Below are 144,179 nucleotides of genomic sequence, written 5' to 3' on the forward strand. Positions count from 1 at the left end.
CCCCTGTCGGTGAGATAACATGAGGTTAAACACTCTCAAAACAGGAATGCAGCCGAGCCCGGCTCTTTTGCACAGTGGTTAAGAAGCTCTCTTGAGGTGTGCGGGGTCGCCGGTTCACTCGCAGCCAGTAACAATTTCCTTCAAGTTATTCAGCACTTCTTGTAGCTTTCTATTCTGTCTCTGCAGGGCATTCCCTTTCCAATTACATCTCTACTCAAATATGCTGTGGCACAGGTATGTTCTGAAATGGACTAAGGGATGGGGGGGACTAATACTGTACCTACCTACCACCATGGAGGAGCGGGGTGATCAATGTTCAAAAAGTCAGAAAACGTAAAAGAAAACAATGGAACTAAAAGTATATAAACTGGTAGCTGCGCCTTTTAAACAAAGGGAAATTTTGGTTTGGGCAACGATCAAATACTAGGTGCAGTGAAACCCAAAGCGCGCTTATCCACCTTCAGAATGCATGGCTTAATATATGTTGTTATGAGCATCATCCGTTCCAATCAAAACAAAATCTGTATATAACAATGCCTGTACACAGGCAGCACGATAAGCAGGTTTGCTCAATAAGATTCCTTGTAAATCTCATCTCCCGAACACAACAGAGCTCAGATTGGCAGAAGATATCATTGCCGCTCCGCACGGCTTTCTTTCATCAGGCTGTATGACAGCAATAACTCCAGAAAGAAATGGCTACTTTCCGAGCTGGGATTGTTTATTTAGTTTGGGCTTGCTTGACAAAACAAATATTGACAATTACATTTTTCATTTTTATCCACCTTTTCAAAATGTTTGACAGGGTTCATTATCTAGAATGGCACCTTCTGAATGATTGTTTTTAAAAGCATTGGAAGTTCCCCCAAAGTACCTACTTGGTACGAATGTATATACCAAATTAATGATCATATTACCGGTAAGTTAAGAAAATTATATTGACTGGTTGCATTTGTTAATTGGTTCAGTATATGTTGTAGTTGAATGCCTGTTTATTAATGTCATTTTATAAACAGGAACGCTAGTTATACATAATGTATTACACATTCACAAAATACATGCATATTATGACCTTGTTAATGTAATGTAATGTTTCGTTTTCCATTACATGGTACTTGTGGCTAATCTACCTGTATTTGAAAGTATATCCAATGTAAAAACAAAAGAAAACAAAACAAAAAAACAGAAACTGTTCTTAAACACATTTGATATATTTATCATATATTTATTTACAGTGTACCTTTTATTTATTTATTTTAATCAAGATAGTCTTACATTTGCTAGCAGTAACATTACATTTTCAGCTTTATCAAAGAATCATTTTAAGCGTGTCATTGGTAGCAAATGTTCTCATCATCTGTGTTGATTTACATGTTTGCATTTCACCTGAGGTTTTTTTAGGAACCAGCAGAGCTGCAAACACCTGTCTGTGCTAGAACAGCATGCGAGTGACAGCCATTGTGTATCAGATGTACTGATGTTCAGGTCAGTTGAAATAGATGAAGTGACGGGATAATGTATAATCAGTTAAAACACATCCACTTCACCTGTTGCTCAGAGGTTCGTCTTTCTCACAAAGAAGGCGCCATCAACCTAGTCCTTGTTTATCTGACAATAAGGGATACTTTGTAGCTCCAAAGACAGATTTATCATGTTGGTATAATTGCCCTATTCGTTCTGGCATTGGTCCTTGTTTGGGTAAGGCTGACACCAACATTTCCATGACAGGTCTGAGCTCAATTGAAAGCTTTTCATGAACCATTAGAACAACCAAAAAAGAACACAGTGTTCTCTCAGTGAAAACAGAGACACAAACAGACAAGCAAACAAGCACAGCTGGGTTATATTTATTCCTTTGCATTTGTGTGAACGTTTTATTCCAGAATACATATGTACATAAATACTTAATTTGTCCTAATGATTGAGTTACTTTAATGATAATATTGCATCTATAAATGTGTTACTAATGGTTTACAAACAATATGATATGGTTATTCATATATTGCAATACAGTGTTATTTTAAAAAAAAATACCTTATAATCACCTTATTCCATGACTTGAAGGTCTACACAAGTAATTTATCAAAACAATGTGATATTAAACTGTTATTTCTTGTTAATAATCATAAACCTCTTAGATGTTTTATAAATGGATCCTAAAAATGAAATGTGATTGATTTCTATATATATATATATATATATATATATATATATAGAGAGAGAGAGAGAGAGAGAGAGAGAGAGAGAGAGAGAGAGAGAGAGAGAGAGAGAGAGAGAGAGAGATTCAAGTATATTTCTGGATATTCGTGTCATACTGCATTATACAACCTATGGATTCTTACTCCAAATAGCAGCATGTCACACTGTGCTCATGATAATTGTAAAGCTTTTCTGTCATAAAAAAAATGATTTCTTGCTGACACAGCTGTGGCTGTTGAGTCTAGATTGCTACTTGAACCAATCAAGCAGAATCCCAGCCTCTGATGTTTATAAAGAAAAACAACACATTATTCTCAACACACATACCTCAGGGCCAATCAGTTTCTGCTGTTCTAGCATTTTACTATACTGTAAGTCTGTTTTTTAATGGAGAACTAGAGCATAAAAGGATATATAGTGGTGATAAAAAAAATCAACACAGCTTGATTGGGATGTGGAAGAGTTTTAATCAGCCCAGCAGTTAAGTCGCATTTATCTGTACTTACTCTCAGAGTACTTCACTCCTGCGTAACTCAATCAGAACCAGTAACAGAACACATAATTACCAGTAAAGACAACACAATAGATGTGCCACACTTTTTGTATAGTACTGCAGCACTGGTACTGATGATATTATACAGAGGCTGCAATGGCTTCCCAGCGTGCTTTGGTAATAACATTTTGATTCAAAATGAAACTATTCTACCAATGGCTTGTACCATTGTAGCTGTCCTTGTGTTACCACACTACCTTATTGAGCCATGTTGAAAATTCATCTCACTTCTGTTAAAAAGTCTACTTAAAAGGGGCATGCAATATGAAAATAATGACATTTTAAGAGTAAAATTAATAGATCAAATTTGTCTGACTACAGACATTTTTTAAAGAGTTTTTATTTTACTGTTGTAAGATAATTAAACCATACCTTATTATTTCAGCACAGTGAAATATGGGACCAATTGTAACTTTCACAGTGAAAGAAAAATCGTATTTGCTCTAAAATGTGATTCATAGATGCCTGTTTACCACATGCTTCATACAGTTAGGCTTTCTGAGTGCTACACTACTTTATCATAAAGTTTATCTTCTATTTTCAGCAGGTATAAATGATTCAAACCCTGTTTTCTCTCAGGAAACATATTTTTTTTTTTTGTACAGACAAAATTGTTCAGGTTACATCTATAAGGCTACTGTTTTCAACATTGTCACATATAGGTACAGTAATAGCCTTCCTAATTAAACTGTATGCGGAAAACTACATATTTCATTTCTATTTCACTCTGTTTTGTCTCAATAGAACGTCACTCCATGCATTAGTATGGACGCACACTGGAAATTGTTATACATGCCTGGTCCTAGCTACTGCTGCAGCCTTACCTGGGTGTCTATTTTTGGATTCCTGTGACAGACAACTACAAGGTTGAATCCCTCAATGTTTAGCAATTCTGAGTAATCAATCATTGCTGATTCATAATGGAAAGTATCCTAGCATAAATAAAACATCACCACAAGTTCAAAAGTAATTACGATTACCATAATCCCCACGGTCATTCTAAAATGGGTACAAGACTTTATATTAGGAATGTATAAAACTAGACAAGTAAAGTACATTTTTTAAGCTTGTGGGTTAAAAGCATGTTTCAAAAGACCCTTATTGAGACCCTTGACTGATTCGCTTGAATGGATTTTTGGTTGTCTAGCATTGAGGGATATTATTATGTATTAAATACCCAGTCCGAACCAAGTTCCATATCATTAAAGAAAGAGAAAATGGGCTTAACTGATATTCAGAAAATAATAAGAAACAGAGGAGAATGTGTTAACAAGAGTATAGGATTTTTGGTTTACAAACATTAGTGAAGCAATGTTTTTTTTTTTTGTAGTGGACATGTGTGGCTTAATCTTACATTTTTGCTTTCAGTCTGCAACAACTATATATACAAAGTCTGTGAAGAGTTCAGATTGTCCAGTTATAGGATGTTTTGATTGACAAAACCTTGTTTTACTTTATCATTCCTAATAATGACAAAGACAAGTGTGCACAGTCATATCAGGGCACAGGTGTGCAATCTGTTATGCTTCTTATGTAATTTGTCCAGATATTGGATCCGTGGATTAGCGTCTGCTGACATTTACTGAGAGTCATGAATGCAGCCTACTTTCGCACAGTTCCAGAAAAGTTATGGTACACGTTGTCCTTGGCTGCCAAATTTGAAAGGAGGTGGCTAAGATAACAAACAGGCTGTTGTCTGAATAGACCTATAGTAATAGTAATAGATCAGAGATAATTTTAATATCATTGCAAAAGAGCAGTGGTCTGTGATTGTGTGGCAGGGCAGAAGCCCTGCTTCTGTAAGTAGTGTGTGAGTGGGAATGTAAGGTTGGCAGGGATGGGGTTAAATCTATTCCTGTCAGCAATCACAGGTGTGGCCATTCACCAATGAGGTATGCTAATTTAGGAGTGGCCACATGTATAAAAGGAACCAGAAATCCTTTGTTTGTTGCGGGAGTTTGGTATTGTTTTATGTAGTGAAGGCTATTGCTCAACCGGCAAGTAATTTATTGTTTTGTTTGAACATTTTATTTTGGCTCTTGTGCCAGTTTATTTCGTTCCTGTTTCTGTATTTGTTAATAAACATGTGCACCAGCGCTTACCTTTACCATGGGATCTTTGCATAGTATTTTTGTGCTTTTTCCATGGTAATACCATGTATTAACCATAATCTACCCTGGTTTACCATGTTTATTAATATGTTTTACCATACCTCACTGTTCTTTACATTCCTTTCCTATGCTTTACCATTCTTTCACTATGCTTCATTACACTTTGTTATAATTTTACTATGGTAAACCTTTATAAGGGTTAAACTGCAGCTTTCTGTCTCTGGATCTATTTCCTGCTGGTAACAGCTTGGGCCATGACGCTACCCTGTGTCAGATTGAAACAACCCTCTGATTCACATTTTATTTTCTCACCCTTTGTTAGGGCAGCAGTGTGGAGTAGTGGTTAGGGCTCTGGACTCTTGACCGGAGGGTTGTGGGTTCAATCCCCAGTGGGGGACACTGCTGCTGTACCCTTGAGCAAGGTACTTTACCTAGGTTGCTCCAGTAAAAACCCAACTGTATAAATGGGTAATTGTATGTGAAATAATGTATAATGTGATATCTTGTAACAATTGTAAGTCGCCCTGGATAAGGGCGTCTGCTAAGAAATAAATAATAATATTAATAATGCAGAAATGTCGCTGTTGGCAGCTGTAGAGCAGCATTCAGAGCTCTCCTTTCCCATGAGATTGCCAGTTCAGTTATCTTGGGTCAGTTGAAGTTCAACCCATCTTGCATTGCTAATTGATAGCTGGAATTCAGAAAGGGGAATGCACTTGTCAAAAACGTTTTATAATAATAAAATAGAGACAATAAAAGTTGTCAACAGTGCTTTATAATAAGGACATCCCTGATTTAATAATTCACTCCCCTCCCCTCTGGGGAAACGACAAATGTCTATAAGATGGTAATCTTGCCTACAAGCAGTGAACAAAAATGAAATATTTACAATATAAGTTGTTTCATCTTTAACAGAAATACTGTAGATTTTATCTGCAGAAATGAACACATTCTTAGTTTTGCGATGTGCATTTAGTCCTATGTAGGCTCACTTGTACATTTTTACTAATTTTCAGGTCATTTTTATTAAATTTGCATTGTTATTTATTTTTTTAATGTGAGCACCATCTTTAAACCTTTTATTACGTCTCACTTCTCATAATGCAAACAACATACTGAAGACTGAAGTTGTTTAAAGATGGACCTCACATATTGTTAACAAAAAAGTTGCTGCAGATTCCATGTGGTAAACGTTTACTTATGAAGTGCTGACAAAGCGTACCTTCAGCAATCACAATCCCTGACGAAATGAAAGCACTTTGAAGCGAATTTTAATGATGCCTGTAGCAATCTCACTGATGGATTTATTTTAGCAGTCCCACTGTAGTGACTTTTTGAAAAGTGATAAATGCCACTTTGTGCACTCTAATTTCAAGTACTGTTGGTAAGCACATACCAAGCATACCTAATTAGCCTGCTTTACATTTGAATTAGACACTGGGGTATGTTGCATTCATAACACTTTCATAAAAGAAACATTATACTGTATAACTATATGCATAATCCTACATTATACAGTGATATGGAAACCAACATAACATCCAACATCCAAGAATTTATTACAATTTTGCCAAATGTATTGCCATAGCATTTTACTTTGCTTCAAAATGTTATGTAATAGATTTCAGTGACAAAAGACCTTTCCACACTGACCTTTGTGTAGAGTATAAGTGAATAGCTTCTTTCATCACTCAATATCTACTTTCTTTAGAACACCTTCATTAACTGTGTAGTTCTGAGGAGACAACAGTGGGCCAGAAATCGATTTTGATTATAATCACAGACATGCACTTGAAATGCTTGATCCTTACATGCATGTTTGGTGGATTTTCAAAGTGTTTCTGACAGATTATGCATTAGTTATAGTTTTATTTAGCCTCGGTGAAGGTGTGTTGGATGCCTCATAGTGTCTGAATCAAACAAAGCATTACAGTTACAATGCATCTACATGCGGGTCCCTATAAATCCCATTTCATTTCAAATGTAAAATGTGGTCAGATCAAAACAAGAGTCAGTGTGGAGCCATGTGAAAAACAACAGTGAATGTATCTTAAACTGGAGCAAACAAACAACAGCAGCACAATAGGACTGCACCATGTAACTTCAATGCTATAATTGAATTGCCACTGCAGATCAGCACCAGAATTGCATTCTAAATGCAATCACTATGCTATAATATTACAGTGCTTCAATTAATCTGTAGTCTGCCTCGACCCCTACCCTCCTGCATCAGAAATTAAGATACTAAGCACCACAGGATCCTTTCAAACTATTATAACTGATACAAAATTATTGTCCGTCCTGCCCCCCCCCCCCATTCCAATTTGTGTTACATCCTAACACTTGCAGCTGTGATTAGAGCCTGAGGTTTGTGTTTGACACTTTTATCTACGCACTCAATGGTGACACATCCTGTCAGGTGGCAATGTGAGTGTAAGACTGCTATTTGTGCTTTGGCTGTGTTACAATGTTATATTTTACTGTGAGCGAGTGTCTTCTGTATTCTACTTTGCTATACTTCCCATTCTGCTTAAACATTCCTTGCAATCAAAAACACCCACAGACTGAAGCTGAAACGAAAACGAAATAAAAGATATTCATTGTGATTTGAGAAACCTCAGAAAACCCTGAGCAATATGACCACGTTTGTGGCCCAGGGATGCAAAGTGGGTACACGTAAACTGGGCTGGATTTCTTTCCCGGCATATCATGGTCTCAAAATAGATATTTCACGATTAAACATAAAGTTGTGTGTCATTCATTTGCAGTCCATGGAGCCTGTAGGGCTTTAACCCATCAGCTGTCACGCTAGGGCTTAATGGGTTCCTGTTTCAGGTAAGACACTGACACGTACCCAGCCCTGCATCTCGGTAGGGCCCAAGGTAATTCTCATTCCTCTCCCCTACCTGCTTCATTGCGATCGCTAGGGTAAATTAAAGGCTAAAAAGTGATAGGAGACCTTTACATGCTGACCTCTGTGTACAGTAGAAGTGAATAGCTTTTGACATCACTCACTATCTACTTTCTTTAGAACACCTTCATTAACTGTGTAGTTCTGAGGAGACAACAGTGGGCCAGAAATCTTTAATTATAAGAAAGGCCTGAAAAACCAAGTGTTCAGTAAAACCGCACAGCTCCGCTCTTGTCAGCCTCGTCACACAGATACTGTGTATTTAGCACACTTGAAGGCAAGTGTTTTTTTACGGAAACAGCCCTCTTCTCAACTGGTCGAGGGCTTCTTGTGTATTTGCATTTCTTCCATATCTGCTTGGAATTGTCCCCCACTTCACCTTTCACCTCAGGAGGATGTCCTGTTCATGGAAACCAGTCTTGCATTATTGTGTCAGGTACACAGTAGGTACAGGTACATCATTTGTGGTTTGCCCACATATAAATTTAGAGTAGGCTAACACATATCCCATTTGTGTTTCAATTGGTTATCTCACAGTAATTGCATTGTTTACTTAATTGTTCTGACCCTATTCTGTCCTCAGACTTCAGTAATCAGTGTGGAACACTGATCTTTGTCAAAATATATCCTGTGTGAGCCAGTGTTTTACCTGTAAAATGTAATAAGAGTCTGTGGAAGGACTGGGGCCCTGCATGTGTAAATAATGTGTCCCTCTGTGGGGTTTTTTGCATTTTTCTGTTTATTATTTTGAATTACACTGTGTTTGTGTATGTCCTCCTGTACTAGGACTACCATTGCTGGCACCCTAATGGCGGCCACCTACCACTGCTGCAACTTTTAAATATTGTAATAAAACCTGGATGACCTGGTGGCATTTCAAATTCAACCTCTGTGTCTCTCACATCTATCAGTGGATACTCACAGCCCTGTTACAGAGTCCTTAAAATACTTTTTTGTTAGCCAGTGAGAACATGAAAAGTAGGACTTTTAAAAGCCTGTCACTTGCTTTGACAGGCCCCTAATTAAAATCGAAACCCCAAGCACCCCTCTTAATGCAAACTGCAGCGAGACTGAAACGACTTCACAAGCTGGCATGCAGACGAGAAACCCTTTTAACTTTCTTCTGTCTGCATATTATAGCAGTGGCCCTGAGGTTAAAACAACTGCAACAACAAAAAAAAGAGAATCAAATAGAGAGAAGATTGACTGTTCTCTTTGTGCTATCAGTTATACAAGTTTCAATTACCTGGCCCATATGGATGGTTTCGTCCATAGAAAAAAAAAACACTTCTTGTGACTGATCAATTCTTGATGTGGTTAAACCTTAGTAAGATCATGATTATACAACGTTCAGATTCAGCTGTTGAAATGACTGCCCTCTGTACTGGTCTCTCTTGTAAGAATATAAATGGATTATATAAATGCTGCCTAAAGAACGCAATCATGGGGACCAATTCAGCTGTGCTTAATTATATCGTGTTAATAAAAACACTATTGAAATAATGGAGTTTTCTCATACAATGCAGTACCTAGTCTTTCAATGCTCACATTCTAGTACAATAACTAAATTGCATCAATTATGTGGTTGAAATTTCCCTGAGATGCAAAAAGTGATTCTAGTTAAATGCAATTGTAGATTGAACTGCATTTTTCCGTGGGTAACAAGTCATTCGAATTGGGTCCCTACTTAAAGGCTACTTAACACTATATAACTATATGCATAATCCTTTATAATTACTTTGAAAACCAACATAACATCCAGATAAGTATTCATATAACTGTTATCATAACATGTTACAAAATGTTTTTATGTTATGATAAAGATGGTAATGGCTAAGAGTCACATAACTGCATTTGAAACTCTGAATTTTCAATCACACTACTTTGGTTTATAACAGTTGTTATGACAACATGTTATGTATACTTATATGCCTGTTAAGGATAACACACGTAGCTATGTAGCATTCCTGAAGGTGTTATGAATGCTACATGGTGTCCAATCTCAATTCAGTTAAGGGATCAATCTATAAATCTCGAAATATGTCATTAACACTAGAATTTAAAGCTATGTGTCCATTTAGGGTTACTGATAATTACACTGTAAGTCTTATGTTAAAGGCAGGTTGCTATTGAAGACAGTGTATAATGGAGTTTAATTGTAGAATACTAAGGAACCAGAATCTTTGTCAGGGTGCTAAATATGTGAATGTGAATGATCGCCTTCATTTAAAATTACATTACTTCAAGTGTTAAAGCAGATCAGCATATTACATGTCCTGAATCATTCCTTCGTAATTACTGTTGACACACTCGTTGTAACTGCAGTTATATTTTATACACTGCTAACAGGATTCCCAGCCACTTGCCTTGTGGTTCTTCTAATTAGACTTTATTGCAATCTGTTTTCATAATGCTGAAAAGGGACGCTCTTTATTTGAATCATTATTTATATTAAATCTTAAATCAGTATCTGCATTGGATGGATATGATTTCGAAATGGTGAAAGCAGCCATTCATGTTTGTGCTTGTGGTCACAATGTGTGTCCTAGCTGCACAGAGCAGAAAACACAGCACATAAGAAAACTGCAAAGTGTAATTCACTGTAAATAAGAGTTATTACATTGTTATATATCAAAGATGGGCAACTCTGGCCATTCCAGACCAAGAGGAATGAGAAATTATTGCTGCATACACCCTAGTGGTCATTTTACAAACCACTTCACTTCTGAAATTCAGTAATTAGGAGTCTTTTCAGAAGCAGACCCATCTATTTACAAAAAGACGTTTATAAGACTGGTAAATAATGATCTAAGAAGAAAAATAATAGATAAGAATAGCAAACAAACATAATAGGTAATAAGTTTTTGCAATTTCATACACTTTTCAGATAACATATTGACATTATTACAGAGAAGTAGCAACCTTGAAGCTGTTTTCCTGAACCGTTATGTCGTTTCAGATAACAACACTATTAGGCTTTGCAACATGAAGCCCCAGTGATAGTTTTATGACAGCTAACTGAATTATCCATTGCAAACGGCATTTGCATAACAACAGCTGACTGAGGACCACATGTTAATGTAGATACAAAATGAAAAGTAATAGCAGTTCATTACCCATTCAAAGGAATCCCATTTTTACCCTAGATTAAATGCACGGAATAGCCAAGCAGTGGAATGATCACGCTTTCCAAACTGTCGCTATGCACATAAAGATAAATATAGGACTGTGCCGGTCTGGCATTTTATTGAATTTTAAATGCTTTCAAATACATTCTAAAATTAAAGAATGGTGTTTAATCATCAGAATACCAAATACACATTATGGGTGGTAATAGCTATTAGGTGTTGGGGGTGTATAAAAGTGATCTAAATAGAGTCTGATCTTTGGACCGCCACCACGGATATAATCATGAATGACAACTAGTAACTGTAACAGTGCAAGTGAGCTTATTGAGTGTATTTCTTTCTGTGGATTGTTTTATTGATTTGAATAGCAGTGGTGTTAGGATCCACCACTGTTTAAAGAAATTTAAGAGACCTCCTTGTGCCTGTCCTTCAATGAAAACGTTTGGAAGACATGTTACTATACAATGTGTGCAGTGCAGTGATCAACCATCGTGTAATCTGGTGGGCCAGCTGGGATGCTCATTCTGTTTTAAACACACTGTGAAAGGGCAGCGTCACAGCCAAGGCTGATTACCTTCAGGAAAGAAAATCAGAGCCAGGAACGCTGCAGTTTTAAGCATGGTTGCACGCGTTCATTTACAAAACCAGGAGGCAAACAAACACAGGAACAAAATAAAGGTTCACAGAAAATAAACCATTTAAACAAACACTTCTTAATATTCAGGCTTCTCCGTTAAAGGATTTGGTTCCCCTTATATACCATGTAGCTGGGGCTTGATTGACCATCAATTATTCAATCAAGACCCAGTCACCTTCCACATGTGGATCTGGCAGGGATGGAATTAACCCCATCCCTACCAAACTTAAATTCAACACACATATGCACACACACACACACACACGCACACACGCACACACGCACACGCACACACACACACGCACACACACACACACACACACGCACACACACACACGCGCGCGCGCACACACACACATTGTACGTAAATGTGACAAGGTGAAACATCCAGAGAAGCTATGTGCACAACTGAGACATTTCAAATATTTAGACTCCAAGAGAGACAATGTGGCCCCTACAGTTCATATTATATAATGTTGTTGAAATTTTGTTGCCCTATAATACTGATAACAATACATACAGTTATATCCCTTTAGAAATGTCTTTTCAAATATTGTGGTTGACCACTAACCTGCCTCTAATATCACATACCTTCATGGCACATATCTTCATTATAAACTGTCGCAGCAGATCGCTTTTATTATTAAATGCAGATTTCAAAAGAGCAGGTGCATAGCTGTGCCGCAGGACAATGCATTTACAGTGTTCATATTACAATGTGATATATTTCTAAATGAATATCTAGTTATCTCTATATCAGTATATACATCTGTCTCGGTATCAGACGGGAAATTACATTACATTAGGATTAGCTCTGCTGTGTGTTTATTTCTAAAGGGGAGGTTAAGTAAGGAGAGTCTTTCAGCCTGTCTCTCAGCCCTCATGAATGCCCCCAGTTCTGCCCATCTGTTTGTGTTGCATGGACCATCAATCCTGCCTAAACAGTGAGAGGCAACAGGAGCTGCTCCAGCCTGTAACACCCAATGGCTAAAATCTCATCAAAAATTATTCCTTTTTTTTACCTGCTACAGTAAGAATGTGCGATGGGTAAGCAAATCCCATAGGTACTGTAGCAAACACAGTGCAGCCCAAAAGACTTGTAGGGAAATATAAATGATTGCTTTAAAGAGAGTGAATGATGCACCAATAAATAGATCAATAAATAAATAAAAATCCTTTCAATTCAATTACTGAATGAATAAAATTGCAATGGGTCTGCAGACAGACTACAAGCAAAAGTATTTAGTTGTGTTGTAGTAACACTTTATTTTAGTATATCCCACATAACACTTTACAACTGTGTGTATAATCCTTCAGAATCACTTTTAAAATTGACATGCAGTAGTCTTAAGTATTCCTAGCATTTTTGTTAAATTTGTTGTCTTAACATAGTGTAATGGCTGTGAGTCACAGACATGCACTTCTGAATTTTCAATTGCAGCACATTTGGTTGGTAACATGTTATGACAACATGTTATGAATACTTAAATACATGTTATACAGTTTTGAAGTGGTTATGAAGGGTTATGCACATACTTATGACGTGTCACCTTTATGAAGTTATTGTGAATGCGACATAGTGTCCAATTTAAATAAAGCATTAATAAAAATCTCCAGTATCCCTCCTGTGTTAGATTAGCTGCCCCATACACAGCCTCTAAAAGAGTCAAATAGTGGTTGCTATAGCAATGGGAAAGGACCCCTAGAAAGTGAACTAGGGGAGTGATGGGGTAGTAAAACATCTGGGCTGATAGTATTGAAAAGAATTAGTGATGATTGCAAACATCGAAACTGATCTGGCTGCTCAACATTGAGGAAAACACAGCTGAACTCAAAGATGTGTTCAGCGATACAGTTCAGCAAACAGAACTAACAATACAAACGAACATGTTCTTCAGAGGTAGAGGGGGGTAACAACTAAGAAAGCAGAATAATAACTACACCATCTCAATAGACAACATGTTGAGGAGTGGACAGCATAACAGCTATTGTATGCAGTCTACTTTTCTTCTATTATGCATGTATTTACAGGTATGGCATGAACAAACATATGTAGCAATATAATGTTTCAAGCCATGCTATTAAAAGTTCAGTTTAGTAGCACTGTAAAGTATTGTGGTGAGAAAAATAGAATAAAAATAGTTTTTTTTTTCTAGATTACAAGATAATTATATTAGAATCTCAACATTTCAGATTGGTTATATCAAGACCACAAAATAATTTTCCCATGACTTTAACACTTTTTTAAAAAAATGTTTCCTTTTCCTCTTAAAGTCATCATTGCATTAGGGATAATTCTTACTAAAAAGATTTCATTCAGTTGTAAATCTCTGTCAGAAGTCACCTCATTTGACTCAAAATCCTGCAAACTAAAATGAACAAATAGCTTGCTGTTTACAAACTCCGCAAGCTTCATTCCAGTGGAATTAAAGAGGCATATGATTGGGAGCTTTGTTTTGTTTTCAATACTTCATTTTTCCCCTGTAATTTATTTTCTGACAGTTTCTGATTAGCAGTTGTACTTTAAGGCCTAAATGTTGTGACTTCTTAATTAAAATGCACTTAACAAGAAATGATATTCACTTCAGTAGCAAAACACTTTTGTCATAAGTTAGCACCTAAATTGTGTTAAACCAAGATAAAATATTAGCAGTAAAATTATACATAAACACATTTTCAACAATTTCATGCTGCAAGTACATGAAACAGATGTTATTTTTTGTTTCAGATACCAATAGATGGCAGAATCTGCTAAATTAAGGCAGCAGTTATAATATGTTTGTTTCCTGTGTCAAAGACAGCATAAAGATATATAAGAACTGTCCATATTTATTTATTTATTATTATTATTATTATTATTATTATTATTATTATTATTATTATTATTATTATTTAAATAGCAAATTCATTTATATTGCATACTGTTTTTGGTTTCAGTCATCATATCTTTGTGACCTTTTAAAACTCACCCATGTGGCCTCAATGCAGCTCCAAACATGTCTAGTCTTCAAAAGCGGAACCTGCAGCATTTGCAGGGGTGCAGGTTAATGGTGGTAATTCTCCCTCCTGACCTGTGAGGGCGCTAAGTAATGGGAACAGAGTACCCTGGACTGCTTGGCCTGATACTTCATTCCTAGGGTTAAAAGGAAGTCGGTCATCTAGAAAGGGGGCGGAGCTTCGGTGCACTAACTCATCGACCCGGAACGGAAATTATGTGGCAAACGCGGATTGGAGGAGCGGCTGCAATCATTTACCAAAGGGTCATGTGTTAGTGCACAGAAGCATTCCTCTTTAAGGAGTTCCTTCGATACAGATGTCTTTCAGGCCACTTTCAAATACCATAAAATATACTTGTAACAGGCATGGGCTACTTTTTAAATGTAACCAAGTTTAGCAAGTGGCTGCCTAATCATCTGTTACGAGCTTAATATATTTAATATTAATGTATGTTTAAAAAAAATAAATTGTAGGTAAGGTGAATTGTCAGCACAGGGTTATGGGATCAAAACTCAGCTGGAACTGTGTACATATCCCCACAGTAAACCTATGCAAACTTGACCCCACATGAGCCATATTCCCAAAAAATTTACCCTCGTGCTAAGTAAACACATGTTTTTATTTTTTTTACTAGCGTCACACAAAATAAATAACTAAAAAGAACAACTAAGGAGGTTATTTTAAGAGCTCTGAGGTGCACCTTTTTTCTCTTGTTCTGCAACATTAATAGTTTGATATTCTCTTCACAAAAAATAACGCAAGCCTAACACCGTGATAGATGCTTTGAAATATCCTGCTGTCTTTAATTGGTTGGAAGACGTTCAAAAGCACTTATTGTAATAGAGGGATTTCTGCAGTGTTGTCCTATTATTTTTAGTCTAGTCACTGTAGTATTGGTCACATGGAAGAACTCTGAACCTATAAGAGACCAAATCCTCTGGGACCAGGTCACAGCATGACAGCTCCACAGTAGCATTATCCAAACAAGCAATGCTTTGTTGTTCTGGCAGTTAATGCAATCCAAAGGGGTCAGTCTATAAAGCATACCCTGCCCCTTTATAGCTTGTGTCATTACACTGCTTTCCAGCACAACTCAATCAAACCTCCTGTCCTAGGAGGACACTCCACAGAAAGTTTGACTGAATGTCGTTATACTGTATATTGATCATTTATACTATACTAGAGCTCCCCCCTATGGCTTGAGGTTGTAGTACTAAAAAAAATTTGATCACCCTTTGGTGCCTCTTGTTGGTGTTTTGACTTAAACAAACTGTGCAACCATGCAAACCATAGCTTATCTTGCTTACTGTCCTCTACAATTTCTTAAACTTATTCATATCCATCTATTCCAAGAGGACCCATCATTGGAGTGGAAAACAACAGTGTTCAACATTGAAATACCCAATAAATACAGCACACGAGATAACAATCTCAGCATACTATACACAAATCTAAACATTTAAAAACAGCACAGACCTTAAAACCTTAGTACCAGTACACGCCATGACTACATGGCCTCATGTGTGATATAAGCAAACGTACTATCTACAGAGGATGTGAGTATTGAATTAAGGTCTGTGTTAAAAGAAAAAAAAAAAAAGCAAATCAGCAAATGGATTGACAACCACAGCAATTAGTGACTGGTGCTGCCTTGTGGTCAGATGTTGAAATTGCATTGTTATTTTTAAAAATAATTGCAGTTAACTGTTCAATGTTTAACTAAACCCATTTTCACAGCTCAGAAAAATGTATTTGGTGAATGGACTGTGCTAAAATCACACCAAAAAGGCAGAATGTCCTCAAACAACAGAGTGAGCACAACAGTGCTCCTTTCAAGCAACCCCTGCATTGTAAAACTAGTGTTCTCTTCTCAAGTCAGTAAGGAGGTTTATCAATCAATCAATCAATCTTGATTTTATATAGCGCCTTTCATAGTGGACCACCATCACGAAGCACTTTACAAGATGCAGTAACAACAGGAAAATCCATAATACTTTAAATACAGTGAAAAATGCATAATACATGATAATAGCATAATACATGAGTAGCAGCAACACAGCAGCTAATAGCAGATATCAGGCTTAAAGAGCATGAAAAGCAAGAGAGAACAGGTGGGTCTTGAGAGTTGATTTAAAGCGAGCGACGGTGAGAACATCACGCACCAAAGCTGGGAGAGAGTTCCAGAGAGTCAGAGCCATGAAGCTAAACGAGCGTTCTCCAAGTGTGATGCATTTTTGCTTGGGGATAACAAGCAGACCAGAGTCGGAGGACCTCAGCTTGCAGGCAGGGACATAGCGGGTCAGCAGGTTGAGGTGGTACTCAGGACCTGTGTGATGAAGGGCATTGTAGGTGAACAGGAGAGTTTTGAAAGTAATCCTGAACTTTACAGGTAGCCAGTGCAGCTGGGCAAGATGGTTGGTATTTCTTTACCAGCGTAGCTTTTCTGTCTGGTTAAATAACTGGTATTCTCTGTTTTCTAAGTGTGGTAGGTAAATAAATCACTGTCACTTTGCAACATTCAAACGGGGAGAAACTTGGCAGTATTTATGTAAAGCACACTGCTGTACCTGTTTTAGCTGCAGAGAAGCAAATGCCATTTCAGGCTGTTAGGCTTAAACCTTTTCTGAAAGGTTTACCTGTTACCTCGTCGGCCATTTAATTATCTATCATTGTAACATATTGATACGTGTGCTGCAGCATAAAACTGAGCAAAATGGTTTTTACTTGCTGGAGTGAACATTTCATTAAGAAATGGACAGACTGCATTTTGAGGAGAGACAAAAAAAGTATATATATTGAAATATTGTGATCCTTTAAACCTCCTTATTCAACCGAGAGTTTCAACATTCTCCTTCAAATTCACCCCCTTTGAAAAGGGCTTCAGTATAACCTTATGTGAACAGCATAACCATTTTAACTGGCAACCTTATGGGAGACCCTATTCCACAAGTTACCTAGTTACCTTCTTTCAGGATGCTGAACAGTCACTAGCCTTGAAAATGAATTGATTTCTGAATACTCCACAGTGGAGCACGCTCTAAATGAGATAATGATGTGTGTTTGGTTGTGTACTGGAGGTGGGCTCCGTAATTAGATCAGGGGAAATTACTTCTGTGGCGCTTTTCATTCATAGTACTAGGGACAGCAGCTGCATTAGCAAAGGTTTCCTTTTAACTTTCTTTAAGTCCTTTATTTAAAAAATATATATACAGTACCACACTTCTGGAAGGTTTGATGAATTCATGTGTGTCCCTTATTTAATAACCTGGGTTTAAAAGATACAGAAAAAGCTCCCTTTTGGTTCATTATCAGCAGGTTTTAGTGGGCTTTGCAGACAAAAATACATTAAAGAAGTTATGCATTTAAAAGTATTGGCAGTATAAAACCAATTACTGTTTTTTTTTCATGCAGCCTGTCAAAAATGATAGCCAAGGACAACGGTTGTATTAATGAAATGAAATTATTTGAAGGACATGCCATTTAAAACAAAAAAATCTCTTGAAAAACACAATGTTCTGATTACAGCGGTTTATTAAACCTTCTCTGCTTAGTATGTATAAAATGTTAAACAATAATAATAATTTGTACAACTCTCGCTTTCTTAATTACTAAATATAGGGTGATGGAAATATCTGTTCAAATGACCAACTTTTGCTGGTCCCAGCTCGTCAGTAGTAGCTAGAATTTGCCCTTGCCTGACATTCACATAATACATTTGATGCAGAATAGCACATGTTTTGAATCAGCAATAGACCCAACCTGTTTTAGTAAAACACAGAAGGCTTCATTTGTTCAAAATGTGTTAAAAACTTAAAAACTTGATCAGAAATAATCAAATCCAACACGGATACAGTAACGCTGTGTTCTCAATAAGCAGGTCACCAACAGGATCAATAATGTTTTCCACTCGATTGCAAACAGCTCTTCCTAAATCATTGCGAGTGTCACAGACAGCTGTTGGGTGTCCTTTGAGATAATCAATTTTATTGTACTGTATTGTAAATATCACAATGAATGACATTTTAAACAAATTGATTTATTTTATTTTTATTTGAGTACGAGCGCGCTCCCCACCTCTCAAAAAAAACGCTTTGTGTTTGCATTATTTTCCGATAACTGCCAATTAATTTTACACTCGGAAATAATAAATTGCTTTATGATAGGATTGATTAGAAAGAGCACACACAAAAACAATGGAAACCCAAGCACAAATAACAATCAGTCAAATATTGATAGCAATAAAAATGCATTGCTGGCAGCTTGGCGCATGCTGTTCTTATCTTGCACATGTTGCTGATCAATAAGGTATAAGTATTTAAGAGGTACGGCAGGATCACACTGTACATTCACTGAAGATTCACTGTTCACATATCAAACCTGTTAGCTGGTAAGTGTGGAAATTATTATTATTATACATGTAATGCATGGATGAAGGAAATGTATGTTTTTACTTTCTTTACACACCTTTTTTTTGTATAGATTTGCTCATATTGCAGTAAAACTTGTTGCTTTGGCTACTGCTTAAGATATGTACTATTTCAGAAATATATATATAGACAGTCAATTATGTGTCATATTTAGTGTATTTTCTTTTTTTTTTAAATCTTATTTAAATTCAATACTTTTCCCCCCAAAAAACTGTTTATTCTATATAGTAGAAGGGTGCCACACAGATAACTTTCTTTGTCTCTAGTTGAGCACACTGTAGGAAACAAAACCGTATTAATGAGAGAAATATAATTTGAAAATATCCTCCTCCAGCAGTAGCCTGGAAGTTGTGTTACTTTGCTTGAAGACTCATGTATTTTGTGTTGTTGCAGCTACAGAAACATGGCATTCCTGGTCAGTGTCGGTCAACTGCTTGTGTTGCTTACTGTCCTCTTCCATCACACAACAGCACTTCCCACTTTCGACAGGTGAGTCTGATGTTAAGTTTTAAGTGCCATTGGCTTGTAGTCTTGTACTTGGAACCACTGGTCCAGCTATAAATGGTGTGTTTTGTTTTTTACACCACAGGAGTCAAAGGCATGCTGATGGGCTCTTCACAAGTGAGTTAAGTAAACTGCGTGGGTCCTTGTCTGCTAAAAACTACGTCAAAGCACTACTGGGAGCCAAGCGAAGGTACAGTAACACTAAACTGAACCACTGAGCAGCCTATCAAACAGACAGCACTAGAAAACAATGAAGGGGTTAATAACTGCAGCAGCACAGCCTAATATAGCAGTACATAGTGCAGTGCATAGTGCAGTACATAGTGCAATATATACTCATTCTGATCCTAGATAGAGCTTTCTGAAACATATGAGGGTTGCAGAAGATTGTCACTAGACAATTATATATAAAGAAAATGCAATTAATTTAATAGGAAGCAGGTAAAGTACACCAAAGCAACATACCTGACAGATGTCGTCTTTTATCGTATTGGTGTTATACAGAACCATTATTTAAAGAATGTTCTCTTAATCTTCAAATGATAATCTTAACTGTGTGTGATTTTAGCTTGTCCGAAACATCTGGTTTGAGCACAAGGCAACTGGGAGACATCGAATTCACCAACAAATACGCTGATTACCTAAAGTCCAAGGCAAAGTTACACAAAATCACCTCCCTACTGAAACACATGCAGAACATTAAAAGGAGGTAAGTTCAAATAGTCTTGAATCTACCAGAGCAAATAACCTGTAGCATCATGCAGACTGAATGGGGTGCAAGTGGTGGACTCAAAGTGTCTCTAGGCTTGTGTGCGTGGATTGGAAATCAAGTGTTCTTTCTTTTGAATCCCTAGTGATGAAGAAAGTTTTCAGGAGACCCCTGAGCCTCACATATCCCCTGTTACAGAAGAAATCAACATGGATGTGAATGGCCTCTGCCTCCTCTGGTTCCAGCAGAATCTTCTTAATGACAGGTACCTCCATTCTACTGGAAGTGAATACACTGAGTGTCTCTCATTGTTAGAAGAGATGGCATTACTGTAGTGCAACTCAGGCTGTTCAAACTGTGCAAAATGACATATTTTAATAGTAAGAGACACTACACACAACATTGGACTCAGGAACTGCTATTGAACATGACATTTTTAACTTTAGAACTGTACCGTGTGCACTCTGCATGGGGATGACATCTATACACAAGATAAGATGTACTTGAATTCTGAGAAATCCTTAATTGATTGATCATTTATAATGATAGAAATAAGCAGAAGGATCAGCCAGATCATTTATTGGCTTGTCAACGGCATGTCCCAGATTTTAATGCTAATTTCCACAGACTCCACTCATTTAGATAACCGCTGTAATTATTTTGTTTTATATTCACAGCAGTCTTATTGGCACCGATTCAGATGAGGCTAATGAGCTGATTGGTCAGTTTATTTGCCATGCTGTGAACCAACTAGTTGCAGACATCTACCAAGAAGACTTCTACCTACCAGTCAATCAAGAGAGGGAGTGAGGGCAAGGCAGTCATCAGCGCAAGCAAGGAGAATCGAGATGCAATACCAGTCATCTTTTTATTCAATAATTATTATTACTCGCCAATGTTTATTATATTAAGATGTTTAATGTAAAATAATCTGTAATCACACATTTTGAAATCCTCTATGGATATTTTTGTATTGGACTAAACCTGAATCTCACATGGGGAAATCAGCACACATTCAAACACCTGCTATGTCATTCCTAAATTATCCTCCAGGTGTCAGTACTTGATTTCCTAAAATATGAAAGAAACAATAAATACGAATGAGTTTCTGCAGCACAACATAAGCAACTCATCAAGGCAAGGCATCTGCCAGGTTTTAATGCTGAAAATATTTCAAAACGGTTTATGTAAAATCTTTCAGATTGTTAACCCTTTTCATCACCCTTATGAGAGTTTACTGCAGCATAACATCAGTTAATGTATTCAGTAAAAGACAAAGGCATTGTCAAAAGAAAGCTTATGAGTATGTACAAAATGATCATGATACAGCAGGAAACTTTCCTAAAGGTTTGTAAACCTTGAAATAAGGATAGAGTATATTGTTTCAATAAAGATAATTTGATATTAATGAATTTGAATGTGTCAGTGCTTTATTTTCTACTACACTATCACTCTGCTCAATATAACTGTCATGTGAAATCACCTCAGTATATAAAGGCCATCAGTGGTTGCTACAAGCACCCTGAAACCAGTCTGTAAAACTCAATCTCGTCTTCTTCTAGTTTCTAAGTGGGGCTGATGCCTGTTTCATCTGCAGTCTATAATCCAATCTTCAAATCGACAATATATTTCCTGCCACTATAATATATTCATAGCCTTAATGTTCAGCCATTTTTTTAAAATCCTGCATCCAGTCTATGGGATGCTTGTTAGTTTCCACCATCAGCGTGAGTTGAAGAGAGACCCCAGTCCTAATAAATGTGTTCTCAATCAGCTGCTGATTTCAAATCAGCCCCAGTGGCTGATGGAAACGTGACCTTAGAGATAAGTCCATAGCAAGACTGAGTTAACTGAATCAACAATTCCCACAAGATAACTTTGAAAATGATGCAGCAGTGTGGCAATATAGTACTATTTCACTAGTGTGTAATGTTGTTTAGAAACAGTGAACTGTGAGTTAAAATAAGTGTGAATAATATAGCTGTGCTAGCCCATAGTTTTGGTAATTGTATGCAACACAAGCAAAGCTTAGGTACTTTCTGTGTACAAACCATCACCATAGCAACTACAAAACAATCATAAACTTACTGTACTCATTTACTCGGAGATAGATTCAAGCAATGATTATATGACTGTGTACTAGCAATACGCTGCTGTGCACTAGATGGCGCTGGCACTTACTAATATAAAGACACTGGCTGATCTAGCTACATTACATATCTACAGCAGGCTTCTAGAACACGAAGAGCAGCCTTACCATATCAATTTAATTTATGTGCTATTGATAAACTGTCCATGATACATTTTCTCCTCATGCGTATCTCACTGAAATTACCTATCATGCGGCATTTTGCAGCTAATTCTACCATAGCTAACTATTAGCTCTGTAAAATAAAATGACTAGCGAGCACTGGTAATGTAATTGAAACTCCCAAGTAGAGGCTGAAATAGTCAGCGAAGAGTGAACTCAGAAGTGGATCAATACTCAATTTAGTCCTGAGTGCCATCACACATAATGCAAGTTTAATTGGTTTGCAGCATTAGCATCAGAATTGAGAATACAATTTTAATTGAAGCTCTATTGGGTTATACTTTTTTATTTCTTTCCTGGAGTACTTCCTTTGCACAATCAGTAATGCTGTACAGCTTGATCCACATTCCGGTCCATAGTAATGTTGATAAGGGGCCAATTGATCACCATAGCAACCATATTAATGTAGAGTTACAGTGTAGTATCATTAGGATTTTCCTCTGTTAGACCCCCCAAGATTGTGCATATTATTTTTCTGTTTTGTTGATCTCAATGTTGACGGCTGTTGCATAATTTCCAATGTATTTTTCTTAAAGTTATCCAACTGGGCCCAACCTGTAGCAAAGAGGGGTCTGTGAATAAACCTGAGGTCCCCGAAATTGGGCTGCTGAATCTAAACAATTAATCTATAACACTACAGATAACAACAATCAGCAATCAAGCTCTTTGCTCCTTACAGTGTCCTAAATGCTGTTCATAAAGGGATTCAAACACTCACATATTCCTCAGGCTAGGATAAATCAATAGTTTAACAATGCTATCTTAAGTTCAGGCACTTGCATAGCAGTTTGCCGCTTTTAAATGCGGAAGCATCTTTGAATAGCACCTCTTGCACAGAGAATCATTTGTATGATCGTTCCCGCTGTGGGACTGAATAACAGTTTTACAGTCTGTTAGACTGTGGTATAATTAGTGATTATATATATATATATATATATATATATATATATATATATATATATATATATATGTAGTTTTAGGTCCTATGCTGCTTAGAAAAGGTTGGAAATAGTTAATGCAGTCCTTTTTTGAAATTGTTACCAAGTCAGCATCGGCCTTTTATTTTGCAGGAGCCCCTGTTCCAAAAGGAGGTTTCAGCTCAGAGGACATGGCTGCCCTTGGGGCAAGTTTAGCTGTCTTGCTGGTTCTTTGTATGGCAATCATCGGTGTGCTGGTATTTAAAATCCATAAAGGAAAAAAGGACTGGGAGCAGATATTACAAACCAGCTTAGTATGTGATACTGTAAGTACAGCACCTTATTTATACAAATACATTGATGGATTGGTTGTATGTCGTGATGAACATCATATGAAAGAAAAGCATCTTTCTGCAGGTAGAACGAGGTGTGTTTAGTAAGTGACAGGGGGGCTTGAAAGGATCTTGTGTGCCTACAGCTGAAATGTGAGCTTACGAAGGCTTCTAATAAGCAAGAATCCCATTTAAGTGTAAGATTGAATATCATTGTGGAATAGTACGGCTAATATACGATGATAAAGACTTTCTCGTGATTCATGTTCATTTGTCAATAAAAAATATTGTTTGAAATAACCTGTTTTTCTTCATCTAATGACAGTTTGGACAAGACTCCCTTAAAAAGAAACCAGGTTGCAGTTCGCTAATGAAGGCTACAATACTTATGAAAAATCTGTGTGGTTCAAGGAGGACATTGTCCCCAATGCCAAAGAAGACATGGTGATAATCGAGAATGACCTGGAGGTGGAAGATGAGGCGGACTTAGAAGAGGGAGATGAGTCAAGCGATGACAAAAAGGACGAACATCCTGATTCACTTAGAACCGAGTCTAAGGTGTTTTTTGAAGATCCACCTACAGGGGTCGATATTGGCCCCAAAGTTGTTTTCGAAGACCCTGACCTTGCAAAGACATCCACCTACACCACCACAGAAATTTAGTTTAAGTCTGTTGAAGTTTATTTTTTAGATTGTTTCTTTGGACAACCATCTGAAATGTTTTTAGGAATTATTTGAAGTTTTTAAACACAGTTCATGTTTCCTAATAAAGTATATTTAAAGTTTGGAGCAAAATCAATAAGCTAACTAAAGATACTGGTCTTGTCTGTAAATAATATTTATATTGTGAGATTATGATACAAATAAGCTTTATTTTTTTATATTTTTCCCTTTTGCACTGCTAAAATATAGGAGATAAGAATTATGGTTATTCTGGTGATTGACTGAACATGTACAGATGTCATAATAATGCCCTAACATTGCAGCATATATTTTTGTAAAATATTACCTGCGATAAATGTGTTTAGAATTATTCCAAAACCTGTCAGTCACCACCTGTGATTTTTTTTTTTATATAAAATATTCCGATTTCAATTAAAATGTTTGACAAACAAAAAAAAAAAAAGTCAAGTATATATATATGTAACCTTATGCTCAAGGTTTCTGGTTGGTTTGAAAAATGAAGACAGTAAGGGGCTGATGTAAGGATAGGCACAGTTCAAACAATTGCGGCTGCCAAATCCCAATTGCCTAGCAGCCAGGCAATTATTTTGCACTGCAGCCTATGTAAGCTTAAGAGCAATGCAAATTACTCAACATGCACAAATAATGAGCTGCAGTCATGATAAAGAGGGTAGTAATGAGCGCCGCCTGTGCATCGGGATATTTAGCGGCTACACTTACAGCCCAAAGGTGACGTGAGTTAGGAGTACAGAGTAGTAGGCGCTGTATGAGATTTGTGGAGCACGAAAATCAAACCAAACAAAAAAACAAACGCGAAACTCGCAACGCAGCAGGAACAGGAGGAGGGCCGCCATCCACATCACTGTTGACACCGCTGGAGGGGTAAGCGGAGAAGACAATCCATCACAAACAAAGTGACCCTGGGTTTGAATATGCGACGTCTTCTCCGTCTTGCCCTTCTCCAAAGGTTTTCTTACCTGTCCTCAACAAGCGTCTCCGCATCAGGATGTGTACCACAGCAGGCATCCTGGGGCCAATGACAGGTCCCTGAAGGTGTGTGGTTTTATAAGCTCTTAATTACTCACTTCTACAATGGTTTGCACCTTGTCGGAGGAGGTGCAAAGCTTTTGGAGGGTCAGCAATTGCCCAGGTGCAAGGCAACATCTTTACATCTCATTCCAGATCCCTGCCTAGATTCCCTGCTATTTCCTTCATTTGAATATATTTCAATATCACATATTTCAAACACATTTCTTGGCAACAATATGGGTGTTTTGCAGCCTCAAATTACTTTGCACATATCCTTGTTTCAGCCCCTAAATTGCATTGGATTGTAAACTGCCTGCTCCACGCAGTTCTGTTTGTTTTTGATAACCATCTTCATCAGCAGCAACTACATGCTCAAACAGTAACAACATGACACACATCTGTGCACTTTGACCATCGACAGGCAGGCTACAGACAATGGACTTTTGAGTAAGAAAATGTGAAAATTACTGTATCTTGACAATAGTTTCCTTTTTTATAACATTTGTTTTGAATATTTCAACAGACGCATGCATACACTTTTCTGAACACACAATACATTTTTGTGTAGAAGTCACAAACGTGGCTTAAATATTCTGAATCCATAAAAGGAAACAGGACATACACTACGAGTTCACTTCCTGTGTACCTGGTTATAGGACCCCTGCATTTCCCATCATCCTCCTGCTCACTAGTAAATCCATCAGTTACACATGACCAAACCATGTAAGTAGCTTATACATCACCAATCCGCAGAAAGGTTAAGAAAGAGATCACAGTTGCTGTGGCACAAACAATTTTCCTTGTACTTTGTATGTCAGGTGTTAAAAGTATTCCAGTGATCTGGAGTCTGAGGATGTTAAAATAGCCAATGGAGTTGGCCTTATCAGCGTATTAAAGCCCCAATTTTTGTTCTAACAAGGCAGTGATCACAAAGAGTAAGAGGTGCCATGTATACATACAACATTTAAAATTAGATTAAATAATCCAGAGACTGAAGTTACTGTTATATTCCAAGTTGAGGATATCATGACTACATGTATGAGGGGCTCGATTAAAAACGATACTGGCTGTTTTACAAAATCCCAGCATAAATTTACTGTACTGGTTGTTAACTCCATGTCCACAAGTATCAGTTTGCAGGTGGAGCATTCAGTCACTGGACAGTTATTTATTGGGAAAAAAAAGACAAGTGAATCTAGCTTGTTAATTTATTTAGATCCAATTATTACCTAAAAAGGCTGCAACATCAAGAGGTACGATTTCTGATATGTAACAGCAGCTACATTAAACTAGACATTGCTAACATACCTGTTAAAACAAACAAACCTGTTGCATCATCATCTCAGATAAAACAAACATTTTGCCAAAAACCTAAACAAAAACAGAACAGCATGGAGCCCTGAATTACAACTCTCACATTAAATTGAACTTTTTATTTTTTTTTCTGCATTTAGTAACAGAAAAAGCACTCATCTATTAATAAATGAGTCACTGGGGTCTACCTTTAATGCAAACATATTGCTACTTGGTTCTAAAGTGTGTAGGAGTAACGGAAACAATGCGTGTGCAATTTTAGTATTTTTTTCCCCCTCCCACACAGATTGTGAAAATGGTCACGTTTATTTCGATTTTGCAAAACCCACCCTGTTGTTTTCCCGATCAAACTCAGTGTAATACTGGCCAATAAACACATCTCCCAGGATCCACAGAGGCCCAGCCGGGGCTGGGATGTCAAGCCCCATGAAGCCACTCAGACAGATAGTCTGGCCGGCTTGACTTTCCTACGGGAAAAGAAAAGGCCAAAAAACAAAACGTCAGAAAAGCCGGTCCATGAAGTCATACGTTTTGAAATGCATCTGTGAAATAGGTTTGTTTTTCTTCAATTCCATAGTCTAGAAACCTTATTAAAAACACAGTTCCTTCTGAAAAACAAAAGACTTAAATGATCGTTTAAATCTTTGTGAAAGGCATATCTATCTTTGGGGAACTTATTCTTGTACACAGTATGTATATCGTCCAGTTTATATAAAGCTATAGCTACATTTCTTATATACTATAACTTAAATTTTACTCGGCCATGCATTACATATTTATAATCCCCCCCAATAGCAACATCACAGTCTATCAGTGCATTCTGTTATCCAAGGTCCACTGGCTACATATTAAAAGAACAGGTATTTCTAGTAACTGGTGTTTGGGATTTCCAAATGCAACACCAATGGCACAGCGCCCTCTTGTGCCACTCCTCAGATCCATGCTTTGGTCTCAAATGAAAACCTTTCAAACAGCTCACCTTCAAGATGTACTGATCTCCTGTCAGGGTGTAGGTCTGACCTCCAAGTTTGAAAGAGATGGCAGGAAGAGTGGCCACTTTCTTACAATCAACCATGTACTGAAAAGACAATGATTGACTTTGTTACACTTTAAGATATTTACACAGTTATGCATTTCTCACTTACCAGTAGCTGGATATTCAATATAAAAACACTTCAAGTTAATGTTAATACTTGGGACAATTCTGTCTAGGATTAAACAAAATGACCTGCCATCATAGTGAAATGTGGTATAGGTGCTATCCTACTATAAATTGAGAATTCTTATATACTACACACAGTTGTAGTTCCCCAATGGAAATTTATAATTTCTAGAAATTTCTCAAAAACAAAGAATTTTAGGAAATATCTTTTGTAGCAAACGTATTGCTTATGAGGAAAAACAAGTTACATTTATTTCACCAATCTTTTTGCAAAACTCCAAAAATGCCAATTCAAAATTATTCATACCGTGACAAGGAAAATGAAATTCATAGCTAGTTGAGGCACCTTTAGCAATGAACAATTAGGATATTTGTCCATGAGCTTGTGGCATGATTATTTAGTGATTTTTAACCATTCAATGCAAAATTGTTCCAGTTCATTCAAATTCCAAGGACTTCTCTTATGCACAGCTTTCTCCAACTCATACCAAAGATTATCAATCGGATTTAGAGCGGGACTTTGACTAGGCCATTCCAGAACCTTGATTTTATTCTTCTTTAACCATTCTGAAGTACATTTTGATGTGTGCTTTGGATCGTTGTTGTGTTGGAACTTCCAGTTGTGCCTTAGCAAGTTTTGCAGCGGAAGGTTTCAGATGATTGGCCAATAGCTTTTGGTATGCTATGGAATCCATTATACCATGTATTGGAACTACATTTCCTGTGCCATGAGAGGAAAAACAGCCCCATAGAAGGATATTGCCACCTCCATGCTTGACAGCAAGTTTGGCATTTTTTCTTTGTACGCCTCACCAGACTTTCTCCAAATCTAAAAACTATCAGCGTGACCAAATAGCTAGATTTTCGTTTCATCACTCCACAAAACCTTTGACCAGAACTTATATCAATCATTCAAATGCCGTTTTGCAAACTTTTTGTAAGTGACTGTACTTGTGACGTTTTCCTAACAGTGGCTTCTTCCTTGGCCTGCGACCACTGAGACCGTCACCATGCTATACTCTACCTATGGTTGAAATGGAAAGCCCAGTCCCACTTGCAGTGAATTCACTTTGAATTATTATTATTATTATTATTTATTTCTTAGCAGACGCCCTTATCCAGGGCGACTTACAATTGTTACAAGATATCACATTATTTTTACATACAATTACCCACTTATACAGTTGGGTTTTTACTGGAGCAATCTAGGTAAAGTACCTTGCCCAAGGGTACAACAGCAGGGTCACCGACCGGGGATTGAACCCACGACCCTCTGGTCAAGAGTCCAGAGCCCTAACCACTACTCCACTACAATATAGCAAGTTGCTCTGTGGCAGTCAATCTCGGATTGTTATTAACCTTCCTCACAATTCTTCTACTTGTTCTTGGTGAAAGAACCTTTCTTCCAGACCGAGGGAGTATTGCGACAGTACCAGGAGTCTTGTACTTCTTGATAATAGAAACAATTGGTTGAAATTGGGATACTCAAATATTGGAAAAAAAAAAATTGGAAATCTTCTTGAAACCTTCTCCAGCTTTAGGACAATAAATAATTCTTCAGACAGCTATTTACTTTTTCTGCCCATATTGACTTATTGGTAATGACAGCAATCACCCTATGCCTAACCCTTTTATACTCTAAGAATGTTAACCCGCAATCCAGCATTTTCTAGAATTAGGTTCTGCATTACCACATTGAATTTTCTAGCAACTTGTAGACAACTATTATAGAATCAAAGGGTATGAACACTTTTGCAGTAGCATTTTTGGATTTCCCCCTCATACACAAAAGTTTACTTTTGCTACAAATGATTTTTCCTAAAATTCTTTGTTTGAGAAATGTCTAGAAATTATAAATTTTACACTGGGGTATGTAAACTTTTGACTACAAGTGTGTGTGTGTGTATATATATAAAATTAGAAAGTAAGTTTACCACACCAATGCACCATATCATTGATGTGGTAAACTTTCTAATCACCCTGTATATTACACACATGCACACTACATGTGGTCATTTTGCTTTCAGACGTACCTCCCCCTGGATGAGTGGGACAGCTCCGATGGCTTTCTGCAGTGCTTTCACCTCTGCCGACGGTCCAGTGATGAGAGAGGTTCCAGTATCCACGATAGCTTCACAACCCCCCTTGCACAGAGTCAGCTGGCTTCCAACACTCATCCTGTACAAAACAAATAAGACTGTTTTAAACATAACACCACCAGTACAATGAAAGTGTTCAATAAATACAAGATCTATAAATGAAAAAGGCAATCTGTAAATTAAATAATTAAAGAACACAGTGATGTTTTCTGTGCCTGTTTTCCCAAGGGTCGGTATCCATTGGCTCACATTGTTTCGGTGTGCCATTCTGCTTTAGATTTACTACTGAAAATGTCAGCCAAGAGCTCAGTATCATCTAGAGGGCATTTACATATATCCTGAGAAAGCGTCTGCCCCTTCTTACTGTTTGTATGAGCAAGTGCTGGAATGAGATGTTTCAAATCAGTGGAATCAGGGGATTCTACAACATACATTATTATGGTAAATCTGCTATGTTCATTTTTTTTACTGACAAATGACAAGGTTGAATCAGAAAGGAAAGCTTCAGTCAATAAAAAAGGAAACTAAAAGTATATATATTAAATGTATACTGGGTTCATCAATAAAACAGAGATGCAAACAGGAAGACTGTATAAGGGAGTTTTACTCATCCAGCTTAAGACTTTATATTCCTTACTAAAATAGAAACCGTCTAGTTGTTAAGACTATTTAATTACACCCCTAATTCTAATCCTATGTATCCAACCGCATGGTTTGTATATCAAATGGCTTTGGCACAATATAAAGCCTCTACTTACTCATCCATATGGATCTGCCAGTAGGCCTGGCGTGTGATGTTCAGGTAGTTGAACTCTCCAGTGTAATATTTGGGATCAGTTCCCCCCAGCAGCAGTTCACCCCCTGGTTGAGTGGCTGGGTTCCTGAGATGACAGATTTTAGACATAAATCAAAAAATGATGATGAAACAGATTAAGTTAATTAGTGATGCACTCACAGCAACTGTTAATAAAATTAACACTGACGATATGACAAATGAAGTACAGTACATATATTGTGTATAGCCAGCTACAATGTTTTGCAACTTCGGCATTCACTTGCATTACAAGATATCGCCTCAGTTCTTCATATAAATAGCACACTTTGTACATTACACACCCCCACTGCTTTGGCAAAATACATTTTGTAAAATACTGCAATGGTTTTGTCTTAAGAAAGTACTAAAGAGGTTGAGCTTCACTGAAGGATCAGCATTACCTGTTTAGGTAAAAAGAGAAGACATTCTTTTCGACTTTTTTCTGACTCATGATATTATCAAAGACTGGAGTCACTTCATCCACAGCGATCTTTGGGTAAGCCATGCCCAGGATTCCATCAAACTTGGCAGCAATGAACGCCACCCCAGGTTGTTTGATGGCTTCCCCAAACACCTGACCGTCTATAGAAATGTCCCCAATCTGAGAAACAAAGAAAGGGATTTACTCATGCACTATGGACAATAAAAGATAATGTTTAAAAACCAAACACGTGCTGTTGTGTACCTTGCACGTATCTTGGCTAAGATACCCAGAAAGACTACCCGAGCCATACTGGATTGCAAATGCTGCCCCATTCTTCACGTAGGTGCTTGATTTTGCAGAGTTATACTTGTGGTGAAGCACTAAAAGGAAATGAAGAAAAGATTGCTAGATTGGGAAAGCACTAGAAAAATCTCAATAATGCATGCACGTTGTTTATTAAAGCTCCAAACAGTTTAGCAAAAATGTAAATTTTTGAGGGATTACCAAAAGACCTTGAGGGGCACAGCCCTTTCTCTATCAGATGCATTTTATCTTTCAAACACAGAATAACCACCTTTCCAGAATTTGGCCACCTTGATCTGGAATGACCACACTTTAAAATGGCAAGCATTCCCATAAAACTTACAGCAAGCAATATCAGTCAGCGAGCAGTGGATAGAAGGCACCCACAGGTTGGAAGAGCCGGTATCAAAGACCACAGTGAAAAGCTGAGGAGGAGTCCCGATCCCAATCTCTCCATAGTACTGAGCCTGGAAGGACACAGATTCGACAAATCAGACAACACTGTACATGTAAACAGACTGAGAGGCTAAAATCACATTGTAAACCGGACAGCAGGGTATTTGGCCTTGGACTGCATAAGAAGTGAACCTCTACTTCTTAATTCTACTAGACAGGATGAGAATACTGCTCATATAGGGCAGATAAAAGGAGTATTATTGTGTGAAATGGAAAATGTACAGAACTACCAAACTGTCACTTCTTGAATGGCAATCATAACCATTTCCTTGATGAAACTATCCAGTAGTCAGGTGGGAGACATCCATATTAAATGAATGGTAGTTATCTTTTGTTTCAGTCCCAAATAATACAGAATTAGAAAACAATACAGTTTTCATTACTATTTGGGAATTGTTTAACAGCTGGAGTAAAAAAGTCAAACTTGCTGTCAACGTTTCCCCTTGACATTAAACTTTGTGTGGATCCACTAACACTAAAGCACCCTGCTATCGATACGACAGTGCAAGCTGACCACATGTGGTTTTGAGCTGCACACTTCAGCAAGCGGTCAGGTGCTAGCAGTATGCACACTCAGCACGCTCACGTGCCTGTTGACTTTTGCCACTATTTCTTAAGAGAATGCATAAGTTGGTTAACACATTTTCCATAAGCCTTCACATGGAAATTTCAATGGTATTAAAGCATCTTAAAACAGTTCCCCAAATTAATAGTATAAAAATGCAAGGCATTTTAATTCATGTCAATTGTAGTCCCTCATCAAGTTCTGCTTCTCTTGCACCAATATTACCCCACAGAATCAGAGGAGTTCAAACAAATTCAGACATGTGTGACTAACTTACAATCAAAACAGTGCAGGACTCTTGCAATCATATAGGTGTTCGTTTTTCTGTTTGCATTTTAAATTCTCTTTACAAGATAAAAAGAAACTTTGCAGTTACACAGCAAAATACCCATGTACTGAAGTGCTAGCATAAACCATGGCTAACATACTGTTAATAACTGCAGCTCTATTTTGTAAGGGTTAGTACTCTGTTGTGACTTGTCTGTTGGCAAATACACTAAACAATGCGTAATAAAGCCTGTGTCCCAGAGCATGTGATGATGAATTAATAAATAGCCTGGTAAAGCAAACAGCAAGCTGACAAGGCAGATTGAGGTGGGAAAGCCTGATCACACCATGTTACTTTATTTACTGCAAACATCTTTCCTGATCTTTCACAGGCTACTGGTCTTAACTCCTTAAAGTAATAGGTAATTCATCTTTAACTTAATGAAGAGGGTGACATTAACACAAAGCAATGACCTGAGTGTCTCTGGACCAGCCCAGTGCTCCACATCGCATGACTATTACTGTAGAACTCAAACAGTAACTCAAATAGGCTTATCCCTCTTTAGCGCTTTCAAGAACAAAACAAAACACTCCTTATCACCACACTTATTTTATAACCAGCACAGCGCTAATGTGGTTATCGTGAGAACATATTTCTGGAAACAAAATGGCATTGATCAGCATGAACACAAAAGGCAAGCAGATTAAACAGGTTTGATTAAGGAGTAGGAGTCAAATGGCACACTGCTGTCCGCAAAAAAAGCAAAGGCTACAAAGAGAATACCTTTATTGTGTAAAATGTAACATCACTTTCTAAGACGCATTCCATCTCCCTTAGATCACATCAAGGTATTTTTTATTTATTTATTTTTATTAATTTTTGTACTCACATCAAGATAGTTTTTGAGAGTCTCTGGGGTAGGCCCATCACTGGAAGGGAAGCCCAGATTGTATTTTAAATTATGTTCTTCGGAGACCAGCCCTTCAACACTTCTACCAGCATCGGACAGAGTTCTTCTGAGAGATCGGAACTTTTTAAGAGGAATTCTTCAAAAGAGGAGAAAAAGCAGGTTGAGGGGATACTACAGCCCTTCAAAACTTCAGGACACAGAGCCCTCTGTATACTGACATTGTTAATTGTGCATATTCTTTATGTGCACATGTTTACTAAAAAGATTTGGTGAAGCGGCCAGACTAATCAGACTGGCTGTTGGCCTGCTTCAAGCTCTTCAGTTAATGAGGTTTATAGGTTAAAGGGTACATGCAGCTATGGCCAAAAGTCTTGCATCTCTCTATAGAATTATCTAATTTTGTTTCATAAAGTCAAATGAAACCTACTGAATAATGTTAGGGTAACATACTGAATTATATACCGCTATGTAGTTTTCCCATATACTTAAAAAATTAACATTTTAAAATGTGACATTTCAAAATCTAACATGAAATACTTAACTATTATTATGGCTTCCAGTAGACTTTTGCAATATCATTTTGTAGTTTCTTTGATCTAAATTGTTTATTTTTTTATTTATTTTTTTAAATCATGTCTCCATCCTAAAATTCTAGGTGATGCAACACTTTTGGCCATAGCTGTAGAACAACACAGTTTATGTGAAGCCTTTGTGCCATATTCTAAAATGTCACATTTATTATTAGGTCGTGTTTTTATTAACCTCTCCATATTGCTCTGTACTGTTGGTCATTATCTTGACTGTTGCCTCAGACTCTGCAATCTCCAGTGTCAAACACAGGTTATTTAAAAAGATGATCAACTTATTAATGAATTGATAATGGAATAAAAATACTTTTTATTTTGCTTTCCTGTGATGTGCAATTGAAACAGGTACTGTTTCAAAGCATTACTGATCCTTTTCTAAAAGAGGAATTTGAAACTACTTGGGTTACTTTTAGCAGATAGATGGAAACCCCAACAACTTTAGATTTAAGGTGGATATTTCAATAATAGAAATGCATACCCAATACACGTGGGCATTGTTATGTGTTGTGCATGGGTGCCCTCGTTTCCCCCAAGGGACACAGACGCTACCAAACACACACCATTTACCTGTTCTGACTGCCATTAATGCTTCTGAAATGCGTTGCAACGAAATTAAAATCACCCTGCATGCAATGAATAAACCAATCCTTTAGCTACACTCTTACATAAACAAACTCTCCCTATTCGCCAGTATAATTGACTTTGTTACGTATCTGAATGGTCCCACTACAGTATACAATATTTCTCATTTTAAATTCCTAAAAATGAATGCATTGTTTAAATTAATGTTGCACTGATTTGATGCTACTCTGCAGTTTAGGCTATCGATGTGAGTGAGGTCTGCATACAATTTACAACAGAAGTGAATTTGTAACTTATCAGTAGGCCTGTATGAACAGAATAAAACTGGTAAACTTACATAATGACAATGTTTAAATGACTTGCAAGTAGATCAACAGAACAAATGTTAAATGCCGCAAGACGAAGTCTACAGAGTTTTCTGTTACATTTGTTTATTATACAAGTTTTAATAAAGGTAGTACACAGCGCGAGACAACATGGAATTAATGTGTGTAGATTAAGAAGCCAAGGCTGTTGTTTTTCCTCGCTTTAATTACAACTTAAACATACATAACTGTGAATGCGCTAATTGAAAATGAAATATGTTAAAGCTCAATTTGATTTTTAGTACATGCAATGAACACATTTCGATTTATTTGTGCTAGAAACGTGTTGGTGCCTCTTTATTACATACAAATAATACTGTTGCAACAGCAGTTATGTGACTGACATGCTTACCTGACAATAGCATTGGTGGTCGCGATAAAGGCAGCAAACAGGATTATATACGAGAATTTCATTATGTTGTTGTTCTTCTGGATGTTAATGCTAAACGTTGGTTCCTTGAATGGTATTTAAACAGTGACAAAGCAGTTTCGTTAGAGTTTAAGCACCCTCAGTCAGCTGACCTTAATATTGCAAACAGTCATGTGATGGTGCGGCGCCAGCAAGCGCCAAAGTCACCTCCCAAGCTTACCAATTCCAAGTGTTTCCGGTCATGTTACAGTCTCCGCGGATTTTGCAATACTAGTTTGTCAACGGCATTTACAATAAACAACTAGCAAAAGGTCTGCATATTGCAAAACGTACAGCACACATTTAAAAACTATCTCAGACAAAGTCAATATACACCGTTTGAATTGCATTGTTTCTGCACCAGGTCTACCTGGCTGTACATGACTGGATGTGTAAGCTTTCCAAAACAATCTCTATGCAACCACCATGTCGTTAGAAGGATTATTTATGTTGAAATAATATTAAGTAAAACAATCTCTATGCAACCACCGTGTCTTTAGAAGGATTATTTATGTTGAAATAATATGAAGTAAAACAGACACACAAAAGTAAACGGCCTAAAAAAATTGAACAAACAAGTATTTTCTATTCTTGATCAGCTAGTTGGTAAAAACGCTGCCCAGCCAACAGTACCTTTGGCGGCATTTTGTTTTTCAAGGACAATACGCTGTTGTTTATTTGCTGTTATCCAATTGTGGTTAATAAAACAAGCACCTGACCTACTTCTACAGCTAACTTACAATGCCTGCTTTATATTCTAAATGTAATAAGTAGGAGTCAAGTGACTCATATTAGACCTTTAAGTCCCCTGGTGCAACCTATAAATTAAATTACTCTTTTTTTATATATATATCTTTGTCAAATATAACTAGCTCAGTTTAGTGCAGGTGTGAATGAAAACATTGTAACACATTCTAAAACTAATCTCCAAGTGAGTCTGATTTTGTTTTCCAGATTTAAATAACATCTTATTTCAACCAGAGTACCAGACCTTTTATTCATTTAATCTAAAGCACAGTACAGTAACCACAATTATACAAACCACGTTGCATTGTTTGTTTTTAAGCATGATCCATTTTTAAATGAGAGTTATAATTAGAGGGTATAGTCAGTATTGAGGTGCATGTTGACCTGCATGAAATCAATTTGTGTCCAGACTGCAAACATTACTTCCTGCTAATGGGGGGGGGGGGGGAAATCACATGAGGTACAAACCCAATACAAATGTTTCCTGTTGATATTAACCATGCTGATGCAGGATTTCTGAAATCATATGATGACTATTTAGCACATTCAAAATTTGCACACATTCAGCTGCTGCTGACTTTCTTGAACTTTAGTATATTTTTAAGGCCACAAATGTAAGCAAAAATCCATTGACACAGAACATAATTCAATATCAAATTGTGGTAGTAGTGTTTTGAAATTAGTCACAGCTAACTTTGGGATAGATTTGATCTATCTATACCCAGAATTTTAGTGGCAGTAAATCCACCTGGTTTGCAAAAAACACTTATTTTAGGGATGATCCAAGGATAAATGTCTGACCTGATATCCCCAGTGCTGGAATATGGCAAAAACAATCCGACTGTGGTTTCTCCCGGCAGGATAATGGTTGATCAAAACAACGCTTTAGATTGGGCTTTTCAAGCTCGGTCCTGCCCTCCCCCCGTGGCTACTGGTTTTCATTCCAACCGAGCTCTCAATTACTTAACTAGACCCTTAATTGAACTGATAATTTGCTTAATTAGACCTTTTTTTTTTTTTTTTACTTGTTTTCAGCTCTTGAACAGTTGCATATTTCAAGTTAGCTATAACATTTGATAAGTAACTTGAACTGCAACTGAAGCCAGCAGTATACAGTTATGGCCAAATGTTTTTTGCATCACCCTATATAATGAACTAATGTTGCTTCATAAAGTCGAATGAAACATATTGAATTACATACTGCTTATTTATAAATTGAAAAAGGTGACATTTCAAAATCTAACATAAAATACTGTACTACTATTATGGCTTCCAGTAGACTTTTTTTCTTTGATTACATGATGTTAAATATGGTCATACAGTTTTTCTTTTTTTTTTTTGGTCTCAATCATAAAATTCAAGGTGATGCAAAACGTTTGGCCATATCTGTACAGTTGCGCTGTTATTTCCAAAGGTTAAAAATACAGTACACAAGTCTGACCTCAAGAGGGCACCGATGAGCTCCTTGAACTTTTTGTTTTACTTTGAAACAATTTTTCTCTTAAAGCTCTGCTTTACGGTATGTAAAGCATAAGTATAGAATATAAGGCACACATTAATTAAAACAAAAATATGGGGTGTTAAGCGATGTTTTTCTGGCCTTAACAAATCATAAGTACAATCAGTGTTTTTTTGAATGTATGTCATTTATTAAGGTAAAATGTCTACAGAAGGATGAGAATTTTGAAGAAAAGAAACCATGGAGATCCTTGAACAATCGCTGATCAGGATTCCTTTTTTGTAACAGTATCCTGAGTTAATGAACAGTGATAACAATGTGTTTGAAAAATAATGTTAAAGTACAGATAAAGCAAAGCAAGTGAATGTTCATATTGCAATCCCCACCCCAAAATGCAATCCATAAGCACCTGGGGCCAATAGAGGATATACACCCTAACATATATATTTATTAAAGAAAAATTATTGTTAAAAATAATGCATTGCTTTTGTTTATTTATTTCTCTTATTTTTTCAACTCAACCTTGTTGGGAAGGCAATCTCAGAGAGAAAACTTGATTGTAAGTGTGTGAAGAGGAGAGCTGCTCAACCCAGAAACACCAATAGATATGTTGGCAAGCAATTGTGTAAACTTTGGTCTATACAGATAGTTGTTTTTGGTGGTTTCTCTCATGGGTTCCTGAGTGAAGGTAATAAATTACGAGGAATCAGTGGACCGCTGTTTCAGTCCCTAGAAAAAGGCATGCATTTTGTGTCAATTGCTATGTAATTTTTAATGGTAGACTAATAAACAAGTCTTTTATAATAACTTAAACTGGATGAAAACAGCTATGTGGCCACCTGGGCTACAAAGCCATTATTATTATTTTTAGCATGCCGATTTTCACCATTGGCTTTTTTTGTGACATATACTTAAAATTCCTAAGTGATGTAGTGAGTTTATATATAAAAAAAATAAAAATAAATCCCTCATCCATAGTTTGCAGGAAGCCTGGAGGTTGTTAGCAGGAAGACGGCACCAAAGCTGCTGGTGTGCCAACACCCTGGGCCCCCCAAATGTGGTGCATCCCATCATCAAAGAAGATGTGTGGTTGTATCTGGGAGAGAATAGGACCCTTGGGGGCCCCGTCCAAGAAGAAAGCTTCGTCCACCTCCAGCCCCCAAACGCGCAGAGTCCTGATGGCCCGGGCACTCATATCCCTGTTGCTCCGGGACGTCATTAGGTAGATACAGAGGGGGCTGTTATCCAGGGAGAATTTCTTTCTCAACTCCCCGAGAAGCATCGCAAACTCTTTCAGAGGTCCCTGAGAAAGTAAAAAAAAAACAAGATACCACATTTAACATGTGATGTGAAAATTTAAAAAATGACAAGACAGCAAGCAGCAGAACAAGTGAAGCAAGAAGAAATGTGTGTGTGTGGCTTCTAATGGGGTATTAGACTTTACAACATACAACCCGAATGCACACTTAAGCAATCAGGGGTTAGAAATCGGGTTAAATGGGGTAAAACCCGAAAATCAGAACCCCTACTTGTAATGCAAGATTATGGCATTTAAATAAAGTGTCACTCACTGTTACCTCTTACTTCTGTATGTAACTGGTAGAGCTAGTTTAATTACCTCTCCGATGGGGACAGACTCCTGAAGTTTCTCATAATTCACTGCCTCGCTGAGCCCTTTCTCTCGGAAGATGCGCTCCGTCTCGTCTGAGAAGAGAACGGCATCCCCATCAAACACCACCCTCAGCTGGTCACTGGGAGCCAGAACTTCCTGTTTGAACACCATGGCAGCAGGAATACCTGAAAACAAGATATTAACATAATATCATCATATATAAACTTGTTTCTCTAAAGTCTGACTGACCAGGGTGAGCCTACTGAGATATTTGTCCTGCATCACTGCGTGACATAAGGTAGCATACACATATTAAAATACAGTACAGGCAGGCATTGTGTGATATAAAATATATTTTAAAGTTAAGTGGTAACTTTTTTTCTTTAATTTAAATACTAATACAAATAAGAAAATAATGACACACATTAGACTCTTTAAATAACTTTTTGTAAAGATGTACATTTCCAAAATGAAAGTGTGGGGGTGGGGGGGGGAGCTAGATTATGAACATAAGTGGTAAAGTAAAACCATCAAAATCAATGTATAGTACCTCTCTTCAGGGCATTGCAAACATCCGTTTTGTCTGCAGACAGGAACAATTTCACATTGTTAGAGTGCAGGTATTTTGTGGAATCTTCCTCATTCACAAAACAAAATCTGGTGATGTCCAGACCTGGATGACAAAAGAACAACAATGAATAAACCTCAGGGGGAACGGTGTGTGGGGGGGGGATTGTAAAAATCGACAGAAAAGCGACTGGCAGTTGAAAGAAAGGACACAAACCCGTAGCCAGTAAATTAACTCAGAGTTACTCTGTATCATGTTAATCTAAATTTAGCAAGAGATGTCTTTAACAGGATTATTTATTCAAAGCTGGCTTTCTCACCATAATGTTTTGCACTGTTTATTATCCGTGAGCCACTTTGGGGACTGTTATTTGAAACCAGAATCACATCAAACAGCAGCTTTTCCTGGGGATTCTTTTCCAGCAGTTTCTCATTTACCATTTGGGCAGCCTGGAAAACAAAGAATCTACAGTCAAATCTGGGATCCTAGCCTGGTTGAAGAACACATGCATCATACAGACTCGTGTAAAGCCAAGACTCTTTCTAATCCTCTTCACATTTGTGCATTATTAAATATCTGATCAAACACTTTATGGCAGAAGACAGAAACTAAGTGCTTTATCAGTGAAATCTACTATTTTAAGAATATTTCTTTAATCTGCTTTTAATGTTCATTGTTACAAACCCACCTTTTCAGTTAAATCTTACTGAAAATATATAGGGAATATGTTTTCTATAACATAAACGTGAAATAGTTTCTGTTAAAGTATTACAGCATCCTTAATGGTGTAATGACACCAAATGAGGATAAAATCTAAGGTTACATGGTTGGGTTATTAAAACATTAGAAAAGTCGGTAGTTTTTAAATTTTTCAATTCCATGTCAAAAGAACCAATCAGAGTCACAACATCTGTATACTATATGTCCATGGGATATTGGCCAAAGTTGAGCTGCTGTACCTGACTCAAGTATTACCCTATTGATGGATATTTAGCAGCAGCAGCCCCTTAAAGACTAAAACAAACAAAATGACAAAATCGACAACCCACTAAAGCAAATGGATTTCAAAAGATAATATAAGAGACACATGTAGAAGAGTTTACCTTGATGAAGTTAAAGGCAGTGCCCTCCTTCAGTGGCTCATTCTCATTGGCTCTCTGATGGTTTTCAAACTCCTCTGTCCCTTTTTCTAAAAACAGCCTGTGCTCCTCCTCCAGATCAAAGATGGCTCTGGAAGAGACAGCGATCACAATCGCTCTGTTTGTGTCTTTCTGCAGAAAGGTAAATTAGCCTTCAGAAATCCACAACACTGTCTGTACACCCAAATGCATCACAAAATAATAATATCCAGGGATGGAAATAAGACTCCTATTGCATAACAGTTTCACCTGTTCCAGGTTTTACTACAAGCTTGATTAGATACAATGTATAGGTAACAAGCTCACGTGTCTGATTAAATTCTTACAAAACCAGGGATGGATCAAAGTGCTGTGCAATGGGGGGCTTATTGCAATCCCTGACATCTCCTAACAAATCAGTGGGACACAGTTTCTGACATTTAGCAGATTCCAATTGGGAAGCAGTTTGGTCCACATAATAGCTTAATTAACCCCCAAGTATTGGTAACAATATGAATATCTTAATTCCACCCCTGAAATATAAAGTTTTAGAACCTGTAACAAAATATTCAGAGCTCACACTGGTCTATTATTATTAGGAAGTCTACTGTGCAATTCAGCCCTGGTGCTAACTCAAGCCTCAAATTTAGTTTTTACTGTAGAAGCAGGTTCCATTATCTACTGTTTATGGGGACCAACGTTATAAAATGGGCTAAAATAAATGTAAAAAGCTGCACAGCCTTTACCTGCTTTACTTCAGTATTCAGAACGGCATGTCCACATTGTTCCATTTTTTCCAGACTTGTCTGTATTAAACACAATAAACATAGATGCTTGTAGTAACATGTCCAACTTCATAAATAAAAATAAGTTAAAATACAGACGGTAAAAACACCATACAGTATCTGTATGGGATTAATAAAACGTAGAAATGCAGTACAAATTACATTTAATACAAATATAACAACACTATGCATCCTGCAACTAAGCTGTCACCTTGACAATTTCATGTTGACAACTCACAACGTTGTGAGTTTACCACGTTATCCTTACATATATCAACAAAAACGAAATATATTTAAACTAAATAATTAAAAACGTGTATACTTACTTACTTGCTTACTTGCTTGCTTGCTTGCTTGCTTCTGAAAATACAGGCCTCTTCTGGGATGCTGCTAGATTTATATTTTGCATTTGTTTGCCACTGTTTATATGTCCCTCACTCAGGAAGTACTGTCTGTATACACCAGTGTTCGTTTTTGCAAAGGATTGTGGGAGTTGTAGTTTTGATTCGACACGTTTTTAATTTTATTCGCATGGTCGGTGCCGCGTGACTTCTGCTTAGCCAACCAGGGGCTGGGGTAAAAATAGTGGCTGTTCTTACATTAAAGCCTATGATAAAGCCTTACAATAAAGCATATGAATGGAAAATGTATGTAAACTTGGTCTGAAATACCTACTTAATAATACCATACTAGCAAAGTTCATACTAGCAAAAGAATGAGTCATCATCCTATGTTTCCTAGGTAATAAATTATAGCGATAGTGCCAGTAGGTATGCATCCTAGGTCTATTGTTTTTATAAAAAAAATTCTGCAAATGGATTTAACTGTTTGGTGCCACTCTTATACTGTGGAGCAATAGTATAGCAAAGATGGAGTGTGGAGTAGTGGTTAGGGCTCTGGACTCTTGACCGGAGGGTTGTGGGTTCAATCCCCAGTGGGGACACTGCTGCTGTACCCTTGAGCAAGGTACTTTACCTAGATTGCTTCAGTAAAAATCCAACTGTAAAATGGGTAATTGTATGTAAAAATAATGTGATATCTTGTAACAATTGTAAGTCGCCCTGGATAAGGGTGTCTGCTAAGAAATAAATAATAATAATAATAATAATAATAATGTATAAACTAGGCAGAAGATATACATTTAACAGTTCAGTGTTTTAGATACCTGGTCTCAGCTCATCAAGAGGTACCATACAGCCAATCTCAGCATGTCTCTCTGCCATGAACGGAAAAGTATGCTGAGGCACTTTGCATGACCAGGGGGATTATAATGCAAATATGAGGAATTTCCAAATGTCACAAAGTTGATACTGTACCAGTAATGGAACTATCTAGAAAATGATTTACATACATTAAAAAATGTGTCACAGAATCTCTTCAAAAACTAAAGGTTGCATATACAATGTTTTTCTCAGTTTCTTACAAATTGTGTGTTTTGCAAAAATAGTAAAAATAGTAAATATATATTATATAGTCAATATAATGCTTGTTGATGAAATACCAATGTTGTACAAGCCTAGGTTTTAATTTTAAAATGCCACTGTCAGGAATCTGCTTGCGGTCTGTGTCATATCATCGGTTTGTTTTTGAAATCACATTACTGCTTATTGTCTCACAAATCCCCTTTCATGCTATCTGATTCACTTTCCTGGTCCCATGATTACAGGAAGCAAAAACACTGATTAGCTTCCGGTGTTCTCATTCTACTTGATTGACAAACATCCCAGCTAAAGCTGTAACTAAGTAAATAAGAAACCTGTCCTGTCTTTCTAGAAGTCCAGCACAGTCCTGCTACTGCGGGGCAGCAAAGTATCAATGGCTGTACACAAAGAATCAACTTTGTGTACAGCCGTGGTTCTCAGATTGGGGTCCAGACAATTATTATTTATTTGTTTATTTAGCAGACGCCTTTATCCAAGGCGACTTACAGAGACTAGGGTATGTGAACTATACATCAGCTGCAGAGTCACTTACAATTATGTCTCACCCGAAAGACGGAGCACAAGGAGGTTAAGTGACTTGCTCAGTGTCACACAGTGAGTCAGTGGTTGAGGTGGGATTTGAACCAGGGACCTCCTGGTTACAAGCCCTTTTCTTTAACCACTGGACCACACAGCCTCCTGAACAACAATCATCTGTTTTGGTTGTAGTTTTGTTCTTATTTGGGATTTGACTTTTCAAAATCATTTAACACAATGTGGCCCAGCCAGACAATCCACAAGCTCTGTTGCACTGTTGATGTTGAAGCAAAATACATTTCTGTATATTTCTTTTTAACAATCAACCTTAGAAGTCTTTTCGGAAGCTTTTTCGGCTGGAATACTGTAGTTAGTAAGTATGGCAAAAAAAAATTTGTCTAAACAAAATCAACAATAAGGAATCATGCAGAACACATATAATATGTATTAATATAACAATAAATCATCCTTTAAATGGGAAATACATATTAGGAAAATGTTGATGATATAAAGTATTCCTTTATGTCAGCAGTATTTCCTTATATTCGGTCACTTTTAACCTTTCCTCAAAAAGATAAAAAAAAATCAATGAAAGGTTTGGAGGTTGTATTTTGTATATCAGTCTTATCTTGCTAGGGAGTTTTCCTCCATTTTGTGTTCCGTAGCTGGGTTTAATAACTCTTCCTGATCAGGCACGGTAGATAACATGCATATACAATAGTGTGCATACAATTCCAAATATCATAGCTGAGAAGGGTGATTCCTTTCCTTGATCCAACATCAGAAAGAAACGTGACCGGGGCAGCGTACTCCTACTGCAGTTGGTTGTAATTATAATACTCACAGTGACACTGATCAGTTGCTGTGATCAAATATCAAGCAGGCATGCCTGCTGTCAAAAAGAATGCTATTCTAAACCAAACTGTATGAATGTATATTTTTTAAATGTTTTCATCACTTTTTATTTTTTATAGCCAGATTGTATGTTTCAAAGTATGAGGGCATCTACTGAAGGATAATAAGCGCTGTACTTAGAACATGATTGACTTAGAGGACCCACAGTGCTTATAATTATGAAGGAGAAGAAGAATGAGAAATATGTGTACAAAAATATTACTCATGTTTCCTTTAAGATCCTTGGTACACTTCCTGATGTGGTGACGCTTGGCTCTTGTTGAGGACTGGCAGGAAAACTGTCGGAGGAGAAGACCCCACATATTCAATCCCAGGGTCACTTTGTTTGGGATGCCGGGGGATGCGGTGGTAAGGCGTTACCGTCTCACTCCACAGGTCATCCTAGACCTAATAACTTAATTTCACCTTTTCATCACCTGGTTGACTGTCCTCCTGGTAACACAGACAGCATTCACTTTCTCCACTATAGAGGACCATATGGCCTCTTTGGCAGCATAACTGATGTTGGCTGAAGCGGTTCCAAATAACTCAATTTCATACTGTAACCTCAGCCGTAAGGACAGCTCCTCCTCAGAAATCGTTTCTCTGTACTTCTAACTCACCTCACCTCTGGGCTGTAAGTGCAGCCGCTAAGTAGCCTGATGGACAGGCGGAGCTCATTGCGACCCTCATGGCCAGGGTGTCCTCGGCTCACCGCACACCAGCAACCCCTGCGGTCTGGCCGGGCGCCTGCGGGCTTGCCTGTAAGCTGCCCAGGGCTGCGCTGTAGCTCTGGGTGGCTGCATGGTGAGTCTGCAGTGTGTAAAAAAGCAGGCGGATAAAAGCACATGCTTCAGAGGACAGCGTGTGTTCGTCTTCGCCCCTCTTTTGGAACTGTTGTATATGGTGTATTATAAATAGCTGTATTTGCCTAATGTAATACTTTAACTTTTGTTTTAAGACCTATTTATTAAAAAGCTGAAAGACCACTTTTAGACAGTCCCTTTTAATAAGTAGGTTTGACTGTAAACAAGGTACTATGGTATTTACTTTTCACCCAAACTGTAAGAGGTTTCCAAAATAGAACATAGCCAAAGAACGGTACAGTGCTAGTATGGCAACTACAGTACAGCATTGTGTATTGTAAAGAACACAGACCTTGTTTTCAACAATGTCTGAGATTCCATCTACAGCATCACTAGTAGGAGGTGCTTGATTAACAGGTGTACTGGAAGTTCCAGCCTGCCTGACGAGTTCTGTGTGGTGGAATTCTCTTCCCCCCCACCTACACATTCTAAAGGGAGTTTCCTTCATGACAATATCAGCAGGTAGACCACAGGAACATGAGGTGCAGCCAGCACTACCAGTCTAGTAATAAGTGTCTCAAGTGTCAGTTGAAAATCCTGTTGGGTAACTCACTAGAACCTAGTTACTATTCACAATAAGCTTTTTATTTCACTTTCTTCTGGAAGAACATAGCCGTCTTTAAACAATGAAGGAGATAGAAGATTGGATCTAGGGCACTCTCAGGTTTTCGGATATCATATATACATTATCAACATTGTTTGGGGCAAGCAGGCTGTGCATTTACAGCCAGAAATCAGGTAAGAAAGAATACAATTCTGCAGTATTTCCTCCAACAGGTGACACTAAGCAGTGAGGTGGTATTAGTTATCCTCGACAGTTTGGTGTCTAATACTGTGTCCTGTGGTCTGTGGTTCAGGATTTGGGAAGCCAGCTACTTTGTTATCTATTGATTTTTGGTTTGTTGTGTTTAACAGGTCAGTTGTCACCCTTCTTTAAACAAATAAAAACCCTTTTCTACCTCAGCAAGCAGGGTTTCATAGAAGGGTTTTGTGTTTACAGTTTTTGGCAACTCCTACACCTTTTGGTTTTATTAATTATTCTGTTGTTGTCATGGTATGACTTGGAAAGCATATCAAATACTGTATAAATGTTATGTACTGTAAATAAGAAGTTTAAGAAGACCTGAACTTTTTAACTCTCTTAATGTTCTAAACTCACAACCTTTATATTTCATTTCAACTGTAAAGATTATATGTGTGCATTTTGTCTTGGTAAAAAAAATTGAGGTTAACATGGCTAAATATACACAGAATCACATTTACATTTAAAATGAGTCAGGCAGCAGATACATCCTATTAAGAAAGAAAACATACAATGACGCTATAATTTGGGTAGCCAGGGGTAGGTGTTACCTGAGTCAAATTGTAACTGATGCGTGAAAACCATGAACTCCTAGATCCTGGTCCACTGTTATCTTAGCATCGCTCATAACGTGTGTAGCAGTATGAGCAGCAAGTCTGGCCTATCTAAGGAATATGAGTCCAGGACGAAAGTAAAAAGCAACTAGCTAAACTATTTTTTCATTCCAATATCAGTTTCAGTTACTTTACTTACAATAGGACAGGGTTTAGGCAAATTAACAGTGGTTGTGTGTGCAGGTTTGGTCTGTGTGCCTGCCCATGCCAAGCACTCATTTTCTCATAAAAATACTAGCTTGTATCAGGGCCTATTAGCTGTATTCTTCAGTTCACTGTTTACTTTTCAGTTTTTATGTGAAGCATCATTTTATGTTAAGGCTTAAAAAAGAAAACAAAATGTAAAGGCGGCTTCATTTCCTATGTTAATATATCTTATACTTAAAGTTAAAACATAGAGGTACAGTTTTACTGGAAATGTACCTATGAGAGAAAGACACCCCCTAAATCGCAGCATTATATTACCCACAGTAATGACCCCTTTCTCCTTACCTTTAGCTGAGGATTTTTTTCTTTATAAAAGAGGTCACACGTCACATTGGTTTTTTTTTCAATGAACTAAATAGTGGCGGATCTCGATACCGCCATCATACAGCTATATATTTTTCATAGACCTTATACCAGTGTTATGATTCCACAAAGAAATGATCAATATACCTTTTACATATTAAGTACACCAGTTGGTACTCAGTGCATTTGAGCTCTGCACTGTAGACGTTTCAATAAAGAACAGGGAGCAATGAGTGTATTGTTTGGCATTCTTTATAAGCAATGTATACTGCCTTGTTCCTTAATATTAATGCCAATGTCAGTACTGGGTGTGCTGTGTTTTAAGGCTTTGTTTGATGAGTGGATTTTTAAATAGATTATAAGCACTTTTCTTGAAGCATATTTATCACAAAGTTGACATATGGAAAGAAAAACAAAAGCCCTTTTCGTCCAAAGGTACAGGGCTTGAGAAGGAATGTTTGCTGCCAATGAAGAAATGTTTGACTCATAACAATGGTGTTCTATGAGATTTACAAACAGCTCTCTTTTAATCACACAAGAAATTAAATCCACAATTATGCTAGCTTGTCTGAATGTGCAGGTACATGGGTGGCACGAAGGCATAGGCATAGATAAACAATTGATAACAGAAGAGATCATTGGGAATGAAACTCATAAAAAAATGCCTGTGTATGCAACTGTTGTAATGGTACATGTTAAGTTTGTTTTATCATACAATAAGGAACCTTTAAGCCACCACTCAGTTGGTGCTCTGGTACTGTTTTCGACTGCAGTTTTCATTAACTTTTAACACATTTCATTATACAATGCCTGGCCCAGCCACTCACAATAGGAAGTCATTTCCTTCCTCCCTGCTCTGTGGAAGTCCTGCTCAGTACAGCAGGAGAGGGATCACAGGAAAAAAGACACACTTAAACTTGTCTTTGCTTCTTAATGAACCTTCATTGAACAAGTAAGTGTATTTTGGGTCAGCTTTTGTACCTATAGAGTAGTGGAGGAGCTGAAGAATGCAGAAAGTTGTAGATGCTTGTTATACTTCTGTCTGGAAATAATGGGGATGCACTGGTCAAACATTTTGTAAATAAAAAGCTGTGTGAGCAAAGGCTAAAATGGGATCATTGGCTGAATATGGATTTGTATCATACATGGGTTTGCATGGTTTGGGCAAGATTCCTGAAGGACGGTACCAGCTCCATATTACACTCAGCAACTAGTAGCTTATTGACTATTTCAACCCACAAATTGAAATCTGCTTATGAGAGCCTTTCCTTCCTAGTAAACAGCCTTCATACTTGGGTAATGCTTTCCTTATAATAATGCTATTACATGTACAAATGCTTTATAAATACAATTTTAAATGCTTAAAAAATATATAAGATAACATTTTTTTGTGGGGTGTGTTTGGTGTTTTATCTATGGGACTCTTTGATCTTTAAAAAGCCCTTTCTTTATAGTACTCTGCTAATCATGTGAAGCAGTAAAATCGAGACCAAAAAAAGCTTTTTATTTATTTTACAAATTAAACTATTGTAAGAAAAAATAACCATATTTTAATATTGGGTCTATTCATTTCATATATAAAGTAGCAGATTTAATTCCCCCCACTGTTTAGATTATTGCTAAGGTTATGGGTGCATTGTTACATTTCAAAGTACCAGGGGACATCCAGGGTAGGCTTCGTTGTGATTGTTTAAATGTTTTTAGATCCCCTTGGATTACAGCAGCCACATATATAATACAGTATGCTGCATGCCACAAATATTGGCAGTCTGGAAGTCATGTGTTCAGATCTTCAGTATTCTCTTGGGATTGTAGCTGCATTATTTATACTTAATATGTATTACTTTACTTATAGTGCCTATTTGCTCAATGTCGTGTTTAAATAGGGACAGCCCTAATGATACAAAATAATGACTCACTGAAAGTTAACTGACCTGCAAACATGCAGAGGCTAATATGTAAACAAAGCATTAGGTGTAACCAATGCTTTAGTGCTAAAGACATATTTTTCCATTGCAAATTGATTTTCTCACTTTACACGGTATCATAGAATATACAGTAAAGCCTGCCTTTACAGTCCCCTTGAATAAAACCTGACTTAAATTATATGTTGATAGAATGACAATAAAGCTCATGCACAATAAAAACAACCTTTATGGAATGTAAATAAACTGGTTTCTAATAATGTACAGCACACAGGATGGTAAATTGCAGAAAAATGAAGTAACCTCCAGAAATATTTGTTAGTATAAAACCAACAATTGTATTATTGTGTTGCTTCCAGCAGAGGGTGCCATAACACTACCTCTTGTAAAATATTGTATTACTGTATTAAGAACAGGTGCAAGATCTCAGCATGCTATTTTCAATTGACTGAGCCTTTACCTTACCATGCTAGCAATGCAATCTGTTAATATATCTACATCTTATCACAGCAATAATAACTGCAAGTACAGATTCAGAATGAAGATGTAACAGTCAAGGCACTGAAAGCATTTTCCTACCCCTTGCTAGCATATTACAATCTCCTTAAATTCCTTATTATTTTTTATGCTTTGCTTTATTTATCCAGCTTGATGGTAGTATTTGGTTTCCTCTCCCCCTCTGCTTCCTGTCTCCTAATGTAAAGTAACACTGGAAGTGTTCTTCCAAGTAAATTGGCCATGTTTGAGTCAGCATGTCAGAAAATCTAAAAGTAGCAGCTTTTATGTTTAAGAAAAGCTCTATTTTAAAGCCATATGCTGGCAATAACTGGCCACCTAAATCACTCCAAGACATTTTGAATTATTATCCTAATTTCAATGGGCATACAATAGCTAGGTCAGTCAGACACATTGAAAGTCTGAATAACTTGCTCTGTCATACCAGTATGGTTTATCATTTATTGTAGTTTTTGGACATATTTTGACAGTGTTATATTCCTGCAGATTACATCTCTAACCCATATCCATCATAACAAGCCATGGCTCCTAATGCTCACAATATCAGTGCTACAACCATAACACCCACTACAGCTTTTAACACCACCACAACCGCTGCCCCTGACTTCATCACTCAGCTGCTCAACAAGATCCCATGTAAGTACAGCACAGCTTTCCACTTACACCCTCTTAAGGTAATTGGTCTGATTCTAGTGTCTTTTTAGTTTGTACTGTTTGTGCTCTTTCTCATTGAAAAACCTTTATTCATTTTATGAACCATTCTATCTCACATACCTGTTACCCTGCATTTTTTTTTTCTGCCAAAAGTGTGTGTGTGTGTGTCCAGATTAAATATGGCTCTTTACTAAAGTTTAATTTTCCCCCTTCTTATATAGTGCCAAGATGGGCTATTTACGCTATAGCGGCAGCTATAGGTCTTGTCTTCTTAATCTGCTTCTTCTGCATTTGTATCAAATGCTGTTGCAAAGGAAAGAAGAAGAAAAACAAAGATGAGAAGATCAAACTGGATGGCATGAAAGGCTCCACCACAGCAGCTCTGGTAAGATTAATAACATGCCTTTTCGTTCTTTGACAGCCTTCACCAAAGCTGTGTGCTCTAAGAAGTTGAATGCCTGGGAGCTCTGTATACTGTAAACCCCAGTGTTAGTCCACATTAAACTATTACTGTTTATTTTGATATATACTTTTATTTAGACACGCAAGGACAATTATTATTTTTTATGTTTTTTAATTATTATTTTTTGTGTTTCGTTTGGTTGATGTCGATTCAACCCTTATAAAAGTTTACCTTATAAAAGTTTACCATGTTTTTCCCATGGTTATACTATACATTTACCATAGTTTACCCTGGTTTGCCATGTTTATTAATATGCTTTTCCATATGTTGCTATTCATTACTATGCTTTGCTATGATTTATTACACTGTGCTATGCTTTTACTACAGTAAACTTTTATAAGGGAAACCCCATCCTGTCTTCCTAAATATCTGGATTAATTTCCATAACAATAAGCTAGTATTAGTAAAAGATTCATGGCAAATTACCTGTAATGCAAAATAATGTAGGTTTCCAAAAATCGAATGATTATTATTATTATTATTACACTTTTTGCCCTGTTTTATTTTTCACTTTGTTCAATTAAAAGCTGTTGATTCCTCTTCACAGGTACAGCCAGGCATGGAGGATCTGGATTATGGTTCGAATAACAAGCCAAAGGGAAAGCTGCAGTATTCTTTGGAATACGATTTTCAGAAGCAAGAGGTTCATACTTTTTATTTGCCTTTATAGCAATCTGTAATTAATTCTGCTGCCAAGTTTTAATGCAGTGTGTTTTGAGTCATGTAATGGATGTCTGGACATTACATTCAAAGCAGTAATTAAATCGAGGGGTTTGTCAAACATCATAAACTGTAAACCTCATCTATATATCAGAATCACTGGGCAATGTGTGCTTCATCATTATGAACAAGACACAGCAGCACTTTTTAGTGTGTGATGCTATGCAGTGGTGGGCTCCAAAACACTTGGATAGCTCCAGGTTTTGTGACCAATGATTCACAATAGAGCTCTCTATGTATCTGATAGGCTTCCCTTCCTCTCTGCAGCTCATTGCTGGAGTGAAGCAGGCAGCTGAGCTACTGGCCATGGATCTGGGTGGGACATCTGATCCATACGTCAAGGTCTACATGCTTCCAAACAAGTCAAAGACATGGGAGACCAAAGTGTACAGAAAAACACTCAATCCCGTTTTTAATGAGAGTTTCACGTTTCAGGTATGATCCTTTATTACTTCTAAACTGTTGGTATTAGAAACCTGAGAAATTTCATGAACCATTACAAGGCACAACCGTACAGAAGATGACATTCATATACAGTTGAATGTCTAGCTTTAAAAAAGCAAAGAATTGAAGATGTCAATAAATCTGTAAATTAGAAATTTCATTAAAGGTACTGTTCACCATTTTCTAATGACAATAAAACTACAAGACATCGCCATTGGGTTGTTGACCTTATCTGTTGGGCTCTTTCTTTCCTGGTACAGTCAATTGCCAGAAATGTACTCTAATGAGAGTGCTATTGCTTGAATATAATTCACTGTTTTAACATAGACAAGGGAATACTTTTGTATCAATTGTCCTATTTATAAAACTTTGCATTAAATACATTTTTTTTTACAGTTTCTAAAAAGGTTTTATTCTTGTTTCAACATTTAACATTCAATTAACCCTTTTTGTAAAGTCTTCTTCAATCTATAATCATTTTAATTTCCTTTTCAAATGTATACTTCAACAATAAGTTTCCTATTTCGTTTGTACTTTATTCAGACACCCCAGGCTGAGCTAAATGAATCGATGATCGTGATGCAAGTATATGACTTCAACAGATTCAGCAAGCATGAAATCATTGGGGAATTGAGAATTCCACTCAAAACAGTGGACTGGAATCATGTAATTGAAGAGTGGATGGAGCTAAGTGCAGCATCTAAATCTGAGGTAATAATGTTAAATCAATTCCCAGCATGCAATGCTCTATTAAGAACTCCTATAACTGCATCTTACTGTTAGCCCAGGAGGTTAACAGTTTGGTATGTTCTTCATCCAATCTCCATTGCTACTTATAAATGATCTGGTATAGTTATAACTCATGTATAGTAGTATTGCTATTACACCTTTTTCATCCAATCAGGGGATCTTTTATTTACAAATCCACGTCCGACATTTTCACAGACTGTTTTCAATTTCTCATTTTACTTCATGTTTACAAACTGTTTGTTAATATGACATACCCCTTAGATTATGTTCACAAAAACATGCTGCAATTTACTTTGTAAATGTGGTCTTTTTCTGCCTTGTATTAGCACCGTTCAATATTACTCTACCACCTATCACACCATGAGTTGAAGCATGTGAATCTATTTCAGCACGAGAACCTTGGCGAGATCTGCTTCTCCCTGCGGTACGTTCCCACTGCGAGCAAACTCACCGTTGTTGTTCTGGAGGCCAAGAACCTGAAGAAGATGGATGTTGGGGGGTTATCAGGTAATAATTACCTTTGAGACATATGGGTACAATTCAATATAAAATAAGCATGTGTAAGTCTATGATTTGTATCTTTGAAATTAGATTTTTTGATACACATATCTGTTCACTGTAGAAGAGTCTTGCATTACCCATGAAAAAAGCCTGAAATTGAAGCAATGGGGGTTTTAAAAATTCAGGCCAGTTCTGCAACCTGTCCTGTTACCTGCCTGTTGCACAGGTCCAAACTAGACCAAAACGATGTGTTGCTTCTCTATCATTAGCTATAACAATCGTGTTTTTAGATCCGTATATCAAGATCCAGCTTATTTTGGATAAGAAGAAGTGGAAGAAGAAGAAGACATCAGTGAAAAAGAAAACACTGAATCCGTACTTCAATGAATCATTCACTTTTGAAGTGCCCTTTAAACAAATACAGGTGAGCTGGGAAAAGGTCAATTCAATTAATATTTAATCAGGAAATGGTGTAATATAAACCCATATATAAACTGGAGTATTTTGTATTTCTATAGATTTGATCAGCACCTCATTGGTGAACCTGAGTTGGAATATGGTTCACATCACAAGTAGGGTGACCACCTTTTCAAAATGCAAAAGTGCGGGGGTATATTTACATATTTTTTTCAAACTTTTTTTTACTTTTTGAGTGGGGTGGGGTGCTGTTTCAACTGGCGAGTGTAAGGCATTGCAAAATAATTCAGCAGGGGCGATGCTAAGATGTGCTATAAACAGATATGCTATGGTTTGACTGTGGCGCTAAACTGTAAGATTGCACTGTGTCTAGGAATTCGGGTCAAATGCCGTCCCAGAGGCATTAAGCCCGGGACCGGGACTTGATCTTTACATTTCGGGATTGTCCCGTCCAATTAGGGATGGGTGGTCACCCTAAACACAAGTGAGTGAGATTTATGATCTAAACCCTTATAATAGCGGACTGTGGTAAAATGAGGTACAGACACGGCAAAGTGTAATTAAATGTTAATGTTAAAGAACGGCAAAACAAGCACATGTGTAAAGTGAATGCGAAAAGCAAAAGTAAACTGCAAAATGACTGCAAATAAAGTTGTACTCTTTTATAAGTGTAGGTCAGTGGACATTAGTTGTCACAATAGAAGTCTATCATAAGTTGTTTTACCTGGCCTGATGCGTATGGATTCTTAGAAGGACAACTTCGCAAGGAATGAGTTAAGAAACATAACTTAAAATGCATTTCTTTGACTTTACCTTCACTTTTTCTTTGCAGAAAGTGCAGATGGTCATATCTGCGTGGGACCATGACAAGGTGAGCAAAAATGATGCAATTGGCAAGATCTTCTTGGGCTGCAGTGCATCAGGCAACCAGCTTCGCCATTGGTCTGACATGCTGTCAAATCCCAGGAGGCCCATAGCCCAGTGGCACACGCTGCAGTCTGTGGAAGAAGTAGATTCAGCCTTGGGAATGAGCTATAAATTCAAAATACCTTTAATAAATAAAACATTTTAGAGACTGTCATTTTAATAGGACCCAACTTCCTTGGATGTATCTCAAAATGCTATGGACACAAAGCTACAGCAGAGTACACCGGACATCGGGTCTGCACAGGACAGCAATAAATCAAGACTGCCACTTCTAACTTCTAACTAACACTCCCAAAGGAAATAATAGAGGACATGTTGTTCCTCTTTAAACCAGTCCAAAGTTTGAGCTTGCTGTATTAGGTGACTACATCGAAATGTTATAAAACTAGCAAGACACATCAAGGCATTTAAATTACTAAATATTCTGTTAAGCAAGCGTTTGTTACTAGACTCCCTAGACACTTTTAACTGAGGTATGTAACATTTGGTAACATGCAGGTGTACAACTTACCTTTACTGTCTGAGTAGGAACCTTAACATTAGACTGCTGTGATATTGTATTAGTCGTTATTATACATTTAGGATATACTTCAAACGCATTAAAGGCACTTTAAAAAATAAACCGTAACAATCACTCTGTCTAGCAATAGATTATAATATAAAACACTTTGGGCCATATTTTCAAAGCGTTTGCTCCAGTCTTTAATTAACTCCAATGTTTTGAAAGATGACAATTCAACAGTAAACTGAGAAACAAAAAACTTGAGTGTTTGAGAAACCTCCAATTACATGCCTTAGACATTTGATACTAGTTTTTTAAAGTCAATAGGTGTTTTTCTACTTTAAAAAATAGGAGTTACTTAAAGACTGGAGCAAACTCTTTGAAAATATGGCCTTTGTTTTACTTTTTTGTAAGGTTTACTGTGATAAAAAGCATTTTCAGGTTTTAGCCCTACGTACTGATATGCATTTTGTATTAAGCATGTACCGGTAAAATGTCAAGGAGTGCAATTTTATCTAAATGGTGATAAAGTACTTCGATTCACCACAGTTTAGACACATTTCTTGTAAGACACATTTCCTTTATTAAAACACATTCCATTGCTGAATATTTTAAACATGTATCATGTATCATATAAAGTTGTTTAAAGTTAAGATGTTTTAGACACAGTATGCATTATGGGGGGGGGGGGGGGGGGGGGCACAGTATAGAAAAGGTCACCCAAGGCAAATCATAATTTGCACCACAATATGACTCCATCCTCAAAATACACAGATTAGAAAACGTCACACATTGCAAGAGAAGGGGAACCTCCGAAGGGGGGTGTTAACGGGGCAAATTCATTACTGGTATGAATTTGTAAAAATATACAACCTTAGAAATGTTCTAAAAATGATGCATATTACAGTTTTATTTTTATATTTAACTTCAATGAATGATTTGTCATATATTTTTATCGCAATCTTGGATCTGAACTGGGGGGGCATTAAATCTAAATGGGGTTTGGAGGGAGGGAGGGAGGACGGCCACCTGAGGGGCCACCTCCCCTCACCCCCCCTCCCCCTCCTCCCCCCTCCCCCATTGATAAAGTTCATTGCTACACTACACTATTGTAGGAGCATTTGCAGGTGCTTTACTTTTTTTAGGACCCTATAAGTCACAAACTTATGAACCATCAATAAACACAGTAATGTGTTCCACTCTTGGTTTCCCTTATATACTTGGAGCCCTTTTAAGATGATCAATACAGCCGGTTATCTAAAGGCAATGAATACAACTGGCAGGCCACCTGTAAATGAGGGGCATTTGACTCATCCCCAGAAAGTGCCATCTTCAAGCAAACTGGCTTAGGCAGTCTGTGTCATTGCCACATCTAATATCATAGGTATTCTGCTGAGTCACGCCTGTTGAGAACCTCAGCGTAACTACAAGGTATTGTTTCCTAGTGATCCAGATGTTAATAAAGTACTGTAGGTTGGATGCATTTCAACAAACCCCACAGTTTCTGAGTATCCCTTGAACTTTTGATACACTAAAACTGAAGAGTGAAAAACACACATACAATATTTATTTGAATACTGTTTTCTCATCGATTGGCCACACTTACCATTGTCGGATGCAGTTTTCTCAATATTTGTGTAGCTTGCTTAACTGAAGAATGGTTATTTTGGTTGAAAAAATCCCTGTTAGAAATTCCGGTCTGTTGGTTTTCAACGGCTCATAATACTGACACTGGTACTGGTTCAAGAAAAAAAAAAACAGTCAATTTAAAACCTCTTTAATGTAAATTTCTCAATGAATCAAGTACGAAAAAGTTTTTTTTATTTTGGAAACACATTTTTAATGCTCCTGTTACTGAATCAATCGAATTAGAAAGTCCTTTTCATTAACACATTATTTGGACATATTTGCTCAAATTCACAACTTACTGTATGCTGGTCATCAGCTCACCAGCAGTGTCTGGGATTTATCTGAGGGAAAAGTTATTAGTATGTCCAAAATACATACTGTGGAAAAGTACCAAAATAAACATTATTTTCCTAATAAATTGCAATTGAATTTGCCTCATTAAAAGACTTTTATCTAACCCCTTGAAGCTGCTTCATTATACATGCCTAAACAGTACGCACAGGGCTGCATAGTAAACAGACTTCTGCTTGTAACTGATGCTGACTGCATAGCATTTTCAAGAGAAAGAAACTCTTGCATCAAAACAGGTGTGTTCATTTACATCCCTCGCTTAAACCCTACAGCTGTAACCTGAAGTGATTATATTCCATTATTCCTTCATGTCACTGCAGAATAGACTGAAGTGTACTAATCAGAATGAATGTGAATGTATGTGTACCAACACCAAAAAATCCCCAGAAGACCACAGCATTATCAGCAATTGCAACATAAGTGCCCTAGGAGATATGCTTTGTGGGCTTCCTTAGGTCACTACTTTTTTGGCCAGTGGTGTAGTGTCACAGCAGAATGCAGCAATTTCACACACACACACACACACACACACATATATATATATATATATATATATATATATATATATATATATATATATGAAGCAGTAATAATTATTCCACATGGATTTTCACCTCAAATTTACTGCTGGGAAATCAGCATTTCTCTGAGGTGATAACTAATGATGTTTTATAATTGGTTTTGATCCCAGCAGTTTTGATAAGGAGAAGAAGTAAACAGAATGTGTTTTTTTGTATATTGATGCATGTGTGACTTGATTAATTGAATGATTATCCAGGCATTTTGAAGTTCATGGCGTAGCTAGTCCCATGCCCATGAGGCTTTGGGACAAATAGGCAGTGTTAGGCACAGTCAATCCCTTATCTGCAGATATTGTGTGGGGTATGGACTCACTCTCTCTCTCTCTCTCTCTCTCTCTCTCTCTCTCTCTCTCTCTCTATATATATATATATATATATTTACTGTACATGTAGCACTGCTTATTTAATAGCGATGAAACTTGGTTCGGAGATTATTCAACATGAAGTGATATAATTTGGGAATGTATACATACTTTTTTGTTGTTTTTGCTTATAAGTAACTTTATAAGCAAACGTTTTATCATTAACAATGTCCAACAATGCACTGAGGTGGACTCATCTACAATGAGAAATACTGATTTCCTTGTAGAAAGCCTCACTGTACAATACAACCCCAAATCTAATGCTTTTACCGTCTACCATTTTCTGCTGTTGACTCCTTAGACCCCCAAGTGTGTGCTACAGCGTTCACTAAGTGACTCATCCCGTCTGTCGTGCCTGGAGCCCACTCTGATCTCTGAATCATTCCCTTCACCCACACTGTCCTTGTAATTGACAAGTAGCCTGCTGCTTGAGCTTGTACACAAGAGCCTGGTAGGGTGTGATATACTGAGCTACTGTAAAGCCAACACTTCCAGGGCTATAGTGCTAGTGTCTTGCCAATTATTGCCTTTGACAAGATTAAGATTTGCTAGAAATATTGTAGAATAATACACAGTTCCAGTCCATAAGCCAAAAGGTCAAACACATGTAAATCCTCACAGGTTTTCCCTCTGCTATCCCTCTCCCTAATGAGTGTATTGCCTGAGTTTATATAGCCCAGGCAATTGATTAATTCCTACCAGCAGTTTCCTTTTTTTTAGAAACTGGCAGCCATTTTGGATCTGAAACCTTCCCTATTGTAGCAGAGCCCTAAAATGCATTTTTCTTCATACATTTCAATATCAAGTGAAGTGAGTTGGTTTTACAATAACCTTTTGGGCTGTACAGCGTACATGTTTTGCCAACTCTCCAACTGTGGGTTAGTCAATGGAAAATCTCAGTTCAAAAAGCCCATTTGCAGAGTACAAATTTACATGTTATCCACTGGTAACCGATCATTCTTTAGTTTATTCTTCGGTGCCTTATCAGGAAGCAAACCTTGATGACAGGCCTAATTGACTGGTTCATATTTGAATACGTCATCAACCAATAGAAAGAACACCTAGTCAGAACAAGAGATAAAGAAAATGCACTTCCATTCACTATACAGGGTTCAAGTGTTCCGTTTTGCAAGAAATATAAAAATGTATTTTTTATTTTAAATCATGATCTATTGTACTGTACTACTGGAGGGGGAATCTGTCCCCACCCCCCTCAACACCTTTACCTGTCTTTAACCAACCAGCTGCTTCCCCACAGACACTACTGAGATTAAATGACTTAGGAAGTACAAATATAACAGATTGCCTAACTAGGAACTTTCTTTGAAAGTAATGTAATACAAGGCATCATATTTTACATGTAAGATTCATGCATTTATTTTGTAAGCTACAGTCACTGAAGGGCAGATGAGCACAAAGGCTATGTAAGTCTCAGCTACAGTCTCCTTGCCTCGTTTGAAGCAATTGTTCCTCAATGGGTCTCAGGTGCCCTTGCATCACAAGTATCTCACCATCCAAATAAGGAAAGAACACTTGATCGCTTTGAACCTGAATTTCTCTCAGTGAATCTGTAAAGCGATATCTAACTCCAATTGTTCCCCGCCCCTCTGCCACCACACAAGGGTGTTTTCTCAAGTGTCTGTTTAGTCGGGTTTGGATCTCAGAGGTGAGCACTGATCAAAAAAGCAGGAAAATGCACAGATGAGACAGTGGTGGTGGTGTTGGGGGCATGCAAAGTGGGCCCGGCGATGTCGATGGATGACGAGACAACAAGTCGTTCCTAGCGAATGAAAGGGCTCAAAGGTTCTCTCTGTCTCCTTTGAAGTGGTAATTGAGCTGGTCGACCCGCCCACCAGTTTCTGTCAGAAGCTCCCTCTCTTTGCATCATTAAGTGCCTATTAGAGAACAGCATCTTTTTTATCTAGCACATGCCTCAAATATTTCATAAGTCTTTTGTTCGTAATTATGTCCCACACTCAATGTCTTTTTGGTGCATAACAAATAGGTGACTTGTTAATTATTTGTCAGTTGTTAATCATTGTCAGTTTACAGCCTGGGTACAGCAGTATGGTAGTAAAAATTTCAGCAGCGCCTTGCATGAGAGGTTTTTAAAACACTTAGTGTGAAAGTTAATTGCCATTGATTGGTACTCAATTGTAAAGGTGAGGGAAGGACAGCTGTTCTTGTTTTTAAATCAACACATCAATGAATGGATTTGTTTAGTATCTGCTGATAAATACTTCTTAAAGGCAATTACAAGTACAAGTATGAGTATAGGCACACCCCTAATTAGCAATACACATACAGTATGTAATATAGGCTAGAGCAAGCAAAGGGTCTTTTTATTAAAAAGCTCCAGCACTAGCTAAAGCTCTGCTCTGTATTAACAGCAAAACTATAGGAGACTTGAGCCAAAGTGGCAGATCACTAGATGGCACTGGCTCTTGCTTATAGAAAGAAACACTCGCTGATCTAGCCTATATCAATGGCAAACAACCAGAACTGAAGAGCAGCTCCTGAACTCACTCATAACGATTGCAAACATCATGAAACATGAAGGGGCAGTAAACAATATGAACATGACATTTAAAGCTACTTGTTCCTTAATCAAATCAAATTAAAGGGCACAAAAGCTAATATATGAATTTAGTAATCATTCCTGGGATGCAGTGCCATTCGCTATTATTGACTTTTTGGGAAAGATGTATTTGATGTATTGAGTAATATTTCTTAGCAACACCCTGCTATGAGAAACTTGTTCCATGATTTTGTCTTATTTCTCGGTTGCTAGATTCATAGGATTAAAGAACAACTGGAAGGCGGTTCTAAAGACAGCTGGGAGTTCTACAGGATACAGGCAGAGTCCCTGAGTTCAAGTCCTTGTGGTTGTGTTTTTATAAACTGCATCACTAATATCATTATTTCTCCTGATATACAACATTATATTTTTTTAACATTTTGTATTTGTATCATCTTGTACAAAACAATCATTACATTTAGCATTTTACTTGCACAAAAAGAGTTGTAACTTGTCACACAGGCAACAGACTTTTGCTGGACTGTCATACCAAGCAGTTAAAGGGTCCATATGACTCTATTGATATTAATAATTACAGCTATCAGTTCTCATCTGTACTGCTTAATCATGCCTTTCTCCTACTGAGAGACAGACATATGCTTGAAGCATGTTAGAAACCATCAGAGACGTCACTGTAACGGCAGCTGTAACCAGGATACTAGCAAGCGGTTATCTGTCCAATTACAGCCTGGCATAGGCGAGCTACATAAGAGATTACACTCAATGGACCTTCATTCAATAACGAGTCAGGAAGAGCAGCAAGCAGAGGATATTAGTGAGCTCTTTAGCGTGACTGAAGTACAGAACAAGGAGAAAATACCTGTTTCATTGAAGGATATTGATCCAAAAGGTGAGTGAGCATCTCATTTTTTTTTTTTTTTTTTTTTTTTTTACACTGCAAAAAGAAGCAATAATAAAGTGTTTAATGTGCATACAAGTAACTTTGAAGTGTGGTCCGATGATATTTAATTTTTAAATATACATTAAGGAAACAGTAAATGTGTTTTAATCCTGGTTTCACAAACCCTGATCAGCTCTATTCTAGTCTGTCAAACCAGACCCATATGTTTTTTGTTGTTGTTTTTTTTCTTCTAATATTACTGGGTTGATATTAATGGCATGATTTTCAAATGGGGCAAAATGTTCTTAAAAGTTGATTTGGACCAGTGACAGTGGAATCTGCAAAGGAGTTGCATTTAAATGTTGGTGTTTTAGGGATACATTCTGCAGTATGAAATGGGTCCACTGGCTACACTACTTTACAGAGATGCTAAGGTCAGGGCATCTGTAGGAGTGAGAGCTGGAAAAAAATAGGAATGAGGTTTGGGAATACATTCATCTTCAATTCCTTGCGTTTTGAGTGAGACACCAAAAAAGTCCCTAAAGTGAGTGAGATTCTCTATTTATGGAATAAATATAAAAAATATAAAATGTATATGCTTGTAAAAACACGAACAAACATGATAAAAACGTAATGTTATTGAGGGTGTAAAGTAATATCAGATATTTTTTTTACACTTTCTGTAACCTTCCTAAAAACTATGTTGAAAGACTACATTTACCAGAATTCCGTTCACGTCGCATGATCAAATCGATGCAATTGGAATGTCCACGTGAGCTTCGTCCAGCTGAATGAAACAGTGAATGGCGTGAGGGTTTGTGTCTTTGTTTCATTTCTGTTTTTTTAAATGAATAGCTACTATGTTAATTAAGCTTTGCTTCATTAACAAATTAGGTAGAGAATTGCTCATGTACTGGTAATAATTTTAATTCCAGTATTCTAGTCGCTGGCTGCTTGTGGTATGTGCATTATTTTATGCATTCCATGGAACTGCTGTTAATAATACATACTTTTTGTAACTCTGAAAGGAATTGTTGCGTTGTGCATGCAATGTTAAGTGAATACGTTGGTAGCATGCATTTTTTAAACGAAAGCAGTGCTTGTTGCATTTGTGTCGTGCATGTTTGGAGTAGCTTTGCGTGGGCGTTGTATTAAAAATATCACGACCTATATTTTAACGAGTTTCAAGCTTGCAACTAATCTACATTTAGAGTTTAACTGAAAAATACATCTTGCACTTTTTTTTTTAAAAAAACTGCATTGCTAATCTAGTTAGGAAATAGTTCAGCATTACTATCATACGTTTTCTTAAAGTACTGTTAAACTGCGACGTCAACGCTGTATCAGGTAAATGAGCAGCAAGGCACAATTGAAATTCCAATGTATGTATATCTCGCCTTTTATGATTTTTTAAAAATCCTCTAAATGCTGTGTTGTTTATTATAATGTCTCTCTCTCTACTGCTGTCTTTATTGGCAGTATGTTTGAAGAACGCAGGCTCAATGCAACGATTGCAATTTGTTAGTGTTCCTACACAGGACAATGCCTTGCATTTAGAAGCAGTATTGCAGATTGCCGAGTAATTTGATGATCTGTTAGGTCATTTGTAATCGGAGTATTGGGGGTCCTGATCCTCCTCATTGTGGTGCCACGTTTGATTGTTTGTTGATGGGTCAGTTTTGCATTATAAATGTTGCTATGTTTTCCTTCCATGGTTTGGTAAAACACCCCCAGAAACTGCCTTCAAACAAAAACAAGCAACAGAGGCTTTGCCATTAAAAACCTATAAACTCTGCAATGATCGTTTCATATGTTATTATAATATAGTAGACTGATCTTGATGTGATATAGCCATCTGACATTTCTTTGTATCAGATGGGAATGATGTCACATTAACATTAGCTGTACTGCTCTAATACTTATATATTAAAAAAATAAATAAAAAGAGGGTTTTGTGTGAGATGCAAGCTGATTTTCAGGTAGTCCAGTAAGATCACTTGTGGAAAAGCAAGGGTGAGGTGGATGTCAGTACAGTATCTGTGATTTTCCTGGTTCTATATTTTTAATAAACACAATCCTAGTTTGTCTTACTCTCTGTAGGTATTGCATCAATGCTTTCTTACTCTCAGTAGGTATTGCTAACACTTCTCTTGCTCTCTGTTGGTATTGCATTAATACTTTTGTCTTTTTGTATTCTTTCCCAGGGGGGGCAGAAAATGGAATCCATAGAAAAATGGAACAAAGATTTCATTGCACTTAAACTGTTGGACAAAAAGTTACATTCAAAGAAAAATGGCACGACAGGTAATTCAGAAAACGAATGTGTGGTAAACATGAGTTACTTCACCACCGTATTTACTATACATATTCTGAAACATACTTCAGATGTGAGTTGGTAATTTTAAGGTGGTGCTGTAATATTATTGTAGATCAGCAGGTACTGTAGTAGGCAGGCAGTAATTACCTTTAGCTGTATTGTAGCGAGTCTGCCTTAAATCATCATGTTATTCTCTGTTAAACACCTGCCAAGTCACTGTAGATATATCAAAATGTTAGTCGTATCACAAGAGGCATTTTGATACATTTGATTCAGTTTTGCATATACATAATTATACATTTGCACATTTATCGTTACACATGTTCTAGCTTTCTTATACAGCAAACTTTCTGGGACATATCAAACAAAAACATTATATATATATATATATATATATATATATATATATATATATATATATATATATATAATATATATAAAGAATAGAAATATTGTTTCTTTTTTGCTCATACTAGAATGCTTTAACCAGATGAACCAATTTTTAACTGCAGGCTTGCTTTCTAAAACTAGTGCAAGGCAATTCATCACTAACCTCCAAAAATACGATTCCTTTATTTGTATAAGAATTGTTAATTAATTTGCCAACAAATGTTGGGTCCCTTCTATTGTGGATAATTTCACTAAGCTCAAATATTTCTCACAGTAGGCTCCTTTTAATTCAGCAAAAACAAATACAGAAGAGCAGCCACGCATAATAAAATGGATTGCAGTATGACACTTTGGTCTGTAATGTAACATTGATAAAACATATCTGGGTGTTTAATTTGTAAGAATGCAAAGTTGGAGTACTCCACTAATACGATTAGTGTGCTTTTCAGTTGTGTCTGACTGTGGTTGTTGGTTAAATCTTGTTTGTTGTCTTGCAGGCGTGATTTCGAAGCATCTTCATCAAACATTTAAGATCCACAATTATTTACAGTTGACCATTACCCGCTCAGAATGTGGCACAGGTATGTTGTACAGATAGTTTAAAACCAAAAGCTCATAATATAAACACATCAAAACTTTGATTGGACATTCTGTGTCAAATCAAGTGGTTCCTGGTGCTGACCCCAAATGTTCAGTCCCTTCAGTGAACTGTTGAGTCTGATTTCACAGTTTGTCGGCAGTGGTTTTAGTAAAGTACTGTAAGCTGTAAAACTGTTTCAGAATTAGTAAAGAAAACCTGCATTCAGGGTCCATCATTTTTATAGTGCCTTTATTGTGTCCTTACAATTTTTCTGGTTCTCTTATTCAAGGAAGAACATGCAGTAAAGAAACAGCAAAAGCTGCCCTTAAACACATCCTGTTCCTGGCTGCTTGTCCTTCCAGAAAGAATTCCAAACATCAGTACTGAAACTGCATTGTCACAGGCCACAAGAGATGTTTGACTTCTTTACAGGCCCTTCGTCATGGTGGCAATATATCTGCGCTAATTAGTTTCAGTGACGCATGCAAATATTGACATTGCTTTAATAAAATGTGCAGCATGTCTCGTTGGTACAATATCTCCCTAGTGTTAATATTTAGCCAGGTACTGCTGGGCAAATATAGGTTGTCCTTTTTGTGGATAGGTCAGTAAGCTTTTTGTTCATGCATTCGTATTCTTAGTTGAATGATAACATGCTACGTTTAAATCATGCATAGTATCGATGGTCTTCTGTAGCTATTAGGAAAAGGCATTTTAAAAAGCAATTATTAGTACGTTATTATACTGGCTTGTAGGGTTGGGACAATTTACGATAATTTGGTAATATCGTATCGAACAGAAGTCACAATTTAAAAAAATCGCATTATAAAAATAATTACCAAGTTATCGGAAATGTACGATATTGTATTCATCATGATCATTTTTAATGACCGCTGAATTTCTTATGCTATATTTTTGTTTAGTTATTCCACAAGTAATTCTCCTAGTATTCCATCTGTTCTAGTAATGTTTAATTAGTACGTCTTGCATTGTATTAGAGCAGCTTCCTCCCTAACGATGACCCAGTGCTTCTGAGGCTTTTGTGAGATTTCATTACAAAAAGCGAGTGAAAGCAACAGTGAGCACTCTTTCAAAAAATAAATGCTACAAGTTCAGTATCTTTAGGTATTTCTGGAGAAAATGGAGATACCCAGTGTGCAAAATATGCTACACTATGTTATCATACTATGTTAGAAAATAGCAGCAGGTAGGCTATGCGTTTTTCTTGCTATGTACATTTAAAATTGATTTATTTTTTCTTTATTGTGTGCAGTATATGTAAGGTACTGTATGGTATCATAGCTTGTAAATGCAGCAACATTAACCATGTTGTTGTTTTGTGTGCTGTTAAATAGTAAAAAGAAAGTGCTAAATTCCTTTAGTTTCAACTTAATAATAAAAGATTATTTTTCTGAATTCTGCAGTTGTGTATACAGAGAAGGCATGATTTATTTTGTGTGTTACTGTTATTTACATTAGCCTATAGGCTAAAGTTAAACAATGCACTGGGTATTCATTTGATTTTACTACCTCTATACTGTACAGTCATTCTTAATGTCATGTGTACAAAGAACACAACACAGAAATGGTATTTTAGTAAAAAGGGGAATGCATTTAAAATAAATTGAGCAGTATAAATGTGCATGTGTTTGTTTTTTTTTGTAACCGGACACTTAATTATCCCAGGTAACCTGTCCTCAGCAAAATGAATGCATGTAAAAAAGGACATGTAACAAAAAAATGAAGGCATTAATTGTATAGGTGCAATGTATGTTCTAATGTGATTGTGTGAAAAGGAAACAAGAGGTGCTCCTACAGGTGTAAGTACCAGGCTTAGGCCAATTAAGTGCTTCATAAGCAGAAGTGAATGTCTGTTAGTTTTTGTAACATTAAGATGTTTTCTATCGACCCACATCTTTCACTTTTGCATAGCAAATTGCATTAGTTCAACTGAAGTTGTGATTCATCAGCTCCCACATGCTTGGGTTTTCTATCAAAGAGCTGCTCTTTTGACCAGTTTTTCATTCTGAAGGTTACATGTTCTTAGTGTTGGTACATTTATCATGCAGGGCAATATTAAATCTTAATATCTAGTATACTGATAATGAGAATGAAAATTGTATTAAAATGGTCTGGTTGTGATTGTATTAAAACATGACACCGGCAAGAGCAATGAGACCAGCAAGATATAGGCTACACGTTAAACGCTATACCAATCATTGTAATAGTGACTTCTTAGATAGGAGGCTCACTTGACTTTCCAACGTATCTGTTTGTTTTTTTGTTTTTTTTTGTATAAATTTAGTCGTTGCCAATTATTTTTATTATTTTCTCCCAATTTGGAATGGCCAATTATTTTATTATGCTCAGCTCACCGCTACCACCCCTGCGCTGACTCGGGAGGGCGAAGATGAACACACACTGTCCTCCGAAGCGTGTGCCGTCAGTCGACCGCTTTTTTTCACACTGCAGACTCACCATGCAGCCACCCAAGAGCTACAGCGTCGGAGGACAACGCAGCTCTTGAGCAGCTTACAGGCAAGCCCGCAGGCGCCCGGCCAAACTACAGGGGTCGCTGGTGCGCGGTGAGCTGAGGACACCCTGGCCGACCTAGCCCTCCCCCTGGGATCTCCCGTCCTCGGTCAGCAAAGGAATAGCCTGGACTCGAACTGGCGACGTCCAGACTATAGGGCGCACCCTGCACTCTAGGTGAGTGCTTTTACTGGATGCGCCACTTGGGAGCCCCCCCACGTATTTGTTTTTTGAGGAAACTTGCATTCAAATAATGTGAATGCTCACCGTAACCTAGTTTCTCACAGTATGTGGTTGCCTAAGCTATTATAGACTATATCTTGGGAACCTATTGGTTTGATTAAACTGGGCATGGATATTTTAAGATGCTGTGGATGTAGGTAATTGGGATCTGAATTTTTCATAATAAAGAACGTGTTTTTTATATCCATAGTGGGTGATATGTATGCTACTGACATACATGGTATTTATAGATATTTCTCTTTGTCAGGTTCCTGTCCAAACCTAATTATGAGTAGAAACGAGCAGCCCGAACAGAAGCCGGTGATCATGGCCTTAACTCCCCAGCTCCCTGTGCGAACCCACCGCCCTCTCTGCCTGTCCGTCTCTTCTGACAGCAATGGAAGGTTTAGAGCTCTCGAATCACAAGACTGGAAGAACAACCTCAAAGCTCAGGTACACTTCACACATTGTCAGCGAGGAAACCTTTACAATGTGCCAGTTAGTATTCAGAACTCTTGAATGTTACACTTCTACAGCACATGCTGGTTTCCAGTTAAATAAAATGTATGTTAAAGGTTGCTTGTAGATGGTCAGAAAATATCCAAAAGGTTTTGATTGCTACATTCAAAAAGGTTTTTGCTTCTATAAATCCACTAGTCTCAAGTAATTGTTAAATCAATATAATGACAGTATTTTCATATGTAGAATTGTAATATAGTAGAACTTATTGGTTAAAGTCGTCTGATTGTAACTGATCTATATGCTAACAGATTTAAGACTTTCTGTGTTGAAGCCATATCTGTTTGTATAAGGTAAATAGAGTGAGTGAAGTTATTGACACATTGCCATCCTTTTTCTTATTCTGTACTAACAGTTTAAGTGGCTATTTATCAGTAACAGAAAGTGATAGCTTGAAGATACCAGTGTGCATGCAGCCTGTAATACATACAAAGTAGAGTAACCCTGGCCTCCTCTTTTTGTAGATGGAGCAAGCACACAGTGCTGGGGCGGCTAGCAGCACCGGGTCTCTAGAAAGAGCATCTCTTTTCTGTGCCTCTGGATCAAACACATCGAGCTCCAGTTTATCCAGTCCCGTTGAGCCTCTAACCAAGAGCAAGTCCTCCAGCCGCTTCTCCTTGTTCTCACCTCCCTGGAACAGCAGCTCTGAATCTGACTCCAACCCCCCGTCCCGGTCGGGCTCCAAGAAACTCCGCAATTACAACAAGAGAGGGGGGAACAAAGCAGAGGACGCCCTGGACTCGAAGCAGAGCATCCCGGAGCATTTCCAATTCTCAGAGCCGGTCATCGCGAAAGTGACAGACTACATCTACGTGGGGAATCTCAACGCTGCCTACAGCGGGCGGATCCTCTGCAGGAACAGCATCGACAGTGTTATCGACATGAGCAGCTTCGCCAGCGAACACAAGGTGGGCCTCATCCCCTGTACCTGCTCCCGGGGCACCAAGCACAGCTGGTCCCGCCTCAAGGTTGACATCAGATGCCTTTCTGACGAGGAGAGCGTGGCCCTGAAGCAGCGCAGCTTCGAGGACATCAATGAGTGTATCGATGCTTCCACAGAGAAGCGAAAGCGTGTTTTGATCCACTGCAGGGATGGGTATTCGTTGGCTCCCACTTGCATTATCCAGTATTTGATGGTAAAGCAGAACATGAGGCTGATTGCTGCCTATGAGTTTGTAAGAGCCAAGTACCCAGTTAACATTCAGGAGTGTCATCAGAATCTGCTGGTGAATTTGGAGAAATCGCTGAGACCTGGTGGGAACGTGGATCCAGAGTGCTTCAAACAGGCCATATCCCGCAAGATGGCGTGGACCTAACCTTACTTTGTTCTGTGGTTATAGGGACTAAGAAATTGAGTTCTCATTTCAGCAAAAGGAACTGCAGGGTAATTAAGCTATAAATGGCTATAAACTGGCCAAAGCAATTGATGGGCTCCTGTCTTGCAGGACCCCTTTTGTAGTTTTTATGGAACCTGGTTTTTATTGTAATTTGGACTGGAGACACTAATAATGGACACAGAGTACAGGGACAGTTTTACTTTTGGAACTGTCCAATTTTTACTGTATTATCAGATATATGACTGGGGGGAGGAGCAGACTGCTGAATTTATTAGCTCTAGGGCGGAATAATAGCCCATCAGCATGATTTAGTTAGATTATTATTATTATTATTATTATTATTATTATTATTATTATTATTTATTTTTTTTATCTAGGGGAATTCTGCTGTTTTTAAAGCTCAGGTAACAAGGATGAATCCACTGCCTGTCGCTTTAGGGAGATAGAGGCAAACAATCACACAGCCAGGGCAGCAGTGCTTGAGCAAAGCTTAAAATAGTAAGGAAATACTTTTAAGGAATACACCAAAATGCATTTGGTGCAAAGGCATTGACAGTTCACACCAGATTAGGAGCTACTGTGAAACAAGTGGCAACTTGTACATAGGCAGACATTTTTATTGCACGTGCGCCAAGGAGTCCTCCAAATGAAAGGTGTATTTATGTACACCCTCAATGAGGGTTCAATTGGTGGACACTGCAAAATTGTTTTTATACACAGTTAACAATATCCTCTGCACTTTTATTGGCTAGACACACTACATGATTCCACCCTGGTCCAGATTTTGTATCTGTTCTGAGTATCCTTTGTTCCTTGCACTTGATTGTCCTGACCCACTGAAGTAATGTTCGGAGCCTCAAAATACATCGGAGGTCATGAATATTGCATTGAACTAATACCAGCATTACTTTCTAAGATGCATTTACGAAATAGTGAAAGTAACTATTTCCATACAATTTTTTCCTGATGACAGAGCCCAAGTGCTTGGAGATATTGGCTTGAAACTTGTTACACAGCAGAATTTGGTGGTTCTCTCTCTGTCAGTTTGAAATACGGGTATCATGCAGTACATTTAAATGATCAGTATGTCCTGCTTCTAGTCACACCCCTTTGGAGTGCCTGATCGGTGGTCTGCTGTGTATCTTGAGCTGAAGAACATCATTCTTTTACATGGAAGAAACCTATGAAGAGGACGTCCAATGCAGAAATAGACCCGTTTTTTTTTTTTTTATAGTGCCTTTTTTGTATCTGTTTTGTGCGTTTGTGTCGATACACACGCTGCTGGTAATATTTTGTGGAATATCCTGGGTCTCTTCCCATTGTGACTTGTGAAAACTGAGTATACTTTTAACCGGTTAATAAATAAAAAATAAAGTCTTGGTGTTGTAACTGCTGTATAATACAATGGCCTGTGCTGTGGCAGTATTTCGTTTTTAATGCAAAATGTGGTGACCAATGAATGATATTGCTCTAATACCATCAAAATAAAAATATGTAATTATATATCTATATCTCCTGTACTTATTGCTGCAATAGCGGTTTGCACCTTTTGGATAGGGGACGGGGGCATAGTTGGTATTTTATGACAATGTACAGAATATTTTTTGTTGGACAGTTTCAGTCATCCTATGCTAGTTATACGTACCTTTGCACTTTTTTTTTTTGTACGTCTGTTTTTGGTATTCAAATTTGGAGACTGAAATGAAGTTTACAGATTCTATTATGCATTTTCTTGTAGTTCATGCCATGTGTATTGTACATAATGTGATTAAATGTACAGTGTTGAAACAGTGCCAATCGAATACTGTGTCTTCATTGTCTGTGGTTTGTAGTATTATTATTATTATTATTATTATTATTATTATTATTATTATTATGTCTTTGACTTTACTAGAAATGGGTTTGGTTCTAACACAGCTCAGCTTTTTTCCAAACTGCAAGATAAAATAAAAACACACAAAGTATTAACTTATAACTGATAAGCTGTCATTTTCCTTGGCTATGCAGTCATGTGTTGCACCCCCAGAGCCAGACTGCTCAATTGATATGGATCTCTAGAGTGGCAGTCTAGCAATGGAGATGTGGTATATTAATATAAATATGCACAGTGTATAACTTGATGTTTAGAATCGTTCTTAAATTTTAAACCTTTGTCTAAGATATGCATGCCAAATATAGATGTAGGCTGCTGTGTTTATATAGTAAGATGTGGATCGTGAAAGGCTATTTATTCAGATACATATAAAGTAACAGCAGCCTAATAGAGAGCTTCTCATGATGATTGGTTACACAAATTCTTGGTATGGTTAAACATTTAGGAAATTAAATATAATCCAACATCCCAGCCTTGTTAGCCCCTAAAGTTCATTGGTTTGTTCTATACTGTACTTGTGTCTAAAACCATAGGCTCAATAGAAAACTTGCTTTAAAGCATATTAGAATGTCAACTGCGAAGTCACGGTCACTTTCCATCTTCTGTTAATGAAGGACTTGGTTGGAACTTCTGAGTTTAGTGCTTCTACAAAGTGAGTGACAATTGCACACTGATTACAGTAATGCACGTTTTTCTAAATGCTAATGACTGGCCTCCCAATAGATCAGACCACTGCACTGAAACACTATATATATATATATTGATTGCTATTACCTGTTGTATTAATTACTCGCCTCCTCTATTATTTATTACTTCTACATGCTCTCAAACTGTCAACCCATATGGTTGACAGTTTGAGAGCATGCTCAAACTAGAAGAGCCTCTTGAAATGTCTACTTTCATTTGAATAACCACTGAGTGCTGGTTATCTGAGCTGGACATGTGAGGGTCTATCCGATTGACAGCTGCTTGCTGCCATGTGGTACTTGAACTAAAGCACACCACTACAGTACTGCTGTAGAAAGTTACAAATTTGATTCCAGCTCACTTATTGCATAAAAAGACCTTTTTTTAAATCTTACGTGTTTTTTTAATTTGATTAAATTTAAGATACCATTTTACCGGAACGTATAGTGTTCACCTGTTTAACATAGTCTTAACAACTGTTTATAAATGTAAGTGTAAAAACTTTTTTTTTTTTTTTAACTTGCTTCTTTAGGCATAATCTTGGATAGAGCGTACAGTGATGTTCAGTAGTATTTATCATAAAAAGGTATGCTAACCATACAGAAATCTAGGAGTGCTGGTTCTGAAGAAGCAGAATATTATTTAATTAATAAAGAAAGTGTAATTAACAATTCTTTCACTGCAAGGGTTACAGATAGGTGGTGTTGTGCATATAAGAAAGTGACAACATACAAATTCTTACAAACGGAAGTCTACCCCTAATCTCCTCTTTCTGGTTGTCTAAAATCAAATTATGTCTATTCAGCCCAGATGTATAACTGCCTAGCTGAATCTGATACAGATGTTACTGTATCCTCCCCCAGAAATACGAAAGCAATTTTAAATATTCACTGTTGAGGCAGGATGGCCCTTCAAGGTGAAGGGTAGTGGTTGTATTTCTGGAGCTGCTTGTCCAATTGGTCCAAGGATCTATCCACTACCATAAAGAGAGAGTTTTTGTTTCGAGAGCTACCCCATTTATACCCTCCATTGCTACGGCTGCCTGTGGCTTGTCGGTCTTTTCCACCTCCCAGTCCGGTCTGTCCTGTTCCTTTCTGTGCTAGGTAAGACATTTGCCTTCCTTACCCTTCAATCTTTTATTCCTTGATTTATTTGCCGCTGGTTTACAGATGGTTGTTCAGATTGTTACTGGTGATTGCTAATGTGTGAGACAGTAGTGATCTATAGATATGACAAGGACAATGATGGTGTAGCTAGTTGAGTCAAGTGCTCACCCATGTACAAAGTCGAGAAAGCTTTTATGGTACTGATGCTAGTCAAGGGAGATCACCAGCCAGATAGAATGAGAAAAACACACATTGAATTGACAGAACTCGAAATTAAATATATATATATATATATATATATATATATATATATATATATATATGTGTGTGTGTGTGTATATATATATATATATATATATATATATATATATATATATATATATGTTCATTAAAATGCTTACAATTCTTAAAAGATCTTAGGCCATATTTTCAAAGCTTTTTCTCGATTCTTTAATTAGCATGCAACATGCACTTCAATAATTAAGTGAACCTGATAGCGGAGGATTTTAAGTGGAATTCAGAGTACAGAGTACAGGTATGTAAAATGTGCAAGCAGGGAAGCTGACCCTGGGCATTCCTATATAGTGCTGATGACCATAACTCCTATAGTACTCAGAATTTTTTGCATTCCACCTGTTTGGTGTAGAGTTTATTGGCTTGCTGAAAGACAGCTGACCCGACTTGTCATTCAAAATCAGCTGCTTGTAAATCAAAACCATGCATCAATGGGGCAGAATAGGGACAGTTAGCACCCTCAGAAAGAGGCTCCTAAAATGAGATAGGGGAATGGTGTACTGTACGAGTCCAAATTTAGGAAAAACAACTTTTTAAAGTAATTTCTCATGTGAATTAATACAATGAATAGAACGATGATTTTATGGTAACTATGCTATAGCCCCTATACTTTTTATGGAGTAGTGTGCATAGTAATGGATTTATATATAGTATCAAAATGACTGTTAAAATACAATATATACCCTTGAATTACTGGAACAGAATGCTGTAATTGCCTGTCCCAGACTCATTTATATCAGTTATGGATTAAGTAGAAGTTTACTTCATTTGAATTCATGGTTGCAAACATTTCTCAGACATCCACATGTATTTTCTTTTGTTGCAGGTTGTAAAAAAACACACAAATAAAGATGGGAGAGTAAGTATATTTTTGCTTCTTGCAATTTTCCAATTATTTTGTTTAGAAAACTTGATTGTTTATCCTGAACTTGAAAGTGACATTTGTATTTATTTTCCTCCACAGCGATGAGGTAAATTGGTAGTGGTTGGTGACTGGTACCACGTGATGTGCTCATGACTGTGTGGCTTCTGATTACAGCTGCTGTAGCCTTTCACACAAAGTGGGGGGCTGGTGGGGGGCTGTGTTGCAACTTTCTTCAAAATGATTATGTGCATCAGATAGTTAATTGCTTTGGTCTTTGTCTTTTAGTGCTAATCAAGAACTGTAAAACCAACTGTTTATGTGTTTTTGGTCCTTTATCACCTACTTAAACAGAAGACACTTTGGATTAAACTTTAACAACAAAGTACAAATACAAAAAAAAATATTTATAAAAAATGTACATTACTGTCACATTTAAATTATTCATAAATATTTGATTAGTTAGTAATTAAATATATGATTGTCCTTTGCCTGTTGGGAGAATTCAGCATTATTAACAGGTTTTTTTATAAACATTCTGTACTACCGGTATTTCACAAACCTATTAATTATTCTTTTAATACAAACCACTAACACTTTTTGAACTGAATTAACATGCTGTGTGTGTTCATTTGCTGTGCTAACTGCATTGGGTTGCAAATACAGTAGGATACTTGTTTAGACATCGATAAACTCATATCTTGTTTTCTTGTCCCATCTGCAGAAGAAATCCAAGATGTCCTCCAGCCGTAAGCAAAATCTGAAGGTAATGTATCTTTTGTTAATTAAAACTCTTAGTTCAGTTTTTGAAGAATTCTAATTCATCCATAACTATAAAAAAATCATAAGAAGGCAAATGAGTAATGCCACCAGTTTCTTTTCCAAAACTATGAATCTTTTTATTTAAATTCGTCAACACTGTATCAGCATTATTTCAGAATATTTTACAGAGACACTACAATTTACCGTTGATTTCTAACATTAACCTCATTTTGGACTGGATAATCTTAGAAACGACATATTTTTTACTGTGTACCGTTATATTTTTCCACCATAAAAAGGTCAGGTTTGATTCTAAAAATCCCTGCTTGAAAATGTTGCATTTGAATTTCATTTTGATTTCAATCTTTGCAGTTCATGTAATTGCTGGGTCTGTCACTTTGCCAATGTAATGATTTCTCTTTCTTTTTTGTTCTCCAGAGCTTGATGCTCCAGATTGCCAAGCAGGAACTTCAGAAGGAGGAAGAAGAAAGAGTAGCTGAAAAGGAGATTTACATGGCGGAGCATTGCCCTGAACTGAGCCTGAGTAGTTCCATCCAGGAGTTACAGGTACCACAGCTTACACCACGATGCAACAGAAAAAGCATAGTGTGCTGCACTGTACAATGCATGTAGGTATAGCATCATGAGAGGGCTGTCCTGTGCTCAAGTACTGCATACCAACTTGTATGCATTACCCTTTATTTTTTTTTAAAATGTATTTACCATCTAAATCAACCTTGTGAGGTTATTTCCATGCAATAACAGCTATGTGATACCAAGACATTTCAGATGATATAAGTGACATCTATACATCATGACAAAACAAATACAGTACATATCTGAATACAGTCAACATCATTCACAGAATGAATTTCTATGGGACATCCATTAAACTGAATCATAAAAAGGGAGTGCAATCCAGCCCCTCTACAAACCAGCACTCTGTTCAATTTGGCAAGATTTTTGGGTCCCGATCAATTCCCAATTGAAATGGATGGCATAATCCCCTTTGTAATCAAAAAATTGTCTATTCTGGAATCCGCCATGATTTGTAAGTCTTTTCTGCCTCAAACTAATGTAAACAAGACTGCAATCCAGCAGCAAATCATGTGATTTTTCTTTTCTAATTTTTGAATCAAGTATGTTTTGTAAATACGCACGTGTCCCACAGGTATGGTACGGCTGCAGCAAAATCATTATTACATTAAGGAGAAAGTAACATTTTAATTGATGCAATCCTTGAATTACAGGATATGCCTTGACAGTACTTCTACAATGTGTACCTGGATAGAGTTTTTTTTAAATAGTTTTTAGGTACAGTATTATATTTTACAATACCTCTGTAAACTAGCACACTGTATTCAGCACAATTTTCTGGTCTCATGCAAAGCCGGATTCAACAGTTCAGCTTTGAAAGTGTACAGCTAGATGCTCTGGTGGATGTCCTGTTTAAAGCAACTTCTAATAATCACTGTTGCCATTTAATTGTACATTTCCCATGTGTGTGAATAAGAAACTTTGACCATGTTCTTCATAAACACAGAGTTCACTGCAATAATGACTGTAGTGCCTTTTTATCCTTAGGATTTGTGCAAACAGCTCAACGGAAAGATTGAGTCTATTGATGAGGAGAGATATGACATGGAAGCCAAAGTTAAGAAGAACAACAAGGATGTAATTATTTTTTTTTGTATTATTTAATTAGGTTAACACATTTTATAGCATCACTAGTTGTTGTAGATTGCTTCTAGAATGCTATATTTTATATTGGCCTTCAAAAGTAAACCTAAATCATAGAAAGCAGAATGGCAAGGTATTTGTCTTGTACTGTTTAATCCACAAGTTGTCAATACAGTGGGAGGGTAAGACTGCATCAGGCATTACATGAGCTTCTCAGTAGCCCATTGTGAGTACAGAAGAAACACTTTAGGGACTTGTTAAATTTTATATATGGATGTATAATTACCGTCACAAACAGAATAACACAATATTCAGCTATATCCATTGTACAGTGTTTGGTTTGAGTGCAACTCAGATATGCCATGAATGTATAGTTATTATTTTTTTTATATTAGATTAAAACTTATTTTCTGAGAAACATTATGTCCTCAATAATCATTTAACGCAAATGTTCAGAAATAGAGATTCTGCTACTCAGAGTGAAAGTAGAGGTGGAGAAATACCAATCTGCAAATTGGGATAAGAAAACCTCCATTTCATGGCAAGTTAAGCTTCGAGGCTCTCAAAGTTAAATCATGCTTTACTTGTTACAGATTGAGGACCTGAAACAGAAAGTGTTTGACCTGAAAGGCAAGTTCAAGAAGCCAGTTCTGCGCAAAGTGCGTATGTCTGCTGACGCTATGCTGCAGGCTCTGCTGGGCTCCAAGCACAAGGTGTCCATGGACTTGAGAGCCAACCTGAAACAAGTGAAGAAAGAGGAGAAAGAGGTAAGAGCCTGCTATAGAGTGGTGGACCTGTTCAAGCTCATTGCTTCAAATTCAAAGCTTGCTTTATTGCACCAGTGCCCCAATACAATGTTACTGCATATTCCCGTACCTTAGTATATCAATAATAAACTGCAGATTCTGGAGTATCTTAGACATTATATGTATTACAGTAAAATTAAGCATCCGCAATTTAAGTACCATGAATACTGTAATGAAAACTTACAACAAAGAGATGCAGTTTTTATATATTACAGAAACATGTTGGGGATTTGTATAACGCATTAATCAATCATGACAGTTGTCCAAACCCTGTTCTTTCTATTTGTATTGACTGCTTTTCTATTTCTTTAAAAAGCAACAAATATCCAAGCTTGTTTTTCTAAGCGTACCGCATTTGAAAGCTACGACTTTCAAATGCTGTACGCTTCGTTCAAGTTGTGCTGACTCACACAAGTGCTGTAAACCCCTTTTTATTCACCGGCTGAGCCTGCCTTTCTATCACAGCTTCATGTGTGGTTGCTTTGAGAAGACTTTCTAAATGTTGTGCTCCTTCTTTCTCGCTTTACAGGCAGATCTGCGTGATGTTGGTGACTGGCGTAAGAACATTGAAGATAAGGCTGGCATGGAAGGGAGGAAGAAAATGTTTGAATCTGAGGCTTAAACAGTGCATCAGCAACCATTTTTTGTTTCTAATACATTTTATGTAGGCCAACACTGCATTACCCATAAGTCTTAAATGCACTCCACTCTTCTGCTGACCCCTGCAGGTGGACTTTGCAAAATTTTAAAAACAGTGGCTGACATTTTTAACATTATTTTTTGGGAACTGGTTGGGGGTTACAGCTGTTGCCATAGTGATAACAAAACACGCAGCTTTGGCAACAGCTGATGCGCAAAAAATATGTTTTGTTTGGAGATATATTTTCGTGCAATGGAACAGATGTAAATAAACTATTTAAAGAAAGTTTTAATTTTTAAGCCTATGTGACTTGAGCTCAATTTTCTCCCGACTTCTCTTACTGTGTCTAGGCATGGATAAAACTCACACTTCCCACCCAAGGTAAAGGCACTCGCTCACATGGTATTGAGACAATCCCTCCAGTGAATGTGTTGCTCCAAGTCTATGCAACACATTCACTGTGTTTTGAATGACACTTTCAAACTTGAAACTAGACATGGTACATTAAGAGGGCTGAATCCTTGAAGGTCTTGCTATGTGTTTCTGGTGAGTAAAAGGTACACAGGTCAAATGAAATGTTTTTTCTGAATTCAACCAGGAGATGGCAATAAATACACCGTTGTGTTTGCTGGTTAATCTCTGCTGCTGAAGATCTTTTGGCTCTATACTTGTATTTTGTAAATCAAATTGGAATGTGCAGCTATTTCAACACTATAGATGAAAGATGCTGCTGCTTACAGGTACTTCATGTGTTGTACTTTAAGCTCACTCTAGCGCTGCAATGAGATCAGCAAATATACCAGGATGACGAATAAAAGGTGAACCAGTAATAAAGCCACAAACAACTAAATATAACTATAAAAAAAGAGGTTGTCAGAGTTGTTCTTCAGAGTGTAATCCCAGTTCCATATATTAGATATTCAGTCCACATATAACAGGGAAAAGATGAAGCTTCACTCCATGGGTTTAGTTACACTACATTCAGAGCCCAGTTTATATCGAGTACAATTTCATTTTTATTATTGACTGAGCATTCATGAAGGTTCTTGAAGCCAGCTTGCAGGGAAGGTCTATTTATAATGAAGAAGGGCGTGGGTCGGGATTGTATTTCTGGAGCTCAGGGTCTAATTGGCCTGAGAGGTTATTCACTTCCATAAAGAGAATAGTAAGGTTCTGCTGAGCCATCAAAGAAAGGCATTTATACCACCCCACTAATACAGCTAACCGTGGCTTGTGAGTCTGTTGCATCCCTCCACCAGTTCTCTGTCCGGTACTTCAATCTTCTAGGTGAGACTTTTTCATTTCTTTACTAAAATATTTTTAGGGGAGGAAAAAATGCTGTTCAAATTAGATTTGTATTGTTATTATAATATTTGACTGAATTACATGAAATAGGTTACACTTATCCAGTAACATATACGTTATAATTGATAATTAATAATGAAATAAACAGCAGTTTTTTTTCTGTATTTTATTAGGTTAAAATTCTTGTATTACTAAAAGGGGCTCTGAAATGTGTAAATAATCAATGAATGTACTGATTAACCAATTTGAAAGAAAATGCCACAAAATAAACTTATAATATTAAGATATGGGGCAAAAAAAAAAAAGATATATGGTTCTTTAATCCTTACTTTAAGTTAAATGACGATAATAAACTCCTGACAGAGTGGTTTTAATTAAATCCATTTTATAAATATTTACTTTGAATTCAGAAAAATAAAATGGTTTTATTTATTATAAAATAGATTTACATTCTTAAAAAAAGCTAATGAAAAAAAGTGGGTGTGTGGCTGAGTGTAAACAATATTTAAATCTGAGATATAATTCTGTTACTTAATAATATAAAGAAATTACTGCACCAAGACACCCTTGTAAATGGGACGGCTTCATCTCAATGGGTATTAAAAACATTTAATATAAAATTAATTATGATAGTCTGAAACATTGACTTTATTTAAAATGCCAAGTGAAAGCATAGCTGCTCACCCTTAGCATTTCTACACCCTAGTGCCTCTGAACTTACGTTCTCCTGGAACTCTAGAGTCCTGCCACCTGTCATGGTGTTCAATTCTACATATTCTTGGGGGGGGTGGGGGGGAAAGAAAGAGAGAAGGGGGAGGGGGGGGCTGCATACACACAAGCTATCCAAGGAGTCAGCTGTCCCTCCTCTTTAAAGTCTGCCCAAATTTAGAAGCATTTTCTAACTGGCTGTGGATTGTGGTTTAAAATAGATTCCATGGAAATTCCAAGATGGGCCATTACCCTTTGAAATCATACAGAAGAATACCATGTTTAAAGCATAGCAAATACCATGTTTAAAGCATACCATGCTAGTAAAGCATGGTAAACTAATCACTGTGCACATTAACAGTCGGGAATCTTTACATGGGTAATTTACTAATAATAGAATATTTATTTTGTATACATATATGAACCTATGCAGTATATACCCAAAACCAATCATGAAATTGCATCCTGTTTCAAGAATTGAAATACATCTCTTAAGGGACAAAGGTTTTACCTTATGACCCAGCATTTAAACAATTGCAGTACATCAACCATGGTTTAAATTAAATCAGAGTTACTAGAATCAGTAATGTTTTCCGTCTTTCAATGGAGGATAAATTGCTAGAATGCTTATATAAAGACAGTAAAGGTAAAATAAGAAATTTGACATTAGCTGTGCAATTTACTTTCAGAACAGAACATTGTGGGCCTGTTTTTCAGTGTAAAGGCAAAGACACATGATCAGAGAGAAGCATAATTATGTTAACAGCATATTACTGTACTATGTTGCAGGAACTGCAGCTTCTAATTTTATTCTGTTAACATCTTAATGTCCAAATTGTTATTTGGTAATACAGTATGTCAAATATATATATATATATATATATATATATATATATATATATATATATATATATATATATCACAAGGTTCAAACCTTAACAAAAGAGGTACTAAAAAATAATAGTAGTACATTTGCATGTGGTACAGTCAAAACTGGCAGGTGGATGGTTAGATTGCTTGTATGGTAGCAAATATATAGAATAGAATAGAAACAGCATAACACATGTTTTTCTTATGATGCAGGTTGTGAGAAAACACACAAATCAAAATGGGAGAGTAAGTATACTGTATTTGTTTAATGCACTTTTCTATTATGCTAGTTACACATTTCAGTTGTGTTTTACTGATGTGAAACTGACATTTTTCTTCCTTTCCTTCCACAGCGAAGAGGTAAATTGGCAACTTTCTGTGTCTGGTAACATGTGAAACGGCTCTTTGCTTCTGATAAGCAATGCTGTGACCTTGCATTCGGTGTAGGGAATGCTCAGCAATTTGAATACAAATGATACAGGCTAAAGCAACTCAAAAAAATATTTTGTATGTATTCAGTGCTACTTATCTAAAAATGTTACCTTAGCTAAGGTAGTCCATGATTAGAATCGAAGCAGTCTTTGAAACCATCCATTCGAATGTTCTACTCCTTACTGCTAATGTCTAACACATAACCCTTAAAACAGATAGACGTATGACTTACACTTAATCCAGGCATTGACATCATCATTTTAATTACCGTTCTTATCTATTAAAAACACACATTTTATATTAGTAGCAAAACAACTTTTTTTCTACCCAACCTTTATTTCACTATTTTTGCAATAATACTGTGTAGATTTTGATAAACCCTGTTTTTTCTTGTCAATCTGCAGAAGAAGAAGATGTCTTCTAGCCGTAAGCAGCATCTGAAGGTAAAACATCTTTCAATAAGTAACAGTTTTAATAATCCAATCTATTTGCTTGCTCTATATATACACAAGCACCCCAGAACTATAATATACTTGCAGTAAAGCTAAAATCAACAAAGTATACTTCGACACCGTCAGTGAGGAGCATGCATGATACATATCGATGAATCATGATCCTTTCTTTACATGATATGTTGCATCGTAATAAAAGTATGTATCGTTTGACGATACATAGATTAATTGAAGCTATACTGCGAAACTACTAAGTGTGCTCTCACCTTTTATGTTTTTCCTGGAGAGTCCATTCAGTGAAGTCATCGGTGGTAAGAAGTCTATTATATGTATCATTTGTATTGATACATGACCAATATGTGTGTTTTACAGTTGATATGGATACATACTCACCCTATCTAATTACATATTTGTCTTTTAACAAAATGGTCCCTCATTAAACGACTATTTGATCTTATGCATCACACAAGTAGCCAATCAGGATGCTCACATGTATCGTGATACACATCGTAGTGCGACATGCCTACTGCCTATTGTATCATGAGATTAGTTTATTGTTACACACCTAACATTGACTAGAACAAAAGACTTCTTATACACAATTTAAATACCAAGTAACCGTGCATCATTCAATTACACCAAACTAATGAAATATGTATGGTGCTCATGCTTTATTTTTAATTACCATAGATAAGTCACTGATGTGGTTAAACCATGTTGATTGGAAATGATATATGTACTGCACTTTACTGTATAAGAGTCACTATTTTTTATGTCTAAGTCAGATAGTGGGCTAACATACTGTAGGAGCAATGTGAGAAAAAGAATCTGTGACTATATTGGAAATGCCAGTACAGGTTGTCTTAATACATGTTGTAGATAAATAATACTGCTATAATGGCAATTACTGTATACACAAGTTCCACTATATGACAAATACAAATAGAATATGGATTCAAATTTAGAGAAGAAAATCGGCTGCATGTAATAAATGACACCATTTAAAGCCATAACCCCAGATTTTGCAGCCATATCAGTCTGTCACTGAGTGGTTTCTCTTGTGTTGCAGAGCTTGATGCTCCAGATTGCCAAATCTGAAATTGAGAAAGAGGAGTCTGAAAGAGCAGCAGAGAAAGTGAGCTACTTGAACGAGAAATGCCCTCCACTGTCCTTGGGTAGTGGCTTGAAAGAACTGCAGGTACTGTATCACTGCCTACTATTTTGATAAAGTAAAAACTATTGCCTTGTTTCCATTGCCTGGCGCTACAGGCTTTGGCTGCCCATGGCTATCCACCGAAATCAAAAGAGCGTTTCAGTGCTTATTTCCAAACAACCTCGAAAATTCTTGCAGGTTACTGGGGGATTGTGGGATCGTATTGTTTTTAGCTTTGAGTGTTTAAAATGAAGCCTTCATGACGCACTTCTTTGTAGCCAGTTTGGCTACATCACGTATGAGATACACTTCCTAACCAGAAAGCCGTGCTCAGCCGCTCAGGCGAACAGTTGAAACACCCTGTTTTGTTGCAGTGGGCAGTCGTTAAAATAGATAACTTTCTGTGTGTTTTACAAACTTTTGTGTTGGGGGACAGCTTATAATCTAAATTTCCATTAAACATTTATTCACATTCATGGACATTTTTATTCTGTTCCCCCTTTATTAATCAGTTCCCTCAAAAAATTGGTGTTTGCATGCGTGAACTGTACATCACACCATTTAAAATGTGCCTCTGCTAAATAATGTATGTAATGCCTTTATGCCCTTAGGATCTATGCAAAGAGCTCCATGGAAAGATTGATGTTGTTGATGAGGAGAGATATGACTTGGAATCCAAAGCTAAAAAGAGCACCAAGGAGGTAATCTCATCGCCTTCTCATATTTGACCTTCAACATTGAAACTTGTCACCTGAGCCAAGCAGCCCATGGTCTAGATTCTCACTCGTACATTGAGTCACCTGATCTGAAAAAAAAATCACTGTGATCTGCCATTGTATATATACAATGGCAGATCACAGTGATTTTTTATACAACGGCAGATCACAGTGATTTTTTTTCTGATCAGGTGACTCAATGCAGACAACCCCGACATTGTGGTTTAGACGCGCTTGCTTGTGTTGCATGGGGTTGCCAGTTTGCACCCAGCCTATGCCCTGTTAAACAGAGTAACAAAATATTCAGATTTATACATTGTACAGTGTTTGGGTTGAGTGCAGCTCAGACATTCCATGAATGTATAGCTATTATTATTATTATTATTATTATTATTATTATTATTATTATTATTATTATTATTAGTAGTAGTAGTAGAAGTAGTAGTAGTAGTAGTAGTATGATGATGATTCATAATTAATTAATTCAATGTTAAAAATATTATCTCCTCAAAAATAATTTGTGGCAAATGTTCAGAAAAATAGATTCTTCTTAGAATGAAAACTGAGATGGAGAAACACCAATCTGCATATTGGGATAGGAAAACCTCAATTTCATGACAACGAGGCTCTCAAAGCTAAATCATGCTTTACTTGTTACAGATTGAGGACCTGAAACAGAAAGTGTTTGACCTGAAAGGCAAGTTCAAGAAGCCAGTTCTGCGCAAAGTGCGTATGTCTGCTGACGCTATGCTGCAGGCTCTGCTGGGCTCCAAGCACAAGGTGTCCATGGACTTGAGAGCCAACCTGAAACAAGTGAAGAAAGAGGAGAAAGAGGTAAGAGCCTGCTATAGAGTGGTGGACCTGTTCAAGCTCTCTTCAACAGTTACAGTTGTATTAGCATAGTCCCTTACACAAATGTATTGCAGTTATCCTACAATAAAATCCCAACAAAACACCCCATTTTCCTAATTTGAGGGCAGTTCTTTAAAATTATAGAGTAGATTTTTTTAACCAAGTAAAGCCTCTGCTAAAAACAACCAGCCTAAATAAATGATAACTGAATCACTCATGCTAATTGTTGTAGAAATTTCTACAACCAAATATGATGTTGTTTAATTTGATAAGACCCTTTCTGAATGTTGTGCTCCTTCTCTCTCGCTTTACAGAAAGACATCTGTGAGGTTGGTGACTGGCGTAAGAACATTGAAGATAAGGCTGGGATGGAAGGCAGGAAGAAGATGTTTGAATCTGAGGCTTAAACAGTGCATCAGCAACTATTTTTGGTTTCTAATACATTTTATGTAGGCCGACACTGCATCACCCATCTTTCATCCCCCATAATTCCTCTCATCTGATCTGTTATTTGCATATGGTCGGTGATCTCTTCAGGTGGACTTTGTATAGTTTAAAAACCAGAGGCTGGCTTTTAACATTTTACATTCGGCTGCTCGTTACCATGTTGTTGCTCTGTCAATGCTGTTGCTGTAGAGCTACCAAAACATCCAGCTTTGGAAAGAGTTGATGTGCATTAAATATATTTTGTTTAGAAATATATTTCATTGCAAACTTACATGTGTAAATAAATGGTTTAAAGAAAGCTTTTCAAGTTTTTGTGATGTCTTTTTTCCTTGATTTTTTGCAATTGCCTGTATCAAACGATGCTTACTAATTCATTGTGAAGACTAGTGTATGGAAAGACACTTCATGCAGTTTGAATCTCTTGTGCAGTATGATTTGTGGTTTTTAAAGTTCATTCTAAATTGTTTCTCATTAAAAAAATTAATAAAAAAAAGATGAGATTTGAGGCCATTGTTTGGATGAACCTGCATAGGAGTCGATCTGAACCTGTACAGGAGTCAAATATACACAGCGACCAGCTCTGCCTCAAAAACATTGTGCCAAGTTAACATAAGAAGCAGCTTGCCCAGCAAATACAAGACTCCCTCTTCCTTGCTCAATTATATTGTGCAAAAAAATCCAAACATTTTAGAGAGCTTTCTTTCTTTAATGAAAATGTTTTAATGTATTTTGATGCAAGAAACATAATCTGATCCAAATCAAATCTGAATTACAGTATAAGCAAATTGAGAACATAACAGAAGTCTAGCTTACTAGGTGATACAGTATTTGATGTTTATAACTTTAGTTTTGGAGTAAAGACTGCCCCCTACACATATTACGTCATCCATTTCAGGCCTATTAGAGAAACATAAATAGTCAGGTAACTTTCCTCTCCTTGCATTTGATTAATTTGCCTCCCACCGTCTCCCACAACTCCACCCTTGGAGTTGTTATGAGGGGTCTGCTGCCTCGTCCAGCGGGTTTGAGGCAAATGTTCACCTTATAATCACCAATAAATACATTACAGACCTCTCACAGAGGCAACAAGCTGACAACCAGTATGTGTTCCTACAGTGTGTATGATCACAATGGTATGGACAAACATGGGTCACACCCGAAAACTAAACCATGGAACCCAGGAAGACACCAAGACCACAGTGTGGGACCAGGTGCTAGGGGAGGCAGTAAAAAGAAGTTTCACTTCTTCTTTTATTAGCTATATAAATAACTATTCAAATCACAAAGGCAATACTCATTAAATGTATTTTAACAGTAGATGCTTCCTTTTTGAGGTGTCAGACAATTGCTTATTACTTTATACTGAACATTCCTTATTTTATAATGATAATTATTGTATTATTGAAAATATCTTTCATTCTTGGTGTGCTATTGTTATTGTTATTATTGTTGTTGTGAAAGTAGGAGGCTGCAAATTCACCCTGCTGTTTAATCATTGTTTCTATAGATAGAAGGCTTAATTTGCACATTTCAAAGGCATGTGAATGGCTCCTTTCGAGTCTCTACCACAAGAGTCAATAACACAATTAAAAGCAAATGCATGAAGCGCTTTTAGTTGAGAAATAATTAGCTGGCGACTAGGAGAAATCCTGTAGGGCACTGGATATTTGAAGTGTAAGGCCCCTACAGTATTACAAGTTAAGTGGCTTCTCTTGCAGCAGAGATGGCGAGCTGGACAGGAAATGACATCTCTAAATTAACTGTGTATTATTTCATTCTATGCACCTTTGATAGTTATCGGTGTGTCTGATCACAGTGTCATGCATAACCTGTTAGAGCATGAGTAGCACAATGTGCCACCGCTCTCGTCTCTAGTGTAGAATTTACAACAGATTTTTTGCATGTCCCTCCTGCTATTCTTGGGATACCTTTCCATTGGTATTCCATGAATACCATATAACTATTCCATTGTTATTGTAATACCCTGGTATTGCCACTGAAGAACATTTAGTTTATATAATTCCTAAATAATTTAGTGAAACTGTAATCTGTCATTCTCATTGTTTGACAATACCAGGCTCTTTCTTTATAGCACTTTACTATAGTAAAAGCTTATCAAAGTATAATAAAACACAGTGAAAGCATGGTAAAGCAAAGGTGAGCATTGTAAAGACCAGCGAGTTATGGTAAAGCTTATTAATAAACATGGCAAGCAAGGGTAAGCTATGGCAAATGCTTAGTATAACCAAGCAAAAATACTGTGGTAATCTTTTATAAGGGCTAATATAAGCTCAACACCATGTGATGCTCTGACTGGTTTCCTGTAGAACATTTAATTTTACACTGCAGGAAGTGAACAGCAACAATTTTAAAGTTTTGTAAGTGCGCTGTGTAGTGCAATATAAACTAAAATAATGGAAGATACACAAAACTTACAGAGTGATACAGAGGAGTGGAGCCAAACTTCACCAGCGGGACTAGAAGAAACTCAGCAGTAAGTTGGCACTTTTTTTTGTTTTGTTGTTTTTCTCATGTAAGGTACTGGATTCCCTTATAAAAGTTTAGCATGGAAAGTATATGTGAGCATTGTAAAGACCAACAAGGTATGATAAAGCATATTAATAAATATGGCAAACCAGGGTAAACTATAGCAAATGCATGGTATAATCATGGGAAAAGCATGAAAAAAATGCAAAAATACAGTGCAAAAATACTGTATTCAATTTTTATAAGGGCTGGCAGGACTACAGCCCTCTCCATTATCCAAAGGCAGAGATGGAGTGCTCTGTTCAATATTGGCATTGCAGGTGGAGGTGGAGCTTTTTAAAAAAGTCTTGAGGAGTGTGTTTGTTTTGTGAAAGGCAAAGACAGTTTTCTAAGAGGAACAAAACAATTAGCTGCCTTGTATAAACTATTGTTCTGAGTTGTGTCTTGATAGATTGAGATGCACCAGTAAAACGATTGCCTTTTGTACTCGCTTCATATGGTCTTTTGATTTGTTATTAAAATATATAAATATATTAGTTTAATCAGCTCACATTCAGTCATTGCTTGAAGTTGGTGATTTTGTAGAGACAGCTAAAGTACGCCACCTGCAGGATTGTTTGCAGAACTTCATGCACCTAATTTTTTTAGTCATGGTGAATAGCTTCTTATTATTTATTATTATTTATTTCTTAGCGGACACCCTTATCCAGTGACCAGTGTGACATGTGTTGTGAGGTTTTTTAAAATACAGTTTACCTAACAATGAATAAAAGACATTCTTATATAGAAGACATATATATATATATATATATATATATATATATATATATATATATATATATATATATATATATATATATATATATATATATATATATATACAGATACAGCTGGCACTATTTAGAGCTTGCACAGTCTCTATGAGTGCAGGGGAACAGTCTATAAATGTTGTCACAGCTGCTGTTTGCTGGCTCCAGGGTGGGGCAGAGACCGAAAGTCTTCATTTCAGTTTAGGTCACAGTCAAAACCAGTGTGGCTGTCTCACTGGTGGACTGCTGTCCGAAGCATTAGATTAACACACACTTCAGTTTTGTGAGTGGCAGCGTTATCTGAATTTTTTTAAATTTTGATATTGATTGTGTGAACAAAGGGGAACATTTATATTTAATATAAATTGGGTGGCAACAGATTTATTTTGCACATGATACATAAGTATTTAAATGATATGCAACTACCCCATTTATTTTACAGCATGTTAATAACCAATCAATAGCCCTGCGATTGAGGGATGTAACCATATAACACTCTCAACATAGCAGAATTATTACAAAACTTAAAGATAGTGGGAAACTGCAGAAATAAATTATGCACTGAGTTTACCCAGAACCCCCTGTCACAATCTGTGTGGAATGCTGTTAAAAGGAGGAGTAGATAACACAGTCAAGTGTACAGTATTACAAAGCTCTGAGAAGCTATATCCTGACATGAATAAAAAACAAGGTCAGCTGGTCCATGCATCACTCAAGTCATACATGGAACTGCATTTATGGTATAACACCAGAGCTGCGCATAGCTCTCATTCAGGAAACTCCTTTAAGTTACTGAAGTGTTATCCATATTTTGATGTCACATGTAGAATTCAGCAAAGTCAATCACCATATGAAACTGAGGGATTGCTAATTTACAATTTTACCTTATGTTATTTTTTATATAAATGATAACCTGGTAATTTAAATATATAAATCTCTGATAATCAAATTATTTGCATTGTAAATACTGTTATTTTAGCATTACTCTGTAGCTACAATACACACTTATAACTATAGTAGTAATATGGAGTTAATTCATAGTTTTATCAGTCCATCAATTTAAACTTTAGTTTTCAAACAATTACCAACACATGCCCTGAACTGAAAGTGTTGCCCACTAATTTAAATTCTCTGTTGTTAGTCTATAATAAGCCTGTGGTTCTTTACCAGTAGACTCCATTTACTTTCAGCAGCCTTTGGGAACTCTAAGCTGCCCATCTATGGTTACGGCAGTCTGTGGGCTACATCCTTTCTCAGGCCTTACTCAGTCATGTCAGAATGGTCTTCAGTTACACCAAACAGCTCAAATACAGGCCAGCAAGGAGATGGCTTGCTAAGCATATCACAGATGTGAGCTCAGTACTGTAAGAGGGATGCCTCAGTGCTATCTTTGGAGCGACTGACTAAACTGGATATCACTCATGGAAGAATCATTCAAGAAAATTCTTAATTCAACTGGCAAGAAGAGATGGAGCAACTACCTGTTTATTACACATTTGACAGATGAAATATGCTTGGAAAACAGATAGGGCTTATTGTGATACATAATGGGCCTCGTTAGAGCAGTTGTTTCTTCGTGGAAGAGTCCTTATGTGCTCAAGAAATAACATTAAAGCAATAAGCTTTGTATGCATAATTTTCTGGACCAGTTTCAAAATCATCATGCGAGTGTTGAAAATGAAAGCTTAATGTACCATTTCCATTTTTATGCCAAACAAGTCTCCCTAAATTGTGAAGTCCTAGTACATTTTGTAACTATCTGTTACTACAGCAGCTCCAAAATATTTATTGAATAGGTTATGAAGTAAAAGAACACCAGGAGAACGAAGTGGTTTGCTGGCTGTACAACTAAATATATCAAGTCCTTCTCAAAGTGATGCAACTCCTTTAAGAAGGTTTTGCCTTTTTTTTCAGATGGGAAGACAAAAAAAAACAGCTAACAGAATAGACACAAGGGAGGGAAAGAAACACAGCCAATACATACAAGAGATAATCTTAATGAGGTGCAATGTGAATGTGGTTTAAATGAAATGTTTGGCATGTGCTTGCTGAATTTAATTGAATGAAGACTTTTGTTGATGCATGAAGAAGAAGAAGAAGAAGAAGAAGAAAGAAGAAGAAGAAGAAGAAGAAGAAGAAGAAGAAGAAATGTTTTTTTTTTCTTTAAAACATCTGTTTAGTTAAAAGAATATTGATCGATGGTGGTTTATCAGTAAGACACTTCAGAAGATTTGTGAATTTTAACAATTCATACCTGCTATCTCCTGCTATACCATTGGTGTTCATAAAACTGTTCTGACATTTTTTTATTTATTTTAGAAGAAAAAAAGTTGTATAAAGTTGTATAAAATTGTATAAAGTTTTGTTAATAGGGTCCACTTCACTGGACAGGTTCTTAAGAGTTAAGCTAACAACCCTTTCCACATGTTTCCTATCCTTACCCATTGACTTGTTACTAACGAGTCAAACATAACCAGATATGATACACACTAACCTTCTATAAGGCAGATATTTAGGTTTGGCGATGCATAGAGTTTACATGCAGTTCATTCCAAAAGCAGTATACATGACCACTGCAGAATATACATTTTCGCAACTAGAAATATATAACTAACCTAATATAGTATGCAGCTTTCTAGTTTTATTTGTAGTTTTTTGGTGTGTGTATTTTATAAATGCTTCCTCTGGATACTGAAATATATATTTAAGCTTTTCAATTTGGACCCTGTGAATCAATAAAATTATGTTATTTAATCTTAGTTTTCTTTTTAAAGAACAACTTTTAAACAATTACAGCAATAAAAGTTTCTGTAATATAGTCTTCAGTTACAGCTGTCATAATTAAATACAGCTGTACACATTTCTGTTGAATTTAATTTGTGGCTTAAGATGTAAATGGTTTAATCCACACATTGTAGTGGAATTCTGTCATAAAGCTGTTTATATTATGATTCGCTGTTCTTAACATCATTTAGATGTGGTGGATGTGTGGTCCAGTGGTTAAAGAAAAGGGGCTTGTAACCAGGAGGTCCACAGTTCAAATCCTACCTCAGCCACTGACTCATTGTGTGACTCTAAGCAAGTCACTTAACCTCCTTGTGCTCTGTCTTTCGGGTGAGACGTAATTGTAAGTGACTCTGCAGCTGATGCATAGTTCACACACCCTTGTCTCTGTAAGTCGCCTTGGATAAAGGTGTCTGCTAAATAAACAAATAATAATAATTATGACATGATTCCTGACTATCTGTGGAACAAACCGTTTGCAAACTATCTTCTGTAAGTTGCTTTGGATAAAAGTGTCTGCTAAATAATTAAATAATAATACCCTTATTTTTTTAGCTGAATTTAATTTAAATTCTAATTCACTAAAAATAATATTATATAGATTTTTTGCTTTCAGTTGCACAGGATTCAAGGTAATATTTATTTTAACATTTAAACCACCAGAGGGCATCTTTGTTTAGTTTTCTTTTTGTTGCATTACAATATTTGCTGTCAATTTCTAGTATTCAATACTGCATACAAATTGTTATTAATCGTGCAAGAATGACATGTAAACATTTCATAAATTTTAATGGCTTTTCACTGAGACAAAAAAAAAATTGGAAAGAATTGAAATTCTAAATCAAACTTACTAAATTCAATGACAAATGTTCAGACTAGAAGTCTTTCTCAATGTCCACAAAGGGAAAAAAACAAACAAATGGTGAGGCCATGCTTTTACAATGCTTTGATTTTTTACACTGTAAAATGGGGTTCAAACTTAAAATGTCAAAAAACATTTCAATACAGACATTTAAATAAATGTCTTTCTTTATTCCTGTTCCAACTGTTAAAACTACTTATCCAGACTTGTACAGCAATGCCATTGTATTCTGTTTCCTGTCTTAATTCATATTCTGTTTGCAGGGGTTTCTGGTGTGCTGGATCGTGTTACTTGAGTACCATAAGCATAGTAAATACAAAGCTGCAACATTACTATGCACGCTTACCTTAATAAACATTAACAGTATAAGGGTTTGTTGGGTATATTCAATTAATCTAAACAAAGATTAATAATGCTTCTATTGTTTAAATGTTTAAATAAAATATCAAACATATATATATATATATATATATATACAGTACTGTGCAAAAGTTTTAGGCATGTGTGAAAAAATGCTGTAAAGTAAGAATGCTTTCAAAAATAGACATGGTAATAGTTTATATTTATCAATTAAGAAAATGCAAAGTGAGTGAACAGAAGAAAAATCTACATCAAATCAATATTTGGTGTGACCACCCTTTGCCTTCAAAACAGCATCAATTCTTCTAGGTACACTTGCACACAGTTTTTGAAGGAACTCGGCAGGTAGGTTGGCCCAAACATCTTGGAGAACTAACCACAGTTCTTCTGTGGATTTAGGCAGCCTCAGTTGTTTCTCTCTCTTCATGTAATCCCAGACAGATTCGATGATGTTGAGATCAGGGCTCTGTGGGGGCCATACCATCACTTCCAGGACTCCTTGTTCTTCTTTACGCTGAAGATAGTTCTTAATGACTTTCGCTGTATGTTTGGGGTCGTTGTCATGCTGCAGAATAGATTTGGGGCCAATCAGATGCCTCCCTGATGGTATTGCATGATGGATAAGTATCTGCCTGTACTTCTCAGCATTGAGGAGACCATTAATTCTGACCAAATCCCCAACTCCATTTGTAGAAATGCAGCCCCAAACTTGCAAGGAACCTCCACCATGCTTCACTGTTGCCTGCAGACACTCATTCGTGTACCGCTCTCCAGCCCTTCAGCGAACAAACTGCCTTCTGCTACAGGCAAATATTTCAAATTTTGACTCATCAGTCCAGAGCACCTGCTGCAATTTTTCTGCACCCCAGTTCCTGTGTTTTTGTGCATAGTTGAGTCGCTTGGCCTTGTTTCCACGTTGGAGGTATGGTTTTTGGCCGCGAGTCTTCGATGAAGGTCACTTCTGACCAGACTTCTCCGGACAGTAGATGGGTGTACCAGGGTCCCACTGTTTTCTGCCAATTCTGAGCTGATGGCACTGCTGGACATCTTCCGATTGCGAAGGGAAGTAAGCATGATGTGTCTTTCATCTGCTGCAGTAAGTTTCCTTGGCCGACCACTGCGTCTACGGTCCTCAACGTTGCCCGTTTCTTTGTGCTTCTTCAAAAGAGCTTGGACCGCACATCTGGAAACCCCTGTCTGCCTTGAAATGTCTGCCTGGGAGAGACCTTGCTGATGCAGTATAACTACCTTGTGTCTTGTTGCTGTGCTCAGTCTTGCCATGGTGTATGACTTTTGACAGTAAACTGTCTTCAGCAACCTCACCTTGTTAGCTGAGTTTGGCTGTTCCTCACCCAGTTTTATTCCTCCTACACAGCTGTTTCTGTTTCAGTTAATGGTTGTGTTTCAATCTACATATTGAATTGATGATCATTAGCACCTGTTTGGTATAATTGTTTAATCATACACCAGACTATATGCCTACAAAATCCCTGACTTTGTGCAAGTGTACCTAGAAGAATTGATGCTGTTTTGAAGGCAAAGGGTGGTCACACCAAATATTGATTTGATGTAGATTTTTCTTCTGTTCACTCACTTTGCATTTTCTTAATTGATAAATATAAACTATTACCATGTCTATTTTTGAAAGCATTCTTACTTTACAGCATTTTTTCACACCTGCCTAAAACTTTTGCACAGTACTATATATATACACAGTATATATCCTATGAATATTTTGTGAAACCAAGCAAAAAGAGCTGTTTAAAATATAAAATCCAACTGGATAGAAAGGATTTTTTTAGCTATTATAATCCTTAATCTAATAAATGATTCAATGTTAGAAGTCCATATAGTGTTCTGTTCTTTGTTCAATTAGGTTTTTCCAATGTGCAAAAAAATAAATAAATGAAAAAAATCTGTGCTATGTATGTTAAATTATTAAGTGCACTCAAAGGACTAAATGCTTATTTTATTTGCTGTTCCAGCTAGCTGCACAGCAGTCTACTTTCGTTGATGTGAAATCTGTGATTCGCACTTGGGATATGAAGATTGCAATGCAGACATGATGTAACCAGATGTTACTGCAAATCTGTAGAAATAACGCTTTCATTTTTTCCCAAACCGCAAAACACCAGTGGCCACTGCCAGATATTTCCATTTCCATTTTAATAATAAAGGGGCTTTTCTGTGGTGCTACAAACCTCTTATTGAGGAGTTCAGCTGTGTTTCTGAGGCACACATTTCTGCATTATAGGCACAGTCGACTGTGACAAAGCAGGAATGATTTGGATTTAACTTTACAGCACTGTCCCATGCATTTACTAGGCATTTACTGTGAATGGATTACATGTCTTGGCAGTGCTTGATTTTTTCTTTTTTTGAAATGCTCAATCGGTCCATTGGTCCATTAAAGAGGTAACAACCAAGGGTTTAAAACAAGTTTTCTTACACTTCGGGTATGAAAATACAGGGCAGAATAAAACAACATCAGGTTAATGTTATGCTAATGAGTTCTGAAGTTATTGATTTTGCATTCAGCCCTGTTAATTCATCATTTGTTCCCCTCTCCCCTCCATCCGTTCTTAATGAATTCACTGTTTCTTCTTCACTAATTCATAGCCTCTTACTCACCCACCAGGGGATTGTGAGAAGTGTTCATTCATGCATGAATGCACGCCTTATACATGTGATCAACATCATTTCTTACAAAGGAACATGGACTGATAAATAATTAACCTTGTTTTTCATTCAGGGTCCTGATCTTCATCTTGCATTGCTGCTTATATAATGATATACTGGTTCAAAGTTAAGAACCGAACAGAATGAACAAGGGGTCTATGTAATTCTAATGAAACGGTCAGTGTTGGTTTTTTTTTATATAATAAAAACTACTGACCACATCACTTTATGATTGATTGCAGTTTGACTTGCTAGCCTATTTAAATATGTCCTTGTACATTACAATTTTTTTGTTTCTATAAGCGTGCATATACAATCTATGAAAACAAATACAAATTTAGTGTGAACTGTTCCTGTGTTGCAGGAGCCTGGAAAGAAAAATAAATAAATAAATAAAACTTTGAACACGACTCAACAAGTCCTGTTATTTCATTGCCTGGAATTCAGCAGCAATCTGTTACTTGGCTGGACTAATACATGATTTCAGTAAACCCTTTGTTGTAGACTCGGAAAACCATAATTATTCATACTTGAATGTATGTGGGGGGGATTAGGCTCTGGAGGCATTCGATGTATATGAATCTGTTTTAGTAGCCAAGCTAAACAGCAGTCAGCACAGTGCTGTGGAACAGTTTGTGACAAGAGGTCTTCAGAGAACAGAATTTCACTGATGGGAAGATTCATTTCAGATGTTGGTGAGTTTAGGTGGATAAAGCAACCTGATATTTTTCTGCAAGAGGCTTAACTTATTCTAGCTTTGGAGTCTGAAATCTACCTGGTTTCTGCATCTGGTAGAAATCATTATAATGCACAGTGATAGGAGTGACTGGATGTTGCTTGTTCCAATCCCTGTACAAATTCACTAATAGTCTGCACATGTGGTGTTCTTTGCAGTGCAATGCTAAGAAAATCAGAGGTGTTCTACTGCAGCTATGCCAGGCTGAATAGAGGTGTTAGAGGTGGCTTGCAAGTTCATGGATTTCATTGTTTCACGCTTTTACCATTGTTTCAGATATCCTTGGAAATCATGTTGGTGTATTATCATGATGTAACAACAATGGCAATTGCAGTATTGAAGTGCAGAACACTTCTCTGCTATCCTGTGTCCACCTAGACCCCACTAACTTACTGGTAATTAACAAGTTGGTCATGTCTGTGAAAAAGCGGATAATAGCGGATAAGTTGGATTTTTAACTGATTTCTCAGGCCAAAACTGATTAAGCCCAGATGTCCAACCATTTTTGCTGGGTCATTTTTTATTTATTTATTTTTTAATTAGTGACTTTTATCTTACAGGAGAGGCCAAATTATAGTTCAAACAGCTGTCTCTGGAATTTAAACACGAATACATTCCTTTACTGGGATAACTAACTAAATAGTTTCAGGGCAATATTCACAAAGTATTTGTCAGCACTGTTTTATAAAATAAGAAACAGAGCTAGCAAGAATCAACTATGGTGCATTTAGTGTATTGGCCATTAGTGACTTCAAAATAAATAACAATTGGATATTGTATTAGTTTACTGGTCTTCCGTTTTGAGTGGCGTTATCTTTCCTATAATGGTCAGTGATTTGAAGTGACGTTGTCTGTGTACAGGTCCGCAGTTTTGAAACAGTTAACGACCCCTTATCCCACAAACTTCACCCGTGAAGGTTATTTCAAAAGAGAGCCTCTCAAGTGGAAATGTAGCATTGGATTGTGAAATGCGAAACCTCTTAGGAGAGGTCCAGTTTCACCCCACCCACAACTGTCCACATATCCAGGCTGATCAAAGGCTTGAAATATTCTTAACTGTGGCAGGATAGCAGCAGAGGGAAGACTCAGAGACAGAAAGTGCAGTGAAACCAAAATATTTTAATTAACAAAACACAAATAAAAAGGCACGATGGCCAACCAAAAAGACAAACACAAAACAGGCTTTAAACAAACCCAAAAAAACCCACTCACTCTCTCTCTAACACACGTCTTCTCTCTGTTACACTCACCTCCTAACAAACACTCTCCTCCTAACAAACCCAACCACTCCCTTTTATACAGGTGCCTGGGCTAATTGGGCAATTCGCACCTCATTAGCCCAGGCACATTCCACACATTCCTCACACACACTCACTGAACCACACCCCAAACTCACTCACATCCACTCTAAACAATACAAAAAAACACAGAACCACCACAAAATAGGCTGCACCCCATCACACACCTCCCCTCCTTGTGTGCAGCACAACATGGCCTAAATGGCCACCTCCCCCCTCAATCTCAAAGTCCCGGAAGAGGGGGAAGCACAGTGTCCATGGGGGTGGCCATGGTGGGAGGTCCGGCACCCCCCAATTCTTCGAGGCCGGCAGCTCCTTCTTCCGGGGCTCCCGCCACACACTATCCTGCCGCAAACGTGCGGCTGGGGGAGCTGGTCTCCTGACCTCCCCCCCTTTCTTCATGGCCGGCAGCTCCCCTCCGTGGGGCTCCGGCCACAGTGTAGCGACCCCAGGCGAAGCAGGACCCTCAACGACCCCAGGCGAAGCAGGATCCCTGGCGACCCCAGGCGAAGCAGGATCCCTGGCGACCCCAGGCGAAGCAGGATCCCTGGCGACCCCAGGCGACGGCAGCAGCAGCGGACCCTCGGGAGGCGACGGCAGCAGCAGCGGACCCTCGGGAGGCGACGGCAGCAGCAGCGGACCCTCGGGAGGTGGAGGCAGAGGCAGCTCCTGCTCCTCTCCCTCAGGTGGTGGAGGCAGAGGCAGCTCCTGCTCCTCTCCCTCGGGTGGTGGTGGTGGAGGCAGAGGCAGCTCCTGCTCCTCTCCCTCGGGTGGTGGCGGCGGGAACAGCAGCTCGTCTCCCTCCGGTGGCACTGCTGGCTCCTCCGACAGCGGGGTTAGAGCTGTTGGTGCTGCCGGCTCCTCCGACAGCGGGGGTAGGGCTGGTGGGCTGCCGGCTCCTCCGACAGCGGGGGTAGGGCTGGTGGCGCTGCCGGCTCCTCCGACAGCGGGGGTAGGGCTGGTGGCGCTGCCGGCTCCTCCGACAGCGGGGGTAGGGCTGGTGGCGCTGCCGGCTCCTCCGACAGCGGGGGTAGGGCTGGTGGCGCTGCCGGCTCCTCCGACAGCGGGGGTAGAGCTGGTGGCGGGCGTCTCCGCTGGGCTCCCTTCAGCAGCAAAAACAGCGGCTGCTGTGGAGCCTGAGCTTCACGCCCTCGTCCCTCCCAAAAAAAAATAGGGGTTTGGGCCTTCAGCTCCTCCCCTCCGGACACAGGACGCACTGGCTCCTTCCCTCCGGACCTAGGACGCACCGGCTCCTCCCCTCCGGGCCGTGGACGCACCGACTCCTCCCCTCCGGGCCGTGGACGCACCGACTCCTCCCCTCCGGGCCGTGGACGCACCGACTCCTCCCTCTCGGGCCGTGGACGCACCGACTCCTCCCTCTCGGGCCGTGGACGCACCGACTCCTCCCTCTCGGGCCGTGGACGCACCGACTCCTCCCTCTCGGGCCGTGGACGCACCGACTCCTCCCTCTCGGGCCGTGGACGCACCGACTCCTCCCTCTCGGGCCGTGGACGCACCGACTCCTCCCTCTCGGGCCGTGGACGTTCGGGCTCCTCCCACTCGGGCTGTGGACGTTCGGGCTCCTCCCACTCGGGCTGTGGACGTTCGGGCTCCTCCCACTCGGGCTGTGGACGTTCGGGCGCCTCCCACTCAGGCTGTTGAAGCGGCAGCTCCTCCTCCTCATACTGGGTGGGGCAGATGGCCACTGTGTGTCCATATGCCCCACAGCCGGGGCACAACTCTGCCGCGAGCCCTTTTAAAAATAGCTCCCAGCTGTCATCTGCCTCCTCCTGAGCCAGCTCCATTTTCCTCCACCTCATCCTCTCTTCCCTTTTTTTTTTTAAACAAAACAAAAAAACTGCACTTCCGCTCTGAGTCTCCAGGGGGCGCTATCCCACTTCTGACACCAACCTGTGGCAGGATAGCAGCAGAGGGAAGACTCAGAGACAGAAAGTGCAGTGAAACCAAAATATTTTAATTAACAAAACACAAATAAAAAGGCACGATGGCCAACCAAAAAGACAAACACAAAACAGGCTTTAAACAAACCCAAAAAAACCCACTCACTCTCTCTCTAACACACGTCTTCTCTCTGTTCCACTCACCTCCTAACAAACACTCTCCTCCTAACAAACCCAACCACTCCCTTTTATACAGGTGCCTGGGCTAATTGGGCAATTCGCACCTCATTAGCCCAGGCACATTCCACACATTCCTCACACACACTCACTGAACCACACCCCAAACTCACTCACATCCACTCTAAACAATACAAAAAAACACAGAACCACCACAAAATAGGCTGCACCCCATCACATTAACGCAAACCCCTTACCTCAGAACAGATATTGAAAAGATGAATATAGCCTGAGGTTGATTTAACACCTGAGGCTTTTTGTTTGGTTTTGTTGCTATAATGCTCACGCTGTGCTTTGAGAGCTTTCCCTCACAGTGAGCGATCGAGCCTCAGTACTCACCTGAACACAACCTGCCATTCAGTCCGGGCCTCTCTCAAATAGGGGCTGCCGAGTGCTGAACTTACTGGACTAATGTCAACATAATTGTATGGCATGAGAAGTCTGGTAAATAGGGTGAGGTATGGAAACACTTTGACGTCAAGGTTTCTCAAGTGATGGTTCAAGTGCATATAAGATATAACTTAAGGGGGTTTATTTTTAAATGGGAAAAGACACAATTGTGGGTTACAGTTTGCATTAAGTGTCTCTAATTACTGTGTATTTACATAGCTTAGTAAATACATTTGTACTTACACATAACTACAGTGTTATTATGCATAGTGTACTTAACATGTAACCCTAACACTTTTCTGATACAATTGTGTAATTTCATATTACCAGTAGGTATCTAGAGTTCAAGTGGCACATAACCGCAATTTAGATTTTTTTATTTAATCTTTTCTCTCCATGTTTAATCAAACGGTGGTGCTGCTTTCCTAGCCTGTGTAAGGTAATGCAAACAGGAAGCACACCCAGCCCACAGTGATCACAGAAGGGTCCCATCTGTTCTCTCCGACTCCTCCCTGTCATCTCATGTGTGCATAGTGTCAATGGGGATTGTTTTTCCGACAATGCTGACAATGAAAAAGACAACAGACTTTCCATACAATGGGATAGGTGTTTACATTATGTGCAACCCCAGAATATAATATAAAATAGTTGGCACTGGTATTTAAAAGCCTTAGGATAGCTTTCCACTGATTATAAAGCAGAGGAAACTATACAATGCTAACTTATTAACTAGTTCTGTAATATCTGAATTATTAACGTATGCAATGACATCTTTTCAGAAACGGGTAGATAAATAGCTGGGTGACTGAACCCGATTCTTCAAATTCAGTATTTTTTATTTGAAAACAGCCAATGGTCCCTCATGCAGACTGAAGTGCCTGCTAAGCCATACTGTTCCTATACCCATCTCATAATGTTCCTATACCCATCTCATAATGTTCCTATACCCATCTCATAATGTTCCTATACCCATCTCATAATGTTCCTATACCCATCTCTTTACACACAGTATTATGCATGACACCATTTTACACTATAGACATCCCACTGGTGTTTTAGGGGTGATTCATTGCCCCCATATTACCATCACCAGATACAATAAAAATAAAGTGGAAAGTCAAAATTATAGGGGGGCACTGTTTGTAAAAATATGATTTCAAATGTGTTTCTCTATGCAAAATAGAGCCCACTATGTTTTACATCCACGAGTCACTAAAAATGTCTTTTATTTAATTTATGCTGACATAAATATTTAGCTAACTAATTAATCAAAAATGGGGAATTCTTAGTTTTGCCAAAATATTCTCTTGTACATCTCTGTTTTTCATCACCTTAATGAGTGCCTAAAATGCTATATAAAAATGCACATAGAAGAGGCCAACATTTTAAAGTTTAAAATACAAGAGGGTTAAATAAAGTACACAGCAGAAGACAGATTGTTGGAACGTTTGTTTCGAAATACTTTTTTTTTTCTTCGAACTAAGTCATTTTTACAGTGCTTTTCAAAATTCTTAGGCTTCCATACCTAATTGCTTGAGATCTTCTGCAAAGTTTCAATGCAATACATATTTTTTTCATTCTGTATATCCATAGAATAACATATACCCAGACATTTCTGAAGCAGTCCAAAGATAACGTCTCTTTATCAGAGCTGCACTCTGACCTTGGATATATATTTGATGAATGGTGAAGCTCAGTGCAGCACCTAATTGCTGATTTTAACCAGGGCCCTTTACATCGTGCTTGAGAATGCTAGAAAGTTATCCCATTTGTCATAACTTTATTTAAACAAAATGCAAGATTTGTTTAAGTTTTCAATTCTCTCAGCGCTCCCCCCTACACCACGCTCTCCTACCTTTACCTATCAGCATTCCATTCTACTCACCTACTGTGCTTTACACAAAAAAATGTAACCGCTTTGTGAACTAAATTGCATATCCATCAGCTTTTGTTAATAGGACAGTGCTGATTCATTGAGCTACAGTACTAAGAGAATATTTTAGTAACCCTGAACAGATAGTGTAGATAACAAACCTATGTTTTTACTATTAAGCATGGTGTGGAAGTGGGGTTTGAGCAATGTGCTGTTTGCAGTGATAAAACTGGTCATGTTGACAGGTAGTTACCCTTTCATAGCAGCAGTTGATTTAGCTGCTAACTAGTTAGAAATACAAACGTAAATGCCTCCTGTCTGTGTGGAGTATGGTTACAAAATGAGGTGATATCTGCATTTCTGAACGTTTGAACTGTGTTTCATTCCATGTTTGTTATTAGGTGGCATTATGATGCCCAATTGAAATGTACTTAAATCTAAACCTAACATTCTTCTAGCTTCAATTTATTTACACTGCAGTACAGTATGTGGAACGTTGTGGTCTGGAAACACTAATATTGGATCAACATGATTCAGAACCACTCAGAAACCTGGGTAAAAAAGGAAATGGTAAATCACTACATACTGTATGAACAGACAGTGCTCAAACAGCTTTATATTCAAAATCATAATAATGTTCCTGCAGATGGCCCTAATGCTCTTGTGACTTCTGTCTAGACACATAGCTGAATTACAGTACATTTCCCATTCAGTCTTTGCAAAACAATATATAAAGTAGTAAGTTAATAAAATTCTCTGCATCCAAATGCCGCAATTATAGTGGTGTATAAGTCAACCTGTGTACATTGTTGCGTGCATGTTGTAAAACCTCAGGAGAGTGCTATAAAACTGCATTATAAATAGTCCTAACTCATAAAATCAGAGGGGGCCAGCTCTAGCACAGATTTATTGCATTCTATTAACATACTTCCATAGTTTCTTTTTACTGTTATTATTAAGCTCCCCAAGTAAAACTATGAACCACCACATGCTTGTTTTCCATGATCACCACTGGAGATCCATGAAGGGGTTAGGATGGGTTACTTGTATAACGCAGGGTAAAAATAACAAAAGGTCAGCTGGTCTTATCAGCAAGTTCTTTTACAGGTATTGAAAAGGTGGTTTAATAATGGCTTGTGTGATCAGAGAATCCAAGCGGTACTATTGGTAGACAACAGGGTACTGGATGGATCTCTTCAGAGATCGCTATGCTTTCTTACCCTACTCAGGTTTTTCTTTTTCCAGCTGTGCGTTGTTGTGAGATTACCACACAGTGGTTGATGCACTTGGCTTTGCCTCATGCCTAGCAGTGCAGTAATTCTACTTGCACGCACACCTTGGTGTGTGGTATTGCTTAAACTTAGACCTTTTACTTCAGCTGGCTTACTGCTGCTGTCAGGTGGTTAGTGGACATTCCAGCAAAAGTTTTTTTTTGTTTGTTTTTTGCATTTAAGACCTCAAATGAATCAACATTTTAATACTGGTATTTTGGGGTATTTATGTTATTTTTAAGATAGACCATGATCTTTTATGAATAACAGTCATGAAATCTAAAACCTTTAATAAATGGTGCTTGATGGTAAAATTAGTATTTATTTTAAGAACCTGAACTTCAATGCCCATATTATAAACCATATTATTACTTATATTGTTTCTTTATTAATAAACAAAAGCTTATGCCAGACCTCACTGCTTCAGCAAATAACAGTTTTGAATGACTAATGCAAATTTCATGGTGATGATGATGCTGTAGACCACAGTCTAGGAAGGGGGCTTAGGGGCACACCAGATTCATTTCATTCAACAAACTGTTGATCTTTGAACTCCTGCCCATTCTTACATTTTCAAATTAAAATGATAAGATATTCTTAAAAATAATTTTGAAAAACTATAATACAATGTCTAGGTTTCGTGGCGCGGTTGCTGAGCCCGACTGGTCTAAAGGATGCCAGATGTGTGACCGGGCGCTTTGTAGTCTGCAGTGTTTGCTCAGTACTTACTTCTTTTCTGCCAAATCACCCACTCCTTATTGGTAGATAAAGCTGTCAGCATGTCAACACAAGCTACACAAGCCATTTCACAGCAAGAAATCCCCTATGGGGTCCAAACAGATATCGATTCAGATGGTGATGGATTACTTCCTTCGCAGAAGAAAGAAGATTCCAACAAATAGCATTTTATTTTCCAAGTGATCGTCCGAAATGGAAACTGATGTGTTTTATACTGAGAGGTTGGAGAACCCTCTTGCGATTACATTTCACTTGCATAAAATGTCCTCTCCAGACGACGCCGTACTGTACTGTGCCAATTTAAACAGGAGACAAAAATGACTTGCTGCAAATTCCTGTGGTTGGAAAATGTTCAAAAATAATATGGCCATGATGTTATAGTGTGGTGATCCTCTTTTCCAGGATGTCATTGTTATACCTGTGGGCCGTATTCATAAACTCTTCATAGGTCTGCAATATTGGTTTGCTCTTGTTTTATTATTACAGACCTGTATGGAGTTGGGTTCTGAACTGCAATGCTAGCTGCAGTTGACTGTGACATATGCTCAGCATTAATGTGTCTACTTATCACCCAAGGCTCCCAGTATCATCATATCACAACTTTATTTCCCACCTCCGAGTTGTTTTAATAAAGCTCCCAATAATTTAATTTAATTTCTACAGCTGAGTTTGCTGCTTGAATTTTACTGAACATACAGCTTTGCAACTATTGCTTGTTGATGTTCTGGAGAGAAAAGGTTGCAAAATGAATAGGAATGGGCTTCCATCCAGATGGTGATTTCATCTGTGTGGATGATGGATAACCCAGCCATAGGGCAAAGGTTAGCCAGAATTTGTTTGTTGAAAAAAGGAAAAAGATAAATAGATGAAAGATTAGCCACCAAATTCCCTTTATTTCAATCCATCTGGGAATGCCAAGGACCAAGTGTTACACATTTAAACTATTGTCAAATTACACAAGTCACATTTAGAGGTCTACTGTAATGTTTATACAGTTGGATATGCACAGTACAAGGTCATTTTGTATATTTGATTCCATATATACATAAATGCTGTAGATCTAGTCGCATCCACATTATTGATTTAATGAATTCATAAAAGCAACAGCTTCTCATTTTGGCTTTTATGATTGGTTACATAAATCCCCAATATGTTTAAATTTAAACATCTAAATATATTTAATCCTAAAGTTTAAATCTTTAGGAAATTAAATGGAATCTTGCATGTGCGTAGAATGAGCTAATTTTAAACGTATTTACAAAATGAAACAGAACAAGGGGAAACTGTCCATAGGTGGCTCATGGAACCAGTTATGTTATTATTAGTTTGTTATTTGTCGCAGATGCCTTTATCTAAGGTGACTTACAGAGACTAGGGTGTGTGAACTACACATCAGCTGCAGAATCACTTACAATTACATCTCACCTGAAAGACGGAGCACAAGTGACTTGCTCAGGGTCACATAATGAGTCAGTGGCTGAGGTGGGATTTGAACCGGGGACCTTTTGGTTACAAACCCTTTTCTTTAACCACTGGACCACATAGCCTCCTAATGTTAATTATCCAGGCATAGGATTGATACAGAAGATAATTAATATGTGTGGAATGTAATGTAGCTATTATAAAAAGTTTAGTTATTCTGTGATAAAATGCTCATTTAAAACAACTAGCAAACAACCAGCACACTATTTCCCCGTGACATTAGTTTTTAAATTGACAACAGGAAAATCGTATCTTTTTGCTTATAAGCTTCCTCAGAGAGAATTGCTATCTATTTTAATTACCGGAAGAAACTGAAGTACAACTTATGAGGAAATCTAAATTAAAATAAATAACAAAATGATCCCTAAAAGTCGTAATAGGTCAATAAATCTGTGGATATTTTAAGCCATAAATGCCAGTCGTGTGTTTTCAGGTTCTATTGTCAAACATGTTTGGATCTGAGTCAAACAGTAAAATCAGTGCATTATGCCCCTCAATTCTCTTTTATGTCTGCCACTGATTATAAGAAATTGCCATAACATGTCTGCTGGTATGACCACTTAGACATCCAGAATAAATTGGTTTCCTCTAGAACGTAGGAGATGTGAGTATCTATTACATATGTTTTTGATGTAAAGCTATTAGTTCCTCAAGCACTCTAAGAACATGCTGTCTAAGAATGCTGCAGGCATTCTTCTTGCTTCCTGAACAATAGTATTAAACAGGTCACATAGCTGTCCTATATGCCCTCCTATTGCTGCAAGCTGGCTCATCAAGTGATATAGCAGCAAGCAAGCAAGGGAAATGGAAGCTTTCCTTACTAAAAGATCTTAAGTAGTAATGCAAGAGTGCTGAACTAGGGGGCAGCGGTATATTACAATGTCCTGAAATAAACTTCAGAAGCAGGGCGAGTGAGAGCAGCTATGTGTCTGAGGGAGTGTCGCACTGACCTCTCCAAAAATCTTTAATAGCTGCATTGTCTGTCACAGGCCAGTGCTCACTGTAAAAAGATATACCATGTCCTGGTTCTCTCTTGACACCAAATCATTAAAAACAAGATGCCCTTATAACAAATGTTGAAAAATGTGATGCTACATTTATCAGTCTCTTGGTTCAGGTTAAAATGAGAAATATTTGCAACCACTCTGTGTTTTCCATTTCGGTACAGACATCACTCTAGTAAAGTTGAATTACATCATCTCCAAGGTCATTCTCCTCCCTGAAAAAAATGCAACTTAGCCTTTTATGTTACTTATCACAAGACAAGGTGGTGATTGCAAGAAATTCAATTAAAAAAAGTGTTGTACAAAGGTGTTGAAAAGATATATGGTTGGGATACCTACTGAAGAAAAACAATAATGTTTTAATAGTATGTTTTAAAGTTGCAAAATATGGTTACTTTCTTTTATGAGAGAGGGGACAAGAAACAAAGTAACCTGTTCACTGAGATGCAAAATCCACTTTTAAGTGATCTCCTGTTCCTATTAACAATGTATCCAGAATAGCATATACAATACACAACTCTGCTCTACCAAAGAGTGAAAATAGTCTAACCAAACAGGTTTTTGTTGTATGAACTTTATTGAAGATAACATTAAGTGTTTCATATAGTATGGTATGTATCAAAATGGATGTCCAATTCTATTTCTGAACCTTGTCCTTTTTGCTGATAAACACAACCTCCTCTTTCTGTGTTTGATGTTTTCTCCTTCTATTAAGTTTAGTTATAGGTTTTGTAGTTGGATTTGTAGGTGTTTAAAGGGGTCTGTGGGAAACTGGCCCTTCAATAGTGGGCAGGCTAACCATAAACCTACATCCAACAGAAAGTTTGCTCTTTACATGCTGGGGCATTGAGTTCAAGCACCTACTGAGTTCAACATATTGACCAGGGCCACCTGCTTAGCTTCAGATATCTGACAAGGTCAGAATCCAGTTGGTCTGGTCACAAATAATAAGGATATTACAACAAATAAGTATAATTACCCAAGCCTTTCTATTGTTTGGCATGGACCTAAATATGTCCTTGACTTGCTGGAAAAGGGCCACATTCATTTTTCCCCATCACAAAAGGAAATGACTGTAAATGAAAGGTGTATATTTACTGATTCAAATACATAGTTTCTTTATGATTTTCTTCATGATTTCTACATTTGCGCCATTACCATGTGTGACCTGTTGTTTTTAATGTTCGGTGGGTTGGCTTTGAATTGTGTATTCTGTCGGAGCTGATCGTTTGTTTCTTCATTCACTATAGTCTCTTTGTCAGCTTCACTGTGTATTAAATAATGTATGCAAGGTGTTCAGTAGCACATTTCAGGCAGCTGCAAGGGATGCTACAATGGTATGAGCCATTGGTAGAATGGCATCCCAGTGGTTGCATTTACATTTTCACAGTATCAGAAGTATTACTGATACACACTGGTATCCATTGCAGAGCTGTAGTTCCAGTGTGCAAATGCACAATGTGGCATTATAGCTGCTAAAGGACTTTTATGTCCATAATGTCTTCACTATTATCAGTAACAGAAGCTAACAAATCTCAATACATTTTCTTTAGTTATTCTTTGTCTGCTGTATTATCTACGCTGGATATGTTCTGTGAATTGGACCCGTGGGAATGTGATGCTGTGCACACATGCTATGCACCTTCCAGTTAATGGAAAGACATCAATAGCAGCCTCTTTGTTTATTCACATCCAGTCATGGTCAGTATGCAACATTCCCTTTTACTTTCTAATGGCAATTCTACTGTATATCACAAGTATGCTTGCTGTCCTTTGAGATATACTGATTTCTTTTTTACTCTTAATAGGATGAATTTTTCAAAACTTGGACTCAGATTTCCCAGCAGCCTTGGATATTAATTTTCACTCGCTTGTGTCTACATCACATAACTGCATGGATGGAAATAAGACTCCTATGGCATAACAGTTTCACGCCTTCCAGGTTTTAGTACGAGCTTGATTAGCCACAGTGTATAGGTAACAAGCTCAGGTGTGTCTTATTAAACTCATAGTAAAACCAGTATGGATCAATCTACTATGCAAAGGACTTATTTCTTAAGGACAAGATCTTAGATGTGTCAGTGAGCCGTGACAAGGTCAGAGTTGTCTTTAAAGTCCAGTAACATGTGGTTCACAATCTGGAACACTCATCACACTAGAATGATGCACAGCCCAGACCATATGAAGCGTGGGAGGGAGTTGATACCGAAGTACTTGGATTACTTCATCTCTAAATACTTGAGAGGATTGGGAAGTGTTTATCATTGTTTAACTATCAGTCAAAAAGAATTATAAACAGTATAAAATGTGTTCCAAATGCTATATACAATGTGTCTGTTCTATCTTTGCCACAAGCATGTCGTTCCTCACAAACAACATACTGTACATCAGGGGGGCAGGGGGTGTAGAAGGGTGGGTGGAAAATTGGAACTTAGGGTCTTTTCTGTCTTTTGCTCTTGTAATGTGCTGTTTGTTCCAAAATAAAAAAAAATAATTAAAAAATGATCACAAAAAAACATACTGTACATCCTCCTTAGAATTCTAGGACACTGTATTTTCATTTTATGGTGTAAAACTGTGCTACTGTATATAATGAGGAACTAGTGCTTTTACTAATGAAAGGCATCTATAGTACCTTTGCCTGATTTGCAAACAAAGTTCACATTTGTGAGCCATGTCTAATGACCTCCCTCGTCTTTCCTTCCTTAATAATCGCTATGACTGGGCATTCAGCCACTGGCTGGATTAAATGTCACAAGAATGCACAATAGAGCTACATTAGAGCTGTTAGCTGGTGAAACCCTTATTTTGTGTTTGATGCTAGACTAATCAATGTAATTGCCAAAAAGCAGCTGGTTAAGGTAGGCAGGTAAACAATGAGGAATGTGTCTTATGTATTAAAGACAGGAAGATCTTTAAATTATTTCTACTTGTAAAAAACAACACATTTACTGTTTACAGCATTCCCTGTGAGACCATTTCAAAGCTGCCGAAAGACATCAGATTTTAAATTGGTTGTAACTATTCTTCTTTTTTAAATGTTTAATTTTAAATACCAATTCATTTCAGCAACTTTCAAGGCTTTGTGTTATTGAACCATGTAACTAAGTAGTGCATTGAGGCTGCGGCTACAAGCCCAATGAGCCCCCTAGCCAGCTCTGACTAGCTGATAACTAACAGGACCAGCTCTGGACAGCTTCAAACCAATGCTGACCACTGCTGGAATTTGAAGCTATTTGAGAAACTAGTGTTTTGCTGTATCTGCATGGGATCCTACCCCATTTCTTTCATTACTCTTACCTTGGGATACTGCAGCACACCTAGCACAGAGAACATGGGCATTGCAGCACTGCTACTGCCCACTGAAGAAATGAGAGGATTACAATTTACTGTGCTTGTAGAATAACATAAAATGACTGAGCAGTGGTTACATTTAGAACCAGCTATATTTATGAATGTATTAATGGAATGTATGTATTCCAGGCCAATTACTCTAACAAAAAGGATTGTGTGGTATACTCCATGTATACCACCTCCATGTTTATAGCCTTCATTACTCCAAGCTTCCTTAATTGTTTCAGTTCCACATCAGTAAAGCACCCTCTGTTTCTCCTGTGTTGCTATGCACGATCGCTGCTGTTTTTTTAAGCATGCTTATGTAGACCTCAGTAATTTAGTAAAGTAAATGTTAAACGGGGAGGAACCATTGATCTAGGGAGTGTATTGAAAACTGTGTGCTCTTTGTTCAATAATAGTCACATGTAATCATTAAAGAATTAGCTACATCTGCAGGGCTGAATAGCTGTCATGTTGCCATGGTAACTGTATTGTGGTGTGTTATTGGCCCTCAGGTGAATGGCTGCAGCACAGACAGAGGAAAGAGCTTGTGCATGGTTTCCAGTGCTGGAAAAGCTGGCTGCAGACCTTTGTATCTAACTGGTAATGAAAGGTCAATGGGGATGATCGAGTGTTGAGAGCTAATTTTTCAAAGAATCAGTGTTAAAAGAAATAGAAGACTGTGTGGGACAGCTGGGAGTGAGAAACAGATATATTTCAAAGATACTATTGGACTGGTTACTCAAAAGAGAATTCAGCACATTTTGGAAATTGTTGTTGGCCTATAGTGATGTCATGTTTCTTTTTCTTCTTGCTGTGAGAATCAATTTGACCGGTATCCAACACAGTATACCAGTACTGCGAAACACACTGCACAGAACATGTTTTGAAAGCTGAAATTTATATTTTTAGAAGGAAATCCCATTGTTCTTGTATGAGGTAACCCTTTGTATCAGCCATGATTTTACATGAACACAGGATTGCATAACCACTGCATTACTCCTTCTTAAAGTCTTTCTAAAGCCTTTCTAACCTCTTAACACGTTGCATTACAACGTCATACAGCATGCCAGATCATTGCAATGAATGTTGAGCGTGGCTGGATTGGGTGGGTGACTTGGGAATGTAACCCTGAATGAACCTGTCCCTAACCTTTAATGCAGTATGTTTACTTGGGACTTGAAATACATTTGTGAAGGGTGTGAATGGTATTAAATGTACCAGTATTTATTTAAAAAAAATATCCATAATATTTAGTTACACAGGAGTAGGTAATGTGAATGAGGATATTAAGAGTGCATTTCTGTTTTTTTAACCACTGTACTGTATGCTGTATTTTCTAATCTTCTGAGTCATTTTCTTGTATGGACTGGTACACAAAATCATTCATGTTTTAAATAAACAGGATTAAAAAACATACAGGAAACCTTGCCTGTGATGAGAAATCTCTTTCTTATGAAAGAAAAAAATGGACCTGAGCTGAATTTTACCTACAATTGTATCCCAAATTCTGACTCTTGCAGCTCTGTAAAACATCTTCAACCAGGTTTCTATTTGCTATTTATACTGTATTGTGTAATAAAGCATTTATTAATTAGAAGCTGTCTATTCAGGATTAGCCCACTGAGATGCAAGAGCCTCATTCACAGGGATATCCTGATGTCTACCATAGTGCAAGAACAATAAACAATAAACCTTTATATAAATGTTTACTAGAGAGAAGCAGCGCAGACTTAGCACAAATAATATTCATGATGTAATGTAACATTAATGGCTTGGCAGTCCAATAGAGGACATGTCTCTTGAACAAAACATGATTTTTCTTTATCCGCTGTTTCATGATTTAAACCTTTGAGGTGGTCCTGACCTTCGTGGCATTGCTTGTGTATACCCCCTTTGGGTGACTTCATTCTTCCACTTGAGAAAAGTTTAAGTAACATCAACTGACTCACCAGCCTCACAACCTATTAATCCATCTTCATGTGTCAAACTAGAGTTATTGAAAATCAGGTCTGTCTCTTTGTCACAAGGTAACAATTACATGTTATCCCTTTTGGGCCTTGCAGTCACTAATGGCCATCAGAATTAAAGCATAGTAATTCAGAAGAAAAATACATTTCTGATTAGATAAAGATAGTGCTGATGTTTTATTCATTATAGGAGATATTGGAGGGTGTGATTTATGTAGGTCTGACAACATGGGGTTTGCAATAAACACACACCCTGGCAAACATGTATTTTTTAAGGCATACAGAGCAGTAAGTGTTGAATCTGTAAAAAATAATTCACTGGATTATATTCTTATTGATTCAACACTTTGAGTTGTTGATGCCACTGAAAACATTTCTTCCTAATTGATACTTGTTCAATGAGATTCAATTGATTGTTAATTTGGTAATTGGATTTGTTTTTTTACTCTTAATATATAATTGTGCAGTGTGGAGTAGTGGTTAGGGTTCTGGACTCTTGACTGGAGGGTTGTGGGTTCAATCCCCAGTGGGGAACACTGTTGTTGTACCCTTGAGCAAGGTACTTCACCTAGGTTGCTCCAGTAAAAACCCAACTGTATAAATGGGTAATTGTATGTAAAAATAATGTGGTATCTGTATAATGTGAAATAATGTATAATGTGATATGTTGTAACAATTGTAAGTCGCCCTGGATAAAGGCGTCTGCTAAGAAATAAATAATAATAATTGCATTACTTTTCTTTAGCGAATATGAAATGCTAAACTGAAATCACTAGCCCTTTTCTGTGTTTCTTGTTGATTTGTAGCACAAACTGGGGATTTGTCAATCAAGAATATATCTGCACCACACTCCCATTCTCTTCAAAGGCACACAGCCACTTTTAGTTGGAAGATTTGTGTAATGAATCAATCAAAAGGGTGATGTCACAGAAATGTTTAATGATGTTAAAACATCGTATTTGGGGGGGAAAAAAAACATGTGTGCTGCTATTTCAGATTTTTTAGTTACTTCCTTTTGGGTTGCCCTTCACAACTTGTGTTTCCTGGTGCCATATTAACTGATTGTCAGCATGTTCCGGGTTCATGGAACTTTGTCTTGAAAAAACTCTAATTCCCTATCTGCCCTTGAACCCTCTTACATCACATGACCTGCTTATTCACCAATTACCTGCTACTGACTGAAATGATTAGAAGCCAATCACTGAGGCCTTTTGCTGTTATGTGGACTAGATGTCATGCTTGAGCATTATAGGGGTGAAAGCAATGATTGAAATAGCTTGAAATAGCTTGTGCTGATTCCAGAATATTTTTTATATGAAAATGTATGTCTGCGTAATGTGTGTTGCTTAAAACCATAGTATCTGAGAACTACATGGGAAATGACAATGCACAAAAAAAAGCTTTCAATAGGGATTACATTATCCTTGTGGAATTTAATACCTGTAAAGTATATAAATCCACAGTATAAGCTAATTGGAAACTGAAGCAGCTTATCTAACGTTCTCGAACTTCAAAGTCTGCTGTAATCGAAAAGATGCACCCGGTGATCATGTTTCCTGCAATCATTTTATTGAAACTCTTTTACATTGAGTATGCTGTAATAAAATGCTGGTTTGATGGTGTGTTGTGCTAGCATGAAGTTGTGTACCAGTCATTTTGGGAGGGAGGGATTGCTCTCCCTAAACATTTTATCTGATGGGTATGAATTTCTTAAGATATGGGCATAATTAAAAACAGTTTAAAGTGTTTTTGTAAAAGTATTAACACTACAGGGTGTGGGGCAGAAGATGAGAAGCTACATATTTAGGTTACATATTTAGGGTTATATATGTGGTAGTTCATCTGAATATGTTTAAGGTATTTTTACCTCAACCAATTCACACTACCCATATAATGTACAATCGTCACGTATGTGTAACTGACACCCAAGCGTGATGTAGCTTCAGGGCTAGAGCCGAGACCTGCAAGACACAATATCATTTCTTAATTTAATTTAACATCAAGCGTGCCAAAACAGCAATAGTGGAAGCTATCCATGTCTTAATTAGTGGTGTGCTCTGTTAGATGATCTCTGTAAAAGCCAGGATGTTGCCAGATTTTTCTACCAAGTAGCCAGGCAAAGGGCAATCAGGCAGTTATAATAATGTTATAGCTTTGACTATGTGAGCTACCGAGAACACGTAAGTTAGTGATCTTTTGACTCCTTTAATGCCTTGCAAGGATACAAATTCAGCCCCTTGTCACTTTTTTCTGGCAGCTAGTATTTTCTTGTGAGATATCCCTCAGGCAAAAATGCTTCCCTAAATCTGTTTGTTGTGCCTTTGGAGATAGCAGCATGGGTTGTGTGTGATGAAATCCATACAGCTTCCAATTGTTTCTGGCAATACTTTTGTATAGGGAGAGCTTGGTATCATCTTACTTTTCCCCCAGGACATGTCACATGACCCTGCAGTCTGTGGATTGAGGCAAAGGAGGGAAGTGATGCAGAGCCAGGTTTTTAAAGCTCTCAATGAGAACCACATGCAGGATGAGGGAGGCAGGGCACTGACTAAGCCAGCCTGACTAACAGGAGCTGTGCTGAAAGAATCCGTCTCACATTTTCACAAGGCAGCAAAGGGGACAGGACCAGAGAAGAAACCCTGCAACCCTGCAGAAAGGCAAACGAGAAAAAAAATATATATCTATCTATCTATCTATCTATCTATCTATCTATCTATCTATCTATCTATCTATCTATCTATATATATATATATATATATATATATATATATATATATATATATATATATATATATATATATCCTTCCTGGAAATTCACACCTTCCCAGCAGGATTGTTAAAGAAGAAAGAGTCATTTTTAATCACCAGAAACAAGAGTTTATGCTAAAGCTTTTTGCTTGCAAAAGACATGTCAAGTGCTATCGTGAGAAGGAACTCCAGCAAGATAGGTTTGCAAAACCTCTTAAGGTGAGTGGATACCAGTGTTCTGGGACTATTGTTTTGTGTAAATGAAGCTTGGTGGGTTGATTCTGAGTTGCATGTTTTGCTGCTTGTCAACAAGGCTCTGCAGGTTTAAACAGAGCCTTGCCTTTAGTTCTGAAATGAACAAAAGAAGGAAAGGCGGTGCCTCAGGTAGACACAGAGCGGTCTGGCTCGCAGCCACTGTGATACTGTAGGGACAGGTAGTGTTAGAAAAAAAAGGGTTCAATGCTTTCTGCTAAGGTAAAACAATTCCAGATAAAAAATTAAAAAAAAAAAAAAACATGTTTAAAATGTATCACCATACTAATGTTTATATTAAAACTATTATAATCAGTTTCCTGTTTATTAGGCAAAGTTATTTTTTATAAAAAAAATATATATAAGCTTTCCTGTGTTTTTATTTTCAAATGCACATATCTATAGGTACATATCTATAGGTACTTGCAGTATTCTATTTTCTGTTTTAAATTTTAAAAATAAAACAGAAGGGACATCTGACCAATGGTTTAGAATGTTTTTATGATGATAACGCCTATAGGTAAAGCCTTTAACTTAAATGTGTATCCTTAAGTGCCTGTAAGTGTAAACAACACATTACAAAAAAAGAAAAAAATGTTGTAAAATTATATAAAGTACTGCATAATTGTATTCCAACCAGCAAGATATATTTTATAGTAATAATCTACATGTTAAATTTTTTGGTAAAATACACAAATGTTTTCTACATAATTAAATATATCTCTTTATCACTTGATAGGGAACATTGCTGTTTTTATTTAGAGAAATAACATTGACCACAATGCATAGATTAACCTCTGGGCTGAGGTTTGAGGTCACATTTGACAGCCTGCAGTGTTTTATTCTGAGTGATTAATAGTTATACCTATTGGAGCCTGTCTTCCAGTCTAGATTAAAGAGTCACAGCAAAACCACCCTTGCATATGTGACCTTTTCTTCCTGCCTCTGAGCTAATACCTTTCAACAAAACCAGTGTGTCTTGCTGTATCTTATACACAGCCTTTCAAATTAAATCTGGAATGTGACCCAACTTACATATACCACAGTTTATACTAAGGTGGTGTACAAAGACTAGGCTTTTGTACTGTGGCATGTGCAATACTCTCTACTGCACCTTTTTTTTAATTATTATTTTCTTAGCAGACGCCCTTATCCAGGGCAACTTAGAATTGTTACAAGATATCACAGAATTTATTTTACATACAATTATTATTTTTTTTTTTTTTTACACATTATTTTTACATGCAATTACCCATTTATAAGTTGGGTTTTTACTGGAGCAATCTAGGTAAAGTACCTTGCTCAAGGGTACAGCAGCAGTGTCCTCCACCTGGGATTGAACCCACGACCCTTCGGTCATGAGTCCAGGCCCATAACCACTGCTCTACACTGCTGCCCCGTACGAACAAAGAGGATTGATGAAACCAAGGCAAAACAAAGATGGTTTATTGTTTAATGTTTCTGTCCTCTTCAGGCAGCAGAGACACAGAGAGTATGAAAGAAATAGAGGGGGAGAGAGTGTAAATGCTTAAACTCTGCAGTTATTACAGAAATCTGATTTTCTAGGAATTCCTCTTTTTGCCCTTTTGTTGAGTGTCTCTTTGTTCCAGTACTGTACATCAGCATGTCTGGTCTGGCTTTGGAGTTGTTACCATGTCTTGAATACATACAGAGTGTATATAATATATATTACAAGGGAGTGGCCTTTTTATTTGGCAGATATCACAATTCTCCACTGTCACTGTCTTTCACTATTTGTTATTCCTAGCTTTTAACCACACATATGCCAATCTGTAGTTGTTTTCTTAAAGACAGGTTAGTCAGTGAGATACAGATACCCTAACTAGTTTGACACCCACTACTGTATCATGCCCCTTTCAAACTATTATAAAGCTTAGTTTCTACTAGTCATACTGATTATCAGCTTACTAGGTCATATACTGTATACAACTGCTTACTTAATAGGTCATGTGGGTCCATTTTTTTGTGTATAACATTGTTTCATGATATGATGCATTTATGCAATTGCATATTTGCAAGAAGTATTGACTTTCCATATGGAAAAGTTATGACTCCCTATTTTGCTGTCCAAGTATCAATGCTGCCCAACCATGCTCATTTCAGACTTGAATCTGTTAGGCATAAATCAAACCCACTATCTCTTATTGCTTGAAGCTCAGGACTAGTTCCCAGTTTTTGTCATATGTAAATGCAGAACATGCATTAAAAAGCCAAATATACTTTTCTTTCCAATTCATGTTGGCTTTAAGTAACACAATGGTGATGGGAAGAAAATCCTCTTCCTAAGTATGTTCATCATGTTGTTTTGTGTTATTGGTAATGTTGGCTACACCCTTCAAATTCTATAGAGTTACTTAATGCAGGGTTTCCCAACCCTGGTCCTGGGGACCCCCTGTGTCTTCTTGTTTTCATTCCAGCTGAGTTCTCAATTACTTCATTAATCCCTTAATTGAACTAATAATGTGCTTAATTAGACCTTTTTAATTGTTCTCAGCTCTTAAAAAGTTGCCAATTTCAAGTTACTTATAAAATTGTATATTTAATTTATAATCTCCAAACTGTTTAAAAGCTGAAAAATATTAAAAAGGTCTAATTAAGCTAATGAATAGTTCAATTAAGGGTTCAATTAAGTAATTGAGAACTTAGTTGGAATGAAAACTAGAAGACACAGTTGGTCTCCAGGACCAGGGTTGGGAAACCCTGACTTAATGCACCCAGTGTACCAGACAGCATGCGTGCTGAATTTTCTATTCTTTTAAAAACAGAGGCAAGGTCAAGCTAGCATGAAAGCTATAGCGTCAGCATTATACTGTCTGGATAATAGATTGTGTCTGTTTTAGTTCTCTACTATGCCATTCCTCTGTCAGTCTGAGCTGTTGCAGTGGGTAGTGTTTTGATCAATAACACTTTGTGCTGTAACACAGAGCACTTCCTATGTTAATGTAGTCCATCATTGATTCTTGCTCAACTACAACCATTTGTTCACAGTTTACTACAGTGTGATAAGAAACAAAAGAATGTGGTGAGGTTTGGTAGCTGAACAAAAGGGATGATCTGTATTGGTATTTGCTCTTATTTTTCAATTTAGAACTACAGTGCTTATTTGGAATATAAGTATGCTGAGTGGTAACATCTGTATTGTTGTTTGCTGTTGTTGTTGTTGTTGCTAAGACGGTTGGAAAGTGATTGATATCCCTTCTTCTCTGTTGGATGCATGGGATGAGATAGTTTTCTATCACTAAAAGGAGACATTCTGTGGAGCCTGTGTAACTTTAAGTGGTTCATGGTTCTTTAAAGTCGGCCTCACTCAGACTGAATACATACAAAACGTGATAATAAATCACACCATGATATGTGAGTCATTTTAAAACTTCACAGATTAATATCAAAAGTCATAGTAAAGATACACAGAACTATACATATAGAACTTTCTATATTCTACTTGAAGGAATATGAATGTATTTATATAAATAAACATTACATAGTAAAATTAATTGAGAATCCAGATTTATTCACGGCTAATTTGCTCAAAATATTAACTGTATGTTTATAACAAAAAAAATAAAAAATGAAAAGCACTTTTAACACACCATCCACTGTGTATCTCTTAGTTGCAGCTGCATTCTTGAGGAGGAAAGATAACAGCCAGCTAGATAAGGGGGCCATAATTGATCAAGAGTTACTGACAGAACACCATGACCTTAAGTGGAGGACGAGGGGGGTTGAAACACTCTTCAAAGTGTTAAGATTTGAAGTGCTTTCATGGAGATATGGCCAACTGATCTGATGACTTTGGTCTGGATTCAATTAACATTATGGCACTGCTATAGCCTAGTATACTATCAATACTTTGTGCTAAAGACAGACACATAACACGTTACAGGATTTTTTGCAAGTTTCATCACAGTTGGATAAATGGTTCTAATTCCAAACAGAAACTCACATTTGGTTGCAGTGGCAAGTGCTACAGATGCAAGCACCTGATCAAGTGTGTGTTCAAAACGGACATGCCACAAACATGTTTATGAAAAGGCTCATAGACAAGTCAGGTCAGACTTGCACAACATGCTCATTTTAAGACCCATTTAAATCTGCAGCATTATAGAATATTGAAAAGGATAAGAGTTAAATTGCAGTGCAGATGTGGTCTTTAATTACCATCAGGAAAGGAACTGGGGAGTTGCAAGACCTCAGCTGATCCCACAATCCAACAACTGGAGTTTGTAGGGATGCTATCTAGCTTATTACCAAATATTTTGGCAAACCTCAGTCACACTTCAGCCTAATGAGCAAATGTAAAACTTTCCACAGGCAAACCCAGAACAAACTTGTCTTCTGATACAGTCCGGAGTGATTATTTTCTTGAATTTTACGAACCAGCAAACAACAGACCTCAACCTTTTCAGTCTATTTGTATTGCTAAGAAACTTTTCTTGTGCAATGTATTATAAACCTGTCAGCTGAATCCATTGGTTCTCCCACAGGAATTGTCATTTGATACTTGCCCACCACAAAAAGAATGTTCACATTACATTGAATTGTATTTTATCATATACTTGTACCTGCTAGAACTGAAGTGTATTTTATCTTGCTCTTAATTGTATTGATACTTGTACTATGATTTTTGTTTACGACTGTAAGTCGCCCTGGATAAGGGCGTCTGCTAAGAAATAAATAATAATAATAATAATAATAATAATAATAATAATAATAATAATAATAATAATAATAATAAAAATGTGTCTTTGCCAGACTTCACAACACAGATACAAATTCAGAAAAAAAAAAATATATATATATATATATATATATATATAGATTTTTGCTGGAAAGTTTATGACAGCAGCAGCATCCTTTGATATAGGGCTGCTTATGAGGTAATGACTATGGGTGGCTCCCAAAGCAGCCACAAGTTTCACTTTTTGTCTCTTAACTTCTCCAAAACATTTGTTAGCTAATGATAGTGTACTCTTCTAAAGTAGATGTGTATGACTTGAAATGTTTCAGTTAGAACTTGTGGTGACTCTTAATTACAGTATGTTGTTTAAAATACTTAAGCTTCCTTTAATTAAGAGTGTTACTGGGATATCCTCTTTTACTTTTGCAAATTGCTTGGTTTAGATTGTACATTATTACGAGGATCTTGGACAGGCAGGGGAAGATCAAACCACTTTGAGCCCATTAATCATGTTACCATTCAACACGTAATGTATTACCATCTGGCTATATAACAGTGCCCTGATTCTGTTTAGTTTTGTACACTAGTCGAGCATGACAATACATGTTTGTGAATAAAAAAAATTCCATGGTTACAAGTCATTGTAGGTCAATAACGTGACAATAAAAGGATTCTCAGAGTGTGGTGTGCGCGTTTTGGGTTTTTTTTGTGATGTAGTAATGGGCAAGTTGACTCCTATTTGAATTTGAAACTAATTGAAACCCCTTTATATATATTCTTAAGAGGTGTAAGTATATGATTTAAAAATAAATTGATGGAGTCCAACTATCCCCACCTTAGCTGTAAGTTTACAGCGAGGCCTTGCAGTCCTGAAAATAAAACCTGTAGTATTTCAGTTGAAATGAAGTAACAGTTCAAATCACATGCATTCATCAGTAACATCTGCAATACAATTTAAATCCCAGCCACTTGTTTATAGAACTAGCTTTTCTATAAGTTTAACATATGACTTGTTTAGACAAACTGCTTGGTTTAATTGGAACGAGGGGCCCTTCTGATGTCAACAAACAATTTAATCTTAATTTAAACACTAACCAAAAAGAGCCCAGGATGTCTGCTAAACATTACCAGTGTGTCTCAGGCATTTTAATTTACCAGATGTGAAAATTGCACAGCCCGTATTACAGACAACTGATACATTTGACATAGCCTTTGGCTTCGTGCTGTCTTGATCTTCTAGTTCTTGTTTTTGTTCTTCTATTTGGTTGTACATTAATTCACAGCAATGCTTGATCTGAGTCTTGTTTACATAATTGTGAGTTGTTTGTATGTCTCCTATTTGTGTGGTTTTAATAATATACCCATGCACAGGGTGATAAAGTAAGTTTACCACATCAACGAACCATATCATTGATGTGGTGAACACACTTTCTAATCACCCTGTATATTACCTATGTGCAATACTTTCTTATTTATGTCTACCTATGTGCGTAGTAATCAAAGCTTCAAATGTAACTTGTAGTGTATTTTGATGAAAAGTCCATACAATTTTGTAAATTCTCAAATCGGATTAAAAAAAAAATGTATATGTACATACATGAAGTTCCTATATTGGAAAATACGGAAAAGCTTGTATCTGCGTTAGCAATATAATAGTGATGTGATACAGCCGCCTGCAATTTCTTTGTTATCAGATGGCTTGCATATGATGTTTCAGATGGAAATTATGTCACATTAAGATGATATTCTAAAACTCGTCTCAAATGGTTTTTACTTATCTTAGAATCATTTAAACTGCTTTGAGTACATTTTACAGAATTAAAAGCTACATCTTGTTCATTTTTAAATTTAAAAAAAACAATGGTGACTCTTAACTACAGTCTTCCATTGCCTTCTATAAAACTATCATATTGTGAGCCAAATATCCATGCTCCTGTTTGCAGTAGCACTACTATACCCTTGCTACACCCACATAACACAGAATCTCTATGTCAGAGACAACTGACCCTGCCAACAGCTGTGCAATTTAAATGGGCAGTGTGCAAGAAGGTGTGGCAGTAAGGACGAGGGGTTTTTAAAAGCAGACTTTAACTATATTGAGAATACCCTGTGATAAGTACAGGCTGTAGCTCTAACACATGCATCTTGAAAGCTATTGTTTGCCTCTGTGGTGTGTGACTACATTGCTGAATGGCCATTCAGAATCCAATAATATACAAAGTGTGGGTAGATAGTTAGTTTGGTTTACCAAATGGTATTTTCAGTTATACAGGATGAATACTATTAATGAAAGCTAACATAATGTAAATATTTTCCACACTTCAGTGAGTGTAACCTCAATTAATTTATCCCAGTGCTCCTCAACTGCACCACAGTGTCACACATTTTAAGAACAGCATCAGGAGCCACCAAGCAGCTGGTTACACTGTGTGAAATCAGCTGTCTCTGGCAACCATTTACTCCCGCAGAGGGTTAAGGGAACATCCGTCCCCTCCAGCACAGTTCCACAAACCCTGATTGTGTGGCTTGGGAAATCTGCTTCTCCGGACCCAAACCTAATTACAGCAGGGATGTGACCTAAAAATGTGTTAGAAAATGCGCTCTGTTTATCCTCTAAACTAATTTCACATGTGACCTGAGCCGAATTCGAACCTGAGGCAAAAGGCTAGTGTAACCCTCTCTGCCACCTAGCCACCTGTAGTATCCAGTTTCTTTTAAAGACTATAAACCTACTGTCTGCATTGTGGATATCGGGGTGCCCTGAATTCAGGGTTTCTGGAACAAATTAAAGCTGCATTAGTGTCCTTCCATAGTTTGGTTTAGTTAAATTGGTTTTGAACCACAGTAAACATATACTGTTACCTAATTCCCAAGGCACAGATGGGAGTCTTGCTGCTGTTTGTTTGGAGCACAAGACAAAACAAGGGCAGCATACAAGTAATTAACTTAAAAACACTGTTCACAGAAAGAGCTTTGTTGTAGTATCCATGGTTGAACATTTTTACCTGATTGCATCACAGTTTCTGATGCTTTACTGTTGTTTTGCGGTTCTCAGCTGTGTTTTGGCGAGCTTGTTCTACAATTTACTACCTTGGAAAACTCCATTCAACTGTTGCAACAGAGGTAATGGACTTGGTCCTTGGCTGAGGTTGACTTGACCTGCTTGTATTTTTTTGTCTAGGAAAATAATAATTGCCATGGGGTCCAGACTTAGCTGCTCAGTCTAATATAACTGGAGAGGAGGTGGTTGTTGCCTGAAGTCTAATCCCATTGAAACTCAGCATGTAAAATGTTGCTGGGTCCATCTTAGCTAATAGGTATGAAATCAAACCAACCTCAACAGCATGTACAGTAAATCGGATAAGATAAACTACAAAACTTAAGCATACCTTTAAGGTATGTCAGTTTTTCAGCAAAGTATGTTAAGAATTATACCAATTCCTGACACCTTTAGCATTGTTAGAGTGTCACAGGTGCAAATCTGTTCAAAACACTTTTAGTACTAGAAATAAAGACATTTGACCTATCATGCCCATTGTTTTTGCCAAGTTGGCCCTTGTATTCTTTTTTATTTTTTATTGCTTCTATTGTTCCTCATGGAATTGCTCAATGCACACTATTTTACAAAAAAAGTTATGCAACTATACACTTCGTAGTCATACAAAAGTCATTCGACTGATAACAGCGTCTAGTTGCACAATAGTGCATCTTCAAGTTTACTTTCTCAGCTACTTTCTGTCTGTCTGCTTCAAACCATAATTACAATTGAAAAGCCTTGTTTTGGTTGCTAGCAACAATGTCAACAGAAATGAAGGACAGCATTTTTTTGGGATCCTATTGGCAACATAATGTGCCGGAATGTATCGGTATATGAAATTACAGACAGAAGTAACAGCAGTGTGCTTCAGGGGGTGAGACCAGAGATATATAAAAAGTTCATTATTGTTATCGCAGCCATACTAAAAATCATTGCTGAATTGTTACTAGACTGCTGCTGAACTTGGTCAATCTAAAACATTGCTCTGTCTGAAAAGTCATTTTAATGCTACCAAAACTTTGTTTAGGATCTTTTATAGTATTAGAGACCCGTGAGCCAGCTGCTCTTAATACTCTCTTATAAACTCTATAATCTTCTTGTTGTTTTTTATTTTTTTTTCATTTAGCCTATTTCATACGCATTTTCCAACTCCATAAATCAAACCGATGACTAGAAACAGCCTTTCACGAGGCTGTTATGGTGAAACACTCTTTAATGCCTCATAATAAAACCGGGGCAATGGACCAAATCTGGGTATATTAGAGGGTTCCTCACACTCTGGATTAAGAAAGTTGAATTTGCAAGCCTTCCACAGTCAGAGGTTGTACTTTCTTCTCAATGTTATGCATTTCCATTGAACAAAAGCCAGCCAAAAGAAAAAGAAATAAAGAGAGCATTCTCATGAGGATATCTTGGTGATAGCAGGCTCCTAGTGTATTAGCAGGATTATATCGACTTACTTGTGTTAGCTTTTGGAATACAGCCAGAGTAAAGCCTTCAAGGTCATGTTGCTGCATTTCCAATTTTATACAAACAAGGTTTTATTTTAGTTTTTCATCCAACCTTCCTTTCATTAAACCTTTACACCAGATGGGAAATGTGGGGCTAGATCAGTGTCTCCCTTGGAACCATTGCCTATTTGTGGGCCACTGAAAGCGCCAGATATGCTGCTGCCTTGCTGAAAACCAGTCTCCTGGGTTCTCCCTCTACTCAGCCCCACTTCAGGCAGTCTCTAATCCTTTTAAATAAAGAAAGTGACACAACAGCCACCTCACACGTGATGCAGGTCTGGGAAGCTGCTACCTACTAGATCCCATCTTGACTTTGAAGCTTTACTGACTCCAAAATAACAGCAACCAGCATGTCCCATTGCTTTGCTTACAGTCTTCCATGTTATCCTATAAAATCTGTTTTTAAATCTGCATACCCTTATAAATGTTTCCAGTTGTAAAAGCATGGCAAACTGTAATAAAGCACAGTGAAAGCATGGTTAAGCACAGGTAAGCATTGTAAAACCCCAAGAGGTATGGTAAAGCATATTAAAAAGCATGGTAAACTATGGTAAATGCATAGTATAAATATGAGGAAACTACATGCAAAAATACTCTAGTAAACTTGTATAAGTGTTACCCAATTCCCTGTATCTTGTTATTTTTTTATACTTTCCAGAAGTGGTGAATTAATCACTATAATCCTATTTTGGCTTCTTATTTGTTTCTAACTACGTTGTTAATGAATGACACATTTTAAATCTAAAAATGCAACATGTAAAGTTTTTCTGGCTTGCTCTTGATTCAAGTGTAATTATACATGTTGGCATATGGCACTTCTGGCCCAGGGTAACACAGAAACAGGACTCATTTACTGTACTGTATCTGCAGATTGTGGTTAATCATAGTAATGCTATGGCAATGCAAGGCTAAGCCCAATACAAGTGTGGTAGAACTTAGAGAAGCATGGAAAACACAATGTAAAGTATTTTAGATTGTGTGAAAATAACCACAGTATAAAATATGAGGCAGTATAAAGTGTGAAATGACCATGGTTGACTGTTTAAAAAAAAAAAAAAGTTATTGTTACACTTTAGTGCTAGTGTGCTGGGCAATCGAAGACAAAGCATGAGTGTCAATAATTCTTGAGATGTATCTATTTATAGTTCTTGAAACTTGCCTTCCTGGTTTTAGCCTTTGTTTTATTGAAAAAACGATATACATTCGAACTGAGATTTTCAGATTCCATCATGAAGAACACAGATATGTTATTTGTGTAAAATTGTCTGTAAGAACAGGACTAGCTCACAAAAAACACCTGTGTTATCCATAGAAGACATCTTGAAATCTCCGCTCAAAGTTATGTTGTTTCGATAAAGAATACATGTTAACAGGTAAACTAGCTAACTTTAAAGTGTAATGCTAAAGAAAAGCTGCAGTATCAGAATTTTTTTTTTATTTAAATTTTTGGCTGTGTGTTTTAATTGTATGTTACTGGGTTTATGAAATCAACAGTTTATTTTGCCTTCACAAAACAAATAACACTATGTTGTAAAGACCTTTTTTTTAATGATCAATGACTGCTGTTATTTTTAAGTTCCCATGACTTCACCACTATGCCCACCAATCACACAACTGGAGCGCCAGGAGAAATGTGTCAAATAATGTGGGAATGGCTAGGGTTAAAATATGCCCTCATCATGTAAAAGTCTTGCAATAAATACAGACATTCCTGTGGGTCTTGGAGCACTTTACAGCGGATCTGATATTTAAACCATTGAAGTCGCCACATTCATGCTAATGTATTGATTCACCATGCTGCTTCAAGTTTTTAAATTACATTTTTCTCAGTGTAGGCCATAGTACATTTCTTTGTGACATGACCCAATTAGGAGGCCAACCAAAACATGTTTATTGCCTGTGTAAACACAATGATTTTAAATGTTTCAGATATTAGGTTTGCTTGGATGTATTTACACAACATAAGCACTAAAACCAAAAGCTAATATACTGCCAGGCATGTACGCCTCTTATAATTATGTCTTCTTGCTGATCCTTGAAAAGTACTACATCTTTGGAGGGTGTGAACTTTGCTCTAAAACTAACTGATTCTTCTTCTTTCCCTGACAGGCTGACAGCTCAGAGGAGTATTGAAGATGAGGAGGAGATAGCAAGAGAGCGTCGTCGCAGGGCTCGAGAGGGGTTAGGAAGCCAGAGCAGCTTCTCCAGCACCAGCCTCACTTCCCCTGATAATGCCTCACCAGAAGAGGATGGCCTGTAAGTTCTTAGCAGACTCCTGGGGGGGGGGGGGTCTTTAAGGAATACCTGGGAGTCCATAGATGGTAACCCACTGATTGCAGCAGTGGAGGTCTGTGCAGGACAAAGACAGGCCAAGCGAGAAGGTTACTGAGGCAGGGTGATGTCTATTGCAGGGATCGGGGGCAGCAGACGTTTAATAGCCTGTAAGGTCCCAGTTCCATTCACTATTTGGTCTGTGTAATTCACTTTCAGAGAAGTAATTATCAGTCAAGACAAGACAATTGTAACAACTATTTCACAGTGGTGCTGATACGTTAGTACATGATACTTGTATGCTACCATGATGTTGCCATTGCCATGATGTTTATTGTTCATACCACTGCAGTACATTGGTATGGCAAAAAATAAATTATACCACTGTGATACCTGCAACTTTAGCTGCTCTGTTGCAACAGTACCATTGCACCTTACCACAGAAAAAAGACATTGACATAAAAGCATCACAGCATTGTCTTTGATTTTCATTTAATAAGAGAATATATTGAACTATATTTACATTAAAAAAAAAAAAAGTTTGTGAAAGTGAAGATTGAAATAGCTAAAATAACATGCAAACTAAATTGTCATCTAAATTACAAGATAATAAAGAGCTTGTTTTTCTTAGCTTTTCACAAGCCCTTTTAACATTTACATTTTGCTGGAAAATATCCTGTGACCTTTGTACAATATTAACTTCCATTTGGTGGTGTTTCAATACCACTAGTTATGCCTTTGGGAATCTTGTTTTCTTTTTTCATATGCGCTAATCTTGAGACCGATGGTATGAAAGGTTCTTGTATTCCAAGCAGCACATTAGAGATGTAAAGAGTGCTTGCTGGGGTGAGGAAGTTTACAGGACTTTTCCAGCAGGGTCACCAATGGGAGAGAAGCGGCCTTTTTTTCAGTGTGTAGGAAGTCACAGCTGCTTTTTCATTACCGAAGCACAAAAGAATGTTTACGAGTACCACTCAGGAAACGATGTCATAGCTTTTAATGTTGTTTCTGCGTAACCAAGGTGAAGGGTTATTAAGATACCGGGAAAGTGCCTGGCACCTTCATACAGGCATGGATGTTTTTGATTTTTGTAGCATTCAACATCGCTTTATGTTAAGAGTTAAATTAAAAGGGTGTTTCAGGTGTCAGTAATCTGTCCTTATCAATTAAATCCCCTCAAAATTGTGTTTTTAGTTTGGGATCGTTTTTATGTTTTTTTCATTTTTTTTGGTAGAACATGTCCCTCAAGCCAAATGTCTGATGAATCATACTGGTCAGGGCTGTCTTTTTGCTAGATTATTTTACAACTCAGCTATGTGTGAGCACTCTTCTTCATCAGAAAACAGGTCTCGTTAATAACTCTGATTGTTTACATTTCCCAAAGGTAGTTATAGCTGTGGGGGCACCTAATTCCTCCTCCTGCTGACCTAAACAGTATGTCAGTGGCTCAAAGAGATGTCTCTGTCTTACTGATAACATTTTACTGGAAAAACCAAGAGGCATTTTCAACATGACCGAGCAACTTTCTTAAATATGTAGTGCTTTAAACCACATTGAGATATGGGTCACTGTATTTTGATGTCCTTTCTCTTTTGGGTTCAGATATTTAGCATTCTGTTTTGAAAAAACGATGTCAGCACACTTTTCTACCTCTGTCTGAGTAATAGGCATGGACATTGAAGATGTTCTTTAATGTTTCAGTCTTTTTTCTTACACGTCATGTGGTCATCTCTCAACGTGGGGAAAGCTGGGGGCAGTTTTAGCAAACTTGGCTCTTGTCTGGATTTGGATTGAGGCTTGACAAATCCACTTCCTTCCTATTGTTATTACGCTTAATGTACATATGTATCAGAGATAGATACATTGTGCCAAAATGTGTGCTAGGTTTGAGATATGGACAAATGTCCACTGGGTGCTAGGTTGAGACCACCAAACTACTAGTAACAGAGGTGAAAGTAATGTCAGGGTAGTGATGTCTACAAATAATCTAGCAAGAGTTTAATGTTTAAGTAACTTAGTTTTAATGTTTTAAACGGGCACATTCTTTTGCATGGAACATGCTGTTAACTAAGAATCTAAATACATTAAAAAGTGTTACATAGAAGAAGCTGCCAGAAAATGTTATACTTGTAATTTCCCATCTGTTAACAGTTTTTTTTTAAAAATAAATACCCTGCTTAATCACCCCTTGGAATGTGAATTGCATTCCAGTAAGACAGCTTCAGGAAAAATAAATGTATGTTCAAGGACAACTACATCAATAAAAACAGTTTAAATGAAGATGCAGTGGCGACAGGTGGACAGTGTATCATTAAAACATCATGTTTCACTTTTGTTTTTAATTAATTAATACTTTTCTGGCATCAGTCTGTATTTTCAGGACAGGTGCAGAATAATAACTATGGAACAAAATATTGAAAGCTTGCTTTATTTATTTATGTATTTTTTAAATAATTGTTCACAGGTATTTCAAAGTGAAAGGTGGTTCCATTTTTGAAATGATAGAAACTATATACCCTCCAGGCCTGAACTTTGACATGTGCATGGTGTAGTTAGGTCACGCTTCAGACATACAGTGGTTGATGTTGATTTGTGCTCAATCAGAACACCCGTTGTGCATTTACGAAAGATGAAACACACTATAAACCAGTCCCTATCTCCGCTTCCCCCACATTTCTTTTCATCATTATGCCCCCTGCTCTCATACAGCTTAATAATCGTTTTTCTGGGTTACTTGTATTATTAAATATGGTCAAGAACAATGGCGAAATGTCAAGGTTTCATATGTATTACCACGTTTTATTGCATGTTAAGGTTTAGCGGGACAGATTTATGTTTTTCAATTATTTACTTCACTGCCTGGTAGGGGCTTGTTCTGGGAAACATAAGATCTTGAGGTAACTCAAGCATTTTATAGACGAAGTCCCTTACAAATGACTCATTGTCAAATAATCATATATACCTTTCTCAGAATCTTCAACGTTTGTTATGTTTGTTGCCTGTTGTTGGTCATTTGTAACTTCTATACTGTGAATAAAGTTTGTACAGAAAAATAATAATCTTTGAGCCTGTGATTTTATTTGAGCCTCAAACAAACTATTCACCGTATATCAAAAAAATACAAAAGCAATGACAAAGGTAAACATACACCACAGCATTTTACAGTATGTTTCTTTCATTTGAAAAAAGTAGTTTCAATAAATTAGGAGCTGCATAACTTTAATCAGGTACCCAAATTACCTCAATTTTGTGTTGAATAAAAAGCAATGAGATGTGTAACAGTACTGTAGGAAAGACCCTGTCTATTGTATGGCTTTTACCTTCTAGAAGGCCACAGTTAGCTCGCAGTCACCATTAGGTGTCGCCTGCATACCCTTAGTAAGTGGCACTCTTGTCCATTAATACAGAACAAGGCAAATGTATCTGTCTCCATGGTGACAGAAATCAAAAGCATGGCAGCTCTTTCACCTGCTGTCCTGCCAAAGTCCAATAATATTCAAAAGGTGGTGAGAGGACTTTGTTTGACATTAGTCACCAAAAGGTCAGTTTGCAGTCTATATGGTTCCCAGTAGTAAATGTGTGTGACTCCCTGTGACGGCCCAAGTTGTTACCGGCAGGAAGAGAGATTCAGAAACAAGAAGCTGCAGGTTAAGCGCTATTGCACACGTTTATTACAAAAGCAAAACACTAAACAAAACCAACAAATAGGCACAAGGGCCAAAACAAAATGCTTTACACAAAACGTTTGGACAGCACAGCACAGCACAGCACAGCACAGCACAGCACAGCAACAAAACACCTTTTCCTTCACCAACATTAACTCCTAACACCCATGATTACCTGTTTTATATACCTGTGGCTGGACCCTCATTAACCATTAATCATTCAATTATGGCCTCAGCCGCATTCCCATATGTTTACTGAATACAGGGTTTAGAACTAACCCATCACCTTCCATTGCTCCTTCACTGTACATATTGCTGCAAAAATAAAACCAGCAAATATTCACATTCCATCTAAGTTTATCCATTGTGCCCATCATTTAAAGTCAAGTGGAAACTTTTTTTATGCTAAATGATTATGTGTTTTTGGCATTAACCAAAATGTTTGACAACTTGACTTAGTTCATTGTTTTACTAGCAAAAACACTTTTTGCTTTTGCCAGTTGTAAATTCGTATTTTCAACACAATCTTTATTCTTTTAATTTATTTTTAATTCACATGCTCTGTTTTAAAATTGTGCTGAAGAGATGGTAATGATAGCAACAATTTTATTGGAAGCGGTTGCATTTACTTAATACAATAACAGGGAAGTGCAGTTCTGAATGCATTTCCCTTTTACAGTGAGCGCCTACCAGTACTTTTTGGAATGTGCTTGGCTGCATTATCCAGTTGACTAATGAATACAAATATTAAAACAATTGCACTTTGATGAAAAAATATATTAAAGGGACAGCACAGGAGGCTGCAGATATAAGTAATGAGTTGTTTCACACTTGTTTAGCATTGTTTAAGTATTGTTAGCTGGGAGCGTGGTATATACAAAAGATTATACTGTACATGCTGCTGCCTGTTGACTAGAGCATGTCTTTTGCTAAGAATGAAAGCAAGAAGTGTCATGCATTGTAGCTTCATTTCCCATCTGCTTATTACCTTAGCCTAAAGCTTCTAGTGTACAAATTACTAGAACATCTGGTTCTCTATTCCCTTTTGAAGTCTGAGCCGCAGTGTTAATTGCTGAACTTGTGTTACAGTACTGTATATAAAACCGGTGAGGGCTGATTAAGATAGTACACCTAATTTATATTGTTCACTTGCACCAGGCCTGGGTTTGTGTAGATAATTTCATTCCTTGTTATAAAGGAACATATGATCATGTTTTCCTCATTAAGCTCGTAATATATATCATAAACTAGCACAAAAAAATATGTAATTTGTTAATAAGCTTTTTTTTTTTTTTATCAGTTAATGTAAAGTTATTGTAAAGTAATACATTTAGATTCCGGTGGTGGTACCTCATGCACCACCACTCTGCCCCATTCTCACTCTCTGAAAGCGTCATCCCTTTATTAAGACTGTGAAACAAGGGTTTGAATTTCATCTAAACCTCAATGGCTGAGAATCGGATGTGGGTCCAAAGTGACACATAGAAAAGGTTACCAGCAACCACACAATTGTGTTGTGACAGCTGGCAGTTTATATACAGAACATAACTCAGCCATGATGACAAGACAAGCTGCTATCTGCTCTTCTGAAGGGTGTACACACTACATAGAAAAACCGACACAATACTATTATTCAAAACACATTTTGAGCACTGAGATGGAAAAACTTAATTATTATAAACTGTTTGTCAAAAGTGTAGTGTCTTTCAAGATTTCAAGGTGTCATTTAGTCACCAATAGAGGCACTCTGTGTTAGTGTCATCAAAATGCTTCAAAATAAGTTTTGAATTACATTTTGTTGAAAACATAACAAAGAAACCGTGGATACACCTCATTCAATAAATTCAGCATCCATCTACCTTACTGTAATAGCATTCTATTCTGGCCCATTTCTATCAAGATCTTTGTCACTGGATCATATCTGTCGCTTTGTTGTAGAATAGGGTGTTCAGATCTATGAAATGAAATAATAAAAGAAAGATTATTTTTTTAAACTTGATTTGGAAACACAATTATTTTAAACACGTTTGATAATGCTAATAGATATTGCTGTGTGTTTGGTTGTTGCCAAGTGGGCTTACAAATCCCTAAATGTTTACATGAGCCGTGTTAACAACTTGTACCTGGTTGTAAAAGGGGAGTGCCTTCCATTGATTTGTATTTTTTCATTGTTGTTCCAGGCTTGATTGTGAGTTCAAGCCTTCTTACCCAGTAGCCGTGGAGGAAGACGAGGGCTTCAGTGACTGGACCCAGAAGCTGGAGCGTCGCAGGCAAAAACGCTTAGAGGAGCAAGTCCAAGGGGAGGAAGACAGTCTGAGCGAAGCAAAGCTGGTGCCAGCACAGAGCCAGAGGAAACTGGACGAGCAGAAGGAACTGGAAGAGGAATGGGAGAGGAAGGAGAAAGACAGACGGGATCTGAGCCAGAGGAAACTGGATGAGCAGAAGGAACTGGAAGAGGAATGGGAGAGGAAGGAGAAAGACAGGCGGGATCTGAGCCAGAGGAAACTGGATGAGCAGAAGGAACTGGAAGAGGAATGGGAGAGGAAGGAGAAAGACAGGAGGGAGCTGCATGAAAAACTGCAACGAGAGGAGACCGAGCAAAGACAACAAGAGAAGGAGAAGGGTAGGTTGATGAAAGAGGAAGACAGGAGGAATGCAGCGCTCAAGAAGAAAGAAGAGGAACACAGAAGGGAAATGGAAGAAAAGGTACTGTACTATACTATACTATACTTATGAAGATTTATTGTGGATCTCTCTAAATTACCAATGGAACAATAAAAAACAGTTACAAATACATGTGACATTACCTATTTAAATGGTATGATGGTATCTAGTTGACAGTTATAGGCAAACTGGAATATGGATTTCCGTTGTGTACTATGACAGGTACAATTGCTTAGAATTGATGAAAGAAACTAGAATAAAAATATGTTACGATGGAATACTGTAGGGGACATACATTGGTAATTAGTAATTGACCAAGATGTAAAGCCTATTTCAGACATTTCCTCGTATAATGGAAGAGGAGCCCAGAGATTAAATCCAGGACCTGACATCCTTTTATATTCAAAATTCTCTTTGTAGGTTAAAGAGAAGGATGGCGAGGTAAAGGTTTCGTACACATCTAGAGCCTTCCTGCAGCAGGAAGTCATACATATCAATAGCAACGGCAATGCAACTGAAAAGAAAGTGACATTGCATCTTACTTCACCTAAAAGGATACTAAGGTATGTGCTAATATATGCAATGAGAGCCCTGCAGTTACATAAGAAACATACAGAAATATTTTATTTCAGCAGTCCAAATAGCTTTTAAAAGATATTTGATGTTAAAGAATCTCAATACCTGGTAACAATATTTCTGATGGATCTATAAAGAATGGTCAATAATATGAACATCCAGAATTAGTTTTGCATTAAACATGCTTCAACATAACAAGTGTGTATGAAAAGCTCCTAATAGCAAAAGTAGATTATTTCATCATTTCCTTTTGCACAAGCCCCTTCCTGAGGTTGTGTGTACAAAGCTTCTGTGAGGGATAGTCAATTTAACCATGTCTGAGCAAAGGAGAACATCATCCTCTTACATCAAACTCAGGTAATTTACTTGTATGTTTTATATTCTATTGTCACTCTTAATTAGGATATAATAATGGTTACTCCCAGGGAGTAATTGAAAAGGCTTGTCCTGTTTTGTTTGGTGCTGTAGCTCAAGCACAGCAGCCCTCTTGACTGTGAATGAACAAAACATTTTGAATGTAGGATAGAAGGAAATAGAACAGAATACTTCCCCATAATGAATGTATTTGGATCCTTAATTGTATTTAGTGCCAACATTCCATGACTTTGAATATTGTATTGAAAATAATGTACAGGTACAGTAACTCATAGGCTTGTTCAAATACAGTATTTCTTGAAATGTATGAAAACTGACACTGGAGATTTGCTAGGCTACTGAAAACGTGAAATAATAAATCATGTTAAACTGTCATATCATTCTGTGAAATAAGTTACTCTGTATATAATGAACATTTTTTGTTGTTAGTTTTTTTTCTTTAAAAAAAAAAAAAGGAACTGTAACAGTAGATCACAGTGTCAAAAGCAACATCCTGGATACATCTCCTAGATAATAAGATACGTTGCTAATCAACAAAGCTATTTAGGGGAGCAGCAGGCAGTGTCCTTGTGACAGAATCATTGTGCAAATGATATAAGCAATACAGCACTTCAAACTTCTATGTTAAGGTTGTGTCCCATTGTACATACAGCATTACTAGTAATTTATTTTACTTACCAACTGCTGAGTTTTATTATTATTGCATATATTTTGTTGTTGAAAAAACATTAACAAGCAATGTTTCTATTGAGTAAGTAGTAAGTTACCGTTTTGATATTTTTTAATGGAAGCTACTTCAACACATTTTGCAGATTATCCAGTTAAGATTATTTGTTGAAGATTAGTTCAAGAGAAAAATGAGTTTTCAAATTCCAGATTTGTTTCATTTTACAAAAGTGCTCAATTTATGGTTGAAAAGCACTTGCCCCCCCTGATCTTTAGCCTGGTGTAGACGCCATGCATAGCTCCCAATGTCTGTTTATTTTAAAAGTCATCAGTAGATTTAGGAGTGAGATAAAGAAGGGTTTCAGATTGCACAATATCTGCACTGAGCTAACTGTGAAAGTATGAAGCTGCAAATACTTCTACTATTCTGTTCCACAAACCTATTTTAAAAACTCAGTGTAAACAGGAACTGTATTGATCTCACAGGATCTAGGAGTGGGAACTCTGGTGTTTGGAGGCTTTGCATAGTGCTTTTGCATTTGCTTCTTTCTCCTAAAACATGTCAGTTTAAATTAATGTCAGTTTCTCCTTTCCTAAACACTCACACCCATTTAGATCTGCTTTAATCTCATTGAATCAGTGTTTATTTATTTAACATATGTTCTCAGACAGCTTGTTGTGGCCTATAGCATAGGAGAAACATGCATGTTTTTTTAAACCTTTCACCTCTGCCAATTGAAAATAGTTTCCCACCTAAAAGTAACAACAATAAACTGTTGTCGATCTTCAAAATCTCCAGCATCTAATGCCCCAGTTTTGTATAGATGATTCATGGTACGAATTAGTTACACTAACATGACATCAGCCAGTGGTGTGTTATTAAAATAGTATTACAATAAAGTGTTATCCAATATTAATATTCAACAGCTTTACTGTGAAGGTTTATAGATGCAACAGGTCATACTGTGTTAGGTGATGTTTAGAGACCTCATTCAAAAATAACAATAGATTTTGCACTAATCTTCACCAAACATTTATCAGACACTCATAGTCTCCTATACAGTCAATGTATTGCATTTGGCTATAATCCAGTTGTATACAAATCCTCCCTGCAGGAGGAGATGAGGCAATGGGACAGAGGACAGTTACCAGAGTTCGATAGCATTGGAAGCAGGTTGTGTGCAGCATGTCAGTGTCTGCGCTTCCCCTCACAGGACCACTAGCCAGTCCCAGGTAGATGACGATGAGCAGGACGTGTTCACCGAGACAGAGCAGAAGCTGGAGAAGATCCGGCGCAGCCACGAGGAGAAGGAGAGCCAGGAGTACGAGTGGCTGCGGCAGAAGCAGGCGGAGGCCGAGGTGGAGCTGGAGGAGCTGAATAAGAGGAGGGAGGAGCGGCGGCGCCTGAGAGAGGAAGAGGAGCGCCGACAGGAGCAAGAGGAACTCGAGAGGAAGGCCAAGGAAGAGGTGAGCTCAGCATCTCACAGTCTCAATGTGTTACGCAAAGCACCTTCAGATTAAAAAAGGGATTAGTAAGTAAGGGCAGTTACCTAGTGCTTTTGTCTGCGTGTCTCTTCTGAGTTGTAGATTGCAGATTGCTTTATTTCTTCATGGTTCCTTAAAAATTGGAAATCCTTTTTCAAAAACAACCCTTTTTGAGTCAGGCTCGTCTGTTGCAGGAGGAGAAAAGACGAATGAAAGAGGAGATTGAGAGACGAAGGATGCAGGCGGCAGAGAAGAGGCAGAAGACTCTGAGCACCTCAAGCTGTGAGGGAGACGAGCCCTTCAGTCCTCTGAGCCCCAAGAGCCCAACCTTCAAGGTGAGACAGGCTCCCATTCAACTACGGGGTGCAGTGCCAGTAATACAGCTCAGCCTCTTTGCTGTGAAATGATCTATGTCACCCAACCCACACTTTATAAATGTATGTTAGACTAAGGCTGCATATGAACAGTGCTGCTTTGATCATGTTATCATGAAATACAGTCTTACAGATAAGGACACTCAACATGTATTAATCTTGATGCCACCACCCTCATGCAAAAACCTTAAACAAAAGAGGCATGCTGGGAATGTGCGTGGTCTTTTCATAAATGTAACATAAGTGTTAGATAATCCATATATTTTATCTGTATTTTCAACATATATCACACTTGCTTAGAAATATTCACAAAAGCTTTGAGTTTGATATCATTTTCCAGTGTTGTGTCATTTGCGAAGGAGGTTTTGAGTTATCTTTAATAAAATCCTATGTACTCATTTTAGCTGTAGTAATTCATTCCTAGTGTTTTTGTGTTGTTTCAACAGAAATTGCTCATTCAGTTTTATCCTGTAAGTCTCACATGTATGTTGTGGTGGATTTATAAAACTGGATTTCTACCATGTGTTTTTTTTACATGCCCACTGCATTTTGCACTACACCAGACTTTGGATACTATGTAATATATAACATTACTGCATATTATCCAGGGTCTATCTTTGTGTAAAATGTATTATGTATCTATTTATTACATACCCTTTTTTGGTATATCCTCCTGTTTTGTGCCATGATTCACTTTGTAAACCAGTGGTCCGAAGTCCTGAGATTCTGGTACCCAACTTCATCTGCTTTCCCTTATTTCACCACATCATTAAGGTGTTGAACCTTTCACATTATAAACCATGCATGTCTGTCCTGAACTACATTGTGCCTAGCATTGTTTTCATAGAATACAGCACATATTTAGGACTGGGGTATGTAATAAGTACTGAAAGTATTTTCTTGTCAGTCTCTGTCGATGTCATTCAGTCGTAGTTTTTTTTTTTTTTTTTTTAATTGAACCCAAATTAAATCTCTCCATGTTCATTTACACAGTAATGCTAACAGCTGGTTTCACAGGCACCGGTCAATGCTAATGTTACCTAAGGTAACATTAAGTAGTCCTAATCAGGGTCTGTAAACCCAGTCATATAAGACCAGTGTTATGATTCAAAATGTATACAGGCTGTATTTTTTCATCTCGACAAATTTCATCTAAAGTTCTTCTCAGATATTTATTATATTTAATACACATCAGAACTAAAAGTTTGAGTAGCAGACAGAGACTGCATTGGCTTGTGTTTTGTGTTTGTGCTTGTAGTAGCACAGTCCCTGCTGAGGCTGGCTTGTGCTGCAGGCTGCACCCTTGGTTGAATGGCTCTTGTTGTGACATTTCCTCCATTCTTTATCTGTGCAAAACAGGAGCACTGTGAAGAAATACCTTATTGTCTTCATCTTTCCTGTAGTGGCAGTGCATGAAATGGTTTGCTTTGTTGTGTTTAGCATGGATTGCATCTTCACAGTTTACTTTGTCAGCATCTTTATTAACATGAAACATCACCAGATACTTGGTTTGGGTTTAGTGCATTCATAAAATATATTCAATCTATCTGGCTTTGCTTTATATTTTGATGGAATTCTCCATGTTGTGGTGTGCATTTCCCTTACATTTTGCATACATTAATCAATTGTCTAACAGTTACCACATGTACTGTATAGCTTTTCCTTGGAAAAGTCTCTATTAATAACTGCCTATAGATAATTGTTGTTGCTTCCTAAAGCTGCATACTTTGCATATAGTCTTGGACTTGCTTTCCTATGTCTGTGTAATTTCAGAATGAGAATGCGGAGAGAGTAACGGCAGGAAATACCCACTCGGTGAGTTTTGCATTTAAAGTGTAGTGGGAAAGTGCCTCTTGCAACAGATTTACAATCAAAAAACAGTTTAATTGGTCTTCCTGTGTTCAATAAGTTTTTGAGTCACTAAATAACTACAGTGGATTACGTGTGTGGGGTTGTGGGTAACTTTGTAGCTTGTTGTATTTTTATTATATTCTGTGAACCTCTGTAGTGCATTTCAGTACATACAAATCACATTACATCAGCCCCAAATGCCTAAGACTTACACTTGTGTATGTGCATACATGTTATTTCAAATATTTTAAACAGCATTGTCTATTTCAATATCTGTTTTTGGTTCATATTTCTTACAGTGTCAATATTTATTAGTGATGAATATACTGATACTGGTACAAAATGCTGTTTAATGATGAGAAAAATAGCGAATGATTGGCCAGCATGACATTGTGTTTTTAAAAAAATGTATATGGAGCATATTTCACTCCTTTGCTCTGTGAATCTTTGATTAATTACTGACGCAAGGCAAAGGGAGGCAGTTCAACACTGAACAATAATGTAGGAGCTGGGTGATTGAATAGTATTATACTAAAACATTTTTCTTTACCTGTTTTTTATTTTTTAGATTATCGAGAGAACAGATTCTTTAAATCGCTCTCTGAAAAAAAGGTAAGTTCTAGTTACAAAAGAAACTGAAGATTGCTCTGAAGGGAACTCCACAGGGAAATGTTTGTAGACATGTATCGACCCTCAAGATAAAACAAACAGAATGGACCAACAAAAAAACAGCCCAACCATGCGGTGTAAGAGGATTCTTTGGTGGCATTCCCAAATGAGTATTAGTCGAGGGGAGCAAAAATGATACAGTTTTCCATGAATTGTTTCTGCCAGCCTACCCCTCACTGATCTCACACTGACATCTCGGCTGAGTCAACACTGACAGGGAATCGAAGCAAAGACTGCCGGTCCAAACGAGCCTCTGCTAAGCTCAAGGCCATATGCTTGGCAGCCATGATTTATAGGTTATTTGATTGCTTCCAGATGTTAAGTCATTTTCTGGTAAGGCTGTGTCTTTTAAGATATTACTTAGCATACAAGATTGTCCCATGGAATGGCTCCAGCTTGTCACCAAGTATATACCAGTATAGCCAAACCTTCTGGACTGTTAAACCCTCAAGCTGCAGTCAATGGTATTAGTGCTTCAGCACTAATATTTTAACGTAGGGAGATTAGAACCAACCCATACAGATATAGGTAAATAATTATTCAGGAAAAACAAAAGATGTTGTCAAGGGCCTGATCCACACCCTTATCTGTGACTAACCAAGCACCCATTTCAAATGCAGGTATGACTAACACCACATTTCTCCACTACAATTTTTTTCCTTTTTCAGGAATGGTTGAATTTCTTATTTGCTAACCAGGTATTTTTAGTATTTGTTTAGAATTATTATTAACTTTTTAAGAGCTATAGAATACCCCCTGTCTAGTCTAGAGTCACCATGATATAATATTTACATTACATTTACAAAACGTATCTTTCAAAAATAATCAGCATTATTTTGGTAATTTGTTTCCATATGATCTTAAACAACTTGGTTGCACAAACTAAAACGTGATTGTATTTTGTAAAAGTGTTTAGTCGGGAGATTAGTATCAGGTTGTATTGTTCAAGCATTAACGTGCTACAAAAAAATAAGACAGAACTGTAATTTGAGGGCATTTTATTGTACCAAGGAATGCAACAGGATTGGTCAGCCACTTTTTAAAGGTAATCCCAGGATAACCATCTATACATGGGTGATGCAATCCAGGGAATTCCCCAGTTCTGTAAAATATGCCCCAAATAATCCAGCTGTGGCTAATACTGGTGTGTGTAGGTTGATCAAATCTGCCTCATGATGCTGTAATTCTTAAAGGAGGTCTGATAAAACCTTGATGAGCAGCCTTGATTAATAACTGCCATTAGTAATTATTCTTCCTGGCGGACAGACCATATTAAAAATGATGTAATCCCTTCCTCACTTCTACATGCGATTAAGGTGAAGAAAAGCCTCTGTAGTCTGATTGTGTGACCCATTGTGAGAGGCTGGCAAGATACTACTACTACTAATCTTCTGCTACAGATCACCAAAGCACCTAGTAATCTTTTGATTGCATGATTGAACATGATCTGGTTGTTTTTCTTCTACAATTTGCTCTAAGCCCCATTACATAATTTGCCTGTACAATAAACCACCCAACAGGTTTATCACAGCTTATATGGGAAGTGTAGCATTGAGTGCCACAGCATTTTCCAAGAAAGATGACAACTGATGTGAGTGATGATTTACAGTAATCAGCCAGCTATTAGTCATTGTTCCTGTTGAACTGTTCATACTAAGATACTTTTGTGAAATACATTACATTCACAGTTTGTTTGAATGCTATACATTTCAATGTATAGGAAAATATGTATCATTTTTTTAATTCTTAAATACCACTTGGAAATATCATCATGTCAATTAATAATTTTATGATTGCTAATAAACTGACTTTCTATTCATACAGTAACAGTTTTAAGAAGATACAGCCCCAGGTGCCCATCTCCAAAATTGACAACAGACTGGAGCAGTACACTCATGCCATAGAGGTAGTGTTTCACTCATTTCTTATGCATAAAACTGCAGTTGGTTTTGTACAGAATGGGAACAATTTTGAAGCTAGAGCAAATGCAGAGGAACATTTGAAGATCCAAATATATCTTCAAAATAGGACCTATAGGTTCTAACCAATTCATTAATTCTGAAATTCTACTCGGGCAACAAAAGACAGTTCATCATGTACAGTCAAATAAGCTTTTCTGCTTCAACGGTGCAGTAAGAGTGTACTCTACTCAAGTTTATGACATAATAGCCACATGATGTTGCACTTCTGAAAGGAACAGTCACAAATTCCAAAGCATTAAAAACGGACTGAACATGGTGCCGTGGATTATGTGTCAGCTAAGGTAATTTTGAACAGGATTTGTGATTGTATGCTACAGCCATGGCATTATGCAGTGACGGGTCAAATTTATAGCTGCTAGCTTGTATCCAGCTTGTCTAGCACAAGCGTGAGCTGATCTTTTGCTTTGAAAGTTTAGCGTCAATGTAATAAACTGGGTGGCATGTCAGATAAATGAAAATAAATCGTGGCAACATCCCAAGAACAGCTTCTTCTTCCATTTACAACCTCTAGGAGATATCCCCCATATCTCATACAGCAGAAGGTGCATGTGCTGTCTTCAGATTTAATACACATCTGCTTTGTGACACTGTTCATCCACAGTGATGTATCGCTGTTCCTTTAATTAGTTACAGACTCAGAGGAAATATTGAAAATGTAAGCTGTTTTTTACAAGTTTCAGACAAAACAAATGGATGAGAAAGATTTACTTTTTTTTCAAAACTGACAGGTGGGTTTTATCTGATTAATTCACAAAGTTGTTTGGGCCAAGTTGACAATAGCTTATACACATACTGTTCTTCAGTGTTTAAAGATTATTCACTAACTCATTGACCTTAGTACTGTATTTGTCATAATTCACATAGTGAAGAGGGAGTACTGGGTTGCTTCAAGCCTGGAAGCATCTCAATCTCTTAAGGGTTATTTTATTTTAAATGCATCCATGTGTGCATGTAAATCCACTTTTAAGAGGCTGTTTGGCTGTCCAGTGGTGCCTCTTTGCTGGTTAAGTGTTGAAAATGCAGTTACTTTGAATGTTTTTCACATGTGCCACCTGGTGGTAAAATGTTGTCATTGCTTCAAAGATTTTAAAGGGAAAGTCAAATCTAATTTGCCACACAACCGCAATCAGCTACAAGGCCACATACATTCTCGCTGGAACTTAGTTGGCAGTGAAAATAGACTTTTTTGAAATATAAGTCACGTCAATTATCATATTGTTTGTAGCTTCCCTGTTATATTCTGCAGCAGCAGCACTGTTTTGTTAATTCATATGTTTTGTCACTTATTCCCAGATTTCTACCAAGGAATCTAGAGCAGCCAAACAATCCCTCATGGACATTCCTCCGACTGCTGAACTGGTGGCCTCTAAGAAGAGCCTGTGGGAGGGAGGTGAAGCCTTGAGTCCTTCTTCCTCCAAAGGAACCCCATGCAAAGTAGGTGATCTTAGCTGGAATCACTCTCAACCAGAGACTGCAGCAAAACAGAACACGATATTTAGTCACTTGTTAATATAGGTTACCAAGTTCCTTTAGTTGAAAAATGAAGTGCAAATTGTGCTTTGACTTCTAATAGGGCTAGTAAGAAACAGTCAGACATGGCAGCCGACACCCTGCATGACTTTAAATATAGAAGCAATAACAGCAGTGAGATGAACAGCTGTGCTTCCAAACCCATTTTGACCACAACCATTCGCATGTGCCATGGGGGTTTCATGCCTGAGTGGTTCTTCAGAAAGCATTTGCTGACTAGAGATCCTCAGGGGTCTATTGTCGTTCGGAAGACATTTACATTGGGATCTTCACAACTGGATATGGGTTATTGCTTGAACTTAATAGATCACTCAATTTTAGTAAACTAGTCACTGTTGTGTTTCTGTGGTTGTAACAATGAACCTGTGCATTGGCCCATGTGTTATAATATATAATACAGAACCTCGGTCAAATCCGTTGTCTAATTTGGGGTGTTTTAAAATTATACTTAAACTTTATTTTAATATTAGGTGTTTTATATCATCCGTAGGATACTGAAGGCCTGAAAATTGGAGTGTCAGACCTCATTACTCAGTGGGTGAAAGGAACCCCAGACAAGAACACTCCCTCCAAACCATCTGTAAGTTGTGTTTCATTTGTCTAACAATTACCACATTAATTATTAAAAAAGCAGTTAAGGTGCAGGAAAGTCCTGAACAAATAACTTTAAAAGGTCATATACAATAATTACGGGTATTGTAAAACAAATACTGCTTGTACTGATAGCTGTTCTGCTGTTGGTAATCTGAAATATAGAAAATATAATAAAACACATACAAAAATGGTATATTGTTACAAGAGTTTATATTTCCAAAATGTTTTTTTCAAATAAAATAATACAATAATGTAATCATTAATTTTTAACAGCAATGTGGCTCTTGATGTCAAGTGGTCTGGTTATGTCACTCTTCTAAAATGGTTGAATACTGGGAAAGCATACATGTTCATCTAAGTATATTCATAAAGAATAGCTTGCATCTGTCAGAATGTGCTTGAATTATGCAATGAACATCACTGGTAGAATTAAGTATTCAGATAGCAGTAGTCCTTGGGTATTGAAATTGCAATTTTTCACAGCTCTAAACTCGAACAAACTTCACTGTAAACCAAAAGCAGTGAGTCACTTTTTGAATTATTCAATTATTAGCCATAGGAACATGTTGCCACAAATACAAACACTATTCCTTTGCTCCATTAAGATTACTGTACTCATGCTTCCTATTTCCTCTTTCTCTGTCTCCTGTTCTGTTTCCTCAGTTCTCTTATTTCACCTTCATTCATGTCTTGGACTTTTCTTACTCTTCTTCAAGGTAAACAGCAGCCCTGCCTCTCCCTCTCTGCTTATGCAACTGTTCTGCATTGTTTGCTAATCCTACTGCTACTTCAACATTATTGTGAAACACAACACTATTTAACTTGGTTTACACAAATACACTGTTGAGTTGTTTATGTTGGCCTGTGCAATAATAAGTATAGAAAATCCAACGGCAAGTAATACATCTATTCCAATGAATTAATGTAAATATTGGACACGTGGAGAAAAAACATCATGTCTTGAGCCACGGATCTCTCCTTGAGTCATTAAACCATTGATTAGGCGTCGCCCAGTTGCCTAATTTTGTCAGTGTTTATGAAGACGTGTATGATTTGCAGCTCATTGTTATCTGTTTTTGCAAATACCTGTTCCAGCCATTTCTACATCTCCCCTTATTACTGTGTATTTAAACATTTCATTTCAACTACATTTTCTTCACGCTCTGAAGAGCAGCCCTTTCCTTTATTTTCACCTCTCCATGCTTTCGTTTCTGGACCTTCTCTCTTGCAATAGAGTTGCTCCATAGTGAAAGCTAAACAACCGATCAATTGCTGCATCGATTCAAGCAAGATCTGCAGCAGCTTGTTATGGGCATCAATATACTGCTTGCTTCTTTCCTTGAAATGAAAAGAATATATATTAATAAAGGGTGCACCCTTGTGGAAAGTAGATTTTTCTTTTTTTTTAAACCACCTTTTATGTTTTCATTCAGTGAATTTACATCTGAATTGTACTTTGTTTTATTTCAGGATGTAATGGCAGGCGATGTATTAAACAAAAAGAACATATGGGAAAATAAAATAGATTCAACTCCCTCGGCTAATAAAGGAGCAGCACTGAAAGTGAGTTGGACCAGGACACTGGATTTCTAACTTTTCCAAAAAGAAGGGGGCTTTGTGAAAACCACGATTGTGTGTGTCTCTTAAGTGTATGTTTTGTCTTTAATAGC

The 144,179-nt window shown here is 37.3% G+C and overlaps 8 protein-coding genes across 19 annotated transcripts in view; 6 read left to right on the forward strand and 2 right to left on the reverse strand.

The window, feature by feature from the left end:
• The first annotated feature begins 630 nt into the window (after window positions 1-630).
• On the forward strand, window positions 631-21,588 carry LOC131701867 (VIP peptides-like). Its single transcript, XM_059002425.1, has 6 exons — window positions 631-919; window positions 19,357-19,452; window positions 19,553-19,657; window positions 20,036-20,176; window positions 20,322-20,441; window positions 20,854-21,588. Exons 2-6 carry the CDS (start codon window positions 19,367-19,369, stop codon window positions 20,984-20,986), a joined length of 585 nt encoding a protein of 194 aa, XP_058858408.1. The 5' UTR covers window positions 631-919; window positions 19,357-19,366; the 3' UTR covers window positions 20,987-21,588.
• Window positions 21,589-26,643: 5,055 nt separating this feature from the next.
• Window positions 26,644-35,860, reverse strand: LOC117431943 (cathepsin D-like). The gene is made up of 9 exons (XM_034053239.3): window positions 35,651-35,860; window positions 33,744-33,900; window positions 31,909-32,032; window positions 31,524-31,642; window positions 31,240-31,439; window positions 30,783-30,905; window positions 29,959-30,103; window positions 27,743-27,841; window positions 26,644-27,230 (listed from the first exon to the last, which is right to left on the reverse strand). The coding sequence occupies exons 1-9, from the start codon at window positions 35,710-35,712 to the stop codon at window positions 27,069-27,071; spliced, it is 1,191 nt and encodes a 396-aa protein (XP_033909130.2). The 5' UTR covers window positions 35,713-35,860; the 3' UTR covers window positions 26,644-27,068.
• Window positions 35,861-38,455: 2,595 nt separating this feature from the next.
• On the reverse strand, window positions 38,456-42,475 carry LOC117432176 (cytosolic 5'-nucleotidase 1A-like). Of its 6 annotated transcripts, none has more exons than XM_034053707.3 (7): window positions 42,343-42,475; window positions 41,958-42,017; window positions 41,197-41,364; window positions 40,413-40,542; window positions 40,076-40,198; window positions 39,532-39,710; window positions 38,456-39,216 (listed from the first exon to the last, which is right to left on the reverse strand). In XM_034053707.3, the coding sequence occupies exons 1-7, from the start codon at window positions 42,403-42,405 to the stop codon at window positions 38,914-38,916; spliced, it is 1,026 nt and encodes a 341-aa protein (XP_033909598.2). In that variant the 5' UTR covers window positions 42,406-42,475; the 3' UTR covers window positions 38,456-38,913. The 6 variants fall into 6 exon arrangements, with proteins under 6 accessions (XP_033909598.2, XP_033909599.2, XP_058857841.1 ...); XM_034053708.3 differs by having other exon boundaries at window positions 42,339-42,475; XM_059001858.1 differs by having other exon boundaries at window positions 42,335-42,466.
• Window positions 42,476-46,190: 3,715 nt separating this feature from the next.
• LOC117432107 (synaptotagmin-2-like) lies at window positions 46,191-56,157 on the forward strand. 2 transcript variants are annotated; one of them, XM_034053585.3, is made up of 9 exons: window positions 46,191-46,452; window positions 50,568-50,717; window positions 50,957-51,120; window positions 51,746-51,841; window positions 52,186-52,353; window positions 52,906-53,073; window positions 53,502-53,619; window positions 53,904-54,037; window positions 54,863-56,157. In XM_034053585.3, exons 2-9 carry the CDS (start codon window positions 50,603-50,605, stop codon window positions 55,100-55,102), a joined length of 1,203 nt encoding a protein of 400 aa, XP_033909476.3. In that variant the 5' UTR covers window positions 46,191-46,452; window positions 50,568-50,602; the 3' UTR covers window positions 55,103-56,157. The 2 variants fall into 2 exon arrangements, with proteins under 2 accessions (XP_033909476.3, XP_034760760.2); XM_034904869.2 differs by lacking the exons at window positions 46,191-46,452; window positions 50,568-50,717 and adding an exon at window positions 47,988-48,592.
• A 5,535-nt stretch (window positions 56,158-61,692) lies between these two features.
• Window positions 61,693-71,495, forward strand: LOC117432177 (dual specificity protein phosphatase 10). 4 transcript variants are annotated; one of them, XM_059001848.1, is made up of 5 exons: window positions 61,693-61,810; window positions 64,006-64,105; window positions 65,006-65,089; window positions 68,111-68,295; window positions 68,826-71,495. In XM_059001848.1, exons 2-5 carry the CDS (start codon window positions 64,018-64,020, stop codon window positions 69,675-69,677), a joined length of 1,209 nt encoding a protein of 402 aa, XP_058857831.1. In that variant the 5' UTR covers window positions 61,693-61,810; window positions 64,006-64,017; the 3' UTR covers window positions 69,678-71,495. The 4 variants fall into 4 exon arrangements, with proteins under 4 accessions (XP_058857831.1, XP_058857827.1, XP_058857830.1 ...); XM_059001844.1 differs by lacking the exon at window positions 61,693-61,810 and adding an exon at window positions 62,541-62,615; XM_059001847.1 differs by lacking the exon at window positions 61,693-61,810 and adding an exon at window positions 62,560-62,612 and having other exon boundaries at window positions 64,004-64,105.
• Window positions 71,496-75,152: 3,657 nt separating this feature from the next.
• Window positions 75,153-78,707, forward strand: LOC117432429 (troponin I, fast skeletal muscle-like). Its single transcript, XM_034054357.2, has 5 exons — window positions 75,153-75,286; window positions 75,721-75,849; window positions 76,867-76,956; window positions 77,556-77,729; window positions 78,298-78,707. The coding sequence occupies exons 1-5, from the start codon at window positions 75,257-75,259 to the stop codon at window positions 78,388-78,390; spliced, it is 516 nt and encodes a 171-aa protein (XP_033910248.1). The 5' UTR covers window positions 75,153-75,256; the 3' UTR covers window positions 78,391-78,707.
• Window positions 78,708-82,038: 3,331 nt separating this feature from the next.
• On the forward strand, window positions 82,039-85,641 carry LOC117432428 (troponin I, fast skeletal muscle-like). Its single transcript, XM_034054356.3, has 5 exons — window positions 82,039-82,166; window positions 83,245-83,373; window positions 83,940-84,029; window positions 84,705-84,878; window positions 85,211-85,641. The coding sequence occupies exons 1-5, from the start codon at window positions 82,137-82,139 to the stop codon at window positions 85,301-85,303; spliced, it is 516 nt and encodes a 171-aa protein (XP_033910247.2). The 5' UTR covers window positions 82,039-82,136; the 3' UTR covers window positions 85,304-85,641.
• Window positions 85,642-87,742: 2,101 nt separating this feature from the next.
• Window positions 87,743-144,179, forward strand: part of LOC117432255 (non-muscle caldesmon-like) — a 65,244-nt gene continuing 8,807 nt past the window's right edge. Inside the window, exons 1-12 of one of the 3 annotated variants that reach the window (XM_059001840.1) lie at window positions 87,743-87,837; window positions 125,917-126,063; window positions 131,924-132,449; window positions 132,828-132,970; window positions 135,239-135,491; window positions 135,689-135,844; window positions 137,657-137,698; window positions 138,303-138,346; window positions 140,228-140,309; window positions 141,679-141,819; window positions 142,406-142,495; window positions 143,980-144,072. In XM_059001840.1, the coding sequence (XP_058857823.1) occupies window positions 87,758-87,837; window positions 125,917-126,063; window positions 131,924-132,449; window positions 132,828-132,970; window positions 135,239-135,491; window positions 135,689-135,844; window positions 137,657-137,698; window positions 138,303-138,346; window positions 140,228-140,309; window positions 141,679-141,819; window positions 142,406-142,495; window positions 143,980-144,072 (1,797 nt within the window). In that variant the 5' untranslated portion in view covers window positions 87,743-87,757. Of the gene's footprint in view, window positions 87,838-114,356; window positions 114,528-125,916; window positions 126,064-131,923; window positions 132,450-132,827; window positions 132,971-135,238; window positions 135,492-135,688; window positions 135,845-137,656; window positions 137,699-138,302; window positions 138,347-140,227; window positions 140,310-141,678; window positions 141,820-142,405; window positions 142,496-143,979; window positions 144,073-144,179 lie in introns of those variants that run through there. The other 2 variants (XM_059001838.1, XM_059001839.1) reach the window with 2 other exon arrangements.

The sequence above is a fragment of the Acipenser ruthenus genome, chromosome 27, assembly GCF_902713425.1.
Source record: "Acipenser ruthenus chromosome 27, fAciRut3.2 maternal haplotype, whole genome shotgun sequence".
NCBI lineage: Eukaryota > Metazoa > Chordata > Actinopteri > Acipenseriformes > Acipenseridae > Acipenser > Acipenser ruthenus.

Bases quoted from the DNA above. Each gene is read 5' to 3' on its own strand.
- LOC117431943 (XM_034053239.3), bottom strand. From the start codon at position 35,712: ATGAAATTCTCGTATATAATCCTGTTTGCTGCCTTTATCGCGACCACC. The intron at 27,842-29,958 runs GTACGTCTGAAA...TTGTCTTTTCAG, and splicing joins TCCCACTCATCCAGGGGGAG to TACATGGTTGATTGTAAGAA. The intron at 27,231-27,742 runs GTGAGCTGTTTG...CTTTTCCCGTAG, and splicing joins GAGATCAGTACATCTTGAAG to GAAAGTCAAGCCGGCCAGAC.
- LOC117432177 (XM_059001848.1), top strand. From the start codon at position 64,018: ATGGAATCCATAGAAAAATGGAACAAAGATTTCATTGCACTTAAACTG. The intron at 64,106-65,005 runs GTAATTCAGAAA...GTTGTCTTGCAG, and splicing joins AAAGAAAAATGGCACGACAG to GCGTGATTTCGAAGCATCTT. The intron at 65,090-68,110 runs GTATGTTGTACA...TCTCTTTGTCAG, and splicing joins CCGCTCAGAATGTGGCACAG to GTTCCTGTCCAAACCTAATT.
- LOC131701867 (XM_059002425.1), top strand. From the start codon at position 19,367: ATGGCATTCCTGGTCAGTGTCGGTCAACTGCTTGTGTTGCTTACTGTC. The intron at 20,177-20,321 runs GTAAGTTCAAAT...TTGAATCCCTAG, and splicing joins ATGCAGAACATTAAAAGGAG to TGATGAAGAAAGTTTTCAGG. The intron at 20,442-20,853 runs GTACCTCCATTC...TTATATTCACAG, and splicing joins CAGAATCTTCTTAATGACAG to CAGTCTTATTGGCACCGATT.
- LOC117432107 (XM_034053585.3), top strand. From the start codon at position 50,603: ATGGCTCCTAATGCTCACAATATCAGTGCTACAACCATAACACCCACT. The intron at 51,121-51,745 runs GTAAGATTAATA...TCCTCTTCACAG, and splicing joins GCTCCACCACAGCAGCTCTG to GTACAGCCAGGCATGGAGGA. The intron at 51,842-52,185 runs GTTCATACTTTT...TCCTCTCTGCAG, and splicing joins ACGATTTTCAGAAGCAAGAG to CTCATTGCTGGAGTGAAGCA.
- LOC117432176 (XM_034053707.3), bottom strand. From the start codon at position 42,405: ATGCAAAATATAAATCTAGCAGCATCCCAGAAGAGGCCTGTATTTTCA. The intron at 41,365-41,957 runs GTAAAGGCTGTG...ACCTTTCTGCAG, and splicing joins TGAATACTGAAGTAAAGCAG to AAAGACACAAACAGAGCGAT. The intron at 39,711-40,075 runs GTACTATACATT...TCTTGTTTTCAG, and splicing joins TTGCAATGCCCTGAAGAGAG to GTATTCCTGCTGCCATGGTG.
- LOC117432429 (XM_034054357.2), top strand. From the start codon at position 75,257: ATGTCCTCCAGCCGTAAGCAAAATCTGAAG. The intron at 75,287-75,720 runs GTAATGTATCTT...TTTGTTCTCCAG, and splicing joins GCCGTAAGCAAAATCTGAAG to AGCTTGATGCTCCAGATTGC. The intron at 75,850-76,866 runs GTACCACAGCTT...TTTTATCCTTAG, and splicing joins GTTCCATCCAGGAGTTACAG to GATTTGTGCAAACAGCTCAA.
- LOC117432428 (XM_034054356.3), top strand. From the start codon at position 82,137: ATGTCTTCTAGCCGTAAGCAGCATCTGAAG. The intron at 83,374-83,939 runs GTACTGTATCAC...TTATGCCCTTAG, and splicing joins GTGGCTTGAAAGAACTGCAG to GATCTATGCAAAGAGCTCCA. The intron at 84,879-85,210 runs GTAAGAGCCTGC...CTCGCTTTACAG, and splicing joins TGAAGAAAGAGGAGAAAGAG to AAAGACATCTGTGAGGTTGG.